At 39.6% G+C, this 112684-nt stretch overlaps 1 protein-coding gene across 2 annotated transcripts; it reads left to right on the top strand.

The window, feature by feature from the left end:
• The first annotated feature begins 15654 nt into the window (after positions 1-15654).
• elfn1b (extracellular leucine-rich repeat and fibronectin type III domain containing 1b) lies at positions 15655-109698 on the top strand. Of its 2 annotated transcripts, XM_026359052.1 has the most exons (6): positions 15655-15817; positions 78254-78317; positions 104365-105116; positions 105198-105351; positions 106433-106599; positions 106834-109698. In XM_026359052.1, exons 3-6 carry the CDS (start codon positions 104827-104829, stop codon positions 108923-108925), a joined length of 2703 nt encoding a protein of 900 aa, XP_026214837.1. In that variant the 5' UTR covers positions 15655-15817; positions 78254-78317; positions 104365-104826; the 3' UTR covers positions 108926-109698. The 2 variants fall into 2 exon arrangements, with proteins under 2 accessions (XP_026214837.1, XP_033182727.1); XM_033326836.1 differs by lacking the exons at positions 15655-15817; positions 78254-78317 and having other exon boundaries at positions 104356-105116.
• Positions 109699-112684: the final 2986 nt, after the last annotated feature.

Genomic DNA, 112684 nt, shown 5'->3' with positions numbered 1-112684 from the left:
ATAATTAACAAGCAAACTTTAGAATAGAATATGATGAAACTGCACATTTCTCAAATGTTCCTTTGAAACACACAGCAACGGTGCATCTTGGATAAATAAGTCTAATAAAATAAGTAAACACAATCACGCTGTGATTTTGTAGCTGAACACGAAACAATTTGTGTGATCATCACTGAGCTCTGTTGCAAAGAAAACAGTATAACCTGAAAGGAGCTTTTCTTCTGTAGCTGCAGGCTATAAAGTCTGTACTCTGTGTTTATAGGTAGGTACACAACAAGATGGAGGTGTTTTTTATGGCTTTCTGCATGATCCAAAGTCACATCTAATCTTTATCTTTCTCCTTTTTTTATTGTCTGCATTTGTCTGTAGGTCTGTATTTCCCCGATCACTCTGTTGAGCAGAAATTAGTTATCTTATGTTTTAATATTTTAGCAGTGCGGATTAGCAACAGCCTCAACTATGTCAAATGACGTTCTGAAAATTAAAAGTTCTGTTCCATAGCAAGAGGTGCCAGCTGAGGAGGTGCTGATTTTCTTATTTCTTCCTGCCATATTAAGGTCTAATCAGGAGGGGTCATGTGTGATCACTGCTGAGGTGCCTTCAATATGGGCATTTCTGTAGAGCTACCTGGCATGGTAATTTCTGGGGAAATTGAGGGATTTTTCCAGTTAATGCTTTGCAGCTTGGCTCCTGTGACAGCTGATATAAAAGTCAAATTTATTTATAAGGCACAATGCACACACTGAAGAAGTTTTAATGATGGTTTACATATAGGAAATAGCCTACCATTTTACATATAAGAATCCATTTAAAAAGAAATTGAAATGGTAAAATACACAAATCCACACCTAAAAGTTTTAATGAACATTTTAAAGGGACAAGACAAACACTGGAGATTGTAAATTGTTCTACTGATAGAAGAGATCATACTGTCACACATTTATCAGAAATACTAACTGGATTTACATCAACAAATAGATTTTAAGCTAAAAGCGAAGCCTTTGATGATCCTTATATAAATATTACTTTGTCAGAGCACTATGAGCCTAGAACTTTAAAGATTCTGACTTCCTGTCTAAAAATAACAAAAAAGGTCGTCGATTATGAAGAATTAAATTATGTCTTTTTCTTCAAACGGTTAGAATGACAGCAGCTTTGAATTTAAGCCTGACATTTGTTATACGAACAAGAACATGATCTGTATGCAAGCAATTTCAGAGAATCCCAGTATATTTAAATTAACCTTACAGTGTATTCGTTTGGCACTTGGGAATATGAGACTCTCTCTGGTGTGACTGATCAGTAAGTATCTGATTAACTAACTGATCTCCCTTTTACAAAAAATTGTACCACCTTGAAAAACCTGGTCAGACTGTTGATTCAGTATAATGAGGAAACCACACTTAGACATGATATAATAAATCAACATCATATTCAAAAGTGAAGCACATTTCATGTGCATGCTCACATTGTGGAGAAGACATGATTTTGTCGGTGTTGCAGCATGAAAGTAAACGCGGCTCAAACTAATAGGTAGTGTAGAAGTAGGCCACTGCCTTACTTTTCTCTTTTAGACCATTTTGCTGTTAGATTGACAAATAGGTGACAGGAAATGAGGGGGACAGGAGGTCACTTGCTGGATCACACAATCAGCTTCTTGAGCCCTCAAGCCACCAGGATTTTGGGACAGCTTTGGCGAAACCTCAGTGCACTTCAGAGCTCCTAAGCTTGAGTTAATAAAGGAGACACCTATGCAGTGTAGAGGATTGGACATGCCTAATTGCTTGATTTGCATGAGCGACATAAGAGATGAAGCTCTTACCTGGTGGGAAGAGTAAATATTGACAGAATTTCTGGAGAGAGATTGGGGCTGCCTGCATTAGCAATCATTTTAGGATCATTCACAGTCAGTTGTGGTGGTTCCCACAAACACTTTACAATCTTTGAGTTTTAATCTTTTTAACTTCCCCCTGAAGAATTGAGCACATTAAATTGTATGTGCATGTTTTTTTAATTTCCAATGTTTAAATCCACAGAGAGAAAGTTGAGTATCAAGTTTCACTAATATTCCTTTATGAGATTCTGTGTTTTTCTCTGTGTGTGGGTGTTTGAGGGTAGCTGCAGGTAAAGCCCAAGGGCATATGCATAGCTGCAAAGCTTCTGTACTGTAAGTAGAAGGAAAAGTTGCACTAAATGCCATGAAAATGCTTTTAAGACTTTTGAAGAGGCATAGAAAAGCTGAAATAGCTTTACACATTTAGTATAATGGCAACACATACCTATTTTTCCATGTCCATCTTCTAACAAGCTTCACTTTGGAAGCTTACAGCAAGGTCAGTTTGTTTGCTGTTCATGTGCTTATGATCACGTCCCATGATAAAATCATTCTAGTTAAATAAAACAATAAAACGCAGGTCTTTCATTACATCAGTCGTATTTATATATTTCATTGTTATTCCATTGTCACATAAATCTGTTTGGCTGATTATATAACATATTGTATTTTTAAAAAGTTATAAACTATACATTTACACTTTTAACATGAAAAAGGATGGAAACTGAATCTTTCATGAACAGATTATGAGTTAGTCGGCCACTGGGCATAAACAGGTAGTAATATTATTCACAATCAATTGAATCACACAGGGAAAAACTCTAATGTAAGTAGTAAAGAATAAATTCTAAAGTCACGTATCCAGATAGATCTACACTCAGTATATCATCTATCTTTTGGATGTCAAACAACTTCCAGGTGCTACCAATAGACAGGACCTGAACCATGACCTCTCTACCACAACCACCTGGAAACAGGACAGACTACATATGAGAGAAGGTAATAAACGGAGAGTGAGAAAGACAAGGAAGAGGCTGAGACTCTTGAACCACTGACAGAGAGGAGAGAGAAGGAGAGAGGTCCTAGGATGTCCTTAGTGAAGAGAGAGAGACAGCCTGGGTGCTTCTGTGCCTCAGAAAGCAAACTAATTATTAGAGAGCAGAGGTGTTCTGGTTTAAATGTTGACAGCAGGACAACATGGACTTTACTGTACACACTATGTTTAATAGTTTGGAAAATGTAATGCCATCTTGGTTAATGTTGGCTGGGCTTGCTGCAAGCATCCACAAATCCAATAACGAGCAGGACAGAGCTGCCAATGTTACTCTAGCTTATGATAGCTTCCTGGACCAGCTTCCACTGCTGGGACAGTGCTACACAGTGGAAGTGCTAGGTGTGCTAGTAACTCCACAATCTAGTTTGATAATGATATACTAATATAATACCTGAAATATATGATAACAATCGATCGTATGTTATAACAGATAAAAGCAATATATTTCAATCAACAAAACTTCTGCTCTGACTCATCACCAGCACTGAAATTTACAGAAATGTTGAGCAGCAGAGGTTTCAGATAGTGTTGATTCCCACCGGGAAGGATTTTTTGAGGGCAGAGAATGGTGGCACTGTATCCGCTGTCCCCTGAAGAAAGGAGTGTTTGGACAGGCCAGATGGGCATTTGCCTGAGGCCCTACTAAGAAACAGAAGGAACAGCTGTCCTTGACACATACACAGCACGCAACTATCTGTGCAGGCACGCAGACAACAACATGTACATGGGCACGGTCATGCCGAGCTTGAACACACACACACACACACACACACACACACACACACACACACACACACACACACACATACATTCAACCTACACCTGTCTGTGGTTGCCTGAGGGCTTATTTTTGCAGGTAGAGCAGTGATTACACATGGGCACGGGAGAAACCCACGAGACCAACACATTCATATCAAAACCATATATCTCCTCCAGTGCATAACAGGTAGAAAAGACTCACATGTGCGTGCCAAATTATGCATGCTTTTCATGGGCGCCTTTGTCGGAACACACTCACCTTAATGCTGTAAAATGATGAAATGAAAAGGCTTTTCCTACTTCTGTTTATCATTCCCCATAAACTAAATGTGTCTCTTTTCTTTATCTAAATAGCTGCAGCTGAAGAATCCTGAAGGACTTGTTAAGATAGTCGACCATTAAATGGGTTAATTTAAAACAAACACGGCTTAAATCATCTGTGAACGGATAAGCTAGGGTTACACAAAGACACACATATGCACACACTTCAGGAGATATAGGGTCTTAAGAAAGGCGTTGAGGCACCATTGACTTATAGCAGCCATTACTTTTTACATGAAACACTTCCTGCATATTGGTTCTCACTGAAACAATCTATTCTTCTCAATCAGTGTCAATGCTTAAAAAAACAGATTAATATAAATCATTAACAGAAACACTTTCGGCCAAGATGTTGCTTGCTTATGTTAAACATAAAGATATAAAGACACCAAATAAGAAGCACAATGGGACGGGATTTTGTCCTGGATGATAAACTATACAATAAAAAAGTGAATCATCTCCATTACAGGTGTTACATCTCATACATAATGTCTCACAGAGACATTTAAGATTGTGAGCTCAAATAGGGCTTTATGAGGTTGTTTACTGGCCTGAAATGTAAACAGATACAAAATGTTATCAGATGAAGCTCAGCATCACCACAATGCACTTTGAAAGGTAACTGTGGAATCTCTATAAGCTCCACGAGGAATCTCAGTTATTCAAGTAACACTGTATCTACAAGTACCAAGAGAAGCAGCTGGATTGGAAAGATTTTTAATCTAGATACACCTGCCTTTGATTCAACATCACCTGAAAAGCCAACCCACACAGAGGGCTATAAGAAAAAATCCAGGGATCAAAGTGTAGAAATGATAAATAAACTCTGGCACTTGCATGTGTACCCTGTCACCAGATTATGTTGTCTTTTTTATCCAGGGATCACAAACTAAACACCGTTCAGAACTTCTGTTCCAGAAAAGCCCTGACTGTACATTTAGGTGTGCTTTAAAATAGTCTCTTTTGTGGATTATTGTAAATAGGTTAAACATCACCCACAGTTCAAGTGTTACCTTAGACTCTACTGTTCTACTGCTGGTGAAACACCTGGAGATTATAACCTGGCAGGAAGATGAAGGGTCTGTGTTTTGTCACTATTTACCTTCAGAAACAGGTGTGTGTGATGTTGTTTGCATCTTAAACAGCGTGTGAATGTATATGTTCCTCCAATAACTACAATTATAATACAGCCAGACGTACATTACATTGGTGTAGTTTCAGGAGAAAATGGATTTTCTTGTCTCCCAGTCTAAAGTGAACATATAGCAGCATTCCTGGGATACATCTGGCATTTTGGTTCCCAAACATGTTGCTCCTGAGTCTTATAAATTCATAACAATATTGTTAAAAAATATCAATCAAAAATATCCTTTTCCTACAGAGAATGCACATATGACTCTATTTCAAATATGGCAAACAAGTATGAAGGTACTAATACTGGAGCCAATACTGTAACAATACAGATAAAACAGTGTTCTTGCTGCTTGTTGTTGTTTTTGTTGGCTGCTGTTCTTTTCTCTCTTCTCTTTTCACTCACCCCAACCGGTCAAGGCAGATGGCCGCCCACTATGAGCCTGGTTCTGCTGGAGGTTTCTTCCTCTAAAGGGAGTTTTTCCTCTCCACTGTTGCCTAAAGCTTGCTCAAATGGGATTGTTGGGTTTTCTATATCATTTTTTGAATAATTATTCTCTGTAAGGTCTTAAACCTTACACTGTAAAGTGCCTTGAGATGACTTCTGGTGTAAATTGGTGCTATACAAATAAAACTGAATTGAAATTGAATTGAAATTAAAACTCACAAGTGCCAAACTCTACTGAGCAAGAGAGAAAAAACCTGAATGTCCTTCAGAAATTCTTAAATGACTGATTAAAGACACATCAGAAAGGAAAGGGTCTGAGTGTGAAAAGAGCAGATTAGCCCTTTAAAAATTTGAGGAGATAAATGAGTGACACCTATGATGGTGGGAGGTATAAAACATACCAAACAAACCAAAATGGAGGAGAACAGGAAGGCAGGAATTGAAATGCGTTTAAAAAGTGTCTGTTTGACATCTATGAAAGAAAATGTAAGGGCCAGTTTGTATGCAGAGCCAAGTGAATTTACTACTTGGGCAACCGTGTGCTGCTAGACAGAGTGCTGATCCCTGGAGTGGCTACGATTGATTTTTTTTAATCTTCACCTTTTGTTGCTTGGATTTAACCCTCAACTTTTTTCTTTGCTTTATTGGATATTCCCATTTGCCCAGAGGAACCATCTACAGTAAGTCTTATACTTTATTGGACTGCCTTGGCTTTTCATAGACTTCTGACACAATTTGGCCTTTAATTCACAAACCTGCGCCTGCTGCTGATGAACTGTGCTGATCTCGTTCCTAGTTTGGTCCTATTTGTGTTCTGTCTTTCTTGTTGAGATTAATGAGTAACAAGCAGGTTTATTTTTTAATTTGTGATAATACTGTATATCATTAACTTCCTGTCTGGAGCCGAACTTTTACATTGAATACTAACGTCACTTCTGGGCACGTTAGAAATGTCAGAGCAGACAAGACCTCCTGGTCTTGATCAACACATGCAGTATACTAGATTTAAAGCTGCAACATGGATCACTTGTGCTGACAAAGTGAGCTATATTGTCACTTTCAGCTCATTAGTTTGGGTTTCCTGGCTGTGACTTATCTGTTGTGGTTCTTCGTCACATCTCATACAGTTGTTTCTGGCTTTGGAAAACCTCTAAAAACAAATATTGTATTTTACCCATCCAGCATCACCTGGCAGACAATTAAAGCTAGCAGCTTCTGTAACTGCTGAACAAAGCTAAGAGTTTAATTACTAGCGTAAATTCATTGAACGACTGTATCCTGGCACTTTTCACAGCCTCATGTCACCATCACCACACACAGACACATATAATACTCCATACACATGTGTGCACATGTGGATCTTAGTGATATTACAGAAATAGCATCCCCCAAAAAAGGCTTTTAAAGACTTGTCTGATCTCTTCTTGCTTTTGTGCTCGTGTCCACACACTCTGTGAAGCACTACTGTTGCCTCTTGGTATGAAATGTGCTGCATAAATACATTTGCCTTGCCTTGGATTGTACAGGTTATGAGCCCTGATAGAAAAAGGCTGATTCCCATAAGGTTATATTGAGGTATTCACTGATGCTGCAAAGAAGCCAACAAAGTAAAAATGCAAACATAAATCACATTATTCGGCCTTTAGTGATTAATGTGGCTGTGATCATTTAAGGGAACAGTTTGACATTTGCAAAACAGACTTCTTTATATACATGCCAAGAGTTAGATGAGCAGATCAAATGTCTGTGTGCTAATTATGTAGCAGGTGTTAGCAGCCTGTTAGTTTAACTGAGTAAGACCGGAAGCCAAGCAAACAGCTTGACTCTGTTCAAAGGTAACAAATCTGCCTTACTAGCACCTCTGAAGCTCTTTACCAACACCCTATGTCTTTATCTGTACAGAAACCAGAGTATAAAAATTACAATTTAGCATTTCATGAGGATTATGTGCTAGATTGTTTTTCCCACGGTGTCCTGTCAACTGTTGGAACACCTCAGCTCTCTCAGGTTAACTGGTTTCCCATTTCCAGCTGCTTATTAACTGCACAGACTTGTGAGTGTTGTATCTGTGTTTTCATCTTACTCTTGGGAAGACAGCAGACTTCCAAAACTGTTCATTTAACTGAGGAAGTTTTCATGATTAGCAGCCAATGATGCAGCCTACACTTCTTTTAGTGATTACTGAAGTGGCAGCGAGAGGGCTTCATTCAAATAGACAGGCACATATCTTCTGGTGAATATGTATGAGAGGTGATGCTTCCTAGTGGGACTGTTTTCATCCCCCTTTGATCTGTATGCTTGCTCTCATATCCCCCTACTTCATATATATATATATATGTATACACAGTGCGACATTCACACATGCACAAACAAGCACACTGTCCCTTTGAACCCCAGCCAAGACAGTGGGTCAGCAGCATAGTGTCCAAACATGCCTTGGGAAGGGAGCTGGTCCCTGCAGAAAACGACATCAACAAACTCCTGTTTACATGTTAGAGGAAGTAGATGGACACGGAGGCACGGAGGAGAGGAGAACAGAGGACAATGAGGGGGAAAAATAACAGCTGAGGAGAATATGAGATCTGTCAAGTGTTTCTAGTACTGTTACAGAGATTCTTTGTTGAGGGTTGACAGTAAACGCTGCTAAGTATATTTTGCGCGTATGCACAGCTTATGTGTGTGTTCGAGCTGCTCTCGTGTGCACGTCACTGCGAGTGTTTGTGTCCTTTTTTCTCTCTCTCTTTTTCTTTTTTACTTGTGTGTCTGCATGTGCCTGTCTGTTGAATAGGCTTCTTGTCATTGACCTAAAAACAGTGTGAGAGCCTGCCAGTGTAGCTTAAATCCTCTTTTCTTCTCCATTCCCCCAGTCTCTGTCTTCTAGTCAACGCACGCGCTCGTCTCTGTGCATACGTGTAAGTTCCCAGAGTGTGTGTGCGTGCGCGCACGTGTCAGTTGCTGTCTCTATTTAAACATCATACAGACTCACAAATGGCATTCCTGCCAACGGAGATGAGAGCATGCTGTTCACAAAGACTCTTAGTCTCCCACTCTTTCTATCTCCCACTCTCCTCCTTCAGTCCTTCCTTTATACTTTGAGGTACCCATGGGATATCATTAGTGTTATTACTGTGTTGAGATAAATGAGTGCACGTACTTCTCTATCAGTGTATGTGCTGTGTTACATATATGTGTGGACAGAGCGATGGAGGAGGTGAGATGCTGCTCACCGTGTTGGGTATAATTACAGAGAAAAAGCGATTACAGTCACTTCTTTTAAGATGTCAAGAGTTATTTTCTTTCTCCTGCATCCAGTGATTCCTTCATTTTCTCTCCACAACATGTGAATGTATAAATTTCTGGGTGTTTTTTTAATTTTTTCTTTTTGGTCTTATGAAAGGTAGCACAAGGTGCTGGTGTTTTATCCGCCTCACGAAGCCAGAGGGATGTTGCATCACCAATTCTCTCCTTAAGGGGTGAGGGTTAAGCATAATTACAGCTGCTGCTTTCATGTTTTCTCTCGCCTCGGCTAGTCTTCACCGCCACTGCTGGCCTTTCGTTCCGTATCAAAAGAGACTTTGGTCCTCTGGGCCTGCAGACACACACTGACAAAGATGAGCATGCACACACACACTGCCCATTCATCATTATTTTATTTAGTGGTTTGCATCAGTTGTTTTTTATGTTGTAATTTTATTTTTATACATGCACATAAAGATTTCATTTACATTTGCATGCTCTATTATTAATTTTGGGCTATATGCAGTTTGGCTCTAGACCCAAGTTAAGTTTTGTTTTCAGGTTTGTATATTTTTTGACAACGAACTCCTTCATTGACACGAACAGTTTTAGCGTACAGACTTAATTTCCTGAATTACAATAAAGCCTGTAGTTAAAATAAAAAATTATCTTTAACAGAGTGCTGCTAAGCTTTGCCTATCAAATGTTTTCTTCTCACATAGCACATTTCAAGTTTACAAGGTTAAAAAAAAGACACAGGAAAGAAAGAAAATGTCAGAGGACATGGTCTGTACACACTACGCTACAGTGGACCAAAAACTGGACCACAGTTGTTTGGGCTTGTGTCACTTTGATGTGTAATTACATTTCTGGTGAGGTACACATCAGGGTACATCATAGATTTCACAGCTACACAGCAGGTCTATAGCCAGTAAAAGACAGGTCCAAGTCCAAGCTAGATGAGTCTGCATCTGCAAGTCCATGTTTAAATGAAGTGAAATGTGTATACGTGCAGTGTAAACATCCTATAGAATCAAATTAGATAGTAAGTTCACTTAAAATTATACTCAACTCTCTGAAGACAAGCTTGTAAACCCACCCTGAGCAGGGTGTTGTACTGTATTATTGAGATCAACTTAGGTAAATATAGTCTTTTCACCATAAAGTCACCCAAATTTTATTTTAGAGCTGTCTGAAGTAAATCTGCTATATTCAGAGTTTTAGCAGTAAGCAGTGGCTGCTCTTTAGACAGCAAGGCATGATGTGGGTGGGGGGGGGTGGGGGGGGGGGGGGGGGGGGTATTAGATATAACAAAAACAGATTTACTGAGACTAACATGTGAGCTCTGTGTTGACATTGTTACTGACAGTATATATATGAAGATTCACACTAAAGTTTTGATGTAATGTGTAAAAATATTTCGGTTGGAGGTGCAGATACTGTCTAACTCTGGGGCCAATATTTATCTGCCACTCCTCTAAAATGTGATTTTGTCCAAGACATCAGGGAAACACCACACAGTGCATATGCTAGTTGTGAGAATGACTGTGGCATCTTGATATGCAATCCCCAAAACTAATGTAGTTAATTAATGATGTGGTTTTTGACTGGTGGTAATACTGGGTGCATACCAGTGGTGGTAGCTGGGCATGTTAGAAATGTCAGAGCAGATAAACCCACTGTTTAAACCACTCCTTACAGACTCTCCAAACTCTCAATAGTGCAGTCTATTGCAACACAATCTACACAAACGAAGGTGACATTCCCAACAGCTGTGTAGTGACAGGGGTCAACAGGAACCCCACAGTGGCTGATAAACTTCCCTTTCACCTTCATCCTCCTCTCCTTCTCCTGCTGTCAATCATCTCAGCTCTTCCACCTGTCAGCATTTGTTTCCGCCTGGTTGTCTGTCTGCCAGCTTGCTCAGTCTGTTGGTCTGTTTCTCTCTTGGCATGACAGTGTTGACTGCAGGATTGTGATGATGTGCATGTGCACAGAGAAGCAACAGTATGATGACATATTTTGGCCAAATTGGGAATATATGGAATCAGCAGAGGAAAACGGTGTTAAAGACGATGATACATGGTGGTTTGATGCCACAACATTAATGTTCGTAAATGCCATATTATATTTATTTACTGTATATTGAATTTATGTGTTAGTGATCTAGTACACATATGCCACATGCAGTACATGCTCATATAATGTAAGTGTGATGAAAGTATATTTTACAATGCATAAATATGTAGAATAGTGTTTGTGTCAAAGATGTAGAATAGTGTTTGTGCCTCTGAAGTATAACTATTACAATAATAGCACAGAACTAAGCATCTGATATTCCGAAAAATAAATATCTGGCAATCTGTGAAAAAACACAGACGGTCCTCTAAGACTCTTAATATTCTGTATGTTGCAAAAGAATATTTTAAATGTCTTTCTCAAGTTGCAAGAGTATTTTGGATCCAATGCACTAATTGAATAAACACAGAAAATATGAATGGATTTTTGTCTGTATTATAAGGATCCAACGTAAATTAAAATATCCTCCAACAACAGTGTCAACAGTGTCAAAGTGTTAATGAGCTACAACAGGTTATGGAAATGTGTGAAGTGCAGCAGTTAAATTATTTTTCTTTTTAAACGTTTTTTCTCACAATAATGTTATTTTGACCTTCTTGGTTTCTCAAAGATTGCTGGGTATTAATATTTTTCAGAAAAAATAATGATCAGATCTGTGACTTTAGTGTAACGGTGGTAAAATGGGACTAGTGTTTGACAGGCAGCTTAATGAACTCATTTATGATCTATTTTTACATACACAGTATATGAATGCAAACAACATACAGCATTTTGTATGGCAACATACATACTAAACAACAAATACATTTGGTTGACCCTGTTTCATCGGTAATAATAATATGATGTATTTCTGCATGTATAGTATAATTACATATACTTATTTATACTTATGTAGCACAAAATGTTTGCATTTACATGAATAAATAGTTGATACGTGTACATACAGTAATTTGTCTCCACACAGATTGTTTATTATACATACTGTACATAGTGCACGTGTATAATACATTCAGTGTGTAAAACATAATGTCATCCATGTACACGTGGTGTAAAATTGCATTTCTGAACGTTTGTGTATATCTACAAAATAAAATAAAGAAAATAGCAAATATCTTTACATGGTTGTGTCTGTTTTGGCTGCTTACACTTGACTGTTGTAATCCAATTTGTTATTGTATCAAATGACACCCTTCACTTATAATTAATCACATCAGTCGGATGAAATGATGGTATAGCCCCCGCAGTAATCCTACACATTAAGGTCAGCGAGGTCACGTTTAATTAATGACACACAGACGATAACATTGACAAATGCGCAGAATGTTCAAAGTCACACAGTAGGACAGCGTCGGTGTCAAAATTACCTCTAAAGAGAGAAAACATGCTGCTCATGGAGAACAACAGAATCTGTTGATTCACTTTTCTTTTCCGGGTCCATGTGTTTCTGCTTCCAACAGAAAACATGGCCAAAGGTTGTAGAATATCTTGATGTGATATGACATCACATGTTTGCAGTGTAGCTATAAAAGACTCTGAAATTGGAGCATATTTTAGCAATCGGAAACATCAACCGTATCCGTCGAGTCATGGTGTCACTGGCCCAGCATCAAACAGGAAGCCTTTTTTTTTCCAGAATGAACATTTTGCAGCGATGTTCGACAACCATACAGGAAGAGATGTGATTTAAAGTCACAGCAAACCACACTGCATGACACACTGTGAGTAATGGTGCAATGCTTTTACTTTTGAAATGATGGATCTGTTACACTCCATAGTTAATGTGTATGACTCACAGCTGAAGTTTATTTTCCAGACATCATTAAATGTTCCGCTGTAAAATGTAAAAACAAAACAAAACTGGCTGATAATAGCACACGATAAAACTGCTACTAAAGGATGTATAACTTTCATTATGACTGTTGAATTATGTTCTTTAACAGATCCAATATTTTAAGTTTTTTATCAGGGCCATGTCTCATTGAGAAAACTAATTGTTGCACCTTTTGTTAATGCACCTTGACTACAACGCACCACACACAATGAGAAAAAAGACTATCCGAGGACACATTATTCCCTCTGCAGTAGAGATTGTACGGTATATGTCATGTTTTTAAAACGTACTATAGTATGCTGTTTCTGAGAAACAACAACAGATGTTAAGATAAGTTTATTTCACAGCTCAATGCTGCTATAACCAGTAGACACAGTGAGAAAGTATCAAATGATAATGAGCTGATGTAAAAGTCTTCACTTGTTAATTAATTTTCTTTGGATCGGTCGAGTACGCATCGTTTAAACGTCTTTGATTCTCTATCACTGCTGTAGTAGTGCTGTTTTCAGCAGCCAGTAGCTGTTTTCACTGAAACAGGACTAAGATCCGCTGTACACTACCTGCTTAGCACCAAACACCAGACAGGTGCAGTTACAGACCAGTTAGAGACAGTGGTGCATTTAGCAGCTAAGGAGCCAGATATTTCCCTCAGGAGTCCCTCAGAGCGAAAAGAAAGTGAATATTGGAAATTCTGTAGTGGACAGAAACATAAAATCCAAATGAAAGCTAATGGTGCTCCCTAACTGCTGGATGTGTAAATATGCGTTAAGTGTTTACTAACAAATTCATCATATTAACTTAAAAGGTGTTGATCTGCTGTGTTCACACCTTTTTTTCACTGCTCCCAAGTGGCAAAAAAATCAATTATTGCAGTTTTAAAGGTTTAAATGCTGTTTTGAAGTCCATGTGCAGAGATGCTGAAAAGATGCTTTAACACCTGCATTAACAGATCTAGCTGTAAACGTTAACATATTATTAACTATAAAGGTAATTTGGTGGACAGTTCCCACCAGTTATATCTCTGTCCAGGTGATGAATATGAATCGCATTACAGGTGTCAATGCCGATTTACTCAGATTTGATGTTGTGTTGACGGCCACATGCATGTTTGCAAATGACGTGTCCAGCTGTAAACGGCAACATGCGTGCAAGACTTTTGAAACTTCGTCAGCATGCAATGTGAATTTAGTATCATATTGTCTTTTCTTTTTGCTCTGTTTTTGGTCTTCAGCTCTCGAAAAAAAAAAAAAAAAAGCCACCTCTTTAGCTACAACATTGTTAAATGCTTCACTTTCCTCATCAGTCTCTGTCTGTCTGCTATTAGGTGTTGAGTGGGTAGTGTGTGCTGGGCTTTTGGAGCTTTTTCCATAAAAAAAAACACAAAATGCTGCAACAGAAAATTATGCTACGAGAGCGGTAAGAGTGATGAAAAACAAAAAATATATATAAATAAATAAAGCACAGTTCTCTGAGGATCATTTAATCACCACTTTAGACATGTACACATAAAGAAATGGATATAAAACCATCATATGTACAAAACATGACATGACCTCAGCGTCCTTGGTGGTGGCTATGTTCCTTCAGTACTGTGGAATCACTGCAAATTAGAAACTGAACTTTAAAAGTTCTATCAATAATCTATCAATACTTGAAGTGATTGTTGTTTATATATTCATCTCTTCTATTCTATTCTATTCTCTGCACAGAGACAGACATGGTGAGAGCTCGGTATAATGTCCCTCTCTGATCTTTTATCCTCCTAGTTCCTAGTGACTCAATCATGCATTATCAGGGTCACCTGGGTATGGTTCACTCCAGTGTCAGCCAACACCTTCAGCCCTGTGGCCCAGCGGCAGATTACTGGGTTTATATATAGTCTCCATATCCATTAAGGTGAAATGTGATGTAAGCCAGAGAACATAAACCTGTGGATTTATGCTTTCAGGGAAGAAAATAGCAATTCATGTGTTTTGAGGTGATCCATGTACAAAGTGCGCTGTTAGTAGATGGTTTCTGTTGTGTGCATTCACATCGCTTTCAAGTTGTTTATTTATATACACCTCCATGCCCACACTGTATGTCCCTGTGTGTGCGCCTGAACTAAAGAGGCAGTTAATCTGACCATGTCTGCTGGCAGGACATCAAGTTGCCCCATATTGCATTTAGGCAAACGGCCAACATCAAATAACACTAGTGTGCTCACTCTGGTAGAAGTACTGTGGCTTTGCCTGCAGCAACAGAGACCTGATGCATCTACCAGCAGCTGGAGTGCAGAGAACCACCCGAAAAATGTGGTTTCCCATCACTCAGAAATAGCCTCTCTCCAAAGCTGTGACTGTTTCATTCTCTCAAATAGTCAGAATTTGATACAATTTTGTCAAGAACTTCCCCAGTTTGTGTTTGATAGTACAGCACTTATCAGGTTATCTCGCTCTCCAAACGGGAACGCATCTGAATGACGCTTGAAGTACCATGCAACCCTCTCTCCTCTACCGGAACAGCTGGCTGGCGGTCGCTTCAGTTCAGAGGAGAGGCGATGGATTGAGGGTGATTGAGGCACATAGCCTGCAAAAAAGAGAGAGGAAGAGGAGAAAGAGAGAGGAAGAGGAGAAAGAGAGAGGAAGAGGAGAAAGAGAGAGGCAGAGGGGAAACTGAATTCCAGCGAATTAATCACCGTCTGTTTCATTATGTGAATGAGGGAGCGAGTCAAAGACAGTCAGATAGAAAGAGAGAGAGAGGGAGAGAGAGAGAGAGAGAGGAGGGGGGAGTGGAGCCTGACGCAGTGTGAGAGGCAGGAACTGTGAGGAGAGAGACGGAAAGCGAGGGAGACAGAGGCGAGGAGGCAGCACATCACATCAGGCACCGTTTTGCATCCCAAAATCTTGACGCGGGTGGATCGCCACACTGGCTGCTGCTGCTGGTGCTGTGACTGCCGAGCCCCTTCCCGGTCACTGCACTTCCCAGAGACCGCAGAGGAGACAGGAGCGAGCTAGGATCAAACCAGTGACAGACAGTGAAGCCCCCCACTTCAGCACAACCACACGTACTGCCAGAGGCGCCGAGCGGACCGCTGGGCTGAGGAGACCTGCCAGGCTTCTTCCACGCTGGCATCTGGAACAGGTAAAGTGAAAACGAGCGGACACAGATTGCGCACAGACCTCTTGCTTCATTTCATGTGCCTGTCTTGTGATGGCTGGACTCGCATTGCGTCGGCAACTTTGAAATACGCCAACAGCTCTGACATTCCTGCGGTTCTGAAATATCCGACACCGAACCCATCTCAGAGTGTGTGTGTGTGTTTGTTTGTGTGTGTGTGTGTGTGTTTGAGTCGTCGTGATGAACGAGTGGGGTTGCTGGTTGGTTATTCTCAGACAACCTTGCTCGTCTTATCTCCTTCTCCGTGTGTCCATTGATGATGCGGACGCAGACACTTACTGTAGATTCCGATTTACGTGACCAGCTCCTGGTGAGTGTGAGTGTGAGTGTGTGCGGTTCCGGACCATCCACTGCTCCATTGTGTGCAACCTACAGCTGTGTGCAAGTTTAATCTGAAACTGTTCAGTAGTCCAAGGTGTGCCTGGAACGTGTCATATTTTGCGCACATTTTCTCTGGTCACCAGTCCGGGATTAGCTTCTGTCCCGGGACGGGCTGCAGTGCCAGATTGAGAAACCGGCCCAGTTTACCCATAATACCCTCACCGCAGTCCAGCGGGCTGTGTTCAGCACCCTGGACAGCGACACAGAGAAAAACCCAGATCTCTGAACTCTTGTTTTTTCCCCTGTGACATGTTTTTTGGAATAACAGTTTAATCTGTTTGTTCTTATAGAACAGAAAAGTCTGTGGGAGGTAAAACTTCAACCTCACTGTCAAGAGAAATGTGCACAGCCCTCTGTGAGGTCAGTGTCATCATACACAGATATAACTTGTCCATTTAGACCTAATACACTCCAGCACATTCCAGTTAACCAATTAAAGGTGTTGAGGCCACTTTCCAAAAATCATGTTTCTAATGCAGGTTTCCTCCAGTTCATCCTAAGTCCAGATGAAAACTAAACTTAAAATGTAAAAGTGCTGGAGTGACCCTTTAACACAAAAACATTAATAAATAAGTTGAGAAAAATAATGAATTCACATACTTCCATACAGGTCGCGAGAGGTCAAAAGAAGGTTTAATGAGTGAGGACATTCTGTGAATCGAACGCCAGCTTTCACAGTCACCAGATCTCAACCTAATTACACCTGTGAGAGATTCTGGACTTGTTAGACCTGTTCCACTTACTGGTATGTTGATCACACTTGTAAGACAGCACAAAAATTCACTTTGACATAAGTGGGAAAATGCACCCAGTTAAATTGTGTCTGTGCAGCTGAAGCCCAGGCCTGTTAAAACAGTCTTTGTGTGCTCTTCAAACACAGTAGCCCACTGAGTGCATGTGTTTGACACAAACTTGCTCATCCAGTTACATTTTGGCTGCTGTGCCCTGCACCTCATGCCTACTGCCCCACTATCTGTTGTAACGGATGTTGTTGCCACTTGGTCCCACAGGGCATGGACTACTAACAGAGTTTTTCCACTGACTGACTCCAATTGTTGGCTGAGTGCCACAGAAGGAGAGATGGAAAGAAAGGGAAGATGGGAAGATTGATAGAAAGAGAAGGAGGAACATGGTCCCACTCCTAGCACTGTGAATAAAACAGGATAGCATCAGTGACTCATTTTAGGACATTATGTGTTTGGGTGTGAGATGTGGTTGGCTGACTCTTTTCAAGGCCAGCGATCCTCAGTGACTGAGAAGTCTTTTGTTGTCCTGGGAATTCATTGATAACTATCTTAGAGGTCGCTCATCTTGCTTTCATCCTGCATTAGTGCTGCAGTGCTTGCTGCAGCACACTTCACCAGTCTCATGAGTTGTAAGAGCAGAACACTCCTGATCAGGCTGGAACTAAAGAGCCTCTAAACCTGTGGTAACTAAACGGCTCAGTTTGATTCTCGAGAGCTAAAAATTGTCACTAAATAAAACCAAACCGAATCTATCCACCAGCGGCTACACAGTGAAAGCTTTTTGTGCTGCGGCAGCAGAAATGTCAAAACCGGTGGCACTCTATGGTTACATCTGTAATGAGGCAGGTGGCAACATAAAAAATCAGCTCTAATGAAAAGTGACAACTTTAGTAGAGAGGAACTGCTGGAATGTCTGCAAGTACAAAATGAATGAAAAGTGATGGGTTTAATGTCTGTGCTGTCTTGTCATTGTACCAGGTTGTTGCTCTGAACCTTCCTCTGACGTTGTAAAGGATTTCTTCTTCTCCTCTCTGTATCATTTACTGGGTGAGCTATCCATCCATGGTACAATCTTAGTACCTAGAGGCATCACTGTGGGGCAAGTTCTCCAGGAATACTAAAGAAACACTGCCGTGTAATGGGAGATCCCTGCTCACTCTCTCATCCATTTACTGCATTTTTCGCCCCTTTAGCTGCCACTGCAAGGGAGCAGCACAGAGCATGTATCAGTTGAAATCCCAGGCTAAATTTCAGATTCAGCTCTCATCAGTTGTTATTTGGCAATGTCATCCATATTTCAACAGATTCTAGCTCCTCATATTACGCATGTTGGTGCACAAAGAGCCGGCAGTATCTCTTGTCATAATGTTGATCTTTGTTGAGAGGGAATACCCCGTGGTGTGGAACTAAATCTGCATGCATAGTTAACATGGCACCTCCCCGCTGACCAGGTCTAAATGTGAAGGCTTTTATTTTTTTACTGTGCTATTGCGGAGAAACAGTCTTCTGATGCATACATTCATTACCATCTTGTTCCTGATATACAATTTGAATACAAATGCATTGTAAACATTTATTACTTTGATTGGGCAACCTGTTGTAGTAGCCAAACACACACACACACACACACACACACTAATCCTGTGTGACATTTCTATACAGAAACACTTCCCGTCTTTTTATTATCCACTCACTCGCCTGCACACCTTTATGAAAATGTCTGTGTAAAAGGATATATATCGACATGCAAACAGTCGTGTATGCACAAATGCAAGCACAAGCCCACACACACTCTCACACACACACACACACACACAGACAAGCACGTATGATGCAGATACACTAACCAGCACAGGAGGACGCACATGCTCAAGCAACCACATGGATTAATAATGCAGCATATTCCCTGTAGGAGGCTAGTTAGCATTTCAGGAAGATTGCACTAACACTGGGGATTTGTAATTAGGAAGTTATTGTTACAAGTTGCAACGCATGCACACACACACACACACACACACACACACACACACACATATATGCAAATACTGTGTGCACGCACAGTCCCTGTACTTATGCACTTTGCCTACTCTTTGTCTTATATTTAAACCTTAAAGACGACTGTATGTGTAGCTTTAAAGGGTTAGTTCAATTAAATATGTAAAACATTTTTGTTTCCTATTTGTTTTTCAGATACCAATTTCTGAAATGTCTGCCTGGCTCAATTTATGTTGTTTAAATTGTTTAAAATTTTGGGATTACAAAAAAAAACCAAACCAAAAAACAAGGAGAGACATGCATTTGTCTGTGGATGCAACATTTTCGAATTACACAGAGAAGCGCAGAAAAAAAATGATTACATTTTCTAATTTAATCAGATATTGCTTTAAGTCGAAGTGCACCTTAATACAACCCAAGAACTGTCTAGGACAACCTATTAAAATTCTACATTACCCAATAAAACAGCTGCCAGAGACGACCGTGCACAGTTTCTGCAGAGAATAGGACATAGTTTGTTGTGAGCACAGCATTAAAAAGTCACGATTAAAAATTAAACAGTTAAATCTATTTTAACAAAGAGTCTCCCTGTCACAAGAAACTAGTTACAGTAAAACATTGTTCAACGATGTTCCATTCATACAGTGGAGGCAGAAATCCTCGAAATGGATCTCAGAACCAAGGCCCAAAACAAAATCCTAATGGTGTTCACAAATACAAGGTAAGCGAAATATAAACAAGAAATATATTTTGTTTTATATTTGGATTGACTAACTCTTTAAGAAAGTCCCCTTCTAGATGCCGTTTGTGGGCACAGCTTCCTGTTCTGAATTTACCTCATTCTCTGTGCTGAAATGGTTCCCAAACTTTTTTTTTATTTCTGTTTTTTTTTGCTCCAGGCTCATAAAATTTTGATTAGTCTCTTTTCATCTGGGAATCCTAAAAACTAGAATCATTTTGGGTCCCAAGCTGTAATTTAAGAATTCCTGAGAGTTGGTTTCATTAACCCGAGTGTAACATTTTGAGACGATGAGACAACCTAACAGTGCCCTCATACCCCGTGTTCATAGTGTGAATGATGAATGAGCTACTTAATGTATGCTGACGCATGTCTTGCTGATGCCAGCATGCCAGAACTCGAGCTAATCCCAACCTAAACTCTGCAACAAAGGTCTCAACCCTTCTCTTTTTCTTTCTATATCCTCTCCCCAAACACCTTTTCCCTCTTTTCCTCTTTTCCCTCTCATCTCTCGCCATCTCTGCCTCTGTTTTCACACTGCCACAATGCACACACCCTATTCATGCAGCCTGTATGTGTGTACTGAGTCAGCTAGTTTGTATGCCGGCTGCTGCTATACCAGTCTCTCTTTGGAAATCAAGGAGAGATCGTGGAGTGGATGCTGAAAAACGAAGAGGAAGAAAGAGCTTTGGGAAGAGGGACGGCAAAGAGGGCAAGAGGTGATAGAGACAGACAGAGTGATTGCAAGAGGGATAGGGATGCCACAGGGTGAAATGAAAAGGCGGAAGGAAAAAATAACAAAAGGGTGGGAAAGATGGAGAAAGTGTTCAATAGATGAGTTTTCCTCCCAGCCTGCTCGTCTCTATTCTGTTTCATTACCTCTGCCCTCTCTTCTGCAGACAGCACTGTCTCTGTAACAGAGGTAGTTTGGAGACACTGTGGCCTGGCAGAGACTTGAAAAACCCTCAGATGTCCTGTTCTGAGGTGCTCTTCAGGGCTAAGAGGAGAAATCTCTCTGGCTGTCCCATTAACTCCTGGAAACTGGGCTATTGAAATGGTATTACCTCCCCTGACTGAGCAGCACAGCCCCTTTCCCTTCCATTTCCCAACAAAGATTTGTCGCTCAAACCCCCAAGATACCAGCAGAAGTAGAGCAACAGGCAGATTGTTTTTGATTTGTCTTTCCTCTCTTATCTTTCAGGCATCTCTCTCTGTTTTCCCTCTTCTCCGGTGACAAATTCCTCTAGGGTTTGGGTGTCATTTGTCCCCTCCCTGTTGCTTGAAATATCCCAAGAGCATCTCTGACAGAGACGATGATGGAGAAGGGTGAAGACGATTCTTTCTGGTAGCTAACTGATAGCTTTCATATTTGATGGACTATTTGAATCCTGGACAAGCTTTTCTGTTTGGAAGAAAACTCTCTGAAAAAAAAAGATAAACAATTCATGGGCCTATCATGGCAATGAGATGCAAAAGAGGCATTCAGAAAACAACCATGACGGTCTAGAAATATGACCAACATTCACATCAAAGATTCAGAGACCTTACTTTGTTTACTGCGTCCTTATATATAAGACATCTATATTTATCTTTCTGTGGTGTGCTCTTTTAGCTCCAGAGAATGGTTGGCCAATTCGGAAATGGCAATAGACTTTTAGCTAAACCCCTCCCCCCAACAATCATTATTTATTCATGGTTTTAGAACTGTTATCGGGCAGGGCAGGCCAAGTAAATAATTTCTCTGCTTGTTGAAGCATTCTGCATGGTGCTATAGTAAAAGCAGTACTATGCATTTAAGGAATCTGGATGTTTCTACTTACTCTGGATGTTTGTTTTTACTTTTACAAAACAAGGCAAAGAGTAAAAGTAATGGGTTAAAAAATGACCTTTTTCTTTATTTTCCCACTGTATGCTACGATATAGTTTATACTAACTTTAGTGTCTCAGTCCCTCCTGTTTGGGTTATATTATACCCTACAACCAAACTAAAATAATTTTCTCCTGTAATGTTGAGTGTATTAAAAAATGAAAATACAAACATTAATGTATAAATATATAACTCTTATGCTTTGTTGTCTAAGTATTTAAGCTTAACAGCAAAAATAAAAACCTTAAGAAAAGTGTGTGGCCCATTGATGTTAGTACTATGACTCATTGATGGGTGAGGGTGCTTTTAGCACAATATCATGTACAATATGTAGATGTGGAAGAGTCAGTTTGGAAAATTAAAATGTCAGCCAGAAACAGCATTTTCAGCCAGCTTAGTGATCTAAGGTTAGCCTAATTAGGTAGCTATATGTGATAAAATCTCCCAGTGACAGTTTTCATTTCAGCTGACAAAATCGACAATCACTGGTAAGAAATAAGAAGCTTGTTTTTGTTTATCCCTACCCGAAATCAAGGCTTCATTATTTCAACAATTAATGGGAATTGTGATGGTAAATCTGCTCTCATTATCACTGCAAACTGCTGCCATGCCCTATGAGATTGGAGAAATCCACAAGTCATTTTATAAGAAACAACAATTATTAGGATGCCACTGAGATCTGCAATCTCTGCACAGGGTTGGCAAGTAAGATCTTTGTTTCTTGTTCTGCTAGAGAATCAGAAGGCATCACTGTGGGATTAAAAAAGCTACTTTATATAGACGTGGGAAAGATTGCTGGTAAGCCTCCGTTAAAGACAGAAAAACACACAATGTCACTGAAATAACTTAATAAAAATTAGCTTATGAACATCAGACATTGCTTTTGAGATGTGGTTTAACAGATTTTTTTCAACAAAGTAATGAAACTGGTCTGGACAAAAATGACAAAAAACCTTTAACATAATATTTTGTTGTAAAACCTTTTGAGGCCATCATTGCAATTAGCAATTTTAGCTAATCGTTTTCCTGTTGAAGGACCAAGACCTGTGACTGAGACCAAGCTTTCTGACACTGGACAGCAGGTTTTACTCCAGAATGCCTTGAAAGTCTTGAGATTTCATTGTACCCTGCACAACTTTTGTTGTGCACATCCTGTGCCAGACACAGCAAAGCAGCCCCAGAACATAACCAAACCTCCTCTGTCTTTCACAGTAGGTACAGTGTTCTTTTCTTTGTTTGCTTCATTTTTGTCTCATCTGTCTAAAAGACATTCTCCCAGAAGCTTTGTGGCTTCCCCTCTACTCTTCTGCATCCACACAAATTCCACTCATTACACAAATCATTAACACGTCTCTCAATAGGCACCTTTCCCACCTCATTTAAGCAGGCCCAGATCACCCCACTTCTCTTGAACATAACACAATATCAGCGTCAACATGGGGTCTTCCAGAAGTTTTCCAGACACCTGGGTGTGATCATTGATGATCAACTGAGCTTTACCAACCGCATCTCCTCTGTCTTAAAGACATGGTGATTTGCCTTTTTCAAGATCAGAAAGATCAGATCCAACCTTTTGGGCTCTCTCAATTTTCAAAACCTTGCTGAAAAAAGAACTCAAACTTTTCTATGTCCTTAAATCTTTCTCTTCACTTAAAACCCTAAAAAAATCTAATTCAAATATTGCACTTATACCCCATAAAACTGAAACGGCTCCTTCCAGGGAAACTTTAAAGTTCTTCTCCTTGACTTAGATATTTTGCTTGCTTTGTAGCTCACATGTACGTTGCTTTGGATAAAAGCGTCTGACACACTTTAGTTTAACATATGCCTATGTTTAAATTACTTTCAATCTTTTCTAGGGGTACCATCATTTTTGTCCAGGCCAGTTTCATCAGATTTTTTTAAACTTCTGTTGAACCACAACTCAAAAGCAACATCTGATTTTCATGAATACATTTTTTGGTGATTTTTTATTTATTATTATTTTTGTCAGTTTCAGTTATTTTAGTGACCTTTGTGGTTTTTTCTTACTTTAATGGACAGCACCAGCTATTTTTTCCATGTCCGTATATGTGCTTGCAGTACATTTCTGAACTGTGCATCTACAAAGAGAAAAGTCATATTTCTTGAGGTTTCAGGCTGCCAAGTCATGTCATGTCAAGTTTATTTGTATAGCCTAATATCCTATTCAGTGTCTCAGTGGATTTTACAGGCCCTCAACAGCAACAGCTCTGAACCAAAGCTTTCTAAGAAGACAACATGAAAAACCACGAACATGTTAGAACATAAAAAATGGAACAAACTTTGAGAGGAAATTCTCCTCCTCCCCTACAGAATGTCAGCAGCAGAACATATCAGATGTGTGCATCGTACAAAATAACATAAAACTGTCTATAAACTGGTCATATTTTAAGTGATGAAGTCAAAACATTGGGGAAGGGTCAACTGTGCTCATGTGCACCACAACACCCGTGATAATCAGTTCGAACACAGTTTCACTTTACACTAACTTTTACCAAACAGTCACATTTACTTACAAACTAGTTGAGCTGAAGGAAAACACATTTTCATGTTATATCTTAATGTTTTTAAGCTTAAGCTGTGTTTAATATATTTTGCAGACGCATAGGTGAGAAAATAGATGAACATATAACTATACAGTGTGTATACAATAAAAGGTGTGTGGCAGATGGACAGATGGTTTTACAGTAATAACAGTAATAGTAATTAAACTGAATAAAATGAATATCTTTATAGACTAAAAGTAGTGGACTAATGCAGTAAATAGATTTTCTAAGTATGATCTTAAATCAAATCTATTACTGACATCTAGGAGGTGTGACACAGCTTCTCTATTGTTATTATGTTCAACAAGTCCTTCAACTAGATCTCAACTGCTGTTTGATTTAGGCTGTTAACACTTCATCAGTATTATCAGCGTGGCTAATAGACAAGTCATAATGAGGACATAATCTGTGGTGAAAAATAACTTGTGAGTCGTGAAACTACTGTAAAAAAGTAAAGTAAGAAGACCGGGAGAGTGTTCAACTATTATTTGACCTTTTTAAGATGGAACCTAGCACCTGTACAAATATACAGTGTAAACCGGGGCCTTATTCTAGCTGCCTGTGCCCCTTTTTCATTTTTTGTTCAATTTAGCATCCCAGTTATTCACAAGCTGTGTGAAATCAGCCAACTGGCAGTTGCAACAGAGGTTCAACCATACAAACCTTTTGTCAATTTGTGCTCAGCTACACCAGGGGAAAGCACCAGTGCTCAGCAGCCAAGTAATGTGGGTGTCTGGGGTTTGAAAGCTGGGATTGTGTGTGATTGGGATCTGTTTTGTGTGAATTGAGAGTGTTTGTGCTTGTTTCTATGTTTGAGCAAGACAAAAGGTCATGTCTGTATGTTTAAGTTAGGTTTATAATTTGTGTGTGTGTGAGCACTTGTGTTTTAGGAAGTTTTTGTAAAGTGTATGTGTGTGTGTTTCTAAATATCGCTCCTTGTATAATCCTTTAATTTCCTAAAGCGCCTTGCATTTTATCCACTTTTTGTAGCCAAGTCACAGACATACTTAAATGTGTGTGTGCACATGTCTTTCTTTGGTTGTGTGAACACATTGTAGTTTAATGCCATCATCGTGAGGACATTTTTGACTTTGTAAGGACATTTAGGCCAATCCTCATGTCAAAGGGTTGTGCGAGGTGCAAAACTTAGTTTCAGTTAAGGTTAGGATTAAAGGTAAGGTTTGGCATGTAGCTGTGATGGTTAGGGTAAGGGTAAGGGAATGTGTGTGTGTGTGTGTGTGTGTGTGAGAGAGAGAGTGTAGATGTGAAAGAACCAAAAGAATAGAAAAGCAAATGAGAACGAAACCATGTACATGTCTGACAGCAGCTGGCAGCATGTACTCTAGGTGTTGGAGGTGTGACACGCTCTGTACTTCTTGCTGTGTGTGTGTGCGTGTGTGTGTGTGTGTGCACGCTAAGGCATATGCAGTGTGTTAAATGTGTGAGTGAAGGCAATATCAGGTGTGTATGATTTTATAATGGCTGCCTGTAGTCAGCCTATCATTTCCTCCCTTTGTCACTGTCACTTTTTTGTCTCTTAGCCATTGTTCTGTGATGCGACATGTTGTCTTGAAGTACTTTCAGATTTGTGGAGAGTTAAACCTACAGCACAAAACATGTCTCTAACTTTTCAAAGGGTTCTGTGAGCTATCGAATGGCCTGGCAGCAGTGCAGAGATACTACCTGAGCCCTGGCTTTCTAACCAGTCAGACAGAGAAGTAAAGGGTGGGAGCTCACAGCTGTCCATCAATCCACGAACGGGCTTCTGTCGAGTGCTGTTGTCACACAGTGGCTTCAAACTAGTATTAACTGCTGCGTGACGTAGCTATGACTCATTCACTGGCTAGCAAGCTCCCAGTTCCTGAAATAGCTGAGACAGTGAACATGACAAGGATGAAGGTAAAGGAGTGGAAGATGCAGAGTGTTTTGCTTTTAACTCTCACATAAGCTCAAACTTGATTTCTACAGCTTTGTGAATTTATGTTTTAAATTTTAATAAAATTTTACCTGAAGAGAAAAAAAAACATGCGGTTCAGAGGTGTGAGTGTGAACTCATGAATTAATCAGTCGATAATTTTTTCAATACAGTCCAAAAAACAAAGGTTTTGAATTCACAGAGAAACACTGGGGAAGCTAAGATTGGTTAATACTTGTGTTTGAAAATTGGCCTAAGTGACTAATTAGTTACAGGTATATTGTGACAAATATGCGTCATTGTTAAAGGAACAGTTTGACATTTTGGGTACTGTGAATCTCCACTTGATTACTGTGTTAGATTGAATGACTGGCATCACTTTCATGTCTGTGGGGTAACATGAAATTACAGCCAGCTGGTTAGATCAGATTCATGAGAATCAGGGGGAAAACGTAGTCTGGCTTTTTGCAAAGATATACAGAAAATAAATCTCAGCAATGAAAATATTAAATGTTGATATTGTACAGAAACCAAAGTGTAAGAACAATGGCTACAGTGGTTGAACAGGCAGTGCTGTGTCTTGACTGGGTGCTTCCTGGAGTCTGGCAACCTCATGATGATGACAATACCCCTGGAAGATCAAACCACAGCAAGTCAATCTAGACTCTGTTTTTGACCTTTAGAGATGCATGTTTTTGTTCTGACATGAATGCAGTATGCTACTGTATTGGGATAACTCGAAATAATGGCAGCGTCATATACAATAAAACATGCAGATCTGAGAGTGGTTTCAATCTTTGGATATGTTGAAATATTCCTCAAAATGTCCTAAATAAAAACCTAAAGGAATAAAAAGTAAATATCCTTTATAAATGTTTAAATCAGTAAGTGAAAAAGTAGCTCTTGATAATTAAAATTGCAGCTTAAATATATTAAATTAAGCTGCACACTTAAATATCCTGCAGGTTACACAACATCTTTTGAAGGTGAGAACAAAATGAAAAGAACTTAGACAAGGCATCGACCTTCTAAATGCATCACAATAGCTCAATGTTAGATATGCTCCGATCCTTATTTTTCTGTTCCCCTTAGATCTCCTGCAGACATACATTACCATGACAACCCTAAGAATCCTGGGTAACGACAAACAAGCAGCGCTGTCAACCGTTCAGGACTGTTCCTGTAATCCAGAGCTACAGCAGACATTGCTCTGCTCTGTGATGACCAGGAACTTACCAAAAACCCACGTTTCACCAAGACTACAAATTAATATGATTGATAATTGCATTGTTAAAATACATTTCTACATCAAAATTAGGTGCCAAAATATAAAAGGTGTGGCAATAAGATCACACCCACAAGTGATCAAATTTATCAGGAAATATATGATTAATGAAATCATATTAAGATTTAAAGTTTAAAACATAATTAAAAAAATAATCTCACCTGAAACTCCACTAGTAGCTTTCAATCGTATCGCACAAGTTTCATCAGCACATGAAGTTGCCCAGCTGTCAGGGATTTCCCCCGGTTTTCAGAAGGCTTAGGTGCTGTCTGGGTTTTGAAAGGTGGTGGCAGCTTGAAGTAAATTTTAATTTAATTTTACCTTTTCAATCATTATCCTCAACATATTTGTGAAAGGAAGCTGGCAGTACTTATTGTATTTATAGTGAAGAGTCTGTTCATATGTAGATTACATATACACACATAATTATGTTGAAAATATTCCCTTATCGACGGCTTTTATTTCACATCTCCCTGTTGATGGTAGTAGCTACCATCCGGAGTTCACAGTATAGAGAAAACAATTTGAGACACGTCTTGGCACTTCAGTGTTTCAATACGAAACCGATGCAGCTAAATTTGTAGTGGTAGGCTATAATATAATCCAGAGCTGAATTAACACTATGGGGGTGCAGTGGTTTGGAGGAACTAAATGCACTCAAGTGGTATAATCAGCTTCCGTTTTTTAAGTGCTTGTAATATTTCAATTTCACTCAACTACACTTTAGAGGAAACTGTTGTAACTTTTATGCTGCTACATTTGACAGTTTTAGCTACTTTGCAGATGCAGATTCTTGACTGAAAATATCGTGAATTAACCTGCTGTCAGTACATGAAGTGGTTAAAATCAGCTCCATCTTTACTACTAGCTAGATTTACTTAATAAGTTATAAAATCTGAGAACTTTTCTAAAGGTTTAGGGTCAGCGTCTAACCGCTGTCACTAATATGCTGAATCAGACCAAAATTTAAAAAGTGCAACACGTAAAACCCATTTCTATTTCTATTCTAAAATTTCTACAATGTATAATTTATGATTGAGCAATTTAATCAAAAGCTGGAACAACTACTGAGTAAATTATTGTCCCACTTAACATATTACTATTTTTATTACTATTATTACAACACTGCATCAGCTGTGCTCAACACTTGTTACAAAAAGTCAAATAATTAAAAATATAGCTAAAATATAGCTTTGTTTTCCACAGGATGCCAAGGTGAGGAGACATTATGTGTAATTTACTCTGCAACAAGAAGTAGCATTAAGTAAGTAGTATTAACAGCTACTGTGGCCAGTTTACAGTGCAAAGCCATTTTCACATGAAGGCATCTTAGGGCATAAATCACTATATGACTTGAATTTGAACAGTAAATAGAAAGCTTTCATTTTATTAATAGAGTTTTAAAATATAATATGATCTTAAAATAAGAACCAGAGAATCTGTTCTGATAACATGAGTGTGTTGTTGCTATTTCCACATTTGTCTTCATCTGTACCTTTGTCGTTGATGCTGCTTTTGTCATGAATATTCTTTATATAAATAAGAGAACAGGTTTGGTTTGCAAAATAAAAAACAACTATGCTGTAGAGATGGTTTTTATTTCTAAAAGAACCTCAAACATGAATTTAGGAAAGAAAAGGGTAACTTTAGGGAACAAAAATAATGCTTAGATTATATCTACACCGTGAACATGAAAATGGAGAAATGCAATTTTAAGCTGAGCTCCCAGATAATATCAGAATAGCATTATCATGGAGTATGAAGCACTTATATGTGCAGCGCGCACACACACAGACACACAAGCACACACCAGCATGATGATGTCAGGACCAAAGTCACATCATCGTGGAGGGAAAACAGGCCAGAATCTCATCACAGCATCCTGAAATGAGATTACCATCCAGCCTAGCTTTTATATAGAAGTCAGTATATCATTCATGCCTCTCTGCCTCCTTCCCCTACAAATCGTATTAAATCCCAGATATGTCCCTTAGAATCAAGCCTAGATTGCTGGGTGGAGTGGTTGGGTGAGAGACAAAGAGAGAAAAGGAGGAGAGAGAGAGAGAGAAAGACGTGAGTGTTGGTCTTCACAGAGTGCACGGCTTCTTTTGTGCATCATTGAGAGCGAGCTCAGTCAAGGACACATTGAGACGTGTAAACTCAAAATATCACACACGGGAGTTTATATCTGTTGTATGCTGCGTCTGTATGCATGTCACACAAAGTTGGATGCATCACTCTGCCTCTGTGCCACACACACACACACACACACACACACACACACACACACACACACACACACACACACACACACACACACACACACACACAGAGTGCATGAGTCTCTGAACCAAGCTGCTCTCAAATCACTGCACTCACTGACTAATGCTTTATGTATGTTCAAACGTATGTAGACGCCCTGTCCAGAGGACTCAGTTTAACAGGCGTTGGCAGTTCTTTTGCTTTTATATGCCTGTGGCATATGCGAATACAAATACAGGCACACAAAGCTGCACATATATCTGATTAAAAGTCTGTTGTGCAACATCTTATTATGAACGAGAGTCACGTTTTGAGGCAGTATCAGTACTAACTTCCACAGGAAGAATGGAGTTGGTTGTCGGTTTCAAACCAGAAATCAATTCTGTTTTTTTTAACAATTGCACAACCGTAACTATGTGTTTAATATTGTAATTGTGTGTTTTATATTTGAACAAAGTATTAATTTCAACCCAAACTATGATCTTTCACTAAGTTTGTTGTTTTTACATCTATACCCAAACCTTATCCTTAGTCTTAGCGATGTCACATCATGAAATGGTTAGTTATATATTTGTAGTAGTGATTTATTTTTAGCAGTTTACACGTTGAGGCAGAATATTCTTAGGGGACATATCACACATCATTCAATCGAATGCTGCTTAAAATCAAGTGCTTTAATGCTCAACTTCTTCCATGTGTGCAGATGCTAATTAAAGTACACCGTGCAGTAATATGCATATATAGCTCTACTTTATATGCATATAACCGAATTGCTTCTGCTGCTAAATCACTATAAATAGAGGCTGGATCTTGGCTGCAGATGTGATGGATACAATACATCAAAAACAGATTCATCAAAAACTCCTAAATCCAGAGAAGATCTCCCGTTCTATTCCATTTTATCATCCTCTAAACACAAATAATCATATAACTTAAATCAGAGTTTCTCAGTATAAATATAACAAGCCATAGTTGGCTTGTGATTGGCTCCTAGCCCATTGATACACAGCTGCTGGCTGCACACATCAAAGGGCCTTAGAGAGATGTGAGTATAGGGACATTGAGGCTGGAGGATTTGTTGAAATATATACATATACTGCAAACATACAGTATCCTCCAGAACCACCATTTTATTTAACGGTATTTACATCTCATATCAGATCAACCACATTTTAAGCAAACAAAAGTATTGGAATATGTAATTGACAAGTGTTTCTTATTACCCAGAGGAGTCCCATGAAATTAAATGTTTATATAATTAATTATTGCTAGTTTTATCCTTGGGTTTTACCAGCAAAGACTGCATTAGTTGTTTGCAAATAGCCAATACCATTGGAATATCTTGAAAAAGAGAGAAACCACTGGTGCATAATGGGTTGGGAACAGCAAACAACTGCTGACGTCATCAACAGCTTCAACAGAGCAGGAGTGAAGGTCACATTTTCATCTGCTGAGGAGGAGATTAAAAGGAGAAGTCTCCCAAAATAAACATCAGCTGAGAGAGGCCGCAATAAAATCCTAGAAAAGCAAATCGAAAAAAGAAACCAGCAATTTGGTGATGTCAGTGATTCACAGGTCTGATTTGGTCATTGCAAACTGGGGTTTTGTAAACATATAACCAACAACTGATTATGTTTTATTTGCTTTAGTGCAAAATGTACAACATTTGTATGTGACAACAAATAAAAAATAAAATTCAGTGTACAGCACAAACAAATGAAGTCACCAATACTGCAGTTTTGCAGTTCAGTACTTTTGGAAGTGACTGTACATATAATAAATATCCACACCATAACATCCATTCATGGAAATAAGTGGTGTATCTGAGAAAAAATTTTTTTTTTTTAATTTTTGGAGCAGAACAGTTCAATCAATAAATAGCCTTACTAAATTTGTGCATTTTTGTTTTTGTTGTTGTTCTTATGTTTTAGGCAGATTCTCTTGCTACAGCATACAGTTGTGTTGCATTTCCTAGTTTGATGTGGAACATGGTGTTTATATTTTTCAAGTTAAAACCACACCATATGTACAATGGAACTGTTCCTTTTCTCTATACTATCCAAAAAGAGATCCCTAACATGAGCTGATACAAGGCTTTATCAGCCTGAGTTAGACAAATCAAGTGTATATTTTTAGTACCAGATTTCTTCTTTGTTATCATCCCTCCAGCAAAGCTCAGCAAGGACGCACTATCTGGAGAAACAAAAACAAGACTTTGGATAATGCTGTAGCCCCTTGATTTGGCAAAATCAGATAGCTGAAGCCTTGTTGTTGACAGAAACAGGACTCTGAGGCTTTTGTTTACACTGAAATCGCTTTAGAAATGCTTCTGTCCAGTCAATATGACCAGAAGGAGCTGAGAGATGTGTAAAACAGACTTATGTGACGTTGACTCTGAACCAGGCGTTATCACTCAGAATCAGTGGTCAACCTCGCTAATGCTCTTGTGGCTGAATCCCTGCAAATCCCCGCAGCTGGTTACAAAATCTCGTGGAAAACCCTTTCTAATAAATTGGAGGTATCCATATATTTTGTATATTTCATTAGATTTAAGCTTTATGTGATCAGATTAGCCTTTTGAGATTGAGTTATTTATCCCACAGTTTACAAACAGTAAAACTCAGTAGAAAACAGAAAAGACAGAACACTGCATACAGCTCACCGCTTTGAGTCACAGAGAACATATTCCTGCTGGAAGGGAGAAAGAAAAAAGTCTACTGTCCTTACACTGTACCTCATCACACAGCAGTGTGACTCACCCTCTTCCCTCTCTCAGTTGCCAACTCAGCTATTTAGCTCACGTCTGCCCTCTCTGACCATGCATGGCCTCCCCCCTCCTTTCTTCACTCCTCCTCTCCTCTGTTCTCTTCTCCTCTCCTCCTTTTGGCTTCTGCACCTCTATAACTCTTAACTAAACCTCTCACGCACACATACGCATACGTGCTCGCACTGCGCACATGTGCATTTAAGCCACTTTACATACATGAGATGCAAGTGCAACATAAAAGAGTGTCCTGATCAGCAAAAGGTCCTGAAGCCAATCACTGTAATGAGATCCTTGGGGATGTGCGCATGTGTGGATGCGATTGCTTGAGTATGATTGTATGTTACTATGTGAATGTGCAGCCTGTGTGTGTGGGTGTGTGTGTGAATTAAGCTCTCTATGATGGCTGAACAGTTGAGTACTGTCCGTCTGTTCAAGCTTTCCACAATTAGAAATGAGTGACTGTCGGAATATTTGGCTCCTCTTCGTCCGTCCCCAAGGCCCTTTGATGTCTGCAGCCAGCAGCTGTGTATCAATGGGCCAGGAGCCAATCAGAAGCCAACTAGGGCTCCTTATACTTTGGCCTAATGCTGCAAAACACTGGACTCTTTGATTTGAGTGACATGATCATTTGTGTTCAGAGGATGATAAAATGGAATAGAAAGTGAGATCTTCTGTGGATTCAGGAGTTTTTGATGAATCTGGGTAAATATTACATCCATCGCATTCCAGTCAACATCCAGACTATTTATAGTGATTTGGCAGCGAGAGCAGTTCTATATATGCATATAAAGTAGAGTTTTATATGCATATTATTGCACAGAGTTACTGTACTTTAATTAGCGTCAGCAGCTGATTTGAAGCATCGTTCAATTGAATTTTTATGGTGATGTGTGTATTGAGTTAACTACATGCTTAACCCTTCATGGCTCACTAGAGTCCTTGAATGAGGGATGGAACTGTCAATAATTTACTTCAAAGCATGTTTGATCTTATGTCTTCAAACAAGGGCCAAGGGCAGTGTAGTAATATCTTATAGTAAAAATAGCAACACTTATGGTTGGTATGGGTGCTTGTGTTTTATATTCATATATCAACCTGTTTTCTTGTTCAAATCTAACAAATTGGTTCTTATTTGTTTGGGCATGTTTTCTTCTTGGCTCAAAGATGTGTTCAAACGCAGTAATACCTATCTGAACGGATTGTTAAACCTGGAATCCTGAGTAATCGTGTTAACAGGTTACAATAGTCGACAGGGGCTTTCAGACTTCCTATAAAGGATTTAAAGCTAAAACTATACGGTCTATTCAGGCATGTTCAGTTTTATTTGTGCCTTGCACATACGTACAAGAGCTTGCAAGCAACCATAAACACTGCTGCACAAAACACTCTGTCTTCTCTCCTATGGTCTACAAATAAGCTTCTCAACACAACTCTAAATATCACAGTCATTCATCTATAATTAACCCATAAGAAATTACATACAGGTAGCCCTTACATCATCATATAGCAAACAACAGGTATGAAATGGACTTTATCCTTATTCTCACCTAAATCATTTAATCTCAGGGAGAACCTGCATAATTTGTGGACTACTTAAGGTACTGTGAATAGTGAAGAAGGAGATTGTAGTATTGTACCATAATATATACTAATAGTGATACAAAATCACAATCATATAGTTTTGTATCACTTTAATTGATGTGATTTATGAATGGCATTTACAGTACTTTGTTGACAGTGGTGGGCTTCACTATTTCTTTGCTACATTATAATGGTGTGCACTCGCAGAAGAGATTCACAAGAAACACAGACGTTATGGATGAAATTCATAACACATTCAGACTCTGTACATTACACATCATTTGTTTGTGTCTAGTTTTACCACCATTAACCAGTTGGCACCAACCAACCAAACCTGGAACCATTAGGATTAATTGACTAATTTGTTAGGTTGTGAAGTACCGTACAAGTAGCAAAGTAGCATATAGTAGCATCCAAGTACCTCAAACGTGTACTTAAGTACTTGTGTAAATATTTCCTGATTAGTTATGCTCCATCACTTTCCAGGGTTCTGAGAGCATGCTCAGAAACAAATCCGTGACTGTGTTAATGCTCATCTTTTCCACTTCAGCTTGTATGTGAATCACTCTGAAAAGGTCAGACACTTCCTGTAGTTTGACCTCTATCCTCAACCCGTTAAGCTCACACTTGATCAGTCTTTTAATGTCTCCCCCTGCGACTGGCGTTTAGAAGCAGACATCTCCTCAACGGGTCATCCTGGGCCATCTGCTGTTGTCACCGGCCGATTACTGCGCTTGTCCTACGTTGTCTGTCAACTGGTTGCTAGAAAAACGGCATGGCTTTACTGGAAGCATCCACTCTGCTGAGGTGTCCAAGAGCAAGACTGTGACTCCTTACCATCTCTAAATGAGGCTACTGAGCTGTAGCTGGAGGACAGCTGAAAAGAGAAACTCCCTAGAGGGATAAACAGAGTATCACATTATTGCTAATTATTATCAGTAGCCCTGATGTGCCGATGAGGAACACCTGATGTAATTATCATTGAAGAGTCTTCTTCTTATCAGGCTTATCAGAGCACCGAGGTGATAAAAGAGAAGGAGAACTCGGGAGTACACTTGGTAGTGCTGTTTTCCTGCTTATTAGCAGTCCAGCCTCTTACCTGAATCATCTTTATAGAGGGATCTAGTTACATATCAGATGATCGTCCAATATATACTAATCCATAAATGTGCAGATCAGATACATGTCAAAGAAATACTTCCAGTCTTTGTCCATATGTGTCCATAATTAGTGAAGTAGCAGTGTTCTGAAAGAGGGGACATAGGTCGAGCTTAGAAAGACTGGCATTGCCATAGGAACCAGCAGCACCCACGCATTGATGGAGGCAGGCAGAGTCACAGAGAGACAGCGAGAACAAGAGAGAGCGGAAAAGAGAGAGAGAGGCAGAGATGTGAAAGTGATGTCTTTGATGTGACTAGCAGCCTCAGGTCTCTAATCTATCCCTTCTAAATATTTTTTTTCTGCCTATGTGATGAGATTTATCCTCTCTTAAAAATTCCCCCATTTACATGTTTTCTTAAATTTTTTTTTTTTTGCATTCGTGGCAGATGTCCTTGGGCACAGGGAACAAGAAGATGGGAGTTTAGTCAGAGATATAAAGCGGCAAGTGTGGTTTAAAACAAGAAATGATGTCAGCCAGTCCACCTCTGGGTGCTGCTCTGATGGGGGTGGACGGGGGTAAAGCCTGCATGGTGCTCTGAGTTGGAGGAAGACTTCAGGGAAGTAGAAAGGCACTGTAGGATTGTATATGCGTTGGACATATGGGGGCCCATGTGTCACATCTTATCAGGCTGCCCAGAGTATCTTCGCAGCCGCCCCGAGTCTGCTGCGTGATAGCTCTGTCTGTCACATACTGTAGCTGCACTCAAACACGGCACTGTCATTTTGTTTGGCTGAGCATTGATCTCTCTCATCTCTTTCACGGCAAGCCCATCAAATATTCTTTTTATCAAACCCTATCCATTACTAACTTTGTTTTTCTGTTGGATTTATCAACTTTTTTTTTTTTTTTGCACGATACAGTGGAGACGGTTATGTTATAGCTGTAACAGAGTGTGTTTGTAAACCCAGCAGGTAATATTTCATTCTGTTAGATGAGCAGCGAGCTGCAAAATGAGACTACAGATGATTTTTAGAGAAAATTAGATGATGAGCTTTGCTGTGTAATCTTGATTATCAGGAATTATGTCCACTTCAACCTCTCTACTCTTATAGCACCAACCAAAGTAGGTTAGTAGTACCAAGTATTTGCACCAAATCTAATTTATTTAATGTATTTTCTATCCCACAGTAAAATATGATCTCATGTTGATCTCATCTCATTTTGAAATATCACTTCACTTTTATCTTGTTTTGTACAGCTCATCTTTCTCATTCTTATTTCTAACTTATAACATTTCTTTTGTCATTTGTCACTATCATCTCATTTCTCTATCTCATCTTTCATTAATTTGTTTCTCAAATATCTATCTCATAATTGTTATTATCTTGTGTCACTCACTCTTTGTGTCCAATGTCTTTTCTATCTAATGACATCACGTTTTCATGCCATCTGATCTCTTTCATCTCCTTCTTTCTTATCTAACATCACTTTCATTGTTTTCTCACATCTCATTTCTAATTCTAACTAATCCTTATAACCTCACTTCTCATTTTTTAAATCTCATTTTTCATCTCTTTCTTTTCTTACTTCTCTAATATTTTCTATTTTACCTCTTCCATCTCGTCATTTCATTTTTTTGACCTATTTATCTCCTTACATACTTTCTCATTACCTTATCTCATCTCTGTTAATCAGTTCACTGGCTCATCTATCTCATTCATCAACTTTTATTAAAACACCTAAAAATGCATGGTGGATAATCAAACCAGCTGTCAATTAAAAAACTGATGCTTTTGGGATACAGTTTTTTTTTTGTGGGATTGTGATAGTCTGTGGGGGAGTGAGAATATAGAGACTGATAAGGAGGATAAGAGAGGTCAATAGAATAAAGAGGAAGTTCTACGTCGTTCTGACATCCAGGCTGATGAGACTATCTGTCAGAGACACCTATCATCCAGCTCGCCTGCAGCCACCTCACTCATTGTCACCGCCACGGCCTGATGAATGGACTTGTGTGGCGAGTGACACCAGAGTGACTTTGTGATCTGTGTCGGGTGAGACAAGGGACATAGTGCTTCCAGCAGGTTTTGTTATTAGATAATTGTGCGTATGTTGTTGGCACAACACTACACACATATGCTTCAGGGCAGCGTTGGCTATCATTCCCCTGCTCCTTTGTTCTCACTCCACCTGTCCCATATGCTGAGATGTACTCGATCTTTCCTTTCCTTTCTTTATCCTCTTCCTTTCATATTGCGCTCGTTAATTTGCTTTTCGATCCCTTTCTTTTCCTTTATTTGATTTCCCGTTGGGTCCTGTCTTTTCCTTTCCATTTCTTTTTACTTTCTCTATTCGTTTCATTAATTTCTTTTTAGTCCTTTATTGCTTCCTTCCTCTCGTCTCCTTTCTTTCTTTCATTCCTTTCCTGCCCTTTATGTTCCCTGCTTTTCCTTTGCCGTCCTTTCTCTTTCATTCCTATTCTCTTGTCATTTCTTGTCTTTTCCTTTGTCTTCTTTCCCTCTTAATCTTTCTTCTTCCTGTCATTTTGGGTGAATTCAATAAAAAATGGATATTGAACTTTCTCAGTGAAATTTTCTGCTCACTTCTCTTTACGCCGTGATTAAACTTGTGTCTGACAGTTGCCTTTTAAAATCAATTTCCCCTGAGGCCAAGAAGATGACAAAAACAAATATTAGGAAAGGATTTGGGTCATTCATTACAAAATACAGCTAAAATATGTCATCTGACCACCTGAGATAGTCGTTTAGTCAGGTCCTACGGCCTCTGCAGTAGATTTCCTCATGACAGAGATTTGCTGTGGCCTGATAAAACCTGACTGCCACTGCTGTTTATTTGAATCCCAATGAGACCCAACAAGATCGAATAGTTCCACCTCATTAATGTTCCTTCCTATTCTCTTTGACTCATCCCTCCTAAATCTTTTACTTTTATCAAAATAGAGTATTGCTACTGCTCCTCTTTTCCCACAGCTTATGCTCTCTCTCTCTCTCTCTCTCTCTCTCTCTCTCTCTCTCACACACACACTTTTGGTGTCTAAACCTACCTCCTTAAAAGTGATCTATACCACCAGAGGGGTAATTTGCTTTAGCTCAAATCCTAGATGAAAGCCATTTTTCACCCAACAGAGTCAGGACGGCTACATATTCAAGTGCTAAGAGCAATATATTTCACAGAATGCTGGCGGGAATGGAAGGAATAGTAAAGACCAATGGGGGAAGGGTTCTGAAAAACCCACAGCTCTGAATTTACTTCATAGTATCCGGGACATTTTGCACCACTTTCTTTTCTTTCCTAACATCAAACAAAATAGACGGCATTGTTTTTGTGTTTTCTTGATATCAGAATGCATGAATTAACCAAGGAATGCTTCTGCAATCATTTGTGCAGAGAGAATAACGCAGAGGAGCAACATTTACTGTACACATGTATTATTCATTAAGGGAACCATTTTATTTTGTACTCAAATTTAAAGCAGGGAAAAGGTAAAGTACTGGTCTGATGTTTTGCTCTCTGGGCCAGTCGGAGATTGACTTTCTGTGGCTCTGGCAAAGAAGGTAGTGTAAGTCTTGTGTCTACATATTGGCTTTCATTTCACACTCCACTTTAGTAATGTATGGGCGGTCACTGTAAAGCCCAAATCATCCTGCAGCCCAGCATGCGGCTGCTTTACTGCTTTGGCGAGAAAGAGTTATTATAGCCTTCCCTCTTCCTGTTCCAGTATTGGCACTCTAGAGTGATGTTGGGCCAAATTACTTTACATATTTAATGTATTGCTACAGGCTGCAAGGCAACAGGCATCCACTCTTCACATTGTGGACTAGTAGTTCCTCATGCCTCCTAACAGCAGACCTAAATGATGCTGCTGGAGGGATTTTCAGCTCTGCCATGGGCTTGTGCACATGCCATTTTAAAGAGTGCTCTGTGGTTTCAGGTTTGAATTTGAAAAGAATTAGCAGATGTGCATGTTCTCTGGCTGAGTGAAATCAAAGTGTTTTGCTCCTCACGGAGTGCCACAGCTGAGCTTTAAGGCATGTGCCGCTTGTTTGGCATTGGGCTTACTGCAACATAACTGGTAACTGCTTGAGAGATTTTCACACCACAACTTGATTAAATCAGATGTTATTCAGCACATTTCATATTCTAAGTCCAGGTCAAATTTTGCTGTATAGTACTTTATTAGAATACGTTCGCTGTTGTCATATTAAAGATTCACAATTTCAGAAACCTTTACTAATCCCAGAGGGAATTGGCTTTGCCTTGTTTGAGCTGCACTCTGCTTTAAAAGAAAGAAATGGGGAAAAGGAAATGAACCATGTGGACACAAGTATAAAAACAAAACTTCAACATATGTCAATAATAATTTCATTAAAATATAATGAATAAAATGAGGTGTATAATGAACAGCAGTGGTAAGTAATGACAGAATGACATAAGTAATGATTATGAAGTAGATGAACACAGACGAGGGTTCAGTTATGAATGATATAGTCTCTGTTTATCTCTATAGAAAAGCTGAATGTGGCATTCCTATCTCTCTGAAAGCCATGACACACCAGAGACAGACTCACACATTGTACCCTTTTGAGGACCCTGACGGACAAAATGCATTTTCTGAGCCTCTAACTCAAAGTTAATTCACATATTAACCTTAAAACTAAGGGTGTTATTTGGCGAGCCTGTCAAAAATGACACTAATCACAATTTTTCCTTTTTATTTTTGTGCCTTCTCCTATGCCTTGCACTGCTAAATAGGGACGCCTTAAAACACATACTGCAGGAGCCCAAGAAAATGGGCTACAATCAGCGGAGCCACTTTTCTTCCATTATCTGTACAAAACCTCTCTGCAATTTTTCCGTAAATAAGGAGAAAAAGAATTGGACATTTTAGTACCTAAATAAAATGTCCACATAGTCTTTGTAAATCAGCACTTTAAGCAAAATAAGGACTACAGAAAATGTCTAGAAAACTCTCAAAATATGGAGGCTTTGCATTTCGACACACACACAAAGACAGTAAACGATTTCCCCAAATTTTGGTCATTGTTGTCATTGCTTGTTTCAGGTCAAAAGCGTTCATTAACAATATAAACTACTGTACTATATTAGAGATAATGTGATCTCATGTCATGTAAATCTTAAGTCTGATTCTTAATCCAAGATTTGGTGAATTCAGCGAGCACACGTTCATGCGGTTGTCTAAGTGACTGAGTTCAGTCTGAAAGAGAGAAAGTTTTTATGGTTCTTTGCACAATAGAAAAAGTAAATGGCATTAATAACGGATTCACTCTCTAAGACATTTGCATCGTTATTTTCTGCCATTAAGCTCTGATGTTCAGTATATTCCAGGAATGATTATGTGATGAAGTGCTGTAATTTGCTCTCCTCTGCATACCCTCATGTACTTTTAGTTCAGTTAGCAGTTTCCTCCAGAGACTCCAGGATTAATTGGCATCATTCAGCTGTGTATTATACAGTGCTATGTATCCCATGAGTAAGATTTTGGACAAGAGAATGTGAGAGCCACGGCGTTCACAGACAAAGAAACGCGGCTTGTGGCTACACTACAGGTTTGATGGATTTTGCAAGATTGTTCAGTGTGCCTTGAAAGATAGAAGCTGTTTAAATTGTGCATTATTTTCTCTAAAAACTTGATGGCTAAGAAAGAATACTTTTGCTGTAAAAGCCACATTATAATTTCTTCAAATGTGCATGACCAATTTAGAATACATGTTGGCTCAGAGTTACCCTAGAATATCCCCCTTGCATTTTAATGTTCTCATTTTCTGAGTTATTGTTGTGCCTGCAGTTTGATTGCATTTTTATCCTTTATCTAAAACTTGAGGAGCAACTGAACTTCCCAGTGTCACTCGCAGCCCTGAGCGGAACATTAAAGCAGCACTTATGTAAGTGTTGAAAACAGAAGTCTCACACTGCTGCATGCACTACAAACTTAGAGCAAATGCAGCAAATTGGGTTCAGGCTTTTTGGCTTCCAGCTAATCCTGGTATCATTGATAAATTACATTTTCAGTGATTTCTGTGAAAACAAAAATATATTTAATCTGAATAATTAGAAAGATTTAACACATAGTCAATTGCTGTGCTGATCAGTCTCAACTGGTGCTAATTAACAGGTGTTTTCAAGTGAACGCACTAAAATAGGATGCAGTAATAGGGTAAACATTACACCTGCTCAACATCAGCATGTTAACGTTGTCGCTGTGAGAATGCTAAAACTAAATATGAACACTGAAACGAGTTCTACTTGCTGAAATGAGTAATCCCATTCAGATAGGCCTTCAAGAGATTGCTCCAAGAGATGCTTCTTTTGATAGTGATACAAATACACAGTCCTTCTTTTGTGCAAAAATGCATTTCTGAAGACATTAGAAAGCATCAATCTTGTAAATTAGTCACATTAAGTAGATATATTCCAAAACTGCAGCATCTTTTGAACAACTTCGTTATTATTCTTCCACTGCAACTCAACAGGGAAACACTGTCCAGGGAAACACAATGAGGGACTTTTATACTAAAACGACTCTAATTTTGAAAGATATCCACTCAACTTGATTCACTCAGGCTGCTGAAAACTGTTTTAGCTTTCAGCTTTAGACACACACTTGAATTCATTTTTACACACATCAACTGAATCACATTTTGCTGGTGACGCAGGAACTTTGGCAGCTACAGAAAATCGTCCGTGTCCTGACTGATGTATCTTCAAAGTAAAGTCAGGGTAAACTTTTCTAATCATCTTTCTCGATTCGTTTTGAGACACCCTCCATTGTGAAGTACCACTATGATCACTGCACTTGCCCCACAGCAGCGAGTCTTCACAAAATTGGAGAATCTTCTGTGACTACTTAAAGTGAATGCCACCCACAAAAACACACCGCTCACCTCAGGCTGGTTGTGTTTGGACAGTCGTGTCATCATTCTCCTAAATGTCCCCGTAAGTGTGTTTACTCCTGCGCAGGTTGCCGTATGAGATGCCAGTAATTAGTCTCACTGCAAAATGTGTTGTGACAAGAGCCTTTCTGCAGCTAATGCAGACTGCTAAAAAATAAATGATTACTAATGGGAAAAGGGTCATTGCTGAATCCACAAGTTCAGATGAAATATGATAAGAATGTGACTTTAGATTAGCTACAGTATCATAGTTGGTCTATCATCAAGTCAGTATTCAAATATCACTAACTGTGCCTGAGAATGAATCCGTTTGAAGGGAAAAGCTGACTTATGTCCCCTGCAGCCAAAAATGAGAATAGAGAGGTTGTCCTGCCTGACAGTCAGTGACGTCTCTCTGATATTTGTCTGTGTAAAAGAGGCTTTCAGAGGACAGGAAAAAAAGATTTTCACAGTAAAAGGGCTACACGCTGATTTTCACATTGAATGTCACTTAAATGGCATGAAAATCATTTGAATGTAGAAATGATTGAAAAGAGTCTCACAAATTCTCCCCCTGCGCGTCAGAATATCACAGGAAAGAGTGATGTTATTCTATACCTACCAAATTAAAACATTTTCATGTAGTGAAAGCTGGCTAGAAGTGTTATGAAACAAGAGAACAGCTGATGTTGGTTTTAGTAAGAAGCATAATCACATTCTTGCATAAATGTACACAACTGACTAATAATTGTGCAGCTCTCTTCCTTTAAAATTCAATTCATTATGTCCAATTTAGCTTTGCTGCAGTTATGACCAATTCAATACGCTGTGTTGTGGAGAGAATATCAGTCATATAGATGTTTTCCATCTCAATTATGAACTAGAACTTGTGGCAACTCAATTACCTGATTAGTTGATTGATGAAATTCGAATAACTAATTAATCTTAGAAGTCATTTTATCCAGCAAAATGTCAAACATTTGTCAGCTTCAGCTTCTCAGTTTGAACAATCTGCTGCTTTTCCCTCTGTTATGTAACTGTAAACTCAATACATTTGGATTTTTGACACCTTTTGCACAATGCTAGAAGTTTAAGGTGAAATAGGAATTTTTCTTTCTTTTCAATCATCAACTTTTTCATTTTATGAGTTCTTGTTGACAACATTTGAGCAGCAGGCGTCTTTCTAACTCAGCTACTCCCCATTTGGCCCTGTACTGGCCATGCTCATCTCTAACCCCGAACTTTCAGCTCTCAGGTCCCCATGGACATCAGACACACCATAAGATCCACGAGTCTGTTTGTGTGATGTCATTCCTGTGTGTGTGTAAATACTTGTATGTGATCTTATATTAATTGTAGATCTCTATCTTAAATATAGTCTATATAACCAGTGGTTAAATAACCCATAAAAAAAAGAAAATATGATGCAATCTAGTGTAACAACATGACAAACATTTATTAATGCCTAAACACTAAACAAGAACTGAGAGCATTATAGGCTTTGCAGAATGAATTATGTAGAGTTTGTGTTAAATTAATTCACTGAAAGTATTAAATTAATTTAACTACACATCAGTTTCTGTTGTTCAACTCAGTCAAAGATGCCTTTAGATGCTCTTGCTCATGTCATATCTTCTTTCTTTAACACTTTCAGACGTACAACTGTTAAAAAACAAGTCAACATTGTGATTTAACAAACACACAGCCTATGGTTTGGGGTTATTTACTAACTGTGAGCAGTTTGTGCAGCCTCGGGTATAACATACTCCAGCACTCCAGAATTTCTGTCCTCACTGTGAAGCCACAGAGTTTGCATACCCTCCAACTCTGAATAAAATCCAGGCAATTCCTGACTATAATCTTACTCAACCTTATCTCCAGACACAGTCTTCATAACAGATATAAACCTATTCATATTCTGCTTTGCTCTTCTTCTGCAGATGGAGCTGATGCTTTCACACCCACAAAGGAAAAAACAGTTTTCTTTAAAATACCATAATAATATTATAACATTTTATATTTAACATAACAGTCACATTGCTTTTGATTTTCAATACAGCCTTCTGGTATAAATAACAAATAAAAATAGCATGAGCAGAAATATCGGTTCCCTTAATCCAATATTATAGCAAACCTTTTTGAGGCAATCACTGCAATCAAGTGCTTTTTGTAGCTCTTATTGAGTCTTCTACGCTCCTCAACAGGAAGCTCGACCCAATAATCTAAAGCAAATATCTCCAGTTTGCTCAGGTTGGGGTGGTGCCTTCTCCTAACTGTGATTTTCAGCTTTTTCTTAGGTTCAATTACATTAATATTAGGACTCATAGCAGGTCACATAAGGGTAGACCAATGTTTTTGTTGGTGCTTTAAAATGTATGTTTTGGGTCAGATGAGTATATTACATCATCTGTGCTCTCACAAAGTCTGAAGCAGTTGGAGGGGACTTTAAACTGAATTTTTCTCTGCAAGCTCTCTTAATGGAAAGTCTGTGTAATGTCTGTGAGCCGGTGATTCTTTTTGTATCTTGTCCTGCCTCCTGCACATCCTACCCAGGTACCACCCCTCACTTAAGCCAAACGGAGTATTTCCAATAGGTGACAGCCACACAGCTTTTGTCTGCTACATATGTGAAACTTTAGACCATGTCTAGACCCGATTATCCAAATAATGTCTGGACATGTGAAAGAATGGCTTCCTCATCCTACTGTAGAACCCATGACCTGTGACTGACAGAGCTGTCTGACACTGAGCAGCATGTTTCTCTCCAGAAAATGCCTTCCGAATGTTTTGATTTCATTTTGCCCTGCACAGATTCAAGTCCCCACAACAGCCCAGCAAAGCAGTCCCAAAACATAAGTGAGCCTTCAGCATGTTTCACAGTGGGGATGTTGTTCTTGTCTTTGAAAGCATCATCTTCTGTAAACATAGAGCTGATGTGACTGTGGCCAAAAAAAAAAAGAAAAAAGCACGAATTTTGTTTTCATTTGTCCAAAGGACATTCTCGCAGAAGCACTGTGGGCTGTCAACATGGATTTGAACAAACTCCAGTCAGGCAGCCTTTTCACGTTTCTCTTGTAAAAGTTCTTGGATGTTTCATTTTATTATGGTGCTGCTGAACACTTGACACCTTGATTTTGAAGTCATCTTGCAGTAGTTTCCTTAATATTTTCCATTTTTTATCCAGTGTAGTTGCCTCCTGTCCTTTTAGTTGGTGGTAATAGGAACAGCAAGCTGCTTAGAGATGGTCTTGTAGCCTTTATAACCTTGTATGGCAAATATTTTTTACTGATCTCTGTTCTTTCATTTCTGTTGCTCGCGTTCAGTGTGATGGACACACTCATACTAAATTCAGACTGACTGCTTTCCTCCATTTACAGTAAATTGGCTGAATCACTGATTATGTGATAGAAACATAACAACGGCCTATTTGAAATATCACTATCATCTTCTTATGGTATTAATTACCACTTCTAAGGGGTCCCAGTATTTATATTCAGATCATTTTAGGAGATCATTCTAAAATAATCAAATGTTCCACAGCTTCTTTGTTTTATTATAGCGAATTAAGGGCATGCAGTTATGAGCGACAAAAACACTTCAGGATGAGTGGAGCATCCAACGCATTTAGCCATGCCTGTAAATTGTCTCTCAATGTTCTTTGAAAACATTTTTTTTCCATAGCTGTTAGGGAAATGTCATAGCATGGTTAAAGTCAGGCACTAAAACACTTTGACTAAAGAAAGATTAGAACTTAAAAAAATAATAATAATTGCAGGGCTGTGATACGACAAGAACTGGGGTTGCCTGCATGCAAATCAGATGTGCTTCACGTCAATCAAACATCCCACAACCTACACACTCACTTCCAATTTTTTTACATAAAGGAAGGGCGGCATGGACATTTAATGTACATGTCAATTGTGATCTGTGGAAGTCATGACCTGTGTAATCCCTGTGAAACTGTGCTTACCAGTGACTAGCTGCAGTGGCCAGCTGAGAAAGCATAATGTGTGAATGCTGCCACTTTGAAGTCGTCAAAGGGCATGTTTGGAGTCTCGCTGCCTCTTTTAGCCAAAATAATCCCAAATCTTTTCACTCAACACTCAGAAGCAAAATAGATCATCAACCTTTCACTCCAACGCCTGGTAAACCTGCAAATAAGCTGGCGTTTGAAGACGTCAAAGTCATTTTTTAAGACATGTGAGTCATAACATTACTGTAATGTTACTCGCCTATACTGCTGCTCAAAGGTTGGCTCTGCTTCTCTTTGCTTAACCACTATCTTGTCTGACACGCTCCATGTTGCTTCTCTTCAATCTCTGCCCTCAGACTTTCTTCTCCTTGCTCCTCTGCAGCCTCTCATCTCTCACTGTGCTTGAAGTGTCTGACTCAACAGTGTAGTTTCATCCCCTCTCTATGGCTGTTAAGACATACAATTAGAGGTTAAATATCCAGATTTCACTCAATCGAAAGCACAAAATGTTCGGTCTCTTCATCATTAGATTTTGTCCTTGCAGAGGAGTGTCGTGCAGAAAGAGTTGTCTCTCTCCCTCCCACACTTAGACACACTCTCTCTTAAGTGGCCCAGTTTCAAAGCGGGGACCAAGAATCTGATGGCCTGATAGCTTCTGATCACCAGTTGTGATCCACACCTGCATGACCCCAGACACCGCTAACACCTGAAGTGAGTGTTTCTGAGAGCACCAGCACAGTGGACTTCAACTGACTCTGCACTCAACACCTTTACTGCTTTGAACTGATCTCATCTCTTCCAACTCCGCCTCTCCCATCCTCCTCTTATTCCACCTGTCCTTTCCTGTCCTTTCCGGTTGTGTACTCCCCTCCCGTTGTCCTTCTGTCCATAAGAACTCATCCATCCCCAGCTCTCAACATCCTTTGAATGTCTGGTTTCCTGCAAAGAGCTAAACAAAGAGAGAGAGATATAAAAAAAAAAATGTGTTTTTTTGTACTGTAGGGATGGTGTGATTGCAGTGAGTCTCCTTTCTCTTACCTTGGATTCTATAGTGGTAAAGAGCAGACAAGCGATGGATGTGGAAAGTGGATAAGGTCCTTTTTTTGAGGGGAAGAGTGGGGAGGTGACAAAAGGAGCACTGATTGTGAGAGTCGACAGAAAGTGGGTCTGTCTCATTGCAGCGGACTGATGATGGGGGAAGTGACTAGACTGAAGGAATACTATATATGCGACTGTCACCGGGTAGACGTTTCCCATTGCATAAAGGATTCCAGTCAAAGGATGCATGCACTGAAAAATAATGAACCATCTCAATCAAAGGAAACTGAAAACAACCTGCGCTTTCTGTAAAATGACTTCTTGCCCAAAGATTGGTGGACGACCGCTCTACTTCCTGAGCCACAGCTTGTCTAAAAGGCAAGTTTATAATAGTGAAGTCTACAATAGGAATGAAGGAAATGATGGACTTGAAATGGATATTGTGTTTAAAGATAGTCTCTCAGTCATATTAATTAAACGGGAAGCAGTTTTTTCATATTTTGGGGCTGTTATGCGTATGCATATTACAGTTTATCTCTACTTGAGTTCTCTATCACCCTGCGCACATGAATGAACAAAAATAATTCACTGATACACAGCTGTGAAAAGTATTAATTTTTAATATTTTCTCTCTTTTTTTTTAAAGTAATTTCTAAAAATAGAATTTTTTTACAGTCTTGGGGTAATTTCTGAATGTGTGTGGTGCTTTAACAGAAGATTATTTTCATAAAAACATCAGCCAATTGGTAACTTGTCTTGATAAGAACGTCTTGTGGCTGTGTGAATATGGATCGTTGTGTCATGGATGAATTGTTAAATGGGTCTAATGGTCCTCAGAGCTCACGGGTCCCTGCACCAGAGCCACTGTTCTATATGAAGATTCTAGTTTTATTGTTTGAAAGTCACACAACCGGGTTGAAAGACACAAACTGTCTGTGCACAGAGGCCACGTGATCCATCCACGGGTTGGATCTATGAAGTGTGCTCGTTTATTTTAATCCTGACCACGGTAAAGTCTAACTCGGCAAGAAGAGAGTCGTGCAAACGGACAAAGTGTCAAATGAATATTTAAAGTTCAATAATGTAAATAGAAAGCTACAGGAATAGGTCAGATACTGTATGATTATCAACACTGTGTAGGAGAGAAGTTAAACAGCATCCGTGAAAAATCCAGCAGCCAAAGATAGAAGGAACTCACAAAAAGGGAGCGTGGGAAATCCTTAGCTTCAACTTTTGACATCAAATCATCAAAAGGATGATTGGAATAATCATCATTAGACTTACAATCAACTGTGATGGCTGAACAGCGTATGTGTGTATTAAAGATAACACAAAAATAGACCAATTTGTAATTTGTTTACGAAAAGCACAAACATGTGTGGGCAGGCACCCGCCCACACACACACACACACACACACACACACACACACTGAAAGTGCAGAGTTGGCAGGGCAGACTAATTTATGCTTGAGTGCGGTTCAATTAAGGCAGATGTAAAGAACTGTTCCCCAGTCTCAGCATGTGCTGCCCCGTTAAACGCAATGCAGAGCACACACATCCTTCCTCTCTCTGTCACACACACACACACACACACACACACACACACACACACACACACACACGAGAGAGAGAGGGTGAGAGACAAATCCACAGACTTACATAATGATGCTAGAATTGTTCACTAAGCCATAGGATGTGTACAAACACAAGAATGTCATGGCAACACAGAGCACTGGATGCCACAGTGGTGGAATTCAACTAAAAAGCCTCTGGCTTCTGTCAGAAATGCTGGTGTGAAGCTTTGACACAGCAAAGCTGCAAAGAAATGCTTGTTTTATATCTACGGAGTATGAAAAGAGCTAAATTCCTCATTGACTGAGAAGAGTAGAACAGCATGGTCAGTGGCAGCTATGTCAGGCTGACCAACCACCAATACCACATGGACCGTCTGAAACAACATAACCTGACTACTGACTGAACTGGCTGGTTTTTATACTGTTCATGATGATGCCAGTTATTAAATCTAAAAGTGTGTGAAGTTGACTTTACGAACATGAAGAGGCATTAAAGCACTGATTGGATCTTCCTGTGCATGCTTTTAATTATTAGGTGATTGTGGTATATGAGGTATCTAACCCTGTGTTTCATACCAGAGCCAACACAAGCTTATGTGCAGTTTCTGAATTGCAATATTAGACATGCTGTTACACACATATGTAACAAACACAAATAGATGGTCCTCAGATTGAGTTAATTAGCTGACTCGATTAAAGCTTGACAACAGGTCACATGCAGCTCATCATGTAGGCATCTACAGTGATGGTTATCAGAAAGACAAGAGACAGAGACAATGTTTTCTAACTAATAAATATATGTGACTATACACAAACAAATGAGGTCATTCTATACCATATTATCACCTTATTATATATTCATGCCTGTATATAAATACAAGCATGAATAGTTAGAACATTTTCTACACCAAAACACCACTATAACCAAAATACACTGCATCTATCAGCCATATCATTAAAACCACTCGTCTAATTTCAGTTTGTGCTTCAGTAGCTCTTTTATGAGACCTTGACGGCTCTGACTTGTCATCCAGTCAAAACAATTCTGCTTCTGTCAGAGTCGCTCAGATCCCTTCGCTTCCAACACATCCTCATCATCGATCACTGACTGTTGACTAGCTGCCTAACACATCCCGCCCGTTCACAGGTTCCACTGTGATGAGATGATCCTGTAATTCACTTCACCTGGCAGTGGTTTCAGTGTTATGGTTGATACTGTAAGTGTATATTAGCATAAGCAGCAATGGATTAGCAATGATTGCTCCTTTCTCATAGCCTCACCTCTTCTTTCTGTTGTTTTCCCCTAAAACTTTCCTCTTTCAACCACTTTTTCTTTTCATTCATCTATATCAATGCACTTCTACGTCCTTGTCATTGTACAGTTTTGGATTTTTTAGGTCTTACTTAATTTCCTGCCTCTTGCTCTCATTCTCTTTCTGTCTCTTTCACCACTCCCTCCCACATCTTATTGCTGAAAGCAAACAATTACTTGTCGTGTTTGAGATACTCTGGGCAAAAATAAATCTAAATAAATGTAGTGCTACAGAAAAATAATGCAAGCAAGGGAGAAACCGATAAACAGAGGCAATAAGATTTTTTCTGCTCACACACACACATTTTTGTATGGCAGTCAGTGTGAGGACACTCATTGGCATAATGCTTTCCCTAGCCCTCTACTGTCCTGTAGGCCATGCTAATCTACTCTGTATAGATCTTTATTTATCACGTCTACTGCCCTATCCTAACCCTAATCATCACAACTAAATAACTCGCCCTACATTTTACTCTAACCCTAACCAAAATCTATTTCTAACACTAAAACGTAGTCCTAAAATGTTCTGACTTTGGACGCCAATAGTTAAAAAACATCATGCTTGTCCTCACAATCATGGCCATACAAACAAACACATGCAAGCAATTATATATGTCCATGTATATAATCCAAAACAGATCTTTGTTTTTAACAGGTTTATATCCCCACAAGCAAAGAGGAATAGGGTGTTTTCTACCAGACTATTAAAGAAAACATACAGTTTCAGATCAGACCTGAGGGCTTTAGATTGTTTCACAAAACAAAAAAATCTCCTCTACTCTATCAACCACTGCATATTCATGTTTGCTTTACTGTAAACTATTTGTGGATCCGCTTTAAATATTCCATACTGGTACGTCATTTACTGTGACCTCAATTTGAGACTGTTTTCCCCACTGCTTCTAGAAGAGATTTAAAGAAGCTAGAATGATTTAAATTGCAAATAGGACTCTTTGAGATGCATATGCACAATTATTTAAAACATTTATGGCGTTTCCAGCTTTTATTTTCCACTTTACAGTACGATGAGAGAGGAAAAAGTGAGGGATTGAGAGAGGGTGGAGATGTTCACTGTGGACGATTGGATTATTACTTTAATGATAATGATGATAATTTTGTGAACTGAAATAAATGAACTTTTTATGTATTTTTAAGTGTGAGACTCTGATGAGATAGTGAACGTCCATTTACTTCAAATGTGTGGATAATATTATATTTAACACATTTAAAAATAACAATCGTATCAACTGTTGTTTATAGGTTTGAGATTCTGTTTATGGGGACTGGTCGTTGTCCATAAACCTTTTATTTTGGTTTAATGCGTATCATTGTGTGAAACACTTAAAATAACCCTGTAACTTTCTTTACAATGCATTAAACAACTTTTCTGAAATCTACAGCACACAGTGAATATTTTTTACTTTGAGTGCTAGAGATGGTTAATTAAAGTTAAGTACAATAAGCTACGCCAGGTTGAAATGCACACTTTCATTATCATCAAGTATGAGACTATTTCACAGTCAGATGCCATCTAGAGTAAAACCTTTTCTTGTGACAGCAAGTGGTGTGAAAATAGTAAACAAATGCTGCTTTGTTTACCATTTGTGTCGCAGCCCCAGGTCTTCCACTTTCCCTTATTGAATAATGAGTACTTACTACCACCACCAGCTGGTAAGGAGAGTTATTTCTTCTCACAGAGGTACAGACTGCTCGTGCTAGCTGGCCACTGTCTTTATGGTGTGTTAAAGTGCTTCTTTTTGACCCAGACGAAGGTGACATGAGCTAATGCAACAAGTCTGTGAATATTTTCAGTCTTCCAGGTCATGTTTATGCCATAAAATGTGTTTTAAGTCGTTCTTGAAACCACCTGGGTAGAGATGAATCACTACCGGGGTTGTACCCCTTTTCGTTCACACCTGGTCTCAGGCGCTCACAGTGACACACATGAAAGCCGGGTGGGACAACAACAATCCACAGATGACCATCAAAGGGTTAATGACTGCACAGGATTCATAAGTCTGTTTTTCCAGCCAGTCAGTCAGAACCGAGGAAGCCATCTGAACAGAAAGCAAAAGGTCTTTAAGAACTTAAAGCAAGTCAAGTTGCCACTGAAAACCATTTTCGGCCTTTGTCTCCACTAGTTCTCTATATGTATCTTTGCTCTGTGAACTTCCACTGAATCAACAACTGCTTTGCTAAAGTAGAAATTCTTATCTATTTTCCCTTGTTTTTGTCTTTTAAAAGATCCATAACACAACACTGCCTTTTGACTTTAGTTAATTTGGTTCAAGATCTCTACAAAGATATGGAATAATGCTGCATTTCTGCGACTCCAGTTTGGCTCTGCATGTGTGTGATTTTTGCGCCGATAATAGAATCTTAATTGGTTGATTAGGGAGGATTAAGGTCATTGATTGGATAGAGCTCAGGGCTCACCTGCTGTTCCCTACATCTAATTGGTTGGCTAAATAACATTTCAATGAAAGGCTGGGAGCTGCACAAGGCGAGCGTTCACATACTCGCACATAAATCCACACATACACACATACAGCTGAGAGCGAAGGACGGAGACAGATAAGAAGACAAGCAGGGGATGAGGGATGGAGGAAGAAAGAGCGCGAGAGAACATCCTTTTACAGCCGAGTGTCTCAGCCTTTCTGGATGACAAAAATATGGCCTGTCAATCAGAAAAGCGGGGTGAAAATGTGTGTATGTGTGAAAAGGAGAAAGATGCTGAGAGCATACAAGGTGCAGGTGTTAGAAAAGACCACTAATAACCTGTGTCACCACTCAGCGCACACACTGACAGGAAACGAATCATGCACACAGTCGCACACAGAGCTGTGCGTGAAGTGTGATGACTCCAGTGACAGTGACAGGCTGTGGAAAGATGAGACTTATAATTGATTGACATCTGTGGCCTTGCAGCTGTATCTGTGTTTGCATGTGTAGGTATGGATTTTGTGACTATGTGTAAAAGATACTGTGTGTACCGTTGTCGGCGTGTGTGTGATTTCAACATTCAGAATTCACAATAGTTAAAAGGAAATGAGTACAAACCTCTGAAAATGCGCTTTTGTTTGTGCAGATTCATGCTGCGTCTGAACCTGCAGGTTTTTATATGTGGTGACACATGTTCGTCAATGTGTTTTCGTGGAACAAGCACTAGCAGAATTGCATCTGGTTTATGAAACCTCACAGGTATTGCAGACTGTTAGAGGATTATTGAGGTGCCTGGTTGGCAGCTACAGCCTGTATCATTATTATGGGAGACCCTAATGATGGTGAATTATCATTACTGCAGAAAATGCTCCACAGTAGGAAGGAGACGCATAAGCAACATATTCACACACACACAGGAGGTTGTAAATCCCACTCTAGATATTTCTGCACTGCGTAGTAATGTACTCGCAGAAGCAGCAGTGCATAACAAATCTGACTGCTGTCTGTCTGACATGAAGAGGAAATATAGCAGCGGCGCTAAAATACACACCCTGAAAAATTTACGTAGTATTTGAAATTCTTACTACGAAAGTTATGAGGGCAATATATCAATGGTTTATTTAAATACTAAGAAATAATCAACAATACCAACAATATAAATCTGTTACCAACTAAATTCACTCTTGCTTCTGTTGTGAATTAATACAAACAGAAACACAACAATTACATATTTAGAACAATGATGTTGGACTCACTAATCAGCCCTTTTCAAACAATCATGTAGTTGTTATTGAGCAGCTACAGTGAAAATTTGATTTGATTTGAAATTAGTGACTTATGATACAGAGAAAAACAAAACTGGGAATAACTAGAAAAAGTAAATAACTTATTGAACGATATCCTTAGAAAAGTAAGTATGCTTGTTTGTTTATGCAACTGTTAATAGATGTGTGGACCAACAGGGTGTATTGCACAGTCCCGGTGTAGTTGTAGTGTCTGTGTGGTGTCATGGGTTGTGTTGGGTTTGGGTCTGGGATGAGTTAGTCAGGACAGTGATAGACTTGGGGAAAAAATCACCCACTGCCGGGACTAATGTAGGTGTAGGTGTTGGACAAGAGTGAAAGAGGCAGTGAGCAGGGTGTGTGAGGTCTAGCACTATCAAGTGCTGGATCACTATCTTCCTGGCTGTGCAGCCATGTAGTACACCTACTCCTGTCCTGTCAGGTGTCTGTAGGCCAGCTAACTGCCTGCATGTCTAAAGGGCTCACTTACTTTCTCTTGGCACTGCATTTATTTTTATTCATTCTTTCTCTTTTTTCTTTTCAACCCAAATTCTTATTCGGGTTTCTTCTTATTATTCTGAATGTTTGAATTGCAGCAGTATGTGTGTGTGTATACACTGTTTTCCATTTGATGACACTTATATTTCCATATATTAAATACAGTTAACAATCAACATAAAAAACTAATTACCAAATCACATGTCCATAATTTAATAACGTTCAATAATGTGCTGATTGTATTTAGAATCACTTAAGTGTTAAAAAAAAAAAGACATTTACAATAACATCATTTAATTTTCTTGTTCTCTTCTGTTCTTTAATCTTATTTAGACTCATTTAGTTTAAGTAAATGAAGCAAATATCCTGTTGGAGTGAGTTACTTCTTCATAATCGGCTCTGATGATGTTGTGTGTGTCTCTCCCATTCACACACACGCACACACGCACACACACACACACACACACACACACACACACACACACACACACACACACACACACACACACCATGAGGCCTTGACCCTTTGTCATCATACTAAGTAGGGTGTAAGCACAAAGCTGACTCAGCTTTTTAGCTGTAGGTGTTTTTCCATAGTTGTGAGGACACTCATTGACACGATGCACTCCCTAGCCTCCCACCCCGACTTGAACCTTAATTCTAACCTTAAAACCAAGTTCCAACCCACAAACAGGCCTTTGAAGCACACACATAACAGTACAGTGTGTGTGTGTATGTTAGGCAGTGGGAGCCATTAGAATAGGATGCTCTGTTTTCTGATTTGCCAAATTGTTCAGAAGGAGGTACGTAAAACTTGATGCTCCTCTCTCTCGCTCTCTCTCTCGTCATACAGAGTTGCACACATTCAGGATTTTACAAACCGAGTGTGTATATTTATAAGATGAAATGCTGAATTATTGAAAAGTTTGAAATGAAAACAGTGACGGTGCAGTTGTTCATGCTTGTGTGCATATATGAAGTCACAAGAAAAAGTAAGTGAACGTTTAGCAATTTCTAGCACGTACAGTAAATTGATCACGAAATGTGACTGGATCATTGGACCCTTTTCAATAATTCAGTGGCTCATTGCTTTTAAACACTTCAATCAAAGTTGTTAATTTATATTTTTCCTGCCTCATATGCTCAGAGATTGTGTTCATAAAGTAAACCCTCATTGGAAAAATAAGTTTGAAAATGGGAAATCAACTGGCTCTCCATTAGGTCTAACTTGGCTTCAGGCTGCCATGACACTACAATCAAAGGCTGACTGGGTGAAAAACTTCTTATCCTCCACAGCTGGCTGAACACAATGTTAACTGTACTTCAGACCAAAGTCTAACTCAGATCCATCTAATATGTTTGATCAGTCTCAAGGTTACCAGTCTGTTATAAAGGCTTGTACAGTAAAATATGTGGATGTGACTGTGCCTGTCCTATATACAGTCTTATTGCAGGCTTCTGACAGGAACATTAAGCTTGTTTGAAGTAATTTTACATAGCCGAGTGAAGTGGAAAACAACCGTGCTTGCTTTTCCAGGGGGAATGAAAACGTGCGTGACTGCTTTTCTCCAGGTTGTTGCTCTCCCATGTCAGAGGAGTTTTCAACAACTCTCTGGACTCTTTAAAACAGGATGGCTGGATGTAGGCACAAAGTGACTTTGGTGGAGTTAGGGGATGTGCGTTTAACAGATCGAGGCTGGGGGATTTTGGTCATCAGGGTTAGATTGGGATTTCTGGGGGTTTCTAATTTTAAATATGCTGCCTGGCCAAAAACAATTCACCAATTGTGAAAGAGTGGTTCAGGGAGCATGAGACATCATTTTCATGGATTGGCCACCACAGAGTCCAGACTTAAATCCTATTGAGGTCCGACCCCATCATAAATACAAGTTCTTGGCAAGAAATGAATGGAACTCGAGAAATGAATGGAACCATGTGGTGACATTGCATAGTCCTTAATGAATCAGTGCCATGACGAATGGGTGCTCTAATCAAAGCAAAAGGTGTTTCAAGACATCCTAGAGTGTGTCTGACTTTTTCTTTTGGCCTAGCAGTGTATGACGGCACCTGATGCGCATTTGATGGGCCACTAAATGCCAATTATGATGTGTGCTTGCGTGTTTAGGCAGCAAATCAGACTGAAAAGGTCATTGCATTTAAAAAAACACACAAAGGGTTGTGCACTGTGGATAATGTATGGGGGGTGTTGTCGCTTCATCAGTTTGAAGGTGAAGTACAATGCAGGCAGCACGTTTTTGCATTAGACTGATGACTTCGAATGCTTGTAGATTCAGACACTGAACTGGAAAGTTAGCGTAGCAGCTACAATTTCATCCTCTGTTGCTCCAGTTGTGAAATAACTACTGAAGGTACGTTCACATTATGTGACCCATGGTGGATAGTGTGCTGGATGAACACATCCGACACATTATCTGACTTCTCTCACACAGTTTGATCAAATTGTTAAATTAAACTACATTATTATCTACACGTCCAAAGGAAAACGAGTGACCACTATGGGCAAGAACCAGATACCTCTTAATAATTGGTCACTACAGTAGTTTATTATATACTGTAAGTGCTGATGTGGTTTTGTCTTTTACAGTCATAGGTGCAGTTGGTCACGTGGCCTGTCCAGCCACCTCAGACCTGACATCCTATTCTTAGAATTGACTTAATAATAAATGCAACCCAGTTTTTCACCTTCACATGAATCACTCTTCCTAACGCTCATTTGACCATCACAGAGTGTAAAAAAATAAAAAAAAGAGGTAGTTAAACGATCATGAAGACAAACTACATCAATCCAACTTACACTCTCATTTCATTTCTGCCTGTGACGACCGTAAGCTGCACAGTTGTGTACACTCACATTTATGAGACGGCACAGCTTGTACATTTTGATGAAAAATGAACTGAATTCAGACTCATTAGTACGTATGTGGGATGCTCAAAAATCCACATACTGTATGATTATTTAGCCTGGGGCTTAAATTAAAGCCCTCTTTGCACTGGTAATCACACTCAAAAGGCCTGTGCAGAATTCAATCATATTTCACCCTGATCTTCTCTAACTCAATGGCTTCTTCCAGTCATCTATCACACAGTATCACCTCTCCCCTGAGAATCCCTCTGTTAGTCTGTGAAGAAAAGGGTTGAAGCACTTACATACCAGGTAAATGGTGGTTGGTGCGCAATAAAATGGGATGTTGTGGTGTACTTAGTGGTTGCCATGACATTTGTAGCATTCTGCAAGTGCACTAAGCGCTAAAGATTTCCTTTGGCAGATGCTTTAATGGAAAATGTTACAGGAAAATCTCAGACTCAGGCTTCTCTTCTACGATCAGTTTACAGAGCTGTCACTTACTATTTGAAAACAGCTTTAATAAAAGCAAACACTAAAGAAACACATTATTTATTATAAAATGCATTATTATTTCATTTAATGAGCTTTTTATTGTGTTTTACAAATCCATTCATCTGTGGTTAGATGCTTAATTGGCACTGTGTGATTAGTAAATGGTTTGACATTGTTATCATAATGATCAATCGCTGAGTCACATTCTTTTATTTAACCTTTAATTCACATTGATTCAATACTTCTGCTCGCTCGTAATTAAATTAAGTCTTTTGATACATTACATAAGGCTGCGGTTAAACAAGTCTTTTAGTCTATTTTCTGTCATAGTAAATGCAGCACAATTATTAAGCAGTGTTGATTTAGTGGATGCAAAAATACAGATGGGCAGTGCTCTTTGCAGCATCAGAACTAAGCTGATAAGTAAACTTTGCATAGTTAGTGCAGTGTTATACAGGATATGCCAAACAATAGCTGCTAAAGCAGCACATTAGTTATACTTTACTTGGGTTGTCCACTTATTAAATGTATTTAGATTGAAGACAAAGTGATCTTCATACCGTCCAAACTACTGATTCACAGGCCAAGTTCTAAATAGTCGATGGCCAGACTGAACTGACTTAATTGCATTATGCACTTGCTTGTTTTGGGTATTTTATTTCACTACAGCATCCAAAAACTGCATGAGCGTCTGGTGTTTTTCTGCTATTTGAATTGGAAACCTGCAATATGGCAGCATCTCACAAGCCTGGATGAAACATCAGCTTGTACATCTCTGTGGTGTGTGTGCGTGCACCCAGTGTGACAGCTTGGTCTCAGGCTGGTGTCATAAATTGGTAGAAACTAACTAACTGCTCTTTCTTTTCTTTCATGTCTCTCCTTCTTACTCCTGTCTCTCTGTGTTCACTGATAGTTGAAGCTCATACACACCGTTTGCTTCACCTGAAACATGTTCAACAAGCCCCTGTGCCCCTTTGGCACTGCTGCTGCAGTGTGAACTCATCTGTACATGCACTGTACACCTTAATTTTGAATCTGATGGGTTGAACTACTGTACACAAAGTAAACAGATGTATACTGACGGTTCCAGATGTGGTTCTACTCGTACTATAGAACATGTTTATTTATATATTTGCTTGGAAAACCTATCATTTACATTTTTTCACCACACAAAAACTCATACAGTATGCTATAAAAAACGTGCTGACTCTGCAGAAAACTTGCTTTGACTTACTACATTTGTAAGATAAAGAGATAAATTTTAGATAGACTTCTCTCAAAGTTTGAAGAAGGTCATACAGTATTGTTAAACTAAACAAGATCACATTACAAATTGCAGTAATAAAGCTAAAATGTTTTCCATAAACCATGTGAGATGCGACTTACCAGCTGGTTGGAAGGTTTTGTGAAAGTAAAATAGACCTTTCTCACATTTAGATGATTTTTTATAGCAGGAAAAGCAAAAGTGTTACTAATAAAATTAACATTGTTAAATTCAAGTGTCAAAGTGAACCTCAACAGAGTGACGGTGAGCCAATATGCACAATACCAGGAGCACGTAATTGGAATTCAACCATCATTAATTTTATTATTTACACCAGTGCTTTCCCACTGTGACATGTTAAAATATTTTGTGTAAAAAAGGCCTGTGCTTCAACTATTCAAGCGTGACACTTTTGACCACTTGCGAACAAGCTGTGAAATTATAACTTCCGGCTCCCTGGCTGCTTTGAAAAGACTTCACTGCAAGTCAGGACATGCGGCAGGTTCGCAGGTCTTTGTCTGTTTTATGCCAAAGTTGTGTTTGCAGTAATTTTATTGGCTCTGTTCAGATGTCTTATGTGCTTCCACTTTCCTTCATTAGAATAGAAAAGATCATTATGTAATTTATGACCATTATCAACAATTACCAGCTGCCAGCAAGTGCAGAAGCATCCGCAGGCCTGTGCGAAATAATAAAATAGGTGGTTTGATTTTTATATCTCAACAATGAGATGTGATGTAATGCTGGTCGCTTTTAACACCCACCGATCTGCCTTTAAAAAGTTTTCTGCGGATGAGTGTGTCTTAAACTGCAACAAAAATGAAATATATTTAGAGCCAGTAATCTCTGCATCTCAGAATCTCAGAATGCAAAGGAATCGTTAGATCATTTGTATTGACTGAAACCCTGCAGATATTTTAGGGTAATTTTATGTGACAGTAAAATCTTGCTCTGTACACTACACCCTCCACAACTACATACATTTAAGGATCATATTGCAGCAGGAACAAATGAAAATCCATAGAGCTGATATCAGAGATCCTGTATTGATTTGGGTAGTTTTTTTGTTTCCTAGCCTCCTTGTTCTTTCAGAGCAAAGCCTACTAAATGAATCCCTGCTGTTTTATGTGAGGAAACAAACTCTGAAATATTAGTAAGATAATGCGAGCCGACAGATCCGGGAGAGACGTGAGCAGAGATCAGCATGAGACACCAAGAACAAGCCTATGAACACCTGGGGGAATGAAGCCCTGGCTGTCTCTTCTGGATAAGTAAGAGCCCTGTTCCATGTTTATAAGTTCAGACCGAAGTGATCAAAGAGTAACAGGTGGAGTCTTAAATGGAAATTGGCCTTTTAATAAGTAGCTGAATAACAACGAGGGGAAACAAGCTTAAAACATCTCACAGGGTACATGACTCCCAGCTGGGACAACATCATTTGAACTTTTGGGTAATGGTGTGACTACGCCCTAAAAGACATCTAATGCCAATGTATTTAATAATTTTTAACAACAATGGTGTAATTAATATAGTATCGTTTATAGAATATTTAGGTGACTGTACATAAAAAAAATACCATATTGAGTAAAGGTTTCCAGCAGTAACAGTCTGTAAAACATCTTGGGGTGGGCTTTTAGAGACTACTACTTATCCTCTGGGGTCAATAATAGTCTCCTACATTTGCTGATGATTTTGATGGGGGCAGCTGTGAGTCAGTGGTTCAAGACCCAATTTCTCCTCCTTCATTGTTGCTGAGTACGTTCTACTGTGTGAGGAGCAGGAGCCTTTTCTAAACAGAAAACCCTTCCTTATTGGTAAAAAGGTTCTTTAAGATGCTTTTTTCCTTTTACACTTAACTTAAAAAAGCTGCCTAACAGGCGCTCCAGTGTTAATTTAACACAGCTACCAACATCCTGGTATTAGAAGTGGGACATTTAAAGTGACGGCCAACATTTGACTTATAGCACACATGTCGCCTGTACATGTCTTTCAAAACGTTACTAGTGGATGAAGTGGAATGCACTTTTGCACATTCAAGACATGATTCAAAGTCAAACATAGCTGATACACGTTGAGATTCAATGAAGATAAAGACCTGAGCACCTTCTTCTGCTGCCGTCCTCCAACCACTTGCACATTGTGGTGATTCGCAGAGAGTCCCTCCAGCTCTCCAGTTTGGTGCAGGTTCAAGATTCAAAGCGTTTATTGTCAAATGCACATAGTCTCAGTCCATTCTGAAAACATGTTTCCTATATTTTTGCTGTTTATAATCAATAAATCTTCCAATATACAAACTTTATAAAAGAAATGGACTGATTAATAAATAAAAGAAAAAAGAAAATGCATGCACACAAGTGTCCACAAGGACTAAGTACTGTACAGTAATTGAGAAACTGTAGTTTAAAATTGAAGAACTTATAGTGTTCACAAAATATCAAATTCTTTAGTTAGATTGTTGTGACATACATTTACTTACAAAATGTGAACACTGTTCAAGTGTTTATCTCTTCAGATAATACACTGAAACTGTCATCACAAAGGCAACAGCTGCATGCTTTCATAACATAAAGGTGCTAATGTTCTCTTGCACCAATAAGCATTGTTGACATTGCAGGTGTTTGGATTAAATCTAACAATGTGGCAGCTGTTTGGTTTTTAGAACAGGTTCGGCCATTAAATGCAAAAATACTAAATCTAAATGTCGATGATTCAGTCACACTGAATTTCAATGGCTCCCTGCACCCAATTTAAAAAAAGAATGTGTCTGTGGACTAATTGTCGTCCATTGTGACATAAAGCTACTGCTTCAACAGTGTTGAACCTTGCAATCTATATAGATAAAAAGCTTAACTTTACAGCCACATAAATAAAAGTTTTAACCCAGATTTCTGGACATCTTCTGCACAGAAAGTGAAATTAAGTCTCCAGTGCTTATTTATGTAGAGTATTAACACCTTAGTCGGAACAGGAGATGATGAAGATGTTGATAAGAGCTAAATATATTATCATATATTATTATTACTGACTGACTGACTCTTCGTTTGATAGACCCTGTGTCTAGAATTTTCTCTTTTTGCAGTTTTACTAATTATGCTTTATATTCATTAAGTTCTTTTTATTTATTTCTCTCTGTGATAGACTTCCAGACTCTGGCATTTAGTGCAGTACAGGAGCTGCTGAGTTTGCTGCTATGCAGCTGCAAATAAACTGCACAGGGACATGAAGACAGAGAACAGGTGTTGTTTAAATGCCTGGTATTTACAAAATGAGGATTTTAGGGGGAGTGACGTGGAGGGAGAGCTCAAACGTGTTTCTACTGAAAATGAAGGCACTACTATACTCAGAAGTAGAGCAGAGAGAATCTAATGGTTTTCATGAAAATATTGGGGTGGCGTCTTATATTTCTTTAATACCTTACTTTAATAATGCAAAACCCTCATTCTAGTCATTAATATTTTCTTTGGGCCCTGAAACTACCTCCCCCAATTTCTCAAAATACAATAAAAAGTTTGAACAACTTGTTTCACCAAACTAAAATGTGCAAAGCATGAAGATTTTGCAATAAGTGCAGATAATGTGATCTAAAATAAATTTAAACACATTAGAAGCAGAATTAGAAATATAGCTCTATATTACTTAGATTTATAGGCAGTCAGACGCTGTGATGGTCCCAGGTGTGGTCATTGATAATACCCACTGTGGATGTCTAGACATCTCACTGCAATTACCATATTAATGTATGCATCTAATTATTATGTCAGTACTTTTGAACGTTTGTTTTTTATAAAAATGTAATATTACATATGTACAGTGGCAAGAAAAAGTGAACCTTTTGGAATTTCATGGTTTTCTGCATGAATTTGTCATAAAATGTGAAATTAATCCTTAATTCCATTTTTATTGGAGGTTACTTCAACAAGTAAAGAAACTGGAGAAGGCTGTAGAGCCATAAAAATACAGAAGAATATTCTTCCCTAGATTTTCAAAACTATTTAATGTCAAACTTTTGATTCAGATCTCCACATCTAAAGCTTGAAAATATAAAAGCTCTACCTTCTCAGTAGGAGGTTATTGACATATTCTCCTCTACTAGGAGATCTAGCATGCTCAATAACAACCTGCCAGAGGATCAAGAAATGAAAAAATCAAGAAAGTGATTTGAGAACAATTGTTGGCAGCGATAAGACGTATTCATTAATTCCTGCACTTCATAAATATCTAATAAGTGGAGCACGATTCTTATTAGATAGATAATTAAAACCAAAATTAACACTGAAGCTATGACATGATCACCGCATGCCTTTATGACCCACTGCGCACGCTAAACCTACCATTGTGACTAGAGCATATAAAAAGTTCATCTGAGGTAGGCTGAAAAATCCAAAGACTAAACCTGGTAGATTACTGAAACATTACCTTAACCCTTTTCTGACCTCCCTCCCCACTACCCTGGTAGTAATTTTTCTGCAGTCTCTTAGAGCAGAGATGATGTGTTACTCTGCAAGAAGATAAAGTGAAGAGAGACTTAGAAGCAGGAATAGTAGATTCACTCACTGGGGTTCATTTTTTCATATTGACTTTTTCTTGCTTTTACTGCCTTTGAGCCAATAAGAAAACGGAGAAACGAAGGCAACTTCACTGACTTACACTACTTCTTAGCATGTCTATCAAAACCTAATGGTGCCCCATGAATCATGCAGCATCCACGGTGCATGTACTAACTTTCAGGTCAGCAGCTGGTTGCTACAGAATCCCCACAGAGGTTTCTTGGAGTGTTCTAGCCCACCTGCAAATGTGGAAAAGTTACTGAGATGTTTCTGCAAACTGAGATGGAGGGAAAACTCCCAGAGGTACCATTCTGCCTTCTCCATCCTCTGTCATGTTTCCACTAGCACTGTTACGCACTACACACTACTAGTCGGTACATCTCTGGAGTGTTCCTGCTATGCTTGTCTGTTAAATCAGTGAAGAGTGTGTGTCTGTCTCACATCTCATCGTGCACCAGCCTGTTTCCTCTATTAGAGATACAGTATGTCAAAGGGGCCTCTGGGCCTCATGGATTTATGTGTGTCAGTGTGTGTGTGTTTGTGTGTGTTGGGCCATTAAGAGTTTAGCCAAGAGTCCTGTCAAAACCTTGAGTAAACACACACAGAAGCTCATTTGCAGAGGACGCTCAACAATGAAAAGACAAGACAAACAAGGCGTGAAACAGAAAAAGACGTTATACGGTGCAACTGTTTGGATTGTGTGTGTGAGAGTGTCCTTTGTGTTTGTGTGAATCCTCTGTGTTCTGGCCTTATTTAGGCTCATTTACAGTAAACAGATGAGTTAGAAATTCTGTTTATGTGGTGTCAGGGGGGTGTAGGGGTAGTTGGAAACGTGGGAACGATGGAGAAAAGAGGCAGAGAAGCTCCGTGCATACAATGATCTATTTATCAATTCCCCATCCTGTTTCTCTCCTCTCCACCCATTCTCTCCACTCCTCCTCCTTTTTCTCCTCCTCTCCTGAATGGCCTACTTGCTTATCCTCTTCAAAGCCCTTTAAATTCAACTTAACTACACTTTTTCTTTGGCTGCTGCATCATTCCTCTCCCTTCCCCCTCCCCCCTTCATTTAATTTCTGTTCGATTGCTCATCTTCCCTGGTACAAATAAGATACAGTAGAGACAATTGGCTGCCTCTAGCTCATTCCCATTATTACTCCATCCAAATGTGTGTGTGTGTGTGTGTGTGTGTATGTGTAAATCTGTTTGTGTGTGCTGTTTGTTTCAGAAAGAAAGAAGCAATGAGGACAATACTGAGGGCTGTAATAACATGGGGTTGTTGTTTTCAACAGTACCCTGTTGCAATGCTTTAATTAATGTCTAAATATAGAGCCTTAAATAAATGCTTAGAGGCTGATTTGAAGAAATACTGCACATGTCAATTTCTTGAAGGCATATTTCTTAATTAAAAATGTTATTGTTGGAATTTAAGATTATGACAGTTTGTAGGAGAGATAGAGATAGAAAGGAAAGGATGGACAAAGACTAAGAGAGAAGGGAAATATATGTTCAAACAAGGATAAGACTCCATAACACCTGTTCTGTATATAACAGGTCTGAAATGTCCATAGCTATGAAATCAGGCTACATGCATGTAAAACTGAACTACAATGAGTTCAATGTCACCTTTTACAAAAAAGTAATTTATTGACAAAGAACAATGAACTATATCCAGTGACACAAATAGTACCTGTCAGAACAGAATATGAGCCTGAGAATATGAGTTAACTCATATTAAGTTGACTTAAACTAGATATAATTGGGGTGGGAGTTTTGTGTTGTTGATATTTAGGGTTTTTATGATAAACATTTGATGCTGTATCAGGACAGGTGTGTGTCTGTGTGAGAGAGGCTGATAAAAAGGAAGAGAAATGATAAATCTCTCTCCCCAATTTTTGTCAGAATTGTTCATCCTCCCCACAGTGGGTTTTGTTTTTGTATGAACAAACAGTAATCAGAGCAGGAAAACCCAGTGGGGGGGCAGGCTGAGAGGAAGAGAGAGAGGGAGAGTGGGTGGAATCATTACTGGGTGTACTGCTGTTTTCGGAGAGAGAGCGAGTGATGGAGGGAGAGAGAGAATGAGGGAGGGATTACACTGAAAGGATAACTCAAAGCTGATTGAAAGCCATGACGGGACCGCAGCATGTGACTGGCTCATGTAGATATTATGGTGTCATCAAGATCATAGTTTATTTCTCTGTAACACCCCTCAATCAGCAAAGCTACTAAAAAGCATGTGTTCAAATGTATATTTAGCAGCGCCGCACTGCTGGCTTCAGCCTGCGTTTGCACAAAATGTCAAAGTCTCCACGGTAAATATTGGATTTGGCAACAGTGATTTATAAAATTTTTGTTTATTGCCAAATAATTTATTGAGGCTTATTTCTAAAAAGGAAAGGAAAGTCTCATTTTAGTACAACATATACTTGGTGCTCTCTGTTTTGACTACAATTTCACCTGGTCTCACCATGTTGTATCTAACCTGGATAAGGAAAAAACATGTCCATTCACATGTAAGCAAATTGGCAAATTGTCAGTTTTAAAATTTGCTATATGTACATATTAAAAAACAAGATAGCAAGTTGTCAAATTGTTGACCTGTTCTTTTTAACGGCTTGTTAAAATTGTTGTGTGCCAGGTAGTTGGGTGGGACAGTCAGGGCGCTATCAGCCTGCTAGTGCTTGACTTTTGAGGTGCTTATAAAATACTGAATTCATTTTTTCATATCTCTATCCACAGGTTTTTTCATGTTAGATTTGTTCTCGTTCCCTTTTTTTATACATCCACTCTCGATCCTGGTTCAACAATACTGGCAAGCGTTGGCTGCTGTCAGTGGGGTGCACAGTGAATACCATTGTGTGGCTAAAGATACAGTCACACTGGGACTAGTGACTGCATATATTCACTCCATCTCACCTTCATTTCAGCTGAAGTCCTTATGACCGGCAAATTCAAGAACGTACTTTCTGTTCAATTCAATTTCCTGGCAAGCTCCAAAAAAAACATTACAAGTTGTGCCCACAGAAACTCTGATGCACTGGGTTTGAAAATGTACAAGTCATTATTGTACGAGTGTGTCATCGTGTTTTGGTACAGTATAATAGTACTGCTCAGAATCTATTTATCACACACATCACAATCATGACATTTATTTTCAAGACTAAGTGTGCGGCAGTTTAGTGATGCAGCAAGAGTAAGTTGTCAGGCCGGGGAAAATCTAATCTAAATGAGCCACTTAGGTTTAATGAAGTTTTGATTTCATTCGGGACAGAGATGTGTGGATGTCCTTTAATTTAAGATCAGTGTTTCTTATCGTCCCATAGGCATTCGTCTGACAAATGTCAGCAATCATTTTCAGCGGTATGTTCTTTTAAATTGTGTGCGAGAGCACAGCTCAGTATCAAACCTGAATATTTATTTGGCACTTCTGCAAAGTCAATACCCCAGAGTATAAAAGCTGTCAAGTGCTGAAAGCTGGCATTAATTCACTAATCAGATCTCAGATCTCATTTAGCAAAGTTCTTGTACAGTTGTTCTGTGTTTAGACGACATTTAACGAACTCCACATCACAAATTTTAATATTTCTCCCTTGAGACTCACAAATAAACAATATTGGTAAACAATCCTGACTCGATGACACTGCAAATAAGTTCTTTAGGGGGGAAGGAGAGTAATGTTCTCGCCCACACTCCACGGGACGCCCGTTCTGCTGCTCTGAAATAACCTGGGAAAAGGGAGAATGTGACACACCAAAAGAGCACTGCTTATTTATGGTTCTGTATACGTGTGCTTGTGTGATATTTGGGAAGGTCTTGGCAGTATGAGATACTGCAGCTATAAGGTTCTTACTCTTTTGGGAAAGGGGGGAGGGGACGGGGGAGCGGGTGAGATAGGAAGAAAAATATAGAAAGGGAGTCGGGGGGGCAGAGGGAGAGGTTGGTGTGTTTTCAGCTGATCCACTTCCTCCCTGATGTTGGCTCTCATTTGTCTTGGCTGGAAACTGAGTACAAGACTGGAATACTGATGACGGTTACTCTGCACCCCCCCAGCCTCCTCTCTTTCTACCTCTCTCTCATCTTCACCCCCTCCATTTATCCTCTCTACACATACGCTACATTCTGTCTGCTCAACTGATTTCCTGCCTCCTTTCTCTCTCCCCCCTTCTTACCCTCTCTCCCGATGCAGCTGCACTTCACCGACCCAAATTTCCCTTCCACTCCTCTCCTTCCCCCTCCTTCTATCCATCTTTCTATCTGACCTCACTCTACCTCTTCCGCTGCTCAGTCTATCGTTTACCAGCTACATTATCTAGCTCCATTCCTCCTCCCTCTTGCCTTTTTTTGCCCCCACCAATTCCCCATCTCGCCTCCAGCATCCCCACTGCATCCTGCTTGTCTTTCTTTCATTTGGCATCAGCCTCCTGTCCTCCTTGTTTGGTCTGCCTCCCATCACCTTTCTCTTTCTTTTTCTGTCTGTCTTTTTCGGCCCTGTGTGAATTAGTTCCTGGTCTATGTGGGTCACAGGGTTGATGAGACTTGAAATCAGAGGTTTGTATATGTGTGCGTATCTGTGACAGACGGCGAGAGAGAGAGTAGTCGAGGGAAATGGAAAGGAGCGTTACAGGGGCAGGAAATACAGTTTAGATTCTGTGCTGGTGGTGTCCAGTCGGGTATCATGACATTTGTGAAACCTTATCTGTAACAGTGATAACATTTATAGGACTCTAGATATCATGCCTTAACTATTTTTATATTTTTCTCACCATGACTTATGCAAATAATCAAAACAATCGTTCCCAAAACAGAAAGATCTTTCTCAATACCCCAAAGGTTAAATATATATTTATATATTTTTATATAACTTTGGGATCTTGATTAAGATCCCAATGATTCTTTTCAACTTTGGGATTAGATTCTAAAGACAACTCTATTACATTTTGGACTACAAATTCAGTGTTATAATTATTTAACCAATTTAATGCACAGTTTTAGTTTTGTTTAAACTATTGTGATAAATGTAAACTTCATTACTGAGTGTTTCAACAAAATCCCATTTTCTTTGACATTGAAAGTAAATGTGTATTAAGATAATTTACTTAAGAAAAAGTAAAACAGAGCAATGCAAAAGGACTCTATTACATGTCTTAATTAAAGTAGAAAAACGGGTACAAACAGGAAAACATTTACTTATGTGAGGTATTAGAGTTGACTGGCTCATATTTAGATTGGCACTTGGAGGAACCCAGTTAAAGAAAAAATAACACTCTTATTTATTTATTGTGGAAAAAAATGCATCTAAAATAGTTTAGGGTGTGGCAACAATATGTGAAAAGAGTATAAACAACTCTTTTTAGAACTCTTTATGCTCACAAGGTTGGAAAGGCTTAAACCAAGTCATGTAACATCATTGTTATCCTTCCCACAAGTGGTCGACCTGCAAAAATCAATGTTCATGAGTCCACTAGGAAAACAGTGACTGTTCACTATCACAAGCTGCCTTTGGACTACGACAGTTTGCAATCAGACAGGCTAAGAAGTCAGACTAGTTACTGAATGCACAGGTTCACATATTTTTGCAGCACACTAAAGATCAGATCATTTTCCTCAATAGATGATTGAACTCTTATGCATTTTTGCCTGATTTGTCTAATTCGATTCCCTTTAGCTTAGGACAATACTAGACTAACAACTTTCAAGCACTACTGTATGTTTGCATGCCAAACACTTTAATTGTTATCACCATGCATTTAGTCCACACAGTGAGGTGTGCTCACTGATAAAAACACATCTTAAAGATGACAAGGGCTCATGTTGTGAAGTGATATGAGAATATAACACATAATGTTCTTTAAATAGAGACCAAGTATAATGTTGCTGATAATTAATACTTCACTCTGGAACTGTTTGAATATTAAAAAATTGGTACAAACTCAACCTCTACGTCTTTATGTAAATTATACACAGAGGTTAATTATTATTCGTACTGTAGATGCCTTTTGGTATTATTGCAGTCATCACCGTGTGAACGCTAATGGTTTTATATGTTATATATGTGTATGTGTTCGAAAGCTTTATATTTTAAATCACACAGCTGTGAAGTTTATAGTAAATAAAAACAGATGTTAAGTGTGTGAGGCAGATACTGGATTTATCTGTGTTATTTCATATTTAGGACAATGGAAAGTGAAATACATTTCATCCTCAGTGTCACCTGAATTGCCTTCTTTCCACAGTAGGTACTCCCCTGGTGAGAGGATTTTTCGATCTCTTTCTTTCTTTCTTTCTTAGTCTCTTCCTTTTCTCTCTCTCTCACAGACACCCTGCTCAATAAAAAATGACGTGATTTATGAAAAGTGTCATCAGTGTTAGCTCAGAGGTACAGAGGAGCAGAGCATCTCATCCCACATCGAGTGACTTCCATTTATCTCCTGATGTCCAGGCTACTGTGGTGTCACACCATAAAAGTGGCATTGTTTGTTGTTCCTTTTTTCCTCCTCCTTTTCATTTCATATTTGTGGCGTAAATTGATTTATTGGTTCTTTGATAGACTCATTTATTGATTGGTCATGAGAAGGGTTCTACTGCATCTCAGTAGACAATAAATAAATAAATAAAAGTTTAATAAATAAAACTTTCAACATCACATCAAATCTCCGAGTTAAGGTTTTGCTTTACCTTGGCTGATCTGTCGTAGATCTGATGAGTTTTGTCAGCGAGACTATCTTTTTGCCTCCGCCTGAGTGTTCTTCCCTTCTCATTTCTCTGCAGCAGCGCGAGGCAAAGAGCAGCCATAAGGTTGTCTCTCTCAGAGCTCATTTTTACAAGCTCTGAATTTAATGAGCATCTGTAGCGAAGCAGTCGATGGTTTGCTGATGAGCAAGAAGTCGTTTGTTTTGATCATTCGCTATCTGGAACACTTCAAAGTTGGAAGTCTTGATAGATTTTCGATGGAATGAAGTGGCAGGAGAACTCCACGGTAGTGATGAACAAGGACACTTTCCTGAAATGTCAAATCAAAGTTGTGGTGACAAAAAGTAAAACTCTAATTTAGCATTATTGAAGTAAAACAGAAGAAAAATGTCATAAAGGCAAAAGGGGCAGTAGTGAACTGGCTATCTGTGTGATCTGAAAACAGTTCCAGTCTACCCGTGGACTACACTGCATTCAACCAATAAAGTGCCCAGTTTTTCGTTGTAAAAATTAAACTTTTATCTTCCTCTAATTTTCTGTTTGTTCTGAACTATGATCAAAACACTGCTGTTAAGTTTAAGTTGAAAAGCTGAATGTTTTCTGTGCACTTAATTAGTCCAATATAAAAAACTGAACAGAGAAATTGATGTATTGAGTATTTTTGGTGGGTAAAGACAACAAAATGTTATTTTGTTTGTGCTTGTGTTTGCAAGTTAATCTGGGCAAATTAATTATCAGAGGAGTCTCAATGATTCCACTGAGGAGAAGTAATGAAAGGCTAAAATAGAAAAGTGGTCAGATTCTATCTAGGTGCACATTTTGTTGTCAATTAAAGTTATTTTTAAAAGAAAAGTAAGTGAAACATTAATGTTTGGTTTAGCTAAGTGTTTATTTTCAGTTCAAGGGGAGTCTCTGATTTAATTAAGTTAAAACAACATTTCATCCCTGACAACAGATTGAAATATGTACTTCCAATTTATAACTTCCTGTTAGCGGCGTGTTGTCTGTGCATCTCGATAGATGTTACGTGATTAAGTGACATTTAAAGATGCAAACTGTGGCATCTCAGTGGCATCTAATGACGCTCAAAGTTGCATTTAAAAAAATCTCAACAGTGACGTCTCTTTCTGAATTTAGCAACACAGCTAATCACAATAATCACCAGACTGTGTTGTGAACACTTTCTTATTTCTGCACAGAGAAAGGGACATAGTGTGCAGATGTTGTTTTGAGTGAACAGCCCCTTTAACAAATGATGTTGGCCTGAACATAATGTAACTGGCAAGCCCTGCGTCTTTATAAATAACAATCCTCTGTAGCGTCATTCATCTACAACCACTTGTCCATGCTCTTTGAAATCTGTCGGTTTCTCTCTCCTCCACGCACTCACACACTTCCTCCCCTCTCTCCCGTCAGCCTCTGTCTCTGTAATTCACATTATTTTAATTCATCTTTCATCTTTGCTGTTTTATTCCAACTTAATCTATTATTCACAGCTGGTTTTAAAAATGTAACAGAGCGAAGGTCACTGATCCGTGCTTGCTCCTCACTGGCTCATACAAGACACTACACACTACATACTACACACACACACTCGTCATAGTTACACAAACACTAACAAACAAATGTGCAAACACACGTATCTATAAAAAGAAATTAGTGAGGGACACAAAGGCAGAGACGGAACATGATAGGATTCCAGGAATTTAAAGACCTGAGACCAAAACAAACCTGGAAACCCAGAAAAACTGAAGAATTAGGTTCTTTACCATACTCCAACTCCAATATCAAGAATGTGATGCAAAGAAAATTCAATATTTACAGTATGTCACAATCAAGCAGGAAAATACATTAGCTTTTTCATTTTTTTAAATCCCCTATCCATACTTGCTTTCATTGTATTTTTTAATGATTTGGTTTGTTTTTCTACATTGTAGCTATGAAGAGACCATTAGCATTAGCATTTTACCGTCAACCTTTTCCAAAAACCTCAAACAACATTTAAACAAATTGACACATGTATACAGTATATAACCCCAAAGGTTAAGCGTATACTGTCCTGCTTAAACTTTAGTCTTCTCTGAATTACATAATAGGACCCTGCTTTTATTTTTTTTTCAACAGTGATTGTTTTTTTTCTAATTACTTTAATAATTTAAGTAAGCAAACCAAATATGCATTTCAGAGACAGCAAAGGATCAAGAGGATAAAAATCTTAGACAGAAAGACAGAAGGAAAGACATTTTCAAGCAAAGACAGGACGAAAATGAGAATAAGAAAGAGGGCAGGATGGGAAGAGGATTGGACAGATGCTGCACACTGAGCCAGCAGATGGTGAAGTTGGAAGGAAAAAGGGAAACAGGGGAGAGAAATAAACAAAGAGGCAAAGGGAGAGAGTCGTCGACATAGAGTAAGAGACGAGGACGAGAAGTAATGGGAGAGAAAGCAAGCAGAGGGCGAGATAAAAGTTGTTTTAAGAATCCACAGAAGCTGAGGAGGACTAAAGAGAAGTGCTGGAGAAAACACATGAAAACACACACTCACATGTACTCCTACACGTAAAGTAGCAGATTAAATGGGATCACCAGGATGAACAACTTAAAGAAGTGGGTGACACGCCTGAAAGATGTACGCAGAATGAAGTGTACAGAAACAATCACCTCTCTGATCTATGCATAGAAGCACTGAATTCTAATTGCCTCCTTTATACACCAATTAAATGACAGTATCTGTCACCATGACAGCTCATTAGCAAATCAGCATCCAGCTTTGAGGCAGTGTGTTTTCAGGTGTATGTGTGAGGGCGTGTTTGTGTGTTTTCCCGTGACTGCACGCAGCAGTATCGCCTCATAACTTTGCCCAGTGTGCAAAAGCCGATCGCTGACCCGAACGAGTTTACAGCTGTGTGTCTGGGAGAGCTGCTATTAGCAGGAAATGGAAAATGTTTGTTTGTATGTTTGTTTGTTTTCTGCTCTTGTTGTTGTTGTGACTGTGCATGCAGATAGACAAGAGAAATGTGAGCTCTGAATCATAGCGTTTTGTATCTGCGGCCGCTTCTGAATCCATTTTCATTTGTTTGGAGGAGAGATTAGCTCCATGCCTGGCAAAACATCGTGGGGCGACGCAGGGAAGCGGGTTTGACATCCTGCCAGACAGGGAAAGACTCAGCAGAGCATGCTGGGAGTAATGACTAAGAACAATGGCATTTTGCCTCATAACCAAGGGAGTTCAATTATGATCTGTGTTGCCTCAACTCTCACTGTACTTTATATTAAAGTCCAACTGAAATTAAATTGCATTGTTTTTTTTTTCTATTGAAGCTTATAGACATCCTTTGTAAATTATACTAGACAAAATCTTTACCCAAATGAAAGAAATTAATATTTTATATTTTCTGGTTCATGATTGCGCCTTGGGTCTATGGATATACCAGATTGAAATTCATGGCATATACCCAATCATGAAGCAGTCATTATTACTTTTCTGTCACTGACACACACTGACTAAAGGCCCCAACACAAATAGAGCCACAAACCTTTCACTGCAGCCCACTTTATACTTTATAGCTAATGTGATTAATTTATAGGCATGGAAACATTTATTGTCCTGCACCACAGCTCAATGAAAGAGCTGAGGAAATGACACTGTCTAATTCATTGTACAGCTTAGAGTCAGCTTTTCAATTTCCAACAACTTTTATTACACAGGAACAGTCGTATTCATTGTATTTTTAGCATTTGCATCTTTTTATGAAGATTTTCTTCAACGTTAAAACATGAGAGGCTTCCAGGTCATTTCACAGTAACAATACTAAAATCATTTCAATAAAAAAAGAAAAAGAAACAATACCCGTCAACCTCAGCCACGACTGCTATAGAGAAGAAACAGTTTGGATTATATCCAGAAAGATTTGTTGCTGCAAGTGGAAATAAAGAGTGCAGCTTGAATTTTAGCTTCAGTTTACTGTTAGCTGTACAAGCAGCAGAATTTTAATGTCAACAGCTGGTGATTATACTGTACACCGTGAACAGCTTTAGGTCCATACAAGCCTTGAAATTCTCCAACTGTCACTTGCAAAGGAAAACGAAATTTGGTCTGTATTATATTGTATGTCCACGTCTGTGCTCGCTCAGCTGCCCACTCAGAGGCTCGAAGACTAAAAGAAGCACTTGTGACACGTCTTAAACTTATCTTTTCTTTCTTTGAGTGTAAAAGTCCGACCTTGTTTTTACATTTTCAGCACTGACAGAGAATCAGCGTATACCTGTGTCTGCAGAGTGGAAAGGGAAGTGTCATCAACTCTAAGTGCTACCTCATAGTCTGCACAAAAAATTCCTAAACTAGCTCTTTCCCCTGTAAGCAGCCCACTTGTTCCTCACTTCGTTTGGCCTGGCTGCCTGCTTGATTGTTTTCATCACACTCCACACCTCCTTCAGACTGTTTTGGCTGCACATTATTCTCTGTCCTCTCCTGGTAGGTGTTCTTCTCATCCTCCATTCTCCTCTTTAACTCCCTCTGGACAGAATTAACTTCCTTCCTGTCCTGAAGCCACAAGAGCGCTCTTCTGCCTATTTAGAAAGCGCATTTGATGGCTTTTGTCATCCAGAATTTGTCCTTTGGAAAACAGTTTCTTTTATCGAAATCTTAAGTGTCCACACAGGCACTGAAGTAATCCGTAATGCCATTGGAGAGTGCTTTGATGTCCCACAGAGCAGGTTTGAGTGTGTGCATTTATTAACAGTGCTGTAGATCAGCACATACTGTACCCCTGAGACCAAACAATCACAGCCCGACTTGACTGCAAAGAAGGATCATGAACAGCTTCTCCCCCCAAAAAAAAAAAAACCCACAAAAACACCCATATTTCACATATTGTCTAGTGTCTCTTCCAACACTTCCAAAAAGTGTGTGACGTTAAAGTCCACCACAGCATCTCCCCTACCTGCTGCTGTTTGTTTATCAGCTGATAAAGATTCATCATCATGTCCGCCACCTGAAACGGCACATTCATACAGCGTGGAGCCAAAAATCTTTCACTTTGTTATCACTCTCCACAGCAACAAGGAAGTGTGTAATATAAAGAAAGAGAGGATGCAGTTCCTTGTCTTTTGAAACTGTGCACACATTTTTTAAGTTATTCGATGTGGCTGAATTAACAGCATTTCTGTCTTGTATTTCATGATGTGTAAAGGGTATGAAAGATCAAGGAAGGAGAGGAATGAAATAATGAAAACTGAATTTGGTTGAGGCCAAGCAAACATTGAAGCATGCATTACGGCGCGACCCACAGTTTTTGTGGATAAAGAAGGTTAATTCACCAACTCAACAATATCTTGCATCACACCATTGAATAGAAATACAAGCATTCACCTTCTTAAAATTCCCTCATTCTAATGTGCTTACAAATGGAGTTTGCCCTTGTTAAGATCACTAACAGCAGATCACATTAAAACAACATCTAAATGAAACGTATATCACATGGTAAACATGTTGCTTTAAGCAGTCAGGAGAGCTGACATTCACAAGAGTCAGACCAAGGCTGCTATGACCAGCTCACTGCGCCCTGAGCTTGCCCGCGGCCAACCTGATTTTTTATTTTTTTTTTTCACCACAAATCAGATATCCCCCACTGCAGACCTCCCACTGATGCAGACCAGCTGAGTCTGACTCACCCTCCTGCTCCTGGGCTCACTGGTCACTGTGTTTCTAGCCTTTACAGACACTAGTCTGTGAGGATAGCAATAAACACCCAGCTTCTCTCTCTCTGCTGTCCCCTCTGTTCGCAGTCAAGGGGATTCGGAGGAGTGAACCGCACTACTGATGCATAAGGAATCGCTGAAGTTCGCTCTCTGTGTGTCTGTGACAGTTCAGTAGTAGTTGCTATGTTTAGCTAATTTGCCAGCAGTAATGCATCAGAGCCTCAGTTTTTAGTTATTCTTTGTTTGTCAGCAAGCTTCTCATCCATCTCTCTCTCCTGTGTTTTCCCTCTTTGAGTCTGTTTTTCTTTGCTTTTCTAATGCAGCTACCAGACCTCCTCTGTTTCCTCTTCCGCTTCATGCTGCTTCACCTGACTGATCTTCATCTGGGTTGTTTTCAGTGAGATCTTAATGTCAAATGACGTAGATAATCGCCAAGTGGACTGAAGCCAGAAATGATTTCAGAGAGAAGCTTTCCTTTGTCTAACGGTGTGTGTGTGTGTGCGTAATGTTTGTCTTCATTGCCTGCAGTGATTAAAGAACATTTGTGATATTTGTGGTGAAAAACCGACCTCTGGAGTAGAGATCAGAGCTTGCGAGCTCAGGGATGTTGACTAGATGTGTCACTGTTTATTCTGTCCAGCAGGCTCAGAGGACTGCATGGACGCACACAAAGACACGTCAATATCGCCACAGTATCATTCAGCTGTCAGTAGCACTTAACAGCTATTCATCTGGAACAGTTTGCTGTTCCGTCTTTTAGCTCAGGCCTCCTCTCATTTCCCAGCATCTCTCTTTGGTCTCTCTCCCTGTTGGTTCTGTCCATCTTTACAACCTCGGGCCCAAACAGCTCTCTTGTTAATAAAAAAAAGAAAGAAGCGTAGCTGCAGTTTGCGGATGTGTGTGTGTGTGTGTGTGTGTGTCGCGCAGTAGCAGCCTTGTTTATTTCCATAAGTTTTTTTCCTGTTTTCTTTCCTTTTGATCGTCCAAGTAAAAGTAGATTTAATAGATTAAGTTCCAAATAGAGATGCAAGTGACAGAGATGATTTCACTTAACATCTGGCTCCTCTGGGACTTCCAGTAACTCTCTAAAGACTTGATTTGACTCAAGACTCGAAATCAAAAATATTCAAGTCTCAAGTTAGTTTTTTCATCTGGTTAAATTACAGAAAACAGATGAAACATATATTCATTAGATCTGTTTTTTGAAGGGACAGGTGCTCAGATCAAGTAAAAAACCTCTTGCCATACTATTGCTTCACTACTGTTTAGTCTGTTCTGCACTGACAACAGGTCATGTCAGGGAAAAGATTGCTGAATCAAATATAGCTGTTGCTCTGATGACGACATCTTCTTCCTAAATTATACCATCAAGATGATTGGATGCAGCAAAAGGCACCTTGCAAAAAGCAACACGACCAGACGAGTCAGATGAGTGCATGCATAATATAACTATTCAGTTAATTTGCATTACATTATCATTCAAAATGTAGATAATCAGATTTAGCTCACATAATTAAGATTTTTAAATCTAGTTTATAATGTACCAAAGACACTTGGCATTTTGAAATATGCTCCAGGGCAAGCAAACAACACTTGATCATGAGGACTAGGTTTAATAGACTTGAAGGAGTGGACAAAAATTGACTGTTCACTAAATCCTTCAGCTGAACAGTGATTATCAAAGCACACTGTAGCTTAGCAGCCAAGGTGCAGCAGGTCTGCACAGCTTTGTATCTCTCCACACGATGAACAGTCTGCATGTTCACCTTTCCAAGTTCAAAAATACGACAAAAACCCAGTTCAGGACTATAACTTCCACTATGAGACTGAGTACCAGTATAACATGTGATAATAGGCTGCAGGAGGTCGTTCATACTGTGGTGGAAGTAGGAGGTGAACAAAACTAATAACAACACTTCACAGTAACCGTAGCTGTCAGTGCATCCAAATGATTGAAGCTTATTTTACATCCCTTCAGCTCTACACACACACACACACACACACACAAACACAGAGGAGTCTACTTGACATTTAAAGATGAGCAGTCATGTGACAGAGAGGACAGAGGTCGTACACTCTTTCCATATGAGATTGTGTTTTCCCTGCGAGGCCGAGCCACGGATTAGTCTTGGAAATTGGAGCTCTTTCTCGCCGTCACCCTCTGTCTGTCCATCATTGACTTGCCAACTGTCAGATGTTGCTGTCATCCTCAGTCGTCCCTTCATCTGTCTCTCTAATGGGAATCCCCCTCTGTTTTCTCTTCACTCAGCCCTTGTTTCAACACTCCCTCACTTTTCTCCTCTGTGTCCAATGTCTCTCCTCCCCCTCTGACACAGATAAAGCTTCGAGGTGTCCTATTAATTGTGTTATATAAATCTAATTCTCTTTAGCACAGTAACCATCAGAAAATGCTGAGTTCAAACCTCTTTTCCACTGCTGGGTTTTCTCTTTGTGTAGCCTAGCTGCCCCTGTTTCAGACTTTTAATGTGGCTGTGACTGTCAGACTGTGCTGATTTTCAGATATCGCTCACCTTTGTCATTCTAACCACCCTCTGTCTCTACCCACCCCATCTTTTCCCTTTCCCCCCATTTCGATCTTTTTGACAGTGATGTGAAAAGTGAGCCCAGACTGAAGGCTCAGCTGGTTCGGAGAGGTCCTCCATCTGAAAAGGTAAAAAGTTTTCCTCTATCCGCTTTGCCTCTGTTTTCCATTCCGCTCTGTCTCTGCTTCTGAACGCCAAACTTCTCTGCTAGACGTGTAGATGTCAGCAGAATATAAAACACCGCTTTAAATCCAGACAGAAAATGGCATGCAGCAAATATTAAAAAACAAGCTTTACATCTCGAGCATGCTTACAAGGTTTGCATGCACCTGTACAAATACATACTCACGACCGCACACACACACACACTTATGCACCAGAGTGAAGAGGATGTTCATCACCTTTAATTTTCTTTAAGAAAATCTTGTATTACACACAAATACAAATGTAGATTTGTGACTGTGTGTGTGTGAGTGTGTGTTAAGAGACAGGAAAATATTCTTTTTCGTTATAAGAAACTGAAGTGAGGCAGGTTTAAAGGATACGTCTACACAAGGACAGCAGCATTTTAAACAGAAAAACAGAGATGATTAGTGTTTGCTCTGCTTGGAGCTGTGTACCTCATGACAACATGTTTTCTTTAATGACCCAAAAGTGGGACTGTAATACACATATTCTATAGCATCTTACATATGAAGGTCAGTTTTTCACCAATCTTTGTCTTAAATGAGCATCAAAACGATGATTATGTGTTGTTGCTACTGTAACCTGTGACAGAGGGACATCCACAGTGTTCCAGCGGGTTGGCAGCTCTGTTATTGTGTAATTCTCTCAAATTAATGTTGTCGAGTTGCACAGTTATACATATTCACCTTCACACCTGGATGCTGCCCAGAACAACCACAGTCTGATCTGCTGGCCACTGAGCAGTGTGGAGCAGCTGTTAAGGCAGGTTAAAGGTCCTGCTCAAGGGCAGCTCCACAGTGTTAATGCTGCGTTGTCAGTTTCCCACCCAGAATTAGTCTGCCAGTCTGCCAGGGACAGAGACTGAGACTTCACAGCCTTTTACCATGAGTTTAGTTGATATATAATCTAGTGGGTTGTGATTTTCTACATTTACACAAGTAACACTTGGTGGATACTTTATACTGATTACTTTTTGGTAAACATTCAAGGATTTATCTTGCTGAATGTTATTCCTGGCACTGAGTAGAATGCTTTGAAACAGCTTTAATATTTCATGCTCTGAATTAAAATGAAATATATGTGCTGATGAACCACAACATAAAAACCACCGGCCTTAGATTGCATAAGTTCTGCCAATGTTCTGCCAACACAACTTGATCTGCCAACACATAAAGTCCATTTCTGAAGTAGACTTCCGAAGGCGTCCTCTGGTATCCGCCACCAAGATATCAGCAGTTTATCTTTTTAGTGCTGTAAGTTGCGAGGTGAGGCCTCCATGGATTGGACTTTTCCAGCCCATCATACAGATGTGATTGGACTGTGATTTGGGGAATTTGGAGCCCATATTATGTGAAAGAAAATGTGTTTTATCAGACCAAGTCACCTTCTTACCCGGCACTGGACAGCGGTGTGCAGCAGTCAGCATGGGCACTCTGACCGATCTGCAGCTATGCAACCTCACACACAGCAGGGTGTGATGAACTGTGTGTTCTGCCACTTGTTGATCAGCCAGCATTACATTTTTCAACAATTTGCACCACACTAGCTCTTCTGTGAGACTGGACCAGACAGGCTTCGTCCATGACCCCACAGCTTGCCCAATTTTTTCTGCTTCCAACACATCGGCTAGAAGAACTGTCACTTAATGGCTAAGATAGTTAGGTTAGATTGTGTGAAAACACACACACACACACACACCACAAATTTACCAAGTGAAAAAAGTTAAGTAATTGAATTTATTGAAAAGATAAAAAATCATATTCCTGAAACCAGCCAGACTCCGAGGTCTGTCACAGTTGAACACAAATAAAAACAGGATTAACAGTAGGAGATTCTTCAGTTTTTGTTATGATGATATCTTCCCTGCCTGCCCTGATCAATAATCCTTTCAGCTACACCGTGGACTTTAAATTGCAGTCACGGTTGCACCATCGTCAGACCTGGAATTATCACAGAGACATCAACAGCATTCACATGCAGCTGGAAAATCATGGTCTAAATTACTAAAGCGAGGGAAAAGATGAAGATTGAGAGAAAATCACCATTGTCATTATCAGTTTCATCACTTACATTGTCACCGTGACCTTCGTCATTCATCATTTTAATCATAATCATCATCATTTCCACCTCCACAACAGTGTGCGCCATTGTTTCTTTAGCTGTTTCTCTGTTATTCCCGTCTGCCCTCTGACGAAAAGCATCTCTGATGCTCTGGAGTCACATGTGGCCCCCTGCCCTCATCTGTCAGCATTTACACACCAAATGATGTTTGACCAGGATTCAAGGCTTTTCTGTTCCCATACCTAATGCATGTGAACGACTTTTTTGTCTATGCCTGTCTGTGAATGTGTGCAGTTGTGTGAGGGGGATGTTTGTGTAACAGTGTGTGTAATGAGGTGATTTTTATTCGTCCTCCCTGTCCTCTTGCCCTGTCAAGACCACAGATTCAATTTGTGTTTTGAGACAGAAATAGAGAGATAGTGTGTGTGCTCGTGTGTGTGTTTGTATGGCTATCATTGTGAGGAACAGTACGAATTTTTAACCATGGGAGTGAGGACATTTTAGCCAGTCCTCACAATGAGAAGAGTTTAAAGAGCAATTTCGGGGTTAGAGATAAAGAGATAAGGTTTAGGTTGAGGCAGTTATTTGTGATGGTTAGTAGGGCAGTACATGTGATTCAGAGAAATGTGTGTGTGTGTGTGTGTGTGTGTGTGTGTGTGTGTGAGTGTGTGTGTGAGTATAAGCAAGAGAGAGAGAGAATTCCTGCCAAAAGATCCTCATCTTTGAACCTACAATCAGAGATGAATGCTATTTTTGCCAAGCTATGTGTTTACCTGTGTGTGTGTGTGCACGTGTGGGGAAGGAGATGGAGAACTCGCACTAGCTTGTGTACGTGTGTGTGTGTGTGTGTGTGTGATAAAGACAAGAAACGAGATTGGAGAGAAGACGGGGGCATTAGAGAGGACGACGGGTGGCTGGGTGTGGACGGACGAGTGATTTGGGGGAAAGTGGAAATTCAGATAACAGCAGAGCAGATACATCTGACAGAAGAGACAAGTGATGCTCAGTGCGTCTTGTAGGGTCCAGATGAATAAATGATACATACAAACACAAAGCATGTGCCATTTACCACTCACAAACTGATACTTGTTGAAAAGAAAGTCGTGCTCGCGTGTGCACCACCACACATACTCGGAGACTGTTAGCTCTCATGGAATTTGGGCAAGATGTTATTTGCTCTTTTTACTCTAAGTATTTTGCTCTAAGTGCCATATGAGTCAATTTCAGTTTACAAATCACTTACAGGAAGTATAAGTAAAGACTAAGACTGCTTATTTTCTATTTGTTCACTATTTTCAACAATTATTTTTTTATTATTATTTAAAAAAAATCTTATAAGGATTTGTTTGTCACATTTACATTAAGTAAAAAACACACAAAAGCTTCGACGCTGAGTCATTTTAATGGTTTGATGACACAGGCGATGGTCGATTGAGGCTGGTAAAGATACAAAAACAGTTCTCGGACTGGTTATTCAAAGTATTTCCCTGCAGTGGTCAAAATCTCCAGTGTCCTTTTAATGTCTTTTCACAAGAGTTCCATGCAGAGTAACTAGCCTGCAGAACTAAATAGTTTTACACACCGCGCAATAAAACGCACATCAGATCATAAATTATACCTGCTCCTGCATGATCAATCATGGGCCTGTTATGACTCACGGTATGTAATGGTGCGGAATGATACAATGGCTGCAGAGCTGTTAGTGGATGCTGACTATGTAAGATTAAAGACAGAGCAAGTCTTATTTTCTGGCCTGTGGCCATGAGTTTATGCTCCGAGCAGGGTTAATAGAGGTGTGTCATGTTCGTTTCTGGTGGGGTTTGGTTGATCTATGTTTTTTTTTAGCTCATAAATGAACAAAAACACACACAGAAGGAAAAATACTATTAATGGCAAAATGATCCCTTGGGCAATGACAGGGGAATAGAAAAGTTAGTTTTTGGTTCCTTTTAGGTTTTTATTTTAGTTTCATTAGTGGTTCATCTCTTTTTAGTCATTTTGTGTCTTTTAACTAAGCTAAGAATTATGATCATGGGTGGCCTGACATACTTCCTGGGCCCAGAGGCCAGAAGACTCCTGTCTTAGATGGACTCTAGTACTGTTGTCTCCATATTATCCTCCTCACATTCTGCATAGTATATGAAACCCAACACTTTCTGGGTGTATGGGGATGTGAATTCCAAGTTAAAAACAGGTCTAACCCCCCAAAAAAGTGTTTTTCCTGCGAGTACATCTACAAATGCAATGTTTTTTAGGACCCAAAGGAAAATACTGTGAGTATGTTTAGTTTTTCTAGTGTGAACTCCTCCTCCATGGACTTTCTTATGGTCTGTCCCTTATTCTGACAGATGGCACATAATCCAAGATGGAGAGCGGGCATTTTCCTCTAATATAACTCACAAAGTTGGAATGGGTTCACACAGCCTAATTAATACAACTGAAGTCGTCCAATATCTCTTAGGTTGGTTGTAGGCTCCAATAAACATCCAAATTAGACGAGTTGGAGCAGCAAGCAGAGCAGATCCATCTTGGTTTATTGTTAAAGCACAGGAACCGACGCATTTCAGCAGTCTGCCATCATCAGCTCTGCACTCTAATTATCCATGTATCTATCTGAGTGAACAGGTGCTACGTGTGGCATTTATAAACATCAATATATTTTTGTCTAATAAATTACAGTATCTCAGTATAATTACAAACAAGACCATAGTTAAGATGGTAAATATCTATTTTCCTTGTTTGTGTGAATATTTCTCATAAATATTGTTTTTTATATATTATTTTTGTTGTTTTCTTGCCTCTCCCTGTGTTTTTCTCTACACCATTTTGTTGTCCCTTTGGATTTTTCTGCAGAAGATAAAGATGTTTTGGAATTTATTTCCTCTTAACCTTTTCAATTCTTCCAGCATCTACAATAAATCTTTCTATCTGTTCTGCACAAAGTCATTAATTGTCCTGAAAGTCTCTATTTTCTTTCAAAACAAGTAATGAAATGTGTCTTTGTAGTGATTTAACTTCAGCTGATCCTTGAGCTAATTCATTGCCATAATGATGAAGAATATGAAGAATTGAATTATTATTGGCTTCACAATCTGGACATAAAATTTGCCTTTCAGTTAAATAAAATCTAACTTCAGATGCTTTTATTGATTTAAAAAAAAAGTTCATTGGCTCAGTAACAAAAATGAGTCCAAAAATACAGTACACCACCCAATGGGCAACGGCGTTTGATGAAAAATGAGTGAAATCTTCACAACAACAAAAGCTAATTTAAGTCACTTATTTGTAGAAAAGTACAAGTGTGTTGTCAGTGTCACTGAAACAAATATCCCCCTGTCTTTCAAAACTTGCAGCACATATAATCAGTGAAATGCAGCAGAAATAAAAAGGCAAAGCGCAGAATGGTAAAGGAAGCACATGATAAGATGGACACAGTCTCACAAAGACACTTACTGGACTGTAAACCTCAAGCACTTGATAGTCACAGTATACTGTATTAATTTATTTTAACATGAATTACTTAAGTACAGTCTAATTTTTATTTGAAATCACAGTTACTTGCGGCTGTATGTTCAATTTTCCAGCAACTTTTGTGCCTGTTTTCTCAATCAGGACTCAGGCTCAGGTATTGTCCCCTCATTTGAAACTTTACTAACTTTGTTATTTTGTTTTATGACTTTGCTCTTTTGTTCAGGTTCAGCAGACAAAAATGATTTGCTAGAATGGATTTGTTTCCACCTTTTCACCTGTTTTGTGCTGCGAACAGTCCTGCAGACATCCCACAAAATCCAAGGAGCACTTCAGGTCACGTTGTGAATACATTAGTAATGTCTGAAAAGTATGGTGGTTATGATGTGTTCATTTTAAAATAGAAAGCTTGGCAAAAGCAGCAGTAAATACATGTGAAGAAAACTGTCCCAAGAAGAACCCATCACTATCCGTGCGCTTCCTTTGTCTCAGCAGCGTGGCAGTGACAGGTGGAAAAAGAGAACGACAGAGCAAAAGACAGACTGACTGAATTTGATGCTGAGCCAACTGACAAAGAAAGAAGAAGATCAAAATCAGTCACAAAATATCTGGTAGTTTTAACAGGCCTACGCATCCGCAGCACATATGCGTAGATGCCTCCGAGATGTGACAGACGATTGCCTTGCGACACCATACACCAGGAAAACAAACTGAAAACAAACAAAACGAATCACAAAGTACGAGCAGGTGCATTTGGTATGCAGAGGAACTACCAGGAACAAGAGAGAGGGACAGAGCATAACAGATGGAGGTGCATGTGTGAGTGTGTCTGAATGTGTGGGGTGGGGTCAGATTGAATAACCTGAATCAAAAGTGCTACTGAGGAAGGAAGAAAAAAACAATGAACTAATAATATAAACTCTGTTATAAACAGAGCTGCAGCTATTTTGAGCTGAGGGTTTACCTTTCGTTCACAGCCACACACACATGTCATCCACGAAACACACGCTTTAAACTGTTACGGTTTATTTTTGTATAAAAATTAATTCGATTTCAAAGTGCATACATGCTCTGGGGCAACAAAGATTAGCCTCAAATAGCAGATTATCTGTTGGAAATTAGCATCTTTGCCTGTATGTGTTTACAAAAAAAAGTCTATTTGCGTGTATTGTCCTAAAGCACCTAATTTAAATTCTTCAAATGTAAAATTTGCAAGGTGAGACTCACACTTACATAAACAGACAGATGTCTCTTGGGATTATGCAAAGTGGTCGAAACCTTGCTGTAAATCTGCAGCCTAGTCAGATCTTTTCTACCCAGCACCTAAAACCGTATTAAAGCTCCCACAGTACATTATTTTGGTGAGGAAAAGTGACTAATAGAATAATCCCTCGTTGTCGATTTAGAACCTGTCTCTGAGCTCGTCACAAATCGAAAACAATGCTTGACTGAGGCAGAAGAACCCAAAACATGAGCTGTGAAGATGTTTTTGTGGTACGGGAGGTAGAGCTTATTTCCAGCATCAACTAAGTCCCACGATGGCAGTCATAAATGTGCGGCACTTCATTTGAAATAGATTTGTAAAAGTGCCCAACCATATTTCACGACATGAATATTTATCTGGGAAAGCTCCACTCATTAGTCAGTAAGTAACTTCTGTGATGCAGGCAAATACTCCAGATTTTATAAGGCTTTTCAGTATGCTGCCCATTTGAACAACTGTGTTCACATCTTGTTTAATGATTCCGTGCTCAAGAGAGCAACAAGTGTGAATACAGAAGGAGACGTTCCTGTTCAAGCCAAACTTTGAAGGAATTTTTGAAGGAAATAGTGAGTAACTATCAACATAACATTATACAGAATTAAGCATTAAAGTAACCTGAAACTTTTACCAGGTAGAATGTATGCTAACAAGGTGATAATGTCAAGTCATGGCTTCTTTCGGAGCTTGTTTGCGCTGCTGCTGACTGGCTAAAAGCAAAACCATTAAACCCTCTAAACAGACTGATGTGTTAAACATCTGCACTTTTCCTTACCCAAATATCATCAGCAAAATATACTTATTAAGAAGTAAAATTACTCATTATGCTCCACAATGGTTACTATTAGCGGTTACATGCAAAATACACTGCCCGTCCAGAAAACAGTCACCACCTTAATTTAAGCAAACAGGTAAGAGCCTCCCATTGGATAATTAGTGCATGGATGATTATTTTCCAGCTGGAAACAACTTATTTAACCCTAAGTGATGCAGTGAGTAGCTTCTCATTTCTTAAACAACCCTGTTGGAAAACACAACCTGTGGTCGGGCAAAATATGTTAAAAGAACTGTTCAACACATTATTAAAAACTATCAACTTTGAGGAAGAGAAGTGGTTGGAAAAAAATCTTGAATTATCGTGATCAGTCAATTGCAGTGATGAGCACATCAGGGTAAGAGGAAAGGGGGTGTGAAGTGATGCACCCTTCATGTTCAGTGCCTGCTGTCCAAGCCTGTGGAGGCAGTGCTATGATCTGGGGTTGCTGCAGTTGGTGAGATCTAGGTTTAGCAACGTTATGCGCCCAAAGAATGAGGTCAGCTGACTACCTGAATATACTGAATGACCAGGTTATTCCATCAATGGATTTTTTTCACTGGCATATTCCAAAAATGATTCATCGGCCTTAAAACGATGCGATGAATGCGTGTCATAATCAAAGCTAAAGGCAGTTCAACGAAATATTAAAGTGTATGACTTTTTGTGTCGACGGGCCGTGTGTTATGGTAAATATTGCTGTAGGCAGCATGTGGTGGACCAGAATGAAGCTAAACTTAACTCACTGACGTTTTATTTTACTTACAACCGTCCTATAACGCACTTTCACACAATACAACTTTCTATTGAATAGAACCCCCGTTTTTACAGAGACAGCGATGGTTTGTGTTTTGTTGTAGTTCCTGACGTGAAGTGAAAAAACTAGCATTTAAAGTTTAAAGGTTTAACTCCCTGGAACATTGAAATTTAATCACAGAAACTACAGTATACTACAGTAACTAATGTGCTACATACAGTATAAAATAAATGAATGTATATCTATATATATGTACATTTACAGAAATAGTGCAGTTTACAGTATGTTGATTATTTGGTTGATGGGTGGAGCTTCTGGTGTTTTTTAGGACCCCAATAGCTTCATTATAGTGAGGTTACAGTGTATATTGTGGTGTAATACAGTATGTATGTAGTTAAAGTACAAAAAGTACCATATTTCAGTCTGATGTGGCGTGTAGTACAAGTATAAAGTTGAAGAACACTTACAGTATATTCACCTCAAGTAAAAGTACCTCAGATATACCTAGTTACATTGCACTACTGTATTGAATTAGAGAATAATGCGTTTATAGCAGCTACAGGATCAAATAAATCTAAAAGTCACGTGCTGCTGTAGAAACAGGCTGGACCACTGGTACATGACTTTAAATGTGTGTGTGTGAGAGATAGAAAGTTCAGGGAGGACTGAGAAAGATAAATTTATAATACTCAGCAGGGAAACACTTTGTAAAAGTCTGTATTGCAGTGTATCAAATGTTTTCTATATGATGTGAAGATAAAAGCAGCATTTCCAATTTATATGGATTTTCCTGCTATTCTAGAAGAGTCTCAAGCTTCAAGTGCATCAGAGATGAATTATGAGAAATATCAACAAAATATATACAGAAAAAGACTGAAGTCTGACTTTATTTTAAGAACTAATATGTCAAACACATCAGTTCTTATCTTTAAGTAAATATTTCCTTGGATCTAAACATTAAAAATATTGATAAAAAAAACATTATAAATCATTAAAACCAGATATAAGTTGATGACGAGCATTTCAAATAAGAAATGTGAATATAGTTATATCTTTTTTCTTTATTTTGATCCATTTTCACAGTTGTTTTTAGGAGTTTTGGCACTAAACAACTTGATTTTATGGCTCTACATTAGTTCGTAGCGGGCTTTACAGTGCATCTGACTGGTGTTGAATGACCCTTCTAATATGCGCCAAGTATTCAATGATAGAAACATAATACAGAGAATATGAGGAGGTTGGCGTAACAAAGGAGAATGTGGTGGTGAAATATGATGGTAGTCAAACAGATTAATAGCAGTTTGTTTGTGCCTGACTGGAAAAGTAGCCGTGGAAATGAAGCTCTGATGCAGCACCTCCAGAGATGTCAGTCAAACTGTGTGGTGCTGGTTGAGTAAGCAATTCTCCAGAGTATTTGCACAAGGAGGGCTGGAAAGAAATGATATCTTAGTTATTCTGAACGCTCTGTAGGTTTCCTTATAGCATCATGTTTGGTAAATTCTTTAAAGTGACTATTCACGTACAGTATTACTTAACAACTCCAAGGTCATTATGCAGTTTTACGGCTCCTAGACCCCAGAACATCAATAAACCCATGACTGGTTCATCTACTACTGTAACAGTCTTCACTCTTCCAGTTCCAGGTTTTCTACAGGATTTTGAAATCTGGCTGCAAGGATTTTCTCACATTCAGGCTCTAGAGTATTAGTAAGGTTGACTACTGATTTTGGGCAATAACACCTGACTCATGGTAAACAAAGGTGCTGGATGTGGTCGAGGTCATGGCCCTCTTACAGGCTACATAAGTTGGTCCACACCAAACTGAGAAACCCTTTTTCTGGACTGTCTCCATACTTGCAGGGTTTAGACTTATTATTCCTCCCAATAGGTCTTCATATGTAAACAGGAAAATATTTAGTATACAATTCAAACTGATCCATACATTAACCACAGCTGGTCGTTAAGAGAAAATCATCATCATGGTTAAAATAGAACCAGAAAATCAAGGACTTGAATTTGTCTCTAGTCATGTGGTTGCTAGACCCAAATATCCACCTCCTCCCTTAGGCTGCTTTCAGACCGTGAAAAGCACTGGCCAATAATGCAGCCTCTTCATTAATTTAATGAGACTACAGTGTTACAGCAGGGGAATTTAATGCAGAAAGTTTCAGAAGAAAAAATATACACAAGGTCCTTCAAACCTGCAAACTGATCTATTTCACATACAGTACAACCATTTGTTCATCAACCTTGTGCAGCCACACATTACAGCGTCCGTGCAACAAAGTAAATATTATTTGCACATTCATTTTTTACTAGTTTACTAGTAGTTCAGTAAAGAAAGGATCTGATTTTAATCAGCTTTATTTTAATGTATTAGTTGATGACAGGGAGGCACCGTGATGTAGCGGTCAGCCCCATCACTTCACAGCAAGTTGGGCCCATGTTCAATATCCATGATATAACTGGTGACTCTAAATTGCCCATAGGTGTAAATAGTTGTCTGTCTCTATATGTCAGCCCTGTGACTGACTGGTGACCTGTCCACGATGCAGCCTGCCTCTTGCCCAGTGACAGCTAGGCTCCAGCACTCCCACAACCCTTGATACACAGTTAGAGTTAGGATAATGGCTGAATGACCGATACTGTAGATACCAATCCTTTCCCCACCGTTTACTGTTCCTCGCAGTTCTCTAAATGACAGAGAAAATGTTTGCTTTTGTTATAACCTTACAGAGCAGTAAATACTGTTTTACAGTATTATTTTAAAAGCTGTTTAGGTTAATAATAAGCTTGCAAACCCATATGCTCACAGCAAGTCCAGCCCTGTTATTTCACCTAGGAGGTTTTGTAGCACCAGACTCCCTGCAAAAGGCTGTACAAGAGGCTGTTTGGCACAAAAACATACTGTAAGTGAAATTAGACTTAGCAGTTTGAACAAATGACTGACTAGAAAAAGTAACACTTCCACAATAGCTCACAAAAATCAAGTCGTTATTTTAAAAACATAGCACCATCTGTTGTGAAAACAGATGACAAGAATACTTTTTCCTACTCTCATTCAAAATCTCTGCTTCCTGTGCCACTCCTCTGTCTGTTGCTTTCCTTTCTTCACTCTTCCTCCCAGCATGTGTTTGTGCATGTGAGCTTTTGTATGTATACAGGATACAAAAACACATTTATCACATTGAGATGACTTTAGCTTACTGCCTCCCTCTTATCTTGCAGCGTGAGTATGTTTCTATGTGTACTCATATCGGGAGGCTGTGCGTGAGTTGGCCCGTGCAAAGGCATTTTGTTTACACAAAATCATGTTTTATGTATGGACACAGGGAAGCGTTGTAGCTGTAATGCGTGTCGTTTCAAATCATCAAGCTATGCATTAAAAGTACCTTTGCGCACGTCTCTACATTATGTGTGGGTGCTGGTGTGAATGTCAAGTTTTTATTGGCCAGTTCATCTCAGCAGTGTCCTTAGGTCAACAGATTTATGAGGTTTAGACACAAGGTTTACACAGTGTCATGGGATTTGTTACACATACCGACACACGTGCCCAGAGCTTCTCCATGTAGGGTCATTCCAAGTCCAGCCCTTTGAGTCACAAATGCAATGAAATGACCTTGGCGAGCTTTGTGTAGATGTGTATGGAGCCAGATGAAGCTGCAGCATGATGAGCTGTTGACCTCGGCTCCCGCTTGGCTGGTAGCTTCTTTGTGTCTCATGTCGCAGAGCAGCTTTTCCCACACACATTCACAATGCAGGTTTACTTGTCTGCATACACTGAAAATAATGAGGCTGCTGGTTCCCATGATGCCTGATTGAAGAACCTCTCCCGTCATGGCCACTGAAGGAGCGGACACCCTCTCGTTACAGCTCAAGCAGGCATGCACACACTGATGTACACACACAGTCAGACTATACCTAATGCTGATTTAGCACCACGTACATCTGTCTGTAATGATTAACCTCTCCATCAGTCATTGGTTTCTCCATTATCCAGACACACATTTAGTAAGTAGTCACACGCTGAGCACACACACCAACACATTCATACAAACATGAAATAAAAACGATACCTTTTTATCCTCCATGTTTTTTTAATGATTAATGTCAAATTATTAAACCTTTTAAAGGCCCCTATTAATTTGCTTCTTATTATAATCAGTGGGCTCTTACTAAACAGAACACGATGTTACCAAAGTTACAATAATTTTGGTTATTTTACAGGAGAAATCTTTCTATTTTTTGGCTTTTATTCATACTGCTTTCAAGCGTTGCTGCCTCTGCCACCCAGCAACATTTGTGCTCTGTAATTTCAATGGGTGGCAGCAGGTGCAGCTCCACCACCAAGGCTACCGGCTACATCCAATCTTTCTAAAAACCCGATCCATGAGTTACAAGTTGCTGCTGTTTTATTCTCCCAGTGTAGCTCAGGAGAGTGGATTCTAGCTAAAATACAACACTGCTGGCAAGAGGATAAAATATATATAGCAAGTTTAGCTAATTAAAAAGCTAATACAAATCTTCACTGTTGAATGGGAGTTCAGACTTTCACCATTTTAACTGTCTACTTGATTAGGAACATTACATTATACAGTAATATAATGCAATCCAATAAAACAACTTTGTGACATAGTCAACCTTTATAAACTTGTAATGGCCGGTCTTTATCAAAACCTTCTGAGAGGTGTTAATTAAACTGTCACTGAGGATGTAATTAGTGGTGGTGGGCTGCTGGACTCTAATAGTTTTTTTCCCTTTATGGTTATACATTAGGTTGTACAACCTCAGAAACCTTTCAATATACTGTAATGTTTACTTACATGTCATTGCTAACACAAAATAATAATGTATAACTCAAGGTCCACTTGAGTTGTGATATCACAAGTCTTCAAATGGGAAGAGAATAAAAAGTCACACCACAACCACTGTCCTGATGAAGCAGATTAGGTTAAATTTGTGGTTTTTCCTAACTTAATTCAATCCCATTTAATCTCATTTTATAGGTAATTCTATAAGTGTAAAATATGTTTTTATATAAGTTAAGTTATACAAGTTATTTAATAAATCTATCCTTCCTCATTCGTCCAGTCTGCACTCACTTCCTCTCGTTTATAGTCAGGCAGGTGCAGGTTTGATTAAGCTCCACAAGGTCCTTTGGCTTTTTCTTAACAGTATGTGTGTGCATATATATGTGTGTGTGTGTGTCTGTGTGTGAGAGAGAGAGAGAGAGAGTACATGTTTTTCTTTCTGGTTGTGTGGATATATCTTTGTTCAAATCGGTTGTTGAGGGCAGAAGACTTGGTTACAAGGTTCAGCTTGGTATTTGGTTATTTAAGGGTGAGGGTAATGGTTGGTCCTTGTGAAGGTGAATGTAAGTGAAATGCATTATGTCGTCTGTATTATGTGTGTAAGTGTGTAGTGTAGTAAAGGCTGAGGAACATCTACTGTTAGATTTCTTTAGAAAGATGAGACACTTCATACACAAGATAACGCTGAATTTAAACAAGCTATCATACATGATGAAGAATGCTACTACAGTTCTGTTGATCTGAGAGTTTAGAAATGTTTGATTACAATGTCAGCGAAGCCCGGAGCAAGATTTTTTCTGTAAAACTTCAGATATTTTATCAGCTTTATTGACAAAGTAGTGCAGCGAAGGAGAGGAACTCCAGATTAAATGATGCACTGAGGATATGTCCTGTTTTAACAAATCGTTGCTGTAAGAAGTCTACATGCTTCCAGTGTCTTCTGCCCACAGACTCTGTGCAGACAGGTTGCTTTAGCATCTGAGCTAAGCAGATAGTTGTGAGGTTTTAATAATTTATATTCACTAGTGTGGCCTTTTTTCTTCTTAAGTATTTCATAAAAGTTTCTCATCAAGGGTTCAAGCAAAGCACAGTTTCACTTAGGGAGATGATTTAGAACTCCGTCAAGTAAAAGCTAAACACTACTGATAGTGTTTGACAAGTATTGTCCAGCTGTGTGCGGTGATATTATGTTACATGATTGCCTTGCATTAAGCGTTCCAAACAGTCAGTGAGTAAAATTGCCAAGTGCAATCTTGGACAAAGCACTAAAAACTACAGATGAGTTTTAATGGCAGTGCAGCCAGTACAGCTGCTGTAATTCTATTCAGTGGCCGGGTCCCAGCTCCGGGGCAAAACTGTAGGAGGTGCATTATGACAGAAATGTGGGCCAAAATGTTAAGACACAACATTAAAGCCAAAATACAAAGCAGAGACTGCAGTGCTTTTTTTGTTAAAACAAAGAGGCTTAATTCAATGCTTATTCTCTTTGCTTTCAAGAACTAAATTAAATAAAAAGGTGGAAGCACAGAGAGTTATCACATATAATTGTTTAAACAGCACAACCACAACCAGTCACATGAAAGTCATCTAGCTTATAAACAAATGTACAGTACAACTTGAATATGATACCTTAAAAAATAAAAAGTCTACTTATTTTAAAATTATCCTGACCAATAGATGAAGTCACTGACAGAGTGCAGTGGGCGAGAGGTATTGTAGACCTGGATTAGGGTGCTCAGATAGGAAAGTGGTGTTGAGATGACCACTCTGTCGGCAAGTGTCAGAGCTATAAACCTGATGCAGGCAGCCATCGAGTTATGAACAGTGGTAGGATGTGTGTCCTCTTTGGCTGATGTGTTGCTGCATTTTGGATCATCTAGAGAGCTATAATTGTGCATGTTGGTAGCCCTGTTAGAAGGGCATTGCAGTAATCAAGTGCCAACACAGGCAGTTGGGTAGCATATTTAGTGGGGTCAGAGAGATAGACAGAAAGGCGCAATGATACAGTCACCTGGTAGTAAGGACAGGAAGAACCATGTGTCTTCAACAAAGCAATGATAGGAAAAGACGTGTGAGTGAATGATGGAGCCTGGGGACATAGTATAGATGGAGAAGAGAAGAGGACTGAGAACAGAGCCTTGTGGCACACCTATGGAGAGGCAGGGAGAATTGGATACTTTCCTCTGCCAAGATATCCTGAGGGTTTGCCCAGATCGGTTGAACCTCAGCCAGCCAAGAGCTGTATCAGAGATGCCAAATTCAGCTGGTGTCTACTATTCTAGTAGCACAAAATCTAGTGGTGGATATGATTATTCACAGTATACTGTGGTGTGTGTTTGTCAGACATCATGACAGAGACTGAAAAAATGTTTGTACAACATGGTGTTCCATTATTTCAATCATTTATCTAAATTGTCGTTCCCACCATCACAGCAGAGGTTGTCTCTGCCTCTGTAACCACGGCAGTAACCTGCAGAGCAGGTGAGCAGCACTTTCATTTCGATCGACCTCCCAAATTTCGCTGGTGTCTGTAACACAGGGACACACATGCAGAAACACAAAAACTAAATGGCACATACTGACAGGCATGCAGACGCTCAGAAATGTACTCATGGCACTGATACAAGCTGCATGAATACTTTTAACCATAATGTGTTTATCAGGAAGTGACAGTGAAAAACTGATTTTGGTTGTGTGTGTGTGTGTGTGTGTGTGTGTGTGTGTGCTCAGAAGACACACTGATGTTGCTTTTATAACATTTTACAGTTGGCTGCATGTATCAAGACAGGAAGGAAATGAACAGCTTGAGGTGTCTGAGTGATGCTTCTTCAGCTGCTACTAGCTGTGCGTGTGTATGTATGTGTGTTTGTCTAAGAGAGGGAGACAGAAATAAAGAGAGAGAGAGAGAGAGAGAGAGAGAGAGATGCATTCCTCTAAGAGTTATGGTATGTAGCCACAGTCATTTGTCTGGTGAAGTTCTAAAGCCAAACTTTGCAAAAGTTTTCAGACAGGCCATAACACGGTCCACCTACCAGAGCACATAAGCTTTGCTTTCTATTACTAGGAAATCTCTCTTTTCTGCTCTCACTCACTCTCTCGGTGCAGAGGTCCCATATTTTACAGCATTCTCTGAAAACAACAGATAAATACAGTAGAGCTGCTCGATTGAGGGGGAAAAAAATCTGTTCACTTTTGAGTAAACTCTGGGGACTATTTTCTACAACACATCTGTCTGAGTATTATCCGTCTAAACAGATGTGCTGTTAGAGGGATAATTGACATAAAATCAGTCTTCTGAGTATTCAATTCTCACTGCTTTTGTGCTTGAAAGGTGGAAATGTTTGTAGCTTGCTCTTTCGTGGAGGGTGGCAGCTTGGATTCGCAGCATTTAGTACCTGATTAGACCAGAATCTAGCACAGTAAAGTTCATTTGTGTTTTTCAAATAGTTGGTGCAACAATGCAACAATCACCAGGTTTCCATCCAGAATAGTGCAGATTTTAAAAACATTTCCAGAAAACCTGCAAAAGATAATGCAAGTTGACATGTTTCCATCGAATATAATTCTTCAAGTAGACTCAACAACTAGTTCCCACCATTAAACCACTGAATTAGAAGACACCAAAGTGAGATACAGTATTAAAAGAAGAACATAGAAGGTTAAATATGTTATATAATCATGAAATAAACACAGATGTTCTATGTACCTTATGCACATCATGATGAATCCACCAACACTTTGTTGCATTTAGTTTTTATTGATACACCAAGTTTTCTAACTCAGTCAAGAGCACAGAATATTTGTCTCCACAGCTAATACAATAACTTTTGTCATTTAAGTCTCTCTTGGCTCTGCATTCTCACAAATATCAGCCCTCCACAGATTGTAGCGATTTGACTGAATTGAACTGCATAAATACTGCACAAATATTGCTCTGTACTATTATAAATGCTGTTTGGTCCTTATCTATGCTACCACAGACTCAGCTGTATGAAATACATAAATGTAAACTTTTCAAAGCGCTCTTGCATAATAAGGTACTTTTCTACTGTTGATCTGTGTTGTGCAGTATGCTCCAGCACTCATACAGTAGTTTCTCCACAATGTAGATCTTTACACTACTTTATGCAGCACTTTGGCATCTTTGTACTGAAGCTTAGAAGCTCAGAAGCTCCACCAGAGATATTGTATTTGACCATGTATTGGAAAAACAATAAGCGAACATAGAGTGAGAAATGGATTTTAGTGCAGGAGTAGTTTGAAAAGTTGAAAAGTTTCTGTGAATATTTTTAAGCCACGACTCTGAGTCACCACTGGGATCTGTTGCAACTGCAGCGCAGCCAGTCTTACCACAACTGTCATCCTCTGCAAACCTGTAAAGTTCTCAGAGCCACTTTCCAAGGCTTCAGTCTACAAGAATTTGATACTCACACAATGGATTTTCATGAGTGCTCCCTAACTCAACATGAAGGACAACAGGTCACTACAGCCACTGCACGACTAACACAAGAACCAATGCTGGACAGACATTTTGCGTGCGTTTCCGTTCTGGCAGGTGTGTAAAGCTGCGTCTTTTGGAAATGAGTGAGTAACAGTAATGTTGCTCGGTGAATATTGGAGTGCATTAGTTTTGCATGTGTACAATGTGGGAGCCTGACAAATCCTTTTATATCAGAGAGTGTGCATGTGTGGGTGTGTGTGTTTATTTGTCTGGGATCACACATAGCTTTCAGACATGTTTATCTTCAACATTAGTGTGTGTCCGAGAGTGTGTACGTGCGTGTACTTCAAAGTGTGAAATCCCATTAAGCGCGTTAAAACCCTCTTTGGCCTACTGCCTGCTCAGAGAGACAGAGACACACTACATATACACACACACACACACACAGTTATCACACCTGTGTACGTGTTTGTTTTTCTGTGCAGACTTGTGTGTGTGATGCTGTGTATCAGCTTTGGAGAAGTGCTATGTCAGGTGATGGTGGTAATTTCATGATGTACATTTCACACCAAAAAACACTGTCGTCTGTCTCTCACCAAGCACAGGTTTTACCTTTTTCTGGCATATTACCCCACAGAGCCTTTGGTGAGCCAACAAAATATTTATATGTAGTATTTTTAAAGATGTGGTAGCATTGCGGTGCAATTGTTAGCTCTATTGTGTCACAGCTACAGCAGAAGGTCATAGCTTCTGACCTGCCGGATAAAAAAAAAAAAAAAAGGACTAGTGCACAACATAGCTAAATATATGTGGACCAAGCCAAACCACGTTTAGCACATTTAGCCATGTAGTGTAGTTAATGGACAACTTTATTATACCTAACTACATTAGAGTGATCCCAAAAAGTATTTGAATTCAAATTAATTTTTTAGCTGATTAGAATTTAGTACATATCACTATGTATAGCTGACACTATGGTCATTTATAATTCCTGGATACAGTAGTTGACAAAACAATCTTTCTTCAGGGTTCATTTAGTAGCTTTTCTGGAGCTTTCCATGATATCTGAGCACACCCCAGCTAAAGAGCTATTTGAAGAAAATCATGTGAAATGAGAAAAAGCTGCAGGACAGTTACTAATTAAACCCTGAGGTGAAAATGTTCCATTGTCGATAATGTATGTAATATAAAGATGCATTCTGGCGCACGTACGGCTCCATAGCTGCAGCCACATTTTATAATGATTTTATCTTTAGGTGTCCTGATAATAAAAAGGTACATTTACATTTGAGCGTGTTTTTCAAGCACAACAAAATAAAATCAAGGGCTTCCACCAACAGTGGTCCACACTGTAATTTGCTTCTTTCTCTTTAACATAGCACTGACGCTTTCCACCTCTGCTTCCCATCTTTTCTCCTCCTCTCCTTCCTTTCTCCTCTCTGAATACTAAACACATTACATAACCATACATTGCTTTGCCACAGAGGATCATCTATGGCATCTCATATGTTCGCTTCTCTCTGTAGGGGAGTGACAAGTGAAGCACTGCAGGGCCAGTAGAGGAGATTTATATCAGCAGCACCCATTATTCTGGCATAGCCCCCACCCTGCAAAGACAGAGACAGAGATAGACAGACAGCGAGACTCTGCCAGAGAGAAAAAGACGGATGAGACACAAATATTGTACTGTGATGAGAAAAGTAAAAGAGCTTGTAACAATAGAGTTGTTATTTTTCCCACTTTTGTCCCAGTTACCATCCCTTACAACACAAAGTGAATGTCTCTCTCTCTCTCTCGCTCTCTTTTTGTCAGCACTACTGGCTGAGTAGCAGGCAGTGGAATATTTCTATAATGGAAGTGTTTGTCACGCTCTGTGTTTCCATATCTCTTATAGAAACGTTCATCACACAGAGTCTGGACGTCAGCTCAACCCCTCTCGCTCCATCACAGCCACCACCAGCCCTCAAGCTCCCCTCCTTCCTCTACGCTTAAACCCCCCAAGGCAGAGGAGACGGCGCGTACAGACGTTGGCTTTCTTTCCCCATCAGGGATGTGTGATGTTGTGCAGTGTTGAAACCTTAGTTGCGTAAAAGTCATTCGCTCTGATAGGGAGGGGGAGGCGAGGAGAGGATGGGGGGGTTTGTAAAATGGGCGAGTGAAGGTGGGTGAGACTGGGAGTCAAAACAAATTACATTCTTATGGATGTCTCTGAACCGTGTGGTCGGCAGACAGACGCACACTCGCTCTGGGTCTCTCAATCATGAGGGGTGTAGTTGTTCTTGCCTGAGAGCATGCTGCTTTTTGATCCGACTCCCTTTCACTCCCGTACTTCCTCTCTTCTCATTCTTCCTTTCCTCATCACTTCCTCTCGCCTCATAATCTAATCTAATCCACATGACTCACTTTCATCGATTGCACAAATCTCATGTGTCATTTGTGCCTTGCAAAAAGTGTGTGTGTGTGTGTGTGTGTGTGTGTGTGTGCATGTGCGCATGTTCACCAGGGGGAGAGTAGTTTTGTACTACCCAGAACAGTGTGTAATACAGTTTGATGTGAGGTCCCAGGACATTGAGGAAAAGATTAATTCTTCACAAGCTTGTCCACAGATTGACACCTCTGAGTCCTGGGGAATCAATAAGCTTCATAGTAAAAACACGGACGAAGGGAATTCACTTTTTCTTTTTTTTTCTCATTAAATCTATATTTAACCAGGTTAGACCTTTTGAGATCCAAAATCTGCGAGGGAGACCCCACCAACAGGGCAGCAGGATACTTAAAGCACATACGCAGTATTAGATAAATACAGAGAAGAAAAGGTTTTGGTGGACAGACGGATAGATTGAGACAGAGGCCCAGCATAAAAAAATAACTTATTCAGAGCAATGACAACTCCCATGGATTCATCTCACATAGCTCCTACAAAGGCTTTGAACTCTGGCGGAGTTTCAGAATTTTCGAGCCTTTAAGCAGACAAATTTACACGATGAACTCAAAGCATCATAAAGACTGTCTAGCACATCTCATGACTTGAGGCAACAAAGGAAAAACTGTACACTACTTGCGTCCATATTTCCGCGTTACATAAATACCTCAATTATTTCAGAGCAAACCTAAAATAGCCTCCTAAATCAACATACGGCATTACTAGCAGCTGCGTATGACAGTGTTTGCAGAGCTGCCAGAGGGTCTCCAAAGTAAAATCAAGGATGTTGCTGTGAGCAGCAAGGAAAGCATTAATGATGTACACAAATTAGAATTGTACACATTTTGTGTCTAAGGGAATAAACTAATAAGATGCTGCAGCTTTGTCCATTATTCAGAGGTCAGAGGTGCTGATGTGCATTCTGTACCTGCCAAATGACGAGAAGAATGGCCATGATCCAACATCTTACCGGTACGTTTTTCATGTTTTCAAGTTGTCTATTCTTGTGATTAAGAAGTTAGAACACAGCATGTCTGTGGCGGGCACATCCACAACATCCACTTGGACCCAAGGATAAATTGATAAAGTTTGGGGTCAAGGGTTAAGATCACTGTGACCTCACGTCTGTATCATTCTCACCGGCACAACCTCTGGTGTGGATTTTATTACTTTTGGCACCAATGTCCAGTTGGGCTCCACTTGGATGAGTTTATTAGAACGGGAGTCTGGACAGACATGCATGTAATTCAGATTGCAGCAATTCTAGTTCTTTCAGATTTGGGTCATGGCTGCATTTCAGCATAGTGCTGCGAGTAACCATGCTGTAATATGTGTAACTACATTCCTCTTTAAGATATTTCATTCTTGTGGCCATCTTGTCCCTGTCCCTTTAATTTAATCCAACCCGTTTCATGCTTTTTTATACCATAGATGAAAATATCACAGGAGGTGATTTTTCCATTTCCTGATTTTGCTAAATGTGACATTGCTTATCCTAGTGGATACGTACATTATGAGCGCAGTTCATACAAGCACTGGCAACTTTTGCAACCAGGAGAAGTAGAATTTCAACACTGCATTTTGATTCCTAATTGCAACAACAGCAATCACATGTTCATCCTTTACTATTCGACAGTAAACATGGAAAACTGTCTTTATCTTCATCATTGTCTTATTCTCCAACTATTTTCACATCATGTACATGCAAATACTAGGTTTGCAGTAACTGCAAGCATGCATACACACTGGCATCATAGGTCATTTGTCTTCCGGCTTCATCATCATTTTCCTGATGACAGCTCCTTGCAGCTTTGTTGGGTGCTGCTGTTTTCTACACTGGCATGGAATAGTAATGGGAGTACTGGCAGTGTGTGTGATGCCCCACTACACCCTGAGATGGAGGAATGCATTGTGAGTGACTGCCAGTGTGGTTCTGGTGTATTGTGAATGCAAATGTGTGTCTGTAATTAATGTTCATATTTATGCCTCACTCACAACGTGTTGTAAGAGGAAGCAGGGGAAAGAGCTACAACTATTATGTTACAACTCAATGTTTAAACCCTAAGTGTAAAAACAATAAGTTATCGTTTAATTGAGAATTATGTGCTGGACTTTTTCTGGACTGGGGCCCTTTAAAGCGATCAGTTAGACCCAGACTGAGGTTGTGATTTAATTAATATTAAGAGATATTGATGCATGGGAGTCTATGCATCCTTGGGACTTGTCAGCAGCTTGTCAGACAAATGCACAGCAGCATATTAGGCCAGTTAATAAGAAACCATTTGAAACTAAACCCCAGAAAATTAGAACGTGCCATGGGAGTGAATACCCTAATCAAAGCTTTAGTATTTTAATAAGATAACATCTTAATAGGCAGATCAGCATCTGGATCTGCATCAAAATACCCACCTGTCACAGGCAAACATTGAATGCTTGTGCCAAGAACGGTAATGTAGAAAAACAAACGTAAAAATAAACAGAATAAAGCTTCCCAGAAATGCAATATAACTTATAATATAACTTCTGTCCCAGCCTTTGACCAGATACTGTAACCAGATACATATTCTGCAGAGAAAGAAAGAAATGCTTTAACCATCTTCACAGGATACAAAATCTTTCTTGTATTTGTTTGAGCTTTAATATCCTTTCAGCCCTCTCAAAGTCTAACATAAAGCAGTGTGAGAGGAGAACAGACCATCAGAAATACAATAAAATGGTATTTTCTGTCGTGGAACCTTAAAACTCTAATCTGAGTTTTCATTTGAAATACTCCATTTGTAGCACCTCATAAGATTGATACGATTGTTGTTTTGTATTTTGTTAAGAGTGAATTTTGCTGCTTTAGATTGTGCAAAACAAAATTCCCCTATAGCAAGGCTCAGTATCCCACTGTTTGGTTGTGTCAGAAAGGGGACACACTGCTGCCTCTGTGAGAGTAGAGTCAGCAAGCCCTGTATTTTTTTATTTATTTCTTTGCACTCTCCATGTTTGTTTGTATTTTTATCTCAGAAAATGTGTACAGTTTCAGTAAGGTTAGCAAGGTTAGAGACCGCCTCGGCCTTTTTCTATATGACGGTTTGTACCATATAAATCTTTGAGTGTGACATGAATGGAAAGTGAGCCAGTCATGATGCTGAGTGCTGGAATATTCCACACGGCTATACTCAGCAGCCCGGCCAGTGGCTTGTGTGTGTACGCACAGAGTGCCAGAGCAATCGGGGAAGGCGATGAATGATGCAAAATGAAAAAGAGGCCGACAGCCTCTTAACAGTTTCTTCTGCGTGTATCACGTTAGCTACTACAAATGTATTCACTACAAAAGGAGGTCAAGTGTAAGCCTGTAACTGCTACTGTATCTCTCCCTGTTCCCCTCTGCCCCGCACTCCTGTTCTGTCTTCTGGCCCTTTAGCTGACATCACTTCCCTCGGAATAAAAAGAGGTCAAGCAGAAATCAGCCGTCTCTGCATTGTTTGGTTTCCCTCTACATCATCACTACACCCCCACGTTCTCTGTGCTCAACAGTTTGTTTATCTGAGCTTAACCCTTGGTCAGCAAAATGGACAGTTCCTGTGCATATGTGTCCCTGCGTGTTTATGTGTGTGGCTGGCAGCAGTTCCGACCCTTTCTCTGGTGGCCTAACTGGGTAGTTTGTCTCATGCTATGTGGGAGGAAGTCTCACCATCACTTAAACATTGTGCTGACTGCCTGGAAAAACCTTCTGTGTGTGCATATAAACCCACAAATGCTCACGTACGCCATTGTATTTTTATACTGTACAGTATATACACAGGTAGGACAAAACTGCAATTTATGTGCTTTGTTCCAAAAGTACAGTAAAAAAAACCTCTTTCAAATCATTCTGAAATTTGCTATAATGCAAAGTACAACAGAGCAACACTTGTTCAACTATATTGATAGTAATGATAGTACATAAAAAAAATACAGTATATAGTTTATTTAACATTTCTAATATAGCTGCCTTTAAAACATAATTTCTAGACTGATGCATATTAAATGTCATGTTTGACAGAGGTCAGATAAGGGTCTAGCTACAGTACGAGAATGAACAAGAAGGTGTAAGTAGTAGTAGTGAGTCATATCACAATGTTTAGTTTTGATATAATGCCAAAGAATACCAGGGCTAAAATCCCCAGTATCTTTGCAGATATTTTATATTAAGTCATCTCCGGAGAGTCATGTGTCATGATTTATTAAGTTAATTTATCATTAAAAGTCTCCACTAGGAATCTTCTTAACCATTTATTTTAATACCTCATCACACACACATACTAAAACGTAACAAGGAGCTGAATTTTTTAATTATCTCAACTAAGGTGGATGTTGCTGCTTTCATATACAGTATATAACTGCAGAAAAGCGGCAAAGTTGCTATTTACTGGAATAAAAAAATAGCTAATGTACCTGGATGTGATTCAACGTGAGATGAATCAGTTTATTTCTTCTGTATCAGTCCAAATGATACAGTTCTCAAAACGAGTACGGTTGTCTGCTAATTGATTGGTTGGTCAACCACTTGGGTCCAGACTGAAATATCAACAGCTATTTTGTGAAATGCCATGAGATTTTAATGCAGTAGAATATTTCTCTTGTTAGCAGCCAAGAGTCTGGAAATATAATATTAGAAGAGAAAGTTGATCAATATCGAGAATAGGGGAACAGATTTTAATGATGCAGCTGTGCTGGCAGGTCATCGCGAGAGCTGGAGATGTTTTCCTTCTTTTTTTTAATGTAACGTGTTAACAAAGTTGAATTTTCATTTTAATTTTACTTGCCACCACATTCTGAAGGGTAGCAGGTAATTACAGCGTGCGTCATGAGCTCCAGGAACATGTTTCACTTATTTATAAAGAAAGATGAAAGAGATGGGAACGGTGACATTCAAAGGCTATTGGAACAACAGTTAGCCAGGACGGTGGCTCTCTTCAAGGTCACAAAAAAGTACAGAGAAGCTTTGTCCCGTTCCCAGAAAATAAGTGCCCTCATTTACCCTCCCTGTCAGATTAGAGGTGACACATCAGCACCTCCCTGCCTCGCACTTCATCTGTAATCAATAAGGAGGGGAGAGCAGCCAAGAGATGCTCGTGAAGAAGACTGGACCTTTTGCTCCTTCCCACTCCTTCACCTCTATGATGTCACATCCTGTTTGCTGCTCGCACAGCTGGGGGAAAAAAAAAAGCTCTCAAAGAGAAGAGGGAGCCACTTTTCTAGCAAATTCTCCAGACAAACAGAGAGCCACTCTATATCCCCCCCCTCTCTTCACAGCCTCCTCTTTTTCTCACAGAATCACTGCTCTTTCTGTCCTTACCACCTCATCCCTCCCTCCCTCCATCTCACTCTACACTTCATCTCACCATCTCTCTCCCCTCCCCCATGCATCTTTCCTCACCGCTCTCGTGCACCCACTCTTCTTCTTCCTCCTCCTCCTCCTTAGCACTCTGCAGCTCTTTGCAAGAATCTTTCATGTCCCCCACCTCCCTCTGTCACTACTGTTCCATAAGACATCAGCTGTTTTTCCCAGGAAGTGTTTTATTTAGAGTAGATTAATTAATTAGATACACTATCAGAGCCATGACCATTCTTAGCCCGGGCCTATCAAGACCCTGAGGCTAATGGTGTGGCAGAAAACCTGTGTGTCTGTACATACATCAAGAGCTCTGTGATGTTCAGGTGTTTATTATGTGTCTGCGCCAATGTGTGCGCTAATTGGACTTGTCGAGAAAAGTCTTCTGAGTATTGCGTGCACAAATTTGTGTGTGGGGCTGTTTGCATGCCAGGCTGTTAAATAACAAGAGCTACCTCTATCTCATCGTGCTGGTAACAGGGTTGTGTTTGTTGGTATCTCACCAAATAAACCACTGTTTTTCATTAGCAAGGCTTTTCTAATGCCCTCCTCCCATCTCTCTCTCTCTCTCGCTTTCTCTCTCTCCCTGCAGGGACGAATTCTCACACCAAGTACAGAGCAGTGAGCAATGAGTAGAAGCAAGACAGTAAGGAGTTGCTTGTCCAATCAGAGACGTAGATGGCCACAGAAGACATGAGTAACAGCCAATCTGGCTCCAGGATGACTTCGACTTGCCAGCTTATGCATAACAAATCGAATATGACCCACTAATTAAACAATTGATAAAATTTACCTAGACGCACATACTGCCAAGGAAGTGATACATCCCATTCCTGTACTCTCTTCTAATTTAATAAATCCTGAAGTCCTAACATTACGATACGATTATTAGGAGAAACGGCAACATCTTACCATGCTGTGACTAAACCTAAAGCAGAACAGACACACACCTATAGAAATAGGCAACACTGAGTCACTACACACTGAAATATTATCAAATAAATAAGCCCTAACTCCCTTCCAAATGGTGCCAGCCTGCATGAATAAATGTTAGATGGCAAGCATCTCTGGACATCTTTCTCCAGTGGATATTGCAACGACATCCCAAATGGCCCAGAGGACAGGACAGGGACGGCAGAGACATAACGTGACTAGACGTCCTTCATCAGTGGTCCTGTCCACAGCCAGCTCCTTCCTCTGTTGGCTCGCCTTGCTGTCAGTAATGCGGTTGCCAATGGTAACAGCTGACTGCTGGCTTATTGAAGGGGAGAAGGGATTTGTGTGGCTGGCTATCTGCAGTATGAACCAGCCCCCTTACGAGGCCATCCCCTCCCACATTAACAGGTAAGAAGACTTAAAACGAAAACTGATTTTCTATACATTATTTTGCCTTTTTGCCAAACAGGCTTTCACCTCTCTCAACAGCACCATTGTGGATCTGAGGCTGAATGAGAACAAGATAAGGTCTGTCCATTATTCTTCGCTCAGTCGCTTTGGGAACCTCACATATCTGAACCTAACCAAGAACGATATCAGCTACGTGGAAGATGGAGCGTTCTCAGCACAGTTCAACCTGCAGGTGAATGATGACAACTTACTCATAAACAGCAGCATATATATTGTGCTCATCCAAACAAATAATGGAGGAACTGTCTGAACACAGTAAATTTGTACTACCACATATGTTAGGCTTATTTATCAACTACTTTATATCTCTACTTTACCTCATTTCAATACATGTATTCAACAGTAACACTACTGGTTAATTCTCAACTGTTTTACACACAAAAACACAAAATTGAACAAATGAATGTAAATAAAGTCGTTGTAGGTTTTAAGCAGCTGAAAGACCTAGCTACACCACCAGGCATATAATCCAATTACACAGTATATAATTACCACTGGACTACCAAATAGTTGAGCTTCAAAGGTAAGGTATAAGGTGTCTTGTTTTCTCACTTATTACTCTGTAATGCGATTTTCTGATTGAAATCATAATTTTGCATATTTTTGACCATGTTATTTTAAGGTCACTTGATCTTGGACCATTTTAAACGTTTGAAAAAGGAGAAAGGAGGGCTGTTATATAAAAACATGTTTACAGTACAGTATATTCCTCAAAGAAGTACTAGTACTGAGGCTCTGCATAAAGAGATATTTAAGTAGATTTTGCAACACCTACTTTGCAATGTAGGCTGCTTTTATACAGAAATGTTGAATCAAACTCTTCTAATCAGAGGGAGTTTTTATTTTTTAAAAACGGTGGTACTGCTACTTACATAAGTAAAGGATCAAAATCCTTTCAACACTACACACGCAGATGGACAGAGGCACACAAGAAAGACAACACCCGCTCATTATGGCTTCCAGAAACATTCAGGCAAAAGTGTTTCACCAAACTGAGCTGAACGCGGCCATAATGAGCTGGCATGCTTACACATCTACCCCAGCTGATGGAGCTGTGCCAGGAGGTAAAATGTGAACAAGAAAGATCTGAGTAAATTCAGCACAGCAAAAAGGCTTAGATCACCATGTGAAACATGAATTGTACTGAACCGTCGTCTGTTTGTTCTGTATGTTTCCAGCTTGTAGTGAGTGATGCCTGGCGCCAACTGGCTCTTCAGAGATTAGAATAATCCCACTTGTCTTTGTCTCCCCAGGTTCTCCAGATGGGCTTTAACAAGTTGAGAAACCTGACAGAGGGGATGCTGAGAGGCCTGGGAAAGCTGCAGTACCTATACCTGCAAGCCAACCTCATAGAGACTGTTGCACCCAACACTTTCTGGGAGTGTCCCAACATAGAGAATATAGACCTCTCCATGAACAGGTATTGACATGGGTCTGTGTATATGTGCATCTAATGAGAGAGAAAGCATAAAGTGAAATGACTAGATGATTAACCAACTGAGAAACTAGATAGAGAGCAATACGAGTAGTCAGTTACGTGACTTGTAAAGTACAAAATAAACACTACTGGATGTAGCTTTAGCTTAATAAACCAGATTGATTTTGGTGGATTACACTATGTTAGTATATGATGTTCCTTCTGTGTATTCCTCAGGATCCAGGTGTTGGATGGCAGTTTGTTCTCTGGACTCTCTAAGCTGACCACCTGCGAACTTTACACCAACCCGTTCAACTGTTCTTGTGAGCTGCTGGGTTTTCTGCACTGGCTCTCAGCCTTCCCCAACAGGACCAGTGAAAGGATGGTGTGCGACTCACCTGAGGGGTTTTCTGGATTCAACCTCCTGAGCCAGAACCCCCGCATGCTTACGCAACGCACCGCCCTGCACGCGCTCAGTATTGTCTGCATAGACGATAGCAGCGCGACACCCTTCTTTGGGATCGGGCCGTCCGATTACACCACATTGCCCCCTGATTCTGCCTCTCCCTGCGGATTGGAAGACTGTGCATCTGGGACCACTCCCGAAGAAGTTATCAGCTGGAGCCCCATTTTCTCGGAGACCAAACCAATCATGACGCTAAAGCAAGTGCTACATTCGAGTGCTGTGATAACAGTTCAGATCCCACATCCTTATAAGAAAATGTACATCCTGGTACTTTATAACAACAGCTTCTTCACAGATATCCAGACTCTGAAAAATCAAAGACAAGATATTGAGCTAAAGAACTTAAAACCTAACACTGACTACACGTACTGTGTGGCTTCTATACGAAACTCCCTGCGCTTCAACCACACCTGTCTGACCATCTCTACTATCCGACGAGACGTGCCTGAGAGGATAGCCAATCAGTCATCAGCTACTCACTACATTATGACTATTCTGGGCTGCTTGTTTGGCATGCTGCTTTTCCTTGGCCTTGTTGTCCACTGCCTGAGAAGGAAGAGGATCATGGAGGAGAAGGAGAGAAAGATGAGCAGGATTCAGAGGACTCTGATAGAGCTCAAGTATGGCGGAGAAGGGGATATAGAGGGAGGGGGTGGAGGATCTGTTTCTCAGAAGCTTGCCGCTGGGGACAGTCTGTCCAGAATGCCCTACCTGCCTCCGGGTGGTGAGGTTGATCCATACAAGCTGCAGGAAGTGATAGAAACGCCAGCACACAAGCCTGCTAAACTTAACTACATGGAGGTCAGAGGCTCTGGCATTGAAAGGGAGAGAGAACGAGAGAGAGAAAGGGAGATGTCACCACAAGCAAATCCCCAGGGCTCAGTGGCAGAGATCTCTACCATTGCTAAAGAAGTTGATAAAGTAAACCAGATTATCAACAACTGTATAGATGCTCTCAAATCCGAGTCTACCTCCTTTCAACAGGGGATCAAATCCCCTTCTTCTGCAGGTGGAGGGGCTGTTTCAACAGCAGAGCCACAGTTGGTGCTCCTTTCTGAACAAGGAGAGAGAGGAGAACGAGGAGGCGAGTTCCTCTCCCCAGTGTATAAAGGAGGGAGAGGCGGAAGAGAGGAGAGGGGCAGAAGCTACCATCACTCACTGCAGCGACACCACAGCATGGAGGCTCCTCCGACCTCCAAGAGGCCCAGCACCTCCTCTTCTCCTGGCTCTGCTCGCAGCCCACGCTCCTTCCGCTCAGAGGGAGGTTACCACTCATCAGAGACCCGCTATATCGAGAGGACTTCACCCGGAGAGAGAGGAGACAGGGGAGGCGGGGGAGGAGAAGCCATCCGCACAGTCACCCCAGCAGCAGCTATTTTGCGTGCTGAAGCCCAGAGAATTCGTCAGTACAATGAACACCGCCACTCTTATCCCGGCTCCCAGCAGCACCTCCAGGAGCTGCAGCACCCCCATCAGATTCTGCAAGAGCTCCACCACCACCCAGGAGGCCGTAAGCCGTCTGTGTTAGATCCCATCACCCTCAGCAGGCAGGCCAAGCAGCGGGAACTGGCGTACTCCCAGCTGTCGCCACACTACCCACTCTCGCCCCAGTACCACAACCTCAGCTACTGCTCCAGCCCCGAAGAAGACGAGGAGGAAGAAGGGCTCCTCTGCACTCCGACTTTGGGCTTGTGGGAGAGGTTCAAATTGCATCGTAAGAGGCACCGGCAGTCATCCATGGAGGACGAAGGATACGTGGCAGCAGGACACGCACTGAGGAGAAAGGTTCAGTTTGCCAAGGACGAGGATCTTCACGACATACTGGACTACTGGAAGGGTGTGTCTGCACAGCAGAAGGCCTGATCCCACACCTGAGACCCCCAAACACTATGAAGATGGAAAAAGTCCCGTAACATATTGATACGTATATAAAAAAACTAACTGATACAAAAAGACCTGTAAATACACAGAAACACACACCACCTACAAGATTTACACAATCAAATGCACATGTACATGAACACACACACACACACACACACACATATTGACTCACACTTTACACAAACTAAGCCTTTGCTTCTGATAACATGGAGGACCAAACTAATATATTATATTGAACATCAAAAATCATAACTTATAGAAAGACTGAGTTACTTTTTTAATGTAATGAAAATTATAGCTCAAACTTATGTAGCTATTTGTACTAAGTTTTGAATGAAAAAAAAACAAAAAACAGAATCAATATTAAGAAGAGAAACCTTAAATGTTGCCAGGCAACCCATCCTGGACAGCTCTGATACGCTTTTAATCTGCCTTGAGACTGACACTCATCAATCCTGACCACGCCAGATTAACCTCACCAATTCTCATTACGACGGTGGATTGATCAAGATTTTGCTTTTCTGGGAAGGCTGTTTTTGCATCTCGCCCTGCGACACCGACACGAGGGCAGACTTTTTGAAAGGTCTGCTGTGATTTGGAAGATTTAAATAATCAAAATGACAATTCTGGATGGGTCGCCAGGCAACAGTAATATTCAACTGTGCTGAGAATGAGTAGGTAGCTCTCACCAGAGAGTGAGTATAATGTGCCAAATCAACCAAGGGGATAGTAGAGCCCTACTGTGTACCAACTTCTCCTCACCACTGTTTTTATATACAGAATTTAAAAACATAGAATGATATGTTGTTATTACTATGAATTATTATTATTCTGATTATCATTACTGGTCTTCTTATTATTCCTATGATCCTCTTCATTAGTATTCTATTATTTGAATATGGCATGGCTCTGTCGTGTGACTGTGTTTTGACTGTTTTGAACCTCTCAGCTGGGAAGTGCACACCAACAGAGTCAAACAACAGTATGACGGACAAGACATTTGAGTTCTCGTTTTCTACCAAGAGGAATGTGCTCTCTGCAGAGCCAAACACAAGCCTGTCTTTTCTCTTGGTGAAGCCCTGCTACACCTGCTCCTCATCCTCCTAAAGAGGGAACGCTGTACAGATGAGAGAGATAAGTTCTATATTTGCAACACAGGTGACTGTTTTGTTTGTACAACATGGTTTTGAAATCTTTCAGACTTTTCAGAAACTAGAATCCCATGTTAGTTACCTACCTGCTCACTTACAATGGTACGTTTTTGATTTTGAAATCGAACTAAAAATTCTAATCTTCAGATGAATGTCTTCAATTCCCACAGGGGAACATATCTGCACTGTTCAAAATCAAAAAACGACTCTTAGGAAAAAGACCTAAAACTCTCAGCTTCCTTCCCGATACACTGTAGCTCCACTGTGTTTTATCCACTATTCATTTTTTCCTCTCTCCTCCCACCTCCCAACTTTTTACTGTTTATTTTTTTGGATTCCTCTGGTTCCACTGTGGTGCCATTGTGCCAACTTGATAACTCACAAAGTATTTGAAATGATTTTAAATACTACTATTTACAGACCTCTTCTTCTTCTTCACATCGACACACATCAGTTTGCCAAACAGAACAATTTGCACAAAATGATCCACCGCCATTGGCTCCACCGACCCCCACCCACCTCCCACCCCCTCCAATCATTTCTAAGACCAAAGTACTGTGGTAGTAAATTGACCCTTATAGCCCCTGACCTGGCCCCAAGTACTTACCCACCATCATTCTTACAGTTACGACTTTAGCACATCCAAGTGTACTCATGCACACACAACCACACACAGATGAATGTATCATTGAAGATATTAATACTGTTTAGCAGCTGGCGTTTCTGCTTCTCATGTATGAGCTGTATTCAAACAGTGTCTTCATCTTTCTTTAGATGGCCACGTGTTTCAGGATTAGAGATTTTAAAAAAATCAAAAACAAAGGAGTATCTGGCTTTCTAAAAAAAACTATTCTGATCAAACTTTGGCCTACTGAGGCCGCAATCTCATGGACAACTTACTTCACACCACTTTGGGTCACCAATTGAACCAAATGTTGTCTTCAATAAGCCCGAAATTGCCACTGCAGACGACTATTTAAGTACTTAATAGGGGTTTTGCCTTATCAAAGGTTTTCAATGGAAAACGTTCCACATATAAGAAGTGTTATGTGATGGTGGAACGCGATCACATATGTATCGGCAGGATCTAAATACTGGAGGCTGAAAAGAGGAGATAACAAAATACTTGTTTATTCTATACAGAACTGTGCTACAAAAACTCATTTATGAAGACTGTAAACCAGGAATGGAGTCAACAGCATTTCAATTCATTGTAATTTGAATTTAACAAGCTTTTGGTATTTATAGTATTGACAAAAAAAATTGTAATTACAAATGCTTCTACTGACTGAAAAGCACCCACCAGGCTTTGTGAATTGAAACAGAATTGACTCCAACCTTGACTGAAAACTACACAATACAAACAACAGAACTGGAAAAAGTTCCTGGGTGAATGGAAACACTGTATAAAATCTTTTTTCTCTGCTATAATGAGTTCAGAATGCTCAAGTCATTAAGCGCAGTTAAAGCCATAATCGTGGGTTAGTCAAATCACCACAGCTGTTTGTAGCGCTGCAAAAGCATCTTAATTTGTGTGGTTTAAAAAAAATGGGGGAAGAAGGTTTTGTTTTTTGTTTTGTCGTCTCCCCTCTTCCTGCAGCAGCTACGACATGATCCCTCTGCTGCTGCAGCAAACGATCCAACTCTGATCCAAAAGGAAAGTGATGAACTGCGGTTGTTTCTGCATCACACGTCCCAGATTGTGGCTTTAACTAAACAACAGCCTTAAAACATTAAACTTTCTTTAATCTTTTTAACATTGCTTTGAAAATAGAAAAAAAAAATAATCCTGGTTTCTTAACTTATGACTGCAATTTTATAATTGCTTGATTCTTAAGCCTCACTTGAGCATTCTTTGAGTAAATAATATCAATGTAGCGATGTATTAAAGTACTGTTTTTGTTTTTGATTCTCTTCTGTTATGAACAATAATGGCCTGAATTCATCATGTGTCAGAGAGCAGCACAGCTCATTTCTAATCAGACAACAACGAGGTGACCAGTCAACAGCGACCCTAATTAGCGCTGCTGTTCTTTGAAACGTGATGAAGAGAAACTGTGTTGTTCAATGCCTAGAAAGTGGAAATAAGTATAGAGGTCCTTCTGACAACAGACAGAAACAACAATGGAGCATGCTGCAAGGAAATCCTCAGTGGAAGCTTGTGATATATTCTTCTAGTGAACGACTCAGGAGCGCGAGAGCAAGAGACAGAGTGAGAGAGAGCCATATGATCTCTCAGAGGCTTTCTTTATTTTCTTGTCAAAAAATTAAAATGAGCACAATAAACTAGCCTTTCTTTCACTGTCTCCTTTCCTGGAGAAAACATATGTATGCCAGACGTTTTTAAACACACTCAGGTCTTTCATTTCACATTTCAGAGATGGTTGACTACTTTCCTGGTAGTGAATGCCAAACTAACCCGTTGAGATTTAATCAAAGGGTTAGTTTATCCAAATCTCTCACACACACACACACACACACACACACACACACACACACACACACACACACACACACACACACACACACACACACACACACACACACACACACACACACACAAAACGTCAAAACTCTGGGTACTAAC

This window comes from Anabas testudineus, chromosome 1, assembly GCF_900324465.2.
Source record: "Anabas testudineus chromosome 1, fAnaTes1.2, whole genome shotgun sequence".
NCBI classification, from domain to species: Eukaryota; Metazoa; Chordata; class Actinopteri; order Anabantiformes; family Anabantidae; genus Anabas; species Anabas testudineus.
The sequence above is the reverse complement of the archived record's forward strand: the minus strand, read 5'-3'. Positions and strand labels throughout refer to the sequence as shown.

Coding starts and splice junctions, on each gene's coding strand:
- elfn1b (XM_026359052.1), top strand. CDS start 104,827: ATGGCAAGCATCTCTGGACATCTTTCTCCAGTGGATATTGCAACGACA. Junction 105,117..105,197: donor ATCCCCTCCCACATTAACAG/GTAAGAAGACTT, acceptor CTCTCTCAACAG/CACCATTGTGGATCTGAGGC. Junction 106,600..106,833: donor ATAGACCTCTCCATGAACAG/GTATTGACATGG, acceptor TGTATTCCTCAG/GATCCAGGTGTTGGATGGCA.